The sequence below is a fragment of the Falco biarmicus genome, chromosome 9, assembly GCF_023638135.1.
Source record: "Falco biarmicus isolate bFalBia1 chromosome 9, bFalBia1.pri, whole genome shotgun sequence".
Taxonomy (NCBI): Eukaryota; Metazoa; Chordata; class Aves; order Falconiformes; family Falconidae; genus Falco; species Falco biarmicus.
In genome coordinates, this window is record NC_079296.1 from 17,971,185 (window position 1) to 18,077,359 (window position 106,175).

The 106,175-nt window shown below is 39.5% G+C and overlaps 2 protein-coding genes across 4 annotated transcripts; one reads left to right on the forward strand and one right to left on the reverse strand.

The window, feature by feature from the left end:
• The first annotated feature begins 537 nt into the window (after positions 1–537).
• On the forward strand, positions 538–60,866 carry VCL (vinculin). Of its 3 annotated transcripts, none has more exons than XM_056351632.1 (22): positions 538–1,027; positions 20,926–20,996; positions 27,766–27,916; positions 29,873–29,981; positions 32,408–32,530; positions 32,792–32,952; positions 38,854–38,944; positions 40,151–40,298; positions 42,870–43,023; positions 44,016–44,191; positions 45,393–45,583; positions 46,048–46,247; positions 46,755–46,883; positions 47,915–48,064; positions 48,659–48,767; positions 49,764–50,066; positions 50,625–50,749; positions 51,076–51,261; positions 54,254–54,463; positions 56,625–56,828; positions 57,450–57,554; positions 58,277–60,866. In XM_056351632.1, the coding sequence occupies exons 1-22, from the start codon at positions 860–862 to the stop codon at positions 58,421–58,423; spliced, it is 3,411 nt and encodes a 1,136-aa protein (XP_056207607.1). In that variant the 5' UTR covers positions 538–859; the 3' UTR covers positions 58,424–60,866. The 3 variants fall into 3 exon arrangements, with proteins under 3 accessions (XP_056207607.1, XP_056207604.1, XP_056207606.1); XM_056351631.1 differs by lacking the exon at positions 54,254–54,463 and adding an exon at positions 7,789–7,988 and having other exon boundaries at positions 891–1,027; XM_056351629.1 differs by lacking the exon at positions 54,254–54,463 and having other exon boundaries at positions 541–1,027.
• A 3,294-nt stretch (positions 60,867–64,160) lies between these two features.
• SEC23IP (SEC23 interacting protein) lies at positions 64,161–91,250 on the reverse strand. Its single transcript, XM_056351628.1, is given in 21 exon segments — positions 64,161–65,227; positions 68,521–68,621; positions 72,163–72,325; positions 73,717–73,902; positions 75,253–75,355; positions 76,150–76,305; positions 76,972–77,178; positions 77,360–77,455; positions 77,895–78,065; positions 78,853–78,971; positions 79,652–79,860; positions 81,159–81,300; positions 81,934–82,023; positions 82,334–82,454; positions 83,724–83,813; positions 84,148–84,341; positions 84,834–85,029; positions 86,470–86,999; positions 90,759–90,930; positions 90,932–91,016; positions 91,018–91,250. Coding segments are annotated over 20 exon segments (3,345 nt in total). The 3' UTR covers positions 64,161–65,227; positions 68,521–68,539.
• Between the last annotated feature and the right edge of the window lie 14,925 nt (positions 91,251–106,175).

Sequence of the window (106,175 nt, forward strand, 5' to 3'; positions counted from 1 at the left end):
TGCCCTCTCCCCTCAGGAGGGGCGGGAAGCGGCTTCTCCTCAGCGGGGGCGGAAGCGGCTGGGACCGCGCCCGGGGCGTGCCGGCCCGGTTGTGGGCGCCCTGTGGACAGGGCGGCGGGGAAGAGGAGGCGGGTGACGGGCGGCGGGCAAGGGGCAGCCTCTTTCCTCAGCCACCCCCTCCCCGGACACAGCTGCCACACGCACCCGCCGGGGCAGCTCGCCTCAGCCCAGCGGACGGCGGGGGCGGCGCGCAGGGATCCCGCCACCCTCGTACCCAGCTTTCATCGTCTCCTTATATGGACACCAGAATGTCTGATGTCACCTCAACGCTGGGAAACCAGCCGCCCGCGCAACCAAGCTTAGTTGGGAAGGCGGGAGGATGGTGCGGGAAAGACTGGGGGGGTGGGGGGCGGAGGGAGGTGCTGGAATGCTGACGGACGCGGCGTTGCGCCACTGGGAGCGGCGGTGGCGGCTCGGCCATTGGGTGAGAGCGGCCGAGGGGGCGGGGAGCTGTGGGAGGGGTAGGTTGTGGTGGTTGAAAAGCCGCCGCCGGGCGGAGGAGCGGTGCCAGTGTGGGGTGGGCACTACCAGGGGGAGGCAGGAGGGCAGCGAGTTCGAGTCCCGCCTCCGCCAGCCTGAAGCGGGAGTCGCTGCTCCGGGCTGCTGCGATCTGCTGAGGGACGAGGGGAAGGCCCGCGGGGGTGGCTGTGTTCTTCTTTTTTTTTAATTTATTTTATTATTTTTTTTAATCTCTTTCGCGGAGGCCGCGGCTTTCTCTGCGGGGCGTCAGCCCGCAGGGACAGAGTTTGCCAGGAGTTTGTGCTGACTTCGGGCCCCGGCCCCCCGCCCCGCCGCCGCCATGCCCGTCTTCCACACACGCACCATCGAGAGCATCCTGGAGCCGGTGGCCCAGCAGATCTCCCACCTGGTCATTATGCATGAGGAGGGAGAGGTGGACGGCAAGGCCATTCCGGACCTCACCGCCCCCGTGTCGGCCGTGCAGGCCGCTGTCAGCAACCTGGTGCGGGTGAGTAGCGGCGGCCGGCCCGCCTCCTCCCGCTTTGCCTCACGGCAGCAACTTCGGCCGCCGCGGCCAACTTCGTGGTCCGGCGGCGCCGGCCTGGCGCCTACAGGTGTGGCTCCGCCACCTCACGGCCGGCCGCGAAGGGGTTAACCCGGGGAGGCTTTCTGGACCTCTGCGGCTCCTGTCTGGAAGCCGCCGCCGGTTGTTCCCGCCCCGGCCGGCGAGGGAGCTCGGCGGGGCAGCGGGCTCCCGCCGCCCTCCCGTCGGGGGAAGTCCGCCTGGCGCCCACCTGAGGAGCGGCGGCAGGGCGGGGGGCGCCGCTGCGGTTCGTACTGTCCTGAGGCGCCGCGCAGATGTCTCTGACAACGCTCGGGGCTCTTCTGCTGTCTTGGAAACTCCTATTTTAAGTGTATGCGCTATAAAAGGCAAAATACTTGCTGTGATACTCTTCTTAAAAAAAAAAAAGAACAACTCCAAACCTCCCAGGCATTTGACTGGGATTTTTATCTTGTGAAGGCAGGCAGCTGGCGGCCGGCGCGGGAGGCGAGGCGGGACAGCCCTGCCGTTTGCAGGCAGGCGCTGGAGTTATAATTTTCTCCGTTTGTTCCATAGCTCCGGGTGTCGGTTAACGGTTAGCTTGTGGGGAGCTAAAGGTGACCGAAAATCGAATCGGCTTGAGTCTCTCCACTTCTTGAAAGCAGCTGTCCGTAGAGTGTGTCTTGTAAGGCTGGAGTATTGGCAGTACGGGCTTTCTAGTTTCAGGTGCAAATGGCTAATAAATTGGAAATGTTTTAGTTGTGTTATACTTTTGTACTGCCTCAAAAGAATAGCAAACTGTTGCAAGGCAGAAATGTCTTCTTTCACTGCAGCATTGCATACTCTTCGAATTCATGAAGAATTACCTGGTAATACTGAACTTGCACTTCTGTTAAGTTCATTTAGTGCTACTTGGAACTAATTTCTGAACATCAGATGTTACTTTCTCACTCTGAATCACGTAAAATTCTTAGTCATTCGTGGCAAGCAATAACCCTTGCCAGCGAAATTTACCTTAATGAATTGGCTACATATAGTTAAAATACTGCGTCAATGGTAACTGATGTATTAGTGCACATTTGAAATAATGAGGCTTGTGGGTATAAGAAGCTGTCAGGATGACTAATGCACGTGATGTATTTATCAGCTTTTGGCCTGTGGAACTTGCTATTGCTAGAATAACATGACACTTCAAGGTTTCACAGTTTATTAGAGTGTAACAACTCTTGGTCCCCATGAATTTTACAGGATGTACCATCTGGAATGTGCGCTTTCTACTGACTTTCACTGAAACTCTGGTTTGGGTGAAAAACCAGTCAGTCTGCAGCAATGAACTGAGGTAATAGGTGTGTTGGCTGTAAGGGTGTGAAGCCTGAGTATATGGAATACTTTTCCTTGAAAGGAAAACTTTAAAATAACCTTTTGCCTCTCTGGCCTCTCTGATGTTAGCCTGTATCACTGGATTGTGTGGCTATTCCACCCTGAAACCTGATCTGATAAAGTAGCATTTATTAGAGAAATGTAGAAACAGAATTAATTTCTTTGTACAGCTTGCTAATGCCAGCTCTTATTTCACTTTGGACTGTTTCGGAAGCCTCTGCTAGCTAGGTAGAAGGAAAGGCTGTTGAATCATTTTTCTGTGTTAATTCACAAAGAACAAATAGAAGTGGTGTAATCTGAGATGGTACTTAGAGGGAAGATTCCCTGATCTGGTAGAATGCAGCTTTGACTGCATTAGGAAAAATAAACTAAAGTTCTGTTTACTGTCTGGAGCAGTGTTTTCAGGGTGTCATTCTGAAGCGTAAAGGTGATTTGTGAAACTGCAGTGTCACAGGAGCAGGAGTATTTGTGCAGATGGGTTATCTAATTGCAAGCCTTCTGGTGGCTTCACAGGTGACAGCAAGGATGGATTTGCCAGTACCACCAAGACGGTGATGTAGCTGCTAGCTCTTTCTGTTGCTTGCTGTCTGCTCAGGGCTCTTGGCATAGCATGACTGTCACAAAGTAAGTGACAGTAAGTACTGACCAGCAGAGAAGTTTTTAAGATATAACTTGACACACACAGCAGCACCATTCTCTGGCTCCCCAGCCTATAGTAAGGACTCCACAGTTTGGGAGGTGGAATATTTGATTCATAAAACTATTCCATCTGTAAGTAACTGATGGTAGCAACTGTTCGAAGTGCTGAGACCCATTCCTGTGCAAGGCCTAGGAGATGGGTTGTGTGGAGAAATGGGGTAGGAAATGAGAAACCATACTGACATCTTTCTATATCTCAGTTGCTAACCACAACTAGCAGGTCAGGGAAATCATCGGTAAGGGTCTCTTAGCTTATAGATAGCCTGTCTGGTAGTCATGGTTTATCAGATGTTTCCTTGAAGTAGAGCACTTTCACTCAAAGTAAAAAAAATGTGGTCTAGAGTAAGATTAAGATTAACTGGGATCACACTTGATGAGAGCAACACCCTGTAGCACTAGGTCAGTCATTCGTGTCAGAGGCTTCTGTTGCTTTCTAAAGTTAAGTCTCTTAAAACTACCATCACCTGAAGCCTACTCCACCTAGGGACAACTAAAACAACACAGGTTACTCTCAAAACAGGTGAAACTCCATGCTAGTATGTAGGCAGTGACATAAAATGTAAAACAAACCAATGAAAAACCCCACAAAAACACCCCCAAAACTTTTGAAGGGTTGCATTTGGTGTAGCTGTAGTCAGCTGCCCTATCTCATCCTAGTGGATGAAGTAGTAATCACCTGAAGCAATCTGCATGTTCTGGGTGCATATCCATGAGCTTCTGTCAAGTGAGAGGTTGCCTGGGGTTGCAGGGCCATGCAGAAAGAGCTGTGTGTCTTCCCTGATCAGGCTGTGAATTGCTGACCAACACCTGCAAACAATCAGCTTGGAAATCATCTATAACAATGAATTTGTGAAAAATACAGCCTTCCTTGAAATCCCTGTGATGATTGCAGCAGCAGAAGTCAAATACATGGCTAAACACTTAGAATGAGGAGAAATGGTCAGACTTGTGGGGAGTGGGCAGTAAAACAGCATCTTCATCCCTCAGTTTTCTTCTGGCATAGCTGACTTGCCTGTATCTCACGGTACACAAGAGGAGTGAGCTGTTGAGGGCAGCTGAGTCTTTTTCTTGTATTGAGAGAAAAACTAGCTTGCAGTATTTATGTATCTTGGAATGGGATGGAGAAAGAATTTTCTGCATAGCACAAAAGATGGCTCTCAAGGGATCATAGCAATGTTCTGAATTTTTTCTTGATGTTTGAATCTTGTCATGGGATGTGTATAGGTCAGTGCCTCCCCATCTCCAGGTCATTGTACTGGAGTATCTTTAAGCTGAAAGAAATGGGTTGTTACAGCAGTTCATCTGAACTCTACAGAAATCAAACTTAGTGACAAGTGAATGGGAGTACTAGACAAGCCCTGATGATCTCATGAGAGAGTAGGTCTTTTTGTTATAGGTGTCTAGGTCTTTTCTGTATGTACTAGAAACTTGTGGTTAGAGTTAGGAGAAACTGTTTTTAAATAATAAACTTCCTTCTTTCTTGAAATAGAACATTCTGCTTCAGTGGACCTACAATTTATTTAGGGATAATTTAGGATATTGTGTGAACTGTGACCATATGCTCTGAGAAAGGGGATATAAACCCATTAGGGTGTCTGTGTGGGAGGGACAGGAAAAAGATAGATTAATTATTAATTGGACAGAAAGCAACTTTGTAACAACAAAAGACCATCACAAACTTCTTTCTTGCGTTTATCTGTTAAGAATCATCTTTACACAAGTGATACATTAGCTTCTGAATTGAATGGAGTAATCCTTGTTTTGTTGTTAGGCTCGGATGTGTAATTTATACTAGTCTCCTCCATGAGCTTTAAAAGGAATATTTCATTCTTTGTTTCTTTAAATGTGCATCAAGATGGTGAATGCCTCCACAGGCAGCTTGCTTTTTGGGCATAAAAACTGAGGATACCCTTGTGGAATGGATAACCTTAAAGTGGCATTTGGACTAAGAAGTCCCATATGCCAGCAATATGGTGTATACCATTCCTGCTCTGGAAAACTTGACCTATGCTTTCTGCTGCATGAGTGAATTACACTAGCGAGGGAGGAGTTGTTAAACCCATATTAAGGTTCAATGTTTAGCGATTTAGTCTTGTTCCTGACTTTAACTTAAGAGTGTCTTGTAGTTTTGCTTTGTGGTTTGGAACAAGATGACACCCCCCACCCCCCCCCGCCCCAGTGGTATTGGATTGTGGACATGAAATTCCTTTTATAGAGTTTAATAAAACAATGAACCAAATACATGTTTCAGTATGTTCTAGGTTTAGAAATGTGTAGCTTCAGAACATAAGTGGGGTAATTTTCAGGTGTCTTCCCCTTCCTAATAGAGTTGAAATTTGGATTGATGAAGCAAATCTTTGAGAGGATGTATCTGTAGTTAAGCAGTGATTTTAAAGATGCAATTGCAAGCATGTGGTGTTAATGTTACTGGAAGTGGTGGCTGAAATCATTAACTAGTTGTTGCAAATGGTAGGGTCTGTCTCTTGTTCCAAATCTGCTAGAAATCTTAAATAAAAACCAAATGACGCGCTTTTGCCATTTTCCAAAGGCAAGAATAGGCCAGTCCTAGTCAGTCCTTGCCTTGAGTGTTGCTTAATTTTGGTAGTGGCTTCACATTTAACTAAGACAAACTTGTTATCCCCACTTCTCTGTTGTACAGCTTGTATGTGTTGTTCCTAAGCTCTTGTTTCTGACTGCATTTTTTTCTATTAAATCTTATTAGCTTTGTATTTCTTCACCTCAAATATGAAGACTAAGTATCAGTCTTCTGCTGACATTTCTCACTTTGAAAAGCAAGTCAGATTGGCACACTAGACCTTTAAGAAACATTGCAATGTAATGTTTTCTTTTCAACAAAAATTCTGTTCTACCACTTGCTCAGTCAAATGCTGAGAAGCAATTAGTCTTATATAGAACTTGCTGCTGTGGCCACAGTTCTCAATTTCTGCAAAATGGTAACCTTCCTGGAATTAATCTTTAAACACAGTGATAGGAGTTCTTGCTAAGGAGCATTGTTGTTACCTAATTTGAAGAGTGAAGTATCTTTTTTAACTACTTAAATGTTATAAGTGCATCAACTATATTGTCATGTTAAATTATATAATTTTGTGGTTTTTATGACAACAGGCAAGAGAGAATTAACCCTAAATCAAGCCCTGTAGTTGGAGTTTAAAACAAGAACTTGTGTTGATGCGTGGCAATACCCCACAGATTAGCAGCTATTGCAAGTACCTGCACTTCAGAAGATAGTTTCTGGATACAGGCTGACTTGCTGCATGGAGAGATGGAATGATGAATTAAAGGCTGGATCTTTTCATTCACAAATATTTCATCAATAGATATCTATTTAAAACATGAGCCTAGCATGCTAGCAGCTCAAAACTGATGTGGTGGGGAAACTCCATGTACATAATATTTGGAAGTAGGTCTAGTTTGTCCCTGTATTAATTTCAGGCTCTAGTGCATCTGTAAGAATATGAAAAACTGGATAGAGAATCAGTGGAGAGAGCAAACCTCGCCTTTGTTTATTTTACCTAGTAATTCAAGTCTACTGAGGTATGACTTGTACTTGCCCATATCCTGAGACTAGAACCAAAGTTTTCTGGGAGAATATAAGGAGCAACTCACTTTGGAACAAATCTCTTACTCTGAAGTAAATAATATTCTGATACTTCAGAATAATTATTTACATTGTTATCCATTGAATATTATGAATAATACTGACTGATGAAAGGGGAAAGAAGGAGGAAAAAAAAACCACCCTCAGCTGCTGAAGGCTTTTCATGATGACTGAAACTGTCAATTCATATTGACTCTTAGTTGATGATGATCTCTTTCTCACTGAGAGAGCACATGTTGGAACAGTTTCTCAGTACCCTGACTTCGTGGGTAGGGTAGGAAACTGGTGATTCATGTCAGGGTTATCCAGTAAAGAGCAGGAAAAAAGAAACAAGTCGTTCCTGTAGCAAACTTCTGTGTCTTGTTGCTGTTGGCTTAGAATTCCTATGAAGAGACCTATTGTAAGAAAACTGCATTGCATTTTCCATGAATGGTTACACCCACAGAACAGAGAATGTAAGCTGATCTTTCTCAGAGGATCAGTTTTTTCTTTGTGCCAAACTTTCAGTGTGTCTTGGGGACCTGGATTTGCCGAAGGCAGTTTTTCTCAGTTAAGACTGAGGTAAAGAAGGTACCGAGTGTCAGCCTTTTCTGTGTTGTGACCACCCCCACACCTATTCAGCAGCGTGAATGAAAAGTGAAAAAAGGACATTTTACCTAGTCATGATTTTGCTACTGCTGTACTTCCATAAGCATTTTTCATTGTCCTTCATGTCCCTCACCAGATTTAATTCTGTCTAGACTTTGAAATGGACTCCATTGCTGCATGCTCAGACAGTGTCTCTGTATTCCTCCTGAGTCACCTGCATCATCCATGCAGGCCTCCTGCCACCTTTGCTTAGCTAACCACTTATCAGGGTGAACCATCCCTGAGCTTGGAGGAGGTGATCCTTCAAAATCACCCAGCTGTCCAGAACCTGTCTTATTTCTAAGACTGTATCCCTTGGAATCTCTCTCTCCAAGTAGATCCCTGAAGAGGCTGAAGTCTGTCTACAGCTCAGGGTCTGATTAGTCTTGTTTCTTCCTTTCAGGATTCTGAATTCCACTGTCTCACGGTCACTGAAGCTAAGGTTGCACCTGACCTTTGCATTCCTGACAAGTTCATCCTTGTTTCTAACAGCAGAGTGCCTTCTGTCTTTGGCTCCTCAATTTTTATCTATTTGCTGATGAAAGATGATATTTAGGGCTTACAGTATGTGATAGAAGTACAGTATTTCTCATGGCAGTGAAGGTAAGCAGTTTTCATATTAAACTGATTTTCTGTCATGGCCTAAGAAAGTTTGACTTGGGCAACTATCATGCTTAATCCTTGTCCTCAGGTACATGTCGTGCATAAATGAAATGATGAAAAACAGAACTGAGGAAAAAGTACTGATTTGGCTAGTTGAGAAGCTTTATGCTCAGATATGTTTGGGTATGCTGCAACTGTTCTGGTCTCGTTGCTCTACAAATTAAAGTTGTAACACTTTTCAGTCACTTGAGTAGATACAGTAAATATTGTATGGTAATTCCAAAATTGTCTGAATTCCTTAACTGTTGTAAAAGGTAAAGACTACTTCAAGGTGGTCTGAGTTCAGGCTAGCAGTAGGCAAAGACCAAAAGCCTTGTTCTGTAACGAATGTAAATATAACCTGATTTGCAGTTCATAAGGATATTCAGAAGTACTTGGTATTCTTGTGGTGGTGTTTATCCAGCAATGCATCTTTTTTAAAAGGTGATAGAAAAGATGGCATTTTGTCTTTTCTTTTTAATGGGCACACACTGATGGCAGTACTAGACTGTTCTTTTCAATGTTTATTTTGTTTGTGGGAATAGTGATGTACAATGGTATTAAACCTGAACTGCATTTTAGTAGCCAAGTCTTTACATGAATTAGACAACCCTGTCCCTCCTTAAATGCTGAAGAGTGCACAAGGAAATAACTATAAAAATTAATTTCTTAAATGGGTGTAGTCACAGAAGTGCCAGAGTAGCAGTATGAGAAGTGGTGGTTGTTTTTGTAACCCCTGAATTGATGAGGAGCACTCTGGACTGTACTGGATAAGTCGCAAATGTCACCTTACTAAGCCAGCTGCCAGTAAGCCAGGCAAACAGAAATGACTGCTCTTCCATCTTTAGTTCTTTTAAATTCTCAACAAATATGTGCTATGTAATGTGGGGAGCAGGTGCATCAAAATGGGAAGCTTATTAAAGGCTGAGCCAGGAAAGTCCATATCAATTTCCTTGCCCATTCTAATCTCCCAGCTGTTTTCTGGCTATCAGCTCTTCAGTTGCAGAAAAGTCTGAAGACTGCCCTTGTCAAGCAGGGAAGCTATTAAAAGCTGTCATCTGGAACTTGAATTATTCCAGCTGAGTTGCTTCCTCTGCTGTCTTGAAACATTTTCCTGAGTTTAGAAGAGACTGTATATTGCAACTGTTTTTGAGGGGGGAGGCATTAATAAAACTTTCTTTTATGCAGGCCTTGTTTTGTTTGGCTGCACAGATCCTTCCATGGAAGGAGCAGAAACAGACTTCAGCCAGAATAATAGTCAGTACTTGTGAGAGCCAGTAACTTGTAAGTTGCAAAAGTTTTTGGATTAATTTGGCTCCTGATGACCACAAACTTGGTTATTTCTTGAACAAATGGACTTACTCATGAGTAAAGTGTCTGTCTGTGCATAGGCAATGAATGGTTAAACCGTTAATCTCAAAATGGGATATAGTAGTACATAATTGAATAAAGTGATTAGTGCTAAGGTTTAGTAGTGTACAAGCTGGCATGCTCAATCTTCCTATTTAAACTCTACAAAAACCTTGTCAGTTGCTAATGTACATCAACGTAGTCATCTCAGCTTGCTTAGAGGTTTTTGTTACCAAAGTGTGTGATGTACTGAATATTTATATTGAGAGTTATCACTTTAAAAAAATACATGCTGCTTCAAGCATACAGTTAGAAGTTATTGGGAAGGTTACTTGCTTTATGTCTTTTGGCTTTTTAAAAAAAATCTTAGTTTTTTGTAACTTTGCTCAAGATATCTGATGTTTCCCATTTCAGCCTCTGAATGTATATACAGATGTCTAGATATCCTAAATATCCTTCAACTGATTGAAAGAAGACCTACTCTCAAATATAAAAACACTTACCTAAAAACCTGTAAGAGTTATGCAATAATTTAGGTAAGTAAACAGGTTGGTTAACTGACTGGTGTAGAGGACTACACTAAAAGTCACTTTGACAAGACTAGCTGTCTTTGCAGCTTTTACATCATAATAGTTGTGCTGAGTAACAGAGTTGGACAAATGGAGTTTCTCTCGAACTCTGGAGTAGTAATGAAAAGGTCACTTATTTAGCTTGCCCTGACACAATGACAAAAAAACCCCTGGATTGTGAAGGGCTTAGTAGTTGCCAAACCACGGACTTAACTGTAGCAACTAAAGAAGTGATGCCTGATTCTTTGCAACACTTAGAAAAAGTTCCTATTTTCTCAAAAAAATCAAGGGGTGGGGAGTGGGAACCTCAGTAAGTTTTAGGTAGGTTTCAGCCTGACTTTCTCTGAGGAGGGGGAAAAATGTAATAGCTTGGCATTTCTTTTATTTCTCTTGTTATTGCTGGAGAAAACCTGCATTCCTTCGCCCTCTGAGACTCCACTGACACTTGGGCTGTCAGCCCAGCCAAGCCCACCCCACCTCCCCATGCAGCAAGAAAGAGTGTATTTTTCTGTTGATCTTCCCCCCACACCCCCCTTTCCCAGCTTGGTATCAGTGATTATCATACTTCAAAGCTATAGAATATAAAGTGTTTTATCCCTCAACTGCAGGCTAATTTCTGGCATAAGTTGTGCTGGCAATTTGGGGGGTGTGTGTGCAGGTGGAATGTCTAACCGTTCTCCAGTTATTCAGGACAGTGAAATGCTGAAGAGACTTTGCAACCCTGAAGCAGTGACTGTTACAAAGAGTTGTTTCTTAGCCTTTGTTGTGTCAGACTTCGACTTACTTGTCTGGCACTTTTTTTTTCTTGCAAAAAGCAAACTTGCCTGCCTGTGGCTTACTAGTTTGAAAAATGTTGGTGATTCAGATAACTAACCTTGGTACTGTGTGACAACGAAGGAAGTAAGCTGTGGAGGGGTTTGTAAGCTTAATGAATCTAGCTTCTGCTTTCACAGTTCAGTGTAATTCCTTTCTTCAGACAGGTTTTCCAGTTTGCTTGTTAGCTGGCCCAAAAACATGTATTTTCTGTTAAACATACTATAATGGTTGCTCTGAGGACTGGTTCTCTTCTATTCCATTGCTTTTAAATGTGGAGCAACTTGCTGAAGTAGGACAAAATGTTGGGAACAATTGTTGCTGACTGTTACATAGGAGATAATTTTAGTCAGATTTGCAGCTGCTGTTTCTCTTTTCAATCACGTTCTCATAGCAGGTAAAGGACCTGCATCTCTAAATGTGTTTACCTTACAAAGATTTAAAGGATTTTTCAGTAATTCCTGTTAAACTTCTAAAACTATTTTAACAGTTAGACATGGTACCTATAACTTCTCAAAGTGGTAGTAATGATACTATCAAGTGTTGGTGGCACTTAAATATCCTTTTTCTAATGTGGAGTTGATTTGTCAACCTTTCAATGTGACACAGCAATGGTTTGTTCTTACATCAACTGGATTATATGTATTTGTACAGTGGCTGGCATAATGGAACTCTAAAATGCTAACAAAATACAGTGGAAATAACTGCTTCTGTTCTGAAGAAGTTGAACTTTCTGATATCTTTTCATGATTTAGTGTAAAACTTATAAAGATTAATTTTGAAGACAAGTTTATAGAGGCTTTATTTCCCTATAACTTCAAATTAACAGTGATTAGGATTATACCTTTCGTGTGCACAAGGTGAAGCCAGGCTTTGGCCAGCTTTGCCAATCATGGGAACTTCATGAAATAAGCAGTTGTAACCTAGATATTTGTATGCACTGGATTGTAACCTTTGTTTGCTTAATTACCTAATTTCCCCCCTTTGCTTTTAATTGAACATAGTAGTAGCTTCATGTTACAGAGGTACACTGACAAAAGTCTGTGCAACCCCTCAAGCATGTTCAGATGCTACTGTCTACAGCAATAGGGTTAACCAACTCCATGGTACAAAGACATGTCCTGCAGATTTTGGTATTATATAAACTAAGCTTTCCAGTAGGAACAAGAGTAAGAGTAATGTTTTTATAATGCTCTGATTGGGTGAACATGGAATTATAGTTTAATGTATATTAATGTTAGTCAAAAGCACTGTTTTAGAAGTAGGCTGGCACCAGCACTGTTTTGAGTGGAAGTAGGTTTTAATGACTGAATGTAGACTGTAAAAGAGTAAAAAAGACTGGCTAAGAGTAGGTTCTATTCTAGATGGCATGGGAGATAATTTTTTCTGAGTGAGAAATTAGGTCTGTAGAATTAATCAAATGATTAAAAATTCCTAAAGGAATCACTGACAAGTAGGAATTGGATTACTCTTTATTGGTTATGTCATCCTTTAGTAGGAGATGCTGACTACATTGGTAACATCTGCTGCTATGCTATGGTTTATTAACTTTTACCAGAAAAACATTTAATCTCTTCAAAGAATACTTCTCTTTTTCAGGAAAATTATATATATAATTAAAGCTTTTTTGATGTGTCAAGTAGTTTGTTACCTTACCAAATAGTAAGCTTGAGTTTTATGCAGCTGTTAAAATTAGTTTTTAATAAGTCTTCATTTAACTTGCTGAGTGGCTGCTTTATAATATTTGCAAATTCTTTGTGATGATTCCCCACATAAGTGGGCCATCTTTACATGCTGAATTCCTTGCAGAGCTGGTATAAGTGGTAGTGAGCACTGAAGGCCAAATCAATCTGAAAATAATCACATAATCTCAAGTTTCTGACACACTTAAGCTTTTAATGGTGCTATAAATGAGCATGTCCCTTGGAAAGCAGCCCACTATTTCTGGTTCTTACTCTAATATAAGTAGATATTGTAGCTAATTAAAATGTTGCATTTAACATGTGAGCAGTGATTTACACCACTAACTCATTGTACATTTGAATTAACTGTTAGTCAAGTAAAATGCACAGTTCCTCTTTCAGAAGACTCTCAAAATGCTACAGAAGGTAGGTGATAACCATACAATACCGTGTTAGTATGTATTTTGCTGGTGAAGAAACACTTACCGTGGCAGGCCTTATGCCAAAAGAGGAATGCTGTGAGTTTCTGTTGCTTCATCTATTAGTGAGCACACAAAGATATTTTTTAATACAATATTAAACTCAGTGAAAAATTTTACTTTATTGGTAAAGGTAATTATAGATGAGTGTGTTTTGTCTAAGGGAAACAGCAGGATTGAACAAAATCAATAAGGGACAGAACTTTGTCTAGTTCCTGCATTTGCAGATGGACTTAGTAAATAGATAAAGGTAGCCTATCTTACATATTCCTTCTCTGCCTCAATAAATTGTGTAGTGCTAAACCCATTTAGCTTTTGTAACTCACCAAGGTAATGGAGGTAGATACCTGCAGTCTTGTCAAGCAAGTAAATGAGCCAGCACTGATAGCAGGCAGATGAGAACAAGTTCAGTAATTTGCAACAGTGTCATGGGAAAGGTGGAGGGGGTGGTGGTGGTGAAAGTTTCAGAATTGCTGAGAATGAAGGGTGGTATGAGAGTGGCTTTGGCAAAATGGTTACATTTAGAATGCCCTAAAAAGCAGGGTCATGTAGTGAACAGACTTCTGATTACCTACTGATAAATGCTTTGCCTCTGTCAGGTGCTAAAAGTGAGTATTCTGATTTGTTGTTTCTTGAAATCAATGATGATTGGTATTCCTCCTCCCCCTGCTATCAGAGGTGTTCAAAACTGCTTTCCTTTCTCATATTTATAAATTTTGTCATCCTGCAGGAAACTGTTGCTGTCTTGAACTTAAAAAAATAAAATAATTCTGTTACTCTGGAACCACTGGTGCTAAAGGCAGGAGCTCATAAGGGACAGTGCTCCCTTTTCTCTCTATGGAAGAGGGAAAATCAGTGTTGTGCAGTCTGGTATTCAGAATTCAAGTTTGCATATAACAAATAGAATATCTTAAAATTCAGTGCCTGGTAGCCTACCTACACCTTGGTTTGTGTTATTACAATGCCTCATGTAGTTAGTACTTGTCAAATTAGCAGTGCTTTCAAAAAGTTAAATGGGTTATCAAAAGTAGCAACAGATCTTGTAGTTGTTACTAAACTAGTAGTTTAGTTACTAAATATCAAAGTAAAATTATGGCATCTCTAGTGGACATCTGCCTTGCATCTGATTTGGTCAGACATCTTAGAAACTTGGGAGGAAGAGACTTCTCTACTGTTTGCACCTGAAACTTACTAAAGTAACAGAGAATAAATTTCAAATGAATTTTTTTTTCCTCCCAGTTCTTTGAATATTTTCTGGGCCAACACATGGATAACCAAATACTGATTTAATATTGTTGTTACACAGACCACCGCCAACTCAACTTAATCTTCTGGTAAAGGAAACAAAGCCTAGGAAGAAAGTCTGTTACTACCTATGTGAAACTACAGCTTGGGTTGGTTTAGAGACTGGCTGTACAGTGCAATATTGATCTATATTAGAAGCACAGATTTTCACAGGACAGTACTGTACCTAGAAAGAAATCTTTGTTCCACTTGATAAAATTTCTGAACTTCCTGTGGTGAGGCTTTTTGTTATTACTCTGTTACCAATAAAACCAAAAAGGCTTAATCTTAAGTAAACTTTCTAGATAGTTAACATTTGGAAGGCTGGGGTGGAACAGGATGCATCTCAGTTACTGAAGTGGGGGGAGATCCTAATCAAATAAAAATCTCTCCAACATACAGATGTAAGCAGATTGTCAAAGATAATGCAAACCTACCACCAGCATCATGGTGTTTGGCTGCTAGCTTTTCAAACAGGCATCTGAATAATGAGAGAATTTAGTTCTATCACATGTATTATCTTTCAGTATGGTACTAATCTGTGTATACATCATCATCAGAATTTGTGTTAAGAGGTGCTTTGAAACTTGGTGGTGATTCACAGGTGTAGAAACGAAGCTTTTGCAGTCTGCAAGCTTTTTTGGTATGAGGCACTAAACTTCCTTGTAAGATAAAAGTAGCTAGTTTCAGCTGTGAATCTGTTGTAGAGGACAATTGCTGTATCTTATTCTTCCAGGTGAGTTTTATATATGCTCTAAGGTCAGAGCTGACTTACTTGACTGAAGTGGTGCTATAATGTCTTTAAAGTAGCTCTAACTCAGAAGTACTGGTTTAGAAGAAGTAATTCTTTCCTTGATAAAAGAACTAATTTTGCAATTATAATGGTCCTGTAAAAAGTCTCACAAGGAAACAAAAGCACATACTGTTTAAGTTGTGCATCCTGTAATTAGTGAAACCACCCAAGCCTCAGCTCTGTACTGTTAGCAGCATGAATAAAAGTATTTTCGTACTGGAATGATGTCACTTTGTTTTCCATATGGTTCTTGTTACATAGCTACGTATTTTACTTGGACAGCAGGATTTCCTTAGCCTCAAGCCAATTGAATTTGTCTTAATCGCTAGTGTAGACAGGTAGGTCAGTTTGCTGCTATTAGGGACCAGATGGCTGGAGTGTTCTAATTTAGTTTTGCTATGCCTGGAATGTAGTCTCCAGGGTAATCATGAGAAAACCAGAGCCTGTGTACAGTTTCCATATTAACTAAAAGGCACAGTGGATAGGCTCTGATTCAGCAGTCTCTTCAGGTTCGTGCCAGGCTTGAAGGAAAAGTGGTCTTGTTGACTGATGTCACTGATAGTATAAGTGTGTTGCTCATTTGGCATAAACTAGAAGCAGGAAGAGAGTTCAGCTGCATATTTCTTTGAACTTATTTTTCAGTCTCTAATTGCATTGGCCTGTACCCTTCCAGAGAAGTAGAAAAACTTAAAGCTTCTTAAACCAGTGTTAAACTCACTAATTGCAAGTGATGTATCAATCATGTTTTTAAATCAAAACAAGATGAGAGTGGAATGATGAAGAAATGGGAAATTTGCTCTGTTAAATGCTTCCAAGAGAACCTTTTGAAGGAAAAAAACCAACCAGGTTTGTGTTAGTTAGTTATATCTTGTGACAACGGACTTGTTTCAGTAGTACTTAATAAGGATTAGATTGTGAGGAGTGGTGACCTGTAAACCTGTTCTCTTAGACTTTTCTTAAAACACTTCAACACTGCTTGTCTCTTATTCAGTTTGCAGAAAGTTTTATCTTTACTGGAAGCTGTTTGTCATCTGATGATAAATTTTCTGAGTCACTTGTGAAATCTAGGTGCAATCAAGAAATGTTATGTTGTACCCCAAAGCTGTTTGACTTGCATCTGGCAAAATTTTATTCTTTGCTGCTGTGCCAGGATGTATGCAATTTATGTTTTGCTAACATCTGCCGCATGGATTATGGTAGCTGAGGGTCGGGGCATGGTAAAATGACATTCACTCCAACAGTTGTATTTCTAAAGGAGCTGAGCAAAATAGCTTGAAACACCAACTGGATCTACTTGATACTGTAAATAAAGACAGAACCAGGGTTGCAATCAAAATGCTGTGACGGACAAGAATAAAGGTAAATAGCCAAGTCCTGCTTTTGCTTTTGTGCTACCAGAGTTCCTTCCCAAAAGCTTTCTGTGTAACTTGGCTCCAATCACTGATTTTGTAAAGAGGAAAACAAACAACTGTGAAGTAGTTACTGAGCCCTTGCCCCTTATGAACCCACTGAGACGAGCTGTCTCTGAACTCAATTTGAGATAAAGCATTTGCTTTCTAGGCCTTCAGTGGACAAATCTTTCAGAGTTCATCCCACCCTACAAGGCATAGGATGCACAACTGTACCACTAACTCTAGTTGTCATTTTCCTTACATTGTCATGTGTACTTGAGTAAGACCCCTCAGTGTGTAACCTGAATTCAGAATGCTTTTGCAAAGGCTTAATTCTCTGCCCATTTTGTATTTTTTAGCCTGGGCTGAAATGTACATAATCTAGGCCAGCAAGGAGTAGCCATAAACTTGGTGTAGCTTTGGCTTGCTTTGACCTCTTCTTCATGGATTGTTCATGGTCTTGACATCTAGGTCAGTTTAGCTTTCTTAAAATGCAGGATGGGGGAAGGATGGGCAGCTTTGTTTTAAAAAGGATTTTGGATATGGCTATGCAATGTAGAAAGTGCTAGCAAATACTTAAGGGTTTTTTTTCAGGACAGACATCAAAAATTGAGAAAAGTTGCAGAGCACTTCATGGAAATGCACTGATGTATAACAAATTTTTAATGCTCCTGTTGCCTTGTCAATATTCTTCCTGGAAGCTTGCAGAACATGTATGTGTAAACCATCAACTGGATTTTACTGTGAGATGGCTTATGGTAAAGTTGCTTTTACAGTATATAGACTAGATCACTTTGAGTGGTATTCTGATTTGTCAAGCTAAATTCATACTGTAGCTTTTTTCTTGGGAGAAACTGGGGTCTTGGCTAGTGTTAAAGCTAGGGCTGTATGTGTTCACTTGATGATGTGGGAGTATTTTTAGGCTCCTTGCTAAACTGACAGATGTTTTAAATCAGCTTCTGGAGCATTGCAAGAACTAATTCTTCTAAGGTTATCTTGCTTTTTTAACTGGGGAAACCATATAAGGTGCAAGGAAAAGTCTACTTCAGACATCTGGCAAATTGTCAAATTGGTGTTGTCAATATAAGCATAGAGAAGAAACTTTGTGGGTTTATTTTTTTTTAAAACAAATACAACAAACCACCCCTAAACAATAAGCTTTGGACTCTCAGCTGAAATATTTGTGTGTTTTATTCTATATGATACATGCAGTTGGTACTCTCAAACTTCTAGAAGTTAAGATAACTAGCTATTACTGGGTGTTTGTGGTGTCTTTGTTTAAACTTGGAGAATTGCAGATGCTGAAACTATATCCTCTTCTCACTGAACAGCTATATCCAGCAGGCTAAGAAGATGGGCAAAGGGACTTGGTAGGGTGCTCATGTCTCCTCTTCCCTGCAGCAGAAGCAGACATGACAAAAAGCTGTGAAACTGGTTATAAGGGAAAAAATCAGCCCGGTCAGAAAGTTTTCCTTATGCTTTTCCATAGAGGAAAATACTCCCCTGCAGAAAGCTTAAAACATGCTGATCTGTCAGTCAGTGGCAGATAAGAGTGCCGAAGACCTACAAGCAAAGTTAAAAGCCAAAAGCAGTAGGAAATCTCAGTCTCTTGGCTCTTCTAGCTGTATTCCTAGAAGGCTTCTCAGTGGCCATGTATGTCCTCTGACTTGTGTGTCCCATTTCTTTAAATTTCTAGAGTTGCTTGCCTCTTGCTCCCTGTTGTTGAGTGGCAGGGAAGCAGCTCATTCTTTATTCAACTAATTTGCCTCCAGTCTCCCAAAGAGCATGGAAATGAATATGGATGGGTAGAAGTTGTGACTATGTAACTGTCTTGGTAAACCATTTTACTTCAGAGCTTGCCTTACTCTGTGCTGCTCTAAGCAGGTACGGTGTTGAAGTTCTGATCTCTTTACTGTGTTAACCAGTGCAGTCTCTTTGGAACCATGAGTAATGGCCACTACAGTATTACTTAAAAGCAGGAGCTTTATTTCATGGAGACAAAGATTAACTTAGCAGGTAAGAATATCAGAAACCCAAGTAGGAATCCTGGGTTTTTTTTCCTTGTGTGTGCTGCTGGATAGAAATAAAATACAAGTCTCTCAGATAATTGTTCTGTATTGGCATGAAGCTTGACAAGCCTTCTGTCTTAAATAGGTAATGTGTAGATATTGCATATTAATAAAAAAATCTTTGTTCCCTTGATATTGGAGTATGGAGAAGGTAGTTGAATGACTCTCCATCTTGTCTTACATTGCAGCATGTCTGAAAACTGCTTAGGCTATAAATTTCCGTCTTGTTTTGAGACTTCGCCTGTTAAATGGTCTGTGGAGCATGTTTTTTTTTTTAAATGCCATCTCTATACCTTGGCTACAAAGGCAATTTCTGGAAAGGTTAATAAGTAGCTATGTAAATATTAAATGCTTTGAGTCACAAGGTTATATATTTAAACAGATTCTGTGAAGAGTGTGCCGTAATGGTGCTTAAAATATGGTAAAGAGCTAGTGCTGAGGCTACTGGAGGAATCAGTATTTCTGCTTTGTGATGGACTTAGAACTGTCTGTGGAGTTTAGGACAGTTTTGATGTTAAAACTCCCCACATAACACAGCATAAGAGTTTATTCCCATTTTCACTTTTTCATTTGAAGGCTAAAGATCCTGGCTAGTCATAGAAGGAATGTACATATGTATGTGTAAATATATATAGTGTGTGTATATATATATACACACTGATAATTAGTTGATAATGCTTCCTTGAGTTGTGAACCTAGGTATATCCCCTTATAGAAGAGTCCTGTGATTTCTAGGCCGAATAAAGAAATGTTTCTGGTATGGTCTAATAAAACTTGAAGTAACTCTTGATGCTTGATGCATTGTAACTTGAGCAGAAGCTGTTTCTTGCTTCCTTCTGACTGATGAATATAAAATAACAATGATGAATGTTAATGACCTTTAAATTGAAGCCCCACCAGTTGTAAACTTATTTTCATGTGTTCTTTAAAAACTGTATGTACTCAGATACACCTTTAAAAAATATACTGGTGCATATGCAGATTGGTACAGCTGCAAGAGACAAAGTCTTGAGGACATGGTTCTTTGGAAATGAAGTATTACTCTCCATTTTCACCTGGTAACAGCCTTCTGTCTGAATGATGTGTAGTCCAAAGTTTATGCAAATTTACTCCTTTTCTGTGTCATCTTTATCATGCATGTGTGCATACCAACATGTGAGAAATACAAAGAATGTTTCATGAGTGCAATGGGAATAAAACAAAGCAGGCATATGGTCATGTAATCCTGTCTCAAGTAATGGGGTATGAGATACCTCAAGGAGTGCAATTATAAATGTATTTCCTTGAAGTTTAGGAGTCAAAGCAACACTGCAGTGCTGTGTTCTAGGAGGGGGCATGACTGTTGATGAGCCTACAACGAACATAAGAGACAGAAACCTGTCTTAAAATTTAAGACCTTTAACCTCCTCTCTTCCCTTTTTTACTTAAAAATAATCTGTGTGGGTACCCATGAGCCTAGTACTAATAGATTTTTAAAAAAAGTAGGCTAGGTTGACTTTGTGTTTGATTCAAGTAAAATACTTGGGCCAGTGTACTTCTGTAAAGCCCCTCCAAAAAGGACCAGACTAGGGAGATCGGTTTTGGCAAGCAGCTTAAATTTGCAAGGAAATGGTGCTTCTGGAATGCTGTACAGCATGAGAATTGGCAAGTGCTGTGCCTACTGGCACACTACAACTTACGTCCAGAACCAGAAAAGCTTTAAATACCAGCTGATAGGGATTTTCAGGGCTATCTTGTCTAGCTTGAGCAGGCCTGGCAGCTCTTAACACAAGCTAGTGTCTGGGTTAAAGACCTTCTGCTTTGTGATGCCTTCCTGAATAGCTTATTCAGCTAGAAAGTACAGTGAACAAAGGAGCTGGAAATATTTTGTCAAGTTAGTGATCTCACAGTTCAGAGAGCCACTGCCAATTATAAAGACTTCTATTGTGTAACAGAAGAGCTAGTGCATAGAAAACTCCAGATCTTACTCTATCTCTTCCTTTATTAGCTTCTGTATAATTATTTTTGCCTAGAGGATGCTGTGGATGTGGGGTGTATTCTCAGTATTTAACTACATATTTCTGATAGACTGTTGAATAGAAAAATGGGGGTAACTTTTTTAACTTGGAACACTATTTTTGACTGGTGGGGATTAGGGAGGAAGGAAGCCTACAGAGTTCACAGTAATTAAGTTTTTACAACTAAGTGCAGCAGACAAATATATTGCTTCTGGGGAGAGTGGGAAGAGGGAAAAGTGTGTGTATCCCCCAGTTAATTTAGTAGACATGTTGGCAGGAAATGGTGTATGATTTCTGAAGCTAGATAAAGGTAGACTAACCACAATATACAGTGGTCTGAAAAATAGATGCAGCAAAAGCAAACCCAGTGAAAGGAATTAGTACAATCATTAGTACAAATCAATTTTTAATTGCTATTTGTTTTCATCTAGGCTTTACAGTGAAATTAAGTATGATTTCTTTCTCCTGCAGGTTGGAAAAGAGACTGTGCAGACAACAGAAGACCAGATCTTGAAAAGGGATATGCCACCAGCATTTATCAAGTAAACTCATTTTATTGTAAACCTTCTATTGTAGGTACATTAAACCTATTCCAATGATAGATCATTGTTACTAATTTCTGCTGTACAGATTAAAAAATACTGTTGTTACAATAGCTCTTTTGGGTCTTGAGGCTGACCTTTGTCAGGAATGACCTTTCTGGCAGCAGTGAGTTTTCCTGTTAGATTTTGTATATACAGCTACATATCTAGAGTATGTGTTCCTCTAAAAAAAAATAAAAAATCAGATTAACAGTGGTACTTACCTGTGTGCTCTTGTAGTTTTGTCCAATGGTGTCAGAAATAACATGATCAATCTTTTTTTCTATTTACTTGGTTGGTGGAACAGTGTGAATTTGTTAGTATAGGCAGCTGCTGCATGATATAACTGCCTGGAAATCTAAGACATTTGAGGAGTGGTGACTGACACTTAATTCCATGGCTCTGTGTCAAGGACAACTGACTTTCTCCTGCTGCTGTCTGAAGTCTTAAGTCATAACTTCACTACTTGTTGTGGAATTGCCAAGCTTCTTACTGCCACCTGACAAACTTTCATTGAAGTGACTTTGTCCTACAACCTACTAAATGTAGTGACTTCATTAGTGTTGTCCAATGTGTACAGAATGACTGGATATTTTACTGTATTCCCAAACACATTTGATGGGTTGACTTTGGCTGGATGCTAGGTGTTCACCAAGCTGCTCTATTGTTCCCCTCCTCTGCAGAGTGGTGGTGGTGGTGGGAGAAAATAAGATGAAAAAAAACCTTGTGGGTCAAGATAAAGGCAGTTTAATGAAGCAATGGCAAAAGTCACATGCACGGAAGCAAAGGAGAACAAAAGATGTTACTCTCTACTTCCCATCAGCAGGTGTTGTTTGGCTACTTCCCAGGAAGCAGAGCTTCAGTGTGTATGTAGCGGTTGCTCTGTAAATGAAGAATGCCCCCTTTCCTCTTCTTTCTCCTAGTTTTTACATCTGGCCATATGTCATATGGTATGGAATATCCCATCCAGCTTACTGGTTTGGGGGTGGAGAGATAGCCTTGATGCTGTGAGAACACTGTTTAGCAGTAGTCAAAACACAGGTGTGTTATCTCCACCTTTCCAGCTAACAGTACAAGCACAGCACTCAGGGCTGAGCTAGATCCAGTACCACAGAACAGGCACATACTCAGAACAAGAAAGCATCGAGGCAACTAACAAAATGCTAAAATGGAAAACAGATTATGTCTAAAATTACTTTTTTTACTGCCTAACAAATTTATTTCCTTTGTTGCATTGTACATTAACAACATGAATTAACAAAAATAATGCCTAGGACCAGGCACTACTGGTGTAAGAGTCACAGAATGAAATAGCTAAATTTAGTGAGGTACAGTTTCCAACTTGAGACCACCCAGTATGTCAGTCAAGATGGTGCTACTGATTGGGAAACTTTCTAGGGGACTCTGAGGAACAAGAGCTTTATAGGTCTGACATACCTTTTGAGCAAATCACTAGACATTCTATACTAGAGAAGAGAATTAACAGAACCCAAATGCCAATGCTTTGTTTTGGGTGAATTGACAGCGTTTCCATGGAGGGAAATTCTGCCTTATAAATCTGTTGGTGTTAGGAATACCATAACAGGGATAGGGGTGATACAGTATACACAGGTTTCTAAACTTTTTGCCAAAGTCTGAAGGCTTTTGGGAAAATTAAGTAGCCACAGGGTAATAAGAAGGGTTCGTTCTTATTAGTGGAAGGAAAAATTCCTTGGGTTAACCCTGACAATAGTAGGAGGTAGGCAGTAGGACTGTACAGGTCTCTGCTAGGATTGTGCTTTTCACCATGTTTACAAACTCCCTGGAAACAAGCATGAGCTATGAGGCAAAAGTACTTGCTGAGAACTTGAAGTCTTACACAGGGCAGTGAGATTAATGGGTGACTGAGAAATTACAGCAGGACCTTATTAAACTGAGTGACTGGATATCAAATGTGAATTAAATTATTTTGAAAGTTTGAAATAATGAACCTATGGGAGAGCAGCAAGTCTAGTATTAAATAGGATGATTGACTCTGAACTGACTGTTACCAATAGTGAGCAAGGTCTTGGAGCTGTGATATATTGGTGAGAGCATCCATTATATGCTCAGTAGTGGTCAAAAAGTAAATGAAAATTAGGTTTATTAGCAAAGGACGAGACCAACATGTCACTATTTTTTGCTCCTGTAGCTTGAATACTGCATGCACTTGAGGTCCCTAAATTTTAGAAAGGCTTTAGTAGAACTGGAAAAAGCTCATGGAAGGACTTTGAGAACAAAGGTATGGGATTACTTCTGTATAAGGCAAAGCTTAAGTAGGCTGGAACACTTCAGCCTGGGAAAGGTGACAGGAGGACCTGAGACCCTGACAAAGGTCTAAGGAAGTATGAGTAGCATGGAGGAGATGGGGATTGGTACTTCTTTTGCTGTGCAAGAACTTGATGGGGGCATTGCTTTAAGCTGATAGTTTGTAAACCAATAGGGAGAGCTGCTTTGGACAGCAAGTCACGTACTGTTGAAATTCTTTATATAGGTTTGGAGGTTAATAGATAAGCACTTAGAGGAATCCGTTGTGGGTTATCAAATAGACAAGCTGCAGGAAATCCCAAGAACTGAAAACAGTTGAAGGATGGGAGAGCGCCCAGAGGAAGTATGATAAATGCTTATTCTGTGCTTAACTTTGTTCAGGCATCTACTTGCAGCTACTTTTGGAGGCAGGATACTGAGCTAAATGGGGCCTTTGAAACAATCCTTGCAGTATTTATTATGCTGTCTTCCTGGTGTGTGATCTTGTTTGGCTGTAGAGGGGGTTGATTTTTTTCTTTTAATTTTTTTTTTTTTTGAGGGGAGTGTTTATGTATTGAAATGAGACCAAAGCTTTTTTCTTGCCTCTTAATGAGTTGTATATAAACATATAACTTTGATTGTGCTAATTTTCTAGGACATGTGGAGGTTTTAGTTAAATTCCAGCTTCTTTTTCTTCACCTAGACAAGTAAGGGATGAAGGAAAAGAGATGTTTTTTAATTGCTGTCTGCATCCAGCCTTTGATCAACACTTAGCAGTTTGTGGAGACTGAAACAGTTAAATTACTGTAGAAATGTAATACAAGCACTGCTGAATAGTACCACTTCAGGCGGGGTGCAATAAATTTTTCCTGCAGTAATTCATGACTGCTTTTATTGTGACATAATGAAAAATGGGAAACAAAGCTACCTGTTACAGTAATGTAACCTACTTCACATAGCGCTTACTATTCTAGATGCAATAACGTGAATTAGGAGTATTCGGTGGCCTTTTATGAATTGTATTTGTTGGGTTTTAAGTATCTGGAGTTTATATCGAAATAAACTACTATATGTTGACGGTTCCTTGTTAGTACTATGGAGTGTGTTCTCACCAATACCTTTGTTGTAGGGACAAGTGACAGTCACAGGTGAGCTAAGGGATTCTCACCTTTTCCAGTGTTGAAGGACAGGATTTGGATGCAGGAAGTGAAACAGATGAGGGTGGTGTGGTTTTTTCCTCTTCTCTTTCCTGAGAGGAGGGATTTTTGTTTCTAAACTGTTAGTTTGGGAACTGGCATTGCTCTTTAAGGGGGTGCTCCAGCAGAATTTGTACTGGCACGTGAATGATGGGGTAAGGAGCAGTGCGCATGCACTAGCGCTGCATTTCCCGATGGTATTTACTGCATTCAAGAGGACCACCAGTCTTGACAGAACCACTGGTGGAGGATGAGGGAGAAGATCTGTTTATTCTTTTTAAAGACTTGGGGCTTGGCTTGTCCTAAGCCTAGTGCTGAGGTTTCATAATGAGCATGTATGATGGTAATCTGTATAAGTTTTTTGGTAGGAGTGTGATTGTGCAGCAAAATAGTTTTTTGGCTTCTGAGAAGCTATCATGCATCCCTTTGCTTGCTACTGACATAAACCACGTTGGAACTATTGACCTAGAGTTAAAAAATGCTGTTCTTTATCTTAATTGTCTTAATCACCAGGGAGTATGAGTAATGCATATAATTTACATCAGATGTTTTGCAGTGTGTTCATATTACTTGTTCTACTTCTTTTGTAAGGAAGGAAAAATCTCTAGGCAAAGAACAGAGTAAAACCCTATTTGTTTACACTGAGAATTTGTCTGTGCTTAACTTGCACACACAAACCCATTTAACAAATCAAGCAGTAATGCTCGTCTATATTAACATCATTTTGGTAGCCAAGCTGGGGCTGTGTTGCTGGTAATTGTATTAACAAATTGACGTTAATGTACAATATTTGCTTTTTAATTTGTATTTCTAGAACTGCAAGTGATCTAAACTGTAGTGAGTAAAGTCACTACAACTTAAGCGATTAGAAACTGAAATGAGCACTGTTCAAGCATCAAAGGCATGGTCTGGTGTTTTTGGGCAGGCAGCTCCAGGAAAAGTAGAAGTCAGTCTGAAAACCTAAAACGGTAGCTAAGCATAAGCTTCAGTGTTTTCCTCGCATTTCATAAGGAACACACTAACAGGAATGAAGCTGACTGACGACCAAAAGTAGTATGGTTGGAAATATCATGACCTTTGTCTTCTCCACAAAGAATTTGGCTGGTGTTAACATAGCTTTGTTGTAATCATGGCTCAAAAAAATATTTTTTTTATAAACGTGGGATTTTTTTAGGTTGTGATATAATACAAGGAAGAAATGATAGCAATGAACTTCTATTCAAAACTTTTGATTCTTGTGGTAGACCAAGCAGTTCATTGCAGTCAATATTTTTAGTGTTTTTTGATACGGTTTGGTGATTGTTGGTTTTTTTTTTAATTTATGTAATTGAATTACTTTTTTCCCAAAAATCTGATCTTTTGTTTCCTAGCATGTACGTTTTGCAGAGGATGGAGTGTGCCTGGTTTTTAAACACTACTCTGCTTTTTTGTACATAGTGCACACTCCTGATGTCTTTCAAATGCCTTGGGAAATTTATACAAAATGGGCAGTGTACAAGTAAAATGCAAGTTCGCCTCTCAGAGCAAACTCTAAAAACTGTTAAAGAAAATGCTGAATCTTTAGAAACTTTATTTTTGTTAATTACAGAGATTTCTGGGGTAATACACATTTATGTTAATTCCCTTCTTTACAAATGAAAAAGCCAGCCTTGAGATAATTATTAGTGTTAAACAGATGACCATGAAATTGAACTGGAGGAAATTAAGTATTTCTGAGCCTATAGCTCTGAGCTGGCTGAACAGGTGATTTGTTTAATCCCTTTCTTGGCAGAGTTGAAAAGAATAAAATTGAGAAGCAAGCACGGAAATCTAATTTGGTGAAGTCAGTTGACTTTGATAATACAACTAAGTACACTGCATAGTAATGAGCAGACTGTTCCCACTTTCTGCTTGAAGTTCTCCTGTATTTTCTTACTCAGTTATGAGTTACCACCATCTGATGTGCTGAGCAGATGTCTCACTAATGAGCAGGTTATGATAGGGTCAGATGGCCCAATTCGATCTACTCTAGGGAGCCATTAGCTGAAAACTTTACTTTCTGAATAACAATAATGTTTTCCTGTAATACGTGTCTTATTTCTAGCATAGTTAAATTTAGATGTAACCATTAAGTTCTGCCATTTGTGTTAATAAGGAACATAAGGGAGAAAATGTGGTAACTAACTTACCAATAGTACTTAACTGAAAGTATGGTAAAAGAGTGTGTCCAAGTGGTCAGTAGAAAATGGGCTAGACAGTATTGCTTTAATAAAAGGTTTTAATGTTTGTCAGAACCTAGTGTAACTTGAATGAGCACATGGCACTCACGCATAGAGCCTATGTATTAGACTGCACTTAAATTTCTGTCAGAGAAACCGGAGAGAATGGAGGCAAGTCACAGTGAGGTCAGTAAGTACAGTCATGAGTAGCATAGCTAACGTGGAAGTGAAGTCTAAATGTTGTATTTCTCTAAGCTATCATGAAGCAATTACAACAAGAGAACAAAACCAGAAGCTTTTCAGTGTTCCAGTTCTTGGTATTTTAAAATTGTTGTGTTAAATGGCTTGATGGACTAATTTCAAAGCTCATTTGTTTATCATAGTACCTTGTGTGTTACTGTAATTGCATAGTGTAATGTCTTGCAAAACTCCCTTTTTTAAGCCTGAAAGTGCAAGCTGCATTTAAAGTTTATACCTTATCACTGAATCGTGTGGCTATTTAAAATGCTGTTTCTGTCATGAGTTTTAATACTCTGAAGAACTGGACTACAGCTTCAATGAACAGGGCACAGTGTCTTGGTTTTCTATGGTTACTATGTTCCTTTGTCTTAATGCATAGCTATCATTTAATATTTATTAATAGCAAATGCTTATTGAATGACAATGGAAATATAAGGCTGATAAAGGTTAGCAAGTACTTTGATTGTGAAGTCCTAAAAGAATAATTGTTTTTTCCCCTGTCCTTGTCATTAAGAATGAAAGGTATTTTGCTATCTTGGGACCTCTCCCTAATGACACTGTATTGACTGCTGCACGTGGGATGCTTTAAACATTCCCTGCACTGGAAGATGGCATGACTTCTGAAAAACTGTGTCATACAATTGCTGGTTACTTTCTTGTTAAAACACGTGCAATGAATATTCTTGCTCTTTAAACTGTAAAGGTGTGGAATGATCCGCTTGCTTGCAGTGCTTTAAGTAGGAAAGTTGAAAACAAATCCAGCATTTTCTCAAGTGTGTTGTCGTACAGACCGAAAATAATCAGCAAGTTTTGTCTGATGACTTTCCACAGAGTGGAGAACGCCTGCACCAAACTTGTTCGGGCAGCCCAGATGCTGCAAGCAGATCCTTATTCAGTACCAGCTCGTGACTATCTAATTGATGGATCAAGAGGCATTCTTTCTGGAACGTCAGACTTACTTTTGACATTTGATGAAGCAGAGGTAGGAATCCCAACATGACTGACATAGATATCTGCGCAATAGTATTATAAATTCAAATATCCATATAACAGAATTAGCTAATCTCAACTATTGAGTAGATGAATGTGGGTTTGGTGGTTTCGGCTTGATTGGAAGCATATTTTGCATTGCTTTCTGTCAGAAGGAGCTCAGGCTTTTTGCTGTTTTGTTAAGAGCATCTTTGTTTGACATAATGTTTAGGCATTGTTTGTGATTGTTCTTTAAAAAGGCCAGATCCCATCAACCCTGTCTTAGATCTTCCTGACACTTTCCTGTATTCCCTTCACCATACCCATTACTAATCTTTATATTCTCTGTATCCCTTCACTGAAAAGCCCTAGGCTACTGCCGAACATGTCTGTCTGACTCATTAGCTTTGGCAGTTTAATTGGCTTTGGGGCATGGGAGGTAATACAAACTTGGACTGTCTGGCTGGTCAGCCAGAAGATGTGTTCTGTTAGATGTTAACAGTTGCTACATTTTGGCTGCTGCACAAGCCAAAAAGTGGCTCTGAGGTGCTGTTTGTCCATCCTCATATGGACAAAAGTGCCAGAGTTGCAAGGAAACTTAAAAGAGAGGTTTTGTGTGTCTTTTGAAAACATTTTGAAAACGTTTCTTTGGTACAAGTCTTGCTCTTGTCATCGTCTTTCTGGGAATGTGGAGTCTTGCTTGTTTCTAAATATCATGCTACTATAAGGAAATTAAACTCACACTGTTAGAAATGCTGATGTTAATTCTAAACTGTACCCATGCAACAATCTGTTAATCTATGAAATTGTGTTGCTTTTCCTCTAGTTCTGAGTAGTCTAACATGGATCCTTGTCTCTCATTTAATCGGCTTATGGTGCTGTTAGCATGTCCCTCTGAAATGAGGAGAGTGCTAGGGTTTCTCTGTTGCGCTTGTGATTCTCATTGCTTTAAGTGTTTTTTAATAGATACTACAAAGTGTTATGGGACAGAATTGCAAGGAAGTTAATAGCTTTTAATCTCTCTGCTTCCAGTGTTGAGGAAATGCGTTGACTTCCGTGGAGTTAATGGTTTATTGAACTAGTCTGACAACTGCATGTTAACTGAAAGAAAAACACTGGTCTGGAATGATTGACTTCTCACAAACACAGAAGTTGGCATGTCTCTGTCCTACCATGTTTCAAGATAACTAACATTGGGACAAAACTGAAATGAGTTTTAGAGGAAACTATGATCTGTTCTAGGGACTGAACACTGCATGTGGTTGATACAAATTAAATGGTAATTAACTCATTCTTCAACGAGAATTGTATGTGGTGTTGTCAGAAATAATGCTGTTCAGGAGATTAAAAGATTAACTGACAGAGAACTCTGTTTTGGAATCAAGTATGAACTGAAAAAGTTAAGCTGAAGCAGATGTCTAGAGGTAAATAAAGCACAGTCTTCACAGATTTTTCTGGAAAGCTTAAGATGTTGGAACTACCTTTCCCACTGGAATGCTGTATAATGCTTTATCCATATGTACAGCTGTATGGTGAATAATACTTCCTCTGAAAGCTTGGAGTCTGTTTTCTATGTCGTGTTGGTTTGTGATTTAAGTTAAATATTCTTTACTGATAAAATTGCAATGAAAAACTTTGAAATGAAAAAGCATACCAGCACACTGAAACGCACTTCCTTATAACCTATTTTCCCAATGCTATCCTTCATTTAACATACAAAGTGAAAACACTGGAAGCAGGATTTTGCATTTCTGAGTAATAGAATGCTGATTAAATACTACCTTTGTCAGTACAGCACTGTTGAGTAATGACATTTTGGGTAACTTAATCAGTATCCCAGACCTTTGTGATTGGCTTGTACGTCACGTTAGCAAATGCTGTATGTATTCCATTCTAATAACAGGCTTGCATTTCTAATTCAAGTGTAACTTGGCTTCATCTAACAAATGATGGAATGTTCCTCTTTTAGGTCCGTAAAATCATCCGTGTCTGCAAAGGAATATTGGAATATCTGACTGTGGCGGAAGTAGTAGAGACTATGGAGGATTTGGTGACATACACAAAGAATCTAGGGCCAGGTTTGATTTGCTACAGCCTATCATAAACATACTAAGTATAGTCTTTTCCACTACCTTTCCCCCCCACCCACCCCCAGCACCTTCCTCACCCAAGTTTCAAGTGTTGGGACAGTGATAAAGCAGTTGCTTTGAATGCATCTGTTGGAAAGAGTTTTAAACTAGAGTGTGAATGATGACTATTTTCTGATTCACATTCTCTCTTTAAGAATGTAGATGAATCAAGATGTGGGTAAATACTACACAGATATGATGTGCACTGTGCTTTTGCTACACTATATTATATGAGGGAAGTAAGCATGCATTAGTAAGAGTAAAACAAACTGAAAAAGCTGTGTAATTAAGTGCTCACAGCTATAAAGTCCATTAAGCTGATAAAACATCTGTACTAAGTGAGATGGTTAGGCCTAGCAGGAATTTCTTGGAGTAGGCAAAGCTATGTGTCATAATAGCATCTTAATGAGGTTGTAGAAATAGCTGTCGTGCAGTATAATACAAAAGCCCAGGTACTACAGTTCTTTTTGTTCCTTTTTTGATGCTCCTTCACTACTTGTTACTACACTGTGTTAACTCACACTTTCACTGGTGGAAATTAAGTGAAGTACTGGGTTGCTACAGAGGAAACCTACCATTAATCTCTGTCATCTGCTACTCCAAATGCTTTAGTTTCAGCAAGCATAAAGTAGTTCAGGTACTTAACAAAAGCAATGTATAAAATCTAGATGTTGTGGTGGTATTGTAGGAAGATGTTGGAATTAATGTGACACTGAACTAAAGAATGCTTCTATAAACAGAGAAGGAACCTCATTAGTACTTTGTACATATAAATAAGAATAAATATCTAGTGTAAGAGTAGCTCATAAATTGACTAGCAGCTCATCCTGTTTTTGACATATGTACACTTTACCTTGTTTCTAGATGTGAAAAACTTTTAAGTTCTGTATGAAGGTATAGTGTTCTCTAAACAAACTTTTTTTTTGTCCCATGGGGAGTTACCTTCAACTAAATAGAATTTGCCTCATTTTGAATAGGAAAAGATGAAGCCAAAAGGGCAATCTTCTCTTTCCATGAAACTTATTCTTTGATTTGGTATATACAAATCCAGTTTCTCTGTGGTTATTGTCTTCCGTGTCTTTACAATGGAAGTTTCCCCAAACTTCAGACTGCTTTATTTGGCTTTCATTGAACCTTACAGACATAATTTGCTATTACATGCATACGATAGAGGTAACAGGTGATGGGCAAGTGTCTTAATTTCTGAGTGAAATGTAGGCTTGTACCTTTATTGCAAATAATCTTTTCTAGATTCTGCTGTTGTGAATAAGTAGCTAGTCTTGTGCTTCTGGCATGCTCTGGAAGCACTGTCTTTGCCTGAGCTAACCTGTAGCTCGTTTGCTCAACACTTACAGCCCAGGCCCACAAAACTTTTTATGCCTGTAGTCCCTGTTCCCTTCAACTGTATCAATGGACATCTGAACATAACTGTTAATGTGAGCTCTATATAAATAACAGGATTATGAGTATGTACACTTAAAATCAACAAGCTGCTTATAGGTTTTATGCTGGAAGTAGAGAGGAGAACTTGATTACTTATTTAGGCTTTTGTCATTTGAAAGGAAAGGTGGTTCAGAGGACATACATACTGGGATTCTACTACTTTTCAGTGTTGCCATTAAAGCTCATTTACCCTTTTTCTTATATTGAGACGCCTAAGATGCTAACCAGCAGAAAAGTTATTCAGCCAAAGAGTATAGATCTTTCTTCCAATTTTGTCCCCTGTAGCAGAGAGAGTAGGACCACAGCAGCAGCAATTTAAATCAGCTGAAATTTTTATGAAGCTGTGTCTGAAGTTTCCACATGTGCTGTGTGGTAAACCTCACAAGTCTTAGCTATTGAAAACAGATTTGCTCTAGAATAAATTGTATTCTTTCCACACTTCTAGAGCACTGAAGTATTTCTAGCAGAACTGAAGTATAAGTAGATACAATTCTTGAATTATGGTAGAACCTCAAGGCAAACAAGACCCTGATGTTTCCTTTTTCTGCCATTCACACTTAAGTCTTGGATCAAGTCTTAATAGATAAGGAAAAAAACCCAAACATTAGCTTTCAGAGTTCATGAAGTGACTTCATGTCCTAAAGCAGTCATTTCAGGTATTTTCCTATTCTATTGCTGAGATTTTAAATCAAGAATTTTGAGGAGACCATTCTGCTTTGCATAGTGGCTAGGTTTTGAATCAGTGGTTTCTCTGAAGCATCTGGAATGTGTTTTAAGTAACAGCTACTAATATAAAAATTGTTTTAAACTTCAGTATAGTTGTCATAACTCACTACACTTTGTTCTTGTTTAGAGAAAGCTCAACTGTTGCAAATTAGACTTAATATTACATTTCTTTATTTATGACTATGTTAAATTACTTTAATCTGTAGGAATGACAAAGATGGCCAAAATGATTGATGAGAGACAACAGGAATTAACTCATCAGGAACACAGGGTTATGCTGGTAAACTCTATGAATACCGTGAAGGAGCTATTGCCAGTACTTATTTCAGGTATTTTTGGCTTTAATTTTTCATATCACTCTGAATTGCTGTCCATTTTGAGCTGGAGTTCCAATGTCTTATGATTATTAAAAGTAACAGCCTTGACGTTGCAAATAACTGTGCTTCTTGAAATAAAACTACAATCTCTTTGAGATAAAACAGTCCATGCAAAAAAAAATGTACTGCCTCCACATAAATGCAGTATGAGATCAGATTCAGCATGGATCGTAACTTGCATGTACCTTTTTTGAATCTGTGGTATTTTCACAGCTATGAAGATTTTTGTAACCACGAAAAATTCTAAAAGCCAGGGAATAGAAGAGGCCTTGAAAAACCGCAATTTTACAGTAGAGAAAATGAGTGCTGAGATAAATGAAATAATCCGTGTATTACAACTCACTTCCTGGGATGAAGATGCCTGGGCAAGCAAGGTACGTTTCCCACCTGCATTTGTTTATAGAAGTCTAATTTTTACCTACTGTGTCATATGCTTGTAAACTTGTGTGTTTGGAGACTGTTGAAGTACCTATTTGTGCATCGATTTTGTAACATTTGTATGATTATAATCTCTTCAAGGTCAAAGAACATTTTCAGAGATGATTGTATTAATGTATCTTTCAAAATTAGCTTTCTCTCAATAAGCTAAGTTAAAGGATCATGGCATTTGAAGGTGGCTCAGTGATTTGCTGCAACTGAATGGTCAAACAGAAGACAGATTTGTTCATTGTTTAGTTTTGACACTACTAGAAAATCCTGGAATACAGTGTATACCTCTCAGAGAAGGATTTTTTTTCCCTGTGTGTAGCTACCCTATATAACCATATTTGACAAAGTTAGGTATAAAAGTTATTGTTCTACATATTAAACTAGTTTTGTAGCTAGGCATTCATAAGTGAGATTACTTGAGATTTTTCTCCTGGCCGCTACTAAAAAGATAGGCTGCTGTCATATTCCTTGTGCAAAAGGCCTGAAGTTGAGAAATTTTAGTGAATTTTTGGGGGTCCCTCCTTGAACACCACTTCCTTTTCCACCTGCCTGACTTCTAGTCTGGACATGGGAGTAAATTTCAAGTGTTTGCCTTGTCTCAAATAAATATATGTTAGACTGAACATCCTTTCTGGGTTAAGTATGATGTCTGTGTAGCTGACACATGGACAGTATTTGTTCCTTACAACTCGGTGTTAAGTGACTGCAGCCACTTACCTGGAGTTAAATGGTGCTCTTAAGTGATACCACTGAAGATATGTCTAGGAGACCATAAAGCAGATCTGACAGACAAAATCGTAAAAGTGTTGTTGTGAGCTTACAAATAAATGTAGCTGCATAACTGAAATTCCTACCTATTTTTTGGGTACCTTGAAGTAAATTGCTGAAGGGATATTCTGAATGGTTAGTGCTGTGAGCAGCAAGGAACTGTAAATATATATAAAGAAAAACATTGAGACCTCAAGCTGGATGTATTAACCAGTGAAATCTTGCAGAAAATCTAACGTTGATGTCATCTAGGCATTAAAATCACTTTGGCCTATATTGTTTGGCACTTGACCCTTAGTTTGCCTTTTGAGTTATTTTGTCACTATCACTTCCTTATTATGACTACTTTATGCATCTTTGTTTTTATTCTCCTGTTTCTTACCCTTTTCTCACCTTTAGAAGGTAAGCTTTCTTCCACACCCTACACATCTACCTTGTACTAAACCCCAGAAAGCATGTATGTGGGATTTTGTTCTGTGTGCAGACTGTGTGCTGTGCAACTTCTTATCTGTGTGCCAGCTGTGACACCATACTTACATATATACACGCAGGAGTTTTAAAAGGACCTTAGTAGCTCTGTCTAGCTCTGTGTAGAATCGGCTGTCGCTGAGAGAATGGTAACCGCAAGCTGAACTGGATTGACTGTCTTTATGAGCCTGATTAGAGTTACCCCAAGATTTCAGGGCACATTCTTGCTGAATGCTTTTGTGTTAATTTATGTTACTAGTCTCTGTAGCTACAAATAAAGGGTCCAGTCATGCAGGAACAAGCTTTCTGCATGCCCAGAAAGCTTTATAAATCAGGAATTTTGTCCATTCCATAGTATTTCGCCAGCAGGCTTCCTTCAGTTCAAATGGTTTGTGTTCTTCGGGTCTAGGCCTAAAACATCAGTTTTGTATGTGCATTTTTTCCATTTAGTTTTATTTTTTTATTTAAGCATTCCTGTATTTTATGAAATACAAATATGGTTTTATTTTACACAAGAAATTTGGAAATCTATGTGGTAAAAAAATGACTGTTGCAAAAAGCTGGCAATTTAGTCTTAGGAAATGCTTACTCCTCTTGCTAGTGAGGCAGATCAACAAAGGAATTTATTAAGAAAATAGTTGCTGTATTGGCAGTATTTCTAAGTGGAAAGTACTGGTCATTAGGCATCATGTATAAATATGTTGTGTGGACTAGTATAATCAAAGCATCATTCTGTTCCGAGTTGAGAACTTCTTAATTGTGTTTTGGTTTTCAATTAATTTTAATTGACAATTTGAAACTGTAGCAATGGGCATTAATCAAACAGTTATGACAAAGAATTTGAGATTAAAATTGCAGTGGAATGAAGAAGCAGGAACTCATTTGCTAATGGCACCTATCACAGACCTTTTCCTGTATTTGCATATGTATCTAATGGTTGATTTACTCATTTTTTCTGGAACGGAGATGGAGGAGCTCTTTAATTCTGCTTGAGATTACTGCTGCATGCATTTTGTGCCTGGCGGTCAGGGGAAAGATAATTTTCCCCATGCTTTTCCCCAAGCAAAGTAAGGTGTGCTTGGGGATGTACAGCCTTGAATTTTTACTTGTGTGGTACATGCTATTGTTGATGTTGGAGTTTATTTTATGTTTATTATTTATCTTTATTTGTTTATACATTGAAGTATCGCAAAATCTACCTAGGATAGTGGAGAATGAACAAGTGTCTGGAGCCAGAGTTGCAGGCTTTTTTGCAAACTATTTTGTTGGTCTTTCAGGACTCTGAAATGCACATTACTGTTAATGGATTGCAATAACCTCTGTTTGCACCAACACTGATTTTTTTAAAAATAGTGTGCTGATTTAGAATTGAAATACCGGGCAAATACTGATCTCTGACAAAATCTTGGAGAGGAAAAAAGAAAGTAAAAAAATCTGCAATTATTTCTTCTGTTCATAGTTTTGTTCCTTTTTTCCTTGAAAGTCTCATTTTACAAAGGAGTTTAGCTTACTTTGTATATTCCTAGTGTTTGTTTTTAAATAAACTTGAAGTAACACTCAATTCAAACATCTTCCATTTCTCTAGAAATGGAGGGAGTTTAAAGTTGGGGGAAGCTGGGAAGTATCTTGCATCTTGCAGCATTGAACCCAGGATGGTGACTAAGCTATCTGTTCTGCCAGAAGGCTGGCTTTGCCCGTTTCCTTCAACATTGCCTTGTTCGGTAATGAAATGCAGATATCAGTAGGCTAGACCACTTAATTGAGTCAGAGGTTGTGTTTTATATTCAACAAGGCATTGTGCAGGATTTATTTTGCTCCTTCTCAAAGCAGTGCCAGTCCCACCTACTCCCTGAATAATTTCAAAATTCTTGGTAGTGGCAGAAGTGATGCATAAAGGTATCTTGAATAAGTGCTTATTTGCTTTTGGGAGCTGATTTACAAAACACGAGCTTGCTCTTTTCCCTTCAGAAAACATTGCCCTATTGGTTTAACTCGATTAACTTAAGTTTTTGTCTCATCTGAAAAGGTAATACTGCTGCTTTTGTTAATGAAATTCCTTTTGCCAAAAGGGGAACTGTGGGGAGAGGACGGAAAGAATGCTTTTTTACTGATAAAATTACTCTATATGAAACTTTTTTGCAGGATAGCTGTAGGTTTTGGTTTTTTTTTTTCTTACTAGCAATTGATATTCTGCTGGCAAATCCCAGGGAGTAAAATTTTAAACATTTAGCTGTTCAGGAAGGAACAAGATGTTTAAACAGCTCCAGAAATCAGGAGTATCAAGACACTTTCAAGCCAGTAAGACCTTGAGCAAGTTGCTTTGTTTTGTTTAAATCGAGTATTTCTACTTTTATCTTCCTGCTTAACAGCCTGAATTGGTGGGTAAGTCCAGACATTTCAGGATTGCTACACCCTTGTCACTTGCAAGGTATCTGACACCAGACACAGAACAAACCGTCCCACTGTGGCAGAAACAAAAGTGCAATGCCAACAAACCTAGCGAAGGATGTGTTCTAATTACCTATGTAAAAGCTGTCTCATTGCAATGAAAACTCCTTATCAAGCTAAAGCTGAGAAGGATTCCTTGCTGTCGTAGTTTGAGCTGTGAAGATGAGCAATCTATGCTCTAAGAGCAGATGTCCTCTAACACTGGGGTTTCACCAGATTTTTTTAAATAGGAAAAAGGGATGGTACCGTGCAAATGCAGAGGCACACAGGAGGGCAAGCTGTACGCTGCAGAGCAATCCAGTTATATAGCTTTCATGTGATAGGGCAGATGGCTCCTGTTATTGCTTGAGAAGTCCTAGCAATTACAAAATCATGAGAGTAAAAGCTAAAATGCCCTTGATCTTATCCCCTGATAGACGAATTTAGGTTCAGAGGCTTCTGTCTAATTTTGCTGAAACTGCAGCTCTGTGGGCAGCTGAGACAACACAAAAGCCTGTTAGTAGAAAGGGAGGGGCAAAGACAGTTTTCCCAACACACTGGTTTGCTCAACCATCCCACCTATCATCTCATCAGCACACGAGGCAATAAAAATTCAGTTAGTTCTTTGTTTCGAATGATTTCTGGGTAGACAGGCCTGCAGTAGACCATTCATTGCAAACTAAAGTAGCGTCAGCCCATATATAAAACAACAGAAAGCTGTAACACCTACCTTCATAGCTAGTAAGGTTTTTACATACATTTGAATACTTAAGTGATTATTTACTTGTCTCATCATCATCTATTAAATGCATAATTCTCAAGCTATGGAGATGATGACTTTTAAAACAATGTGCCCACCTCCCGCCCCTAGCTGTGTATCCTACCCTTTGGAAGTTTTTTCAAAGAAGGTCCTGGCCCAAGCTCTGAGACCCAGTTTCTAGATTTGAGAACCAGCCATCCAGGTGAAAATGATGCTGCTTTTGGTGATCTCTCTCAGGCTGTGATTCAAGAGCCCTTAAAAATATCCAGCAGAGTGTTTCATGACCTTTTAGAAAGTTGGTTGCTGAATTACAGCACCATATGGATAGTTGACAGACCAACGTGTCTGAATGAAAATGCCAAAACGTTTACAGTGATGTATCTTTGAGGCTAAGCATGCAGAATGAACAACTCCACAAAAATGTGGCAGTTCTTTAATGTTGTCAGGATATCATGTGCTGTACCAGTTACTGACCATTGATGCTAGTAGGCTCTTTGTAAGAGTTGGACATGGACAGTTCAATTCAGTTAATGCAAGAGCCAGGCTTCTTTTCATCATCTGTACGCTAATCAAGGGACGTTAGATGTATTTCAAATTATTTTAATACCATGTGTGGTAAAAAGCTATTTTGGCTTTTTCCCAGCTTTCTACTTAAGGTACTTGTTATTCTTTGCATCGATGGAAAACTTCTGGCCTCTAGTGGTCAGATGACACATGAACAATTAACAGTGTGCAGAGAAAAGAGAACTGGATGGTTTTATCTCCTTCAGTGAAAGAGGTGTTCGATAATAGCAGCATAATAGTCAAAAGCAACAGCCTCTCTGATGCTCCAGCAGAGAAGTTCTAACTTTAAACAACCACATGTGAATAGATGTGTTTGTCTCCTAAGACATGAAACTCCGTATTTGAGAATTCCAGGAATTAGCTGGCAGTTTGTTCCTCTGCAAACAGCAGTTGTTTGACTTTAAGCAGCAGAGCAGGTGAAAAATGCAGATGTGCAGCCTTTTACACTGAAGTAAGTAGTAAAATTCACTGGCCAATTTTCATTTTTTTAAAAAGTTTACTCACCTCATTGTTGCAACTTTTTTATGTGCCCTGCTGTACGTTAAGGAAAAAAAAATGAACTAACTCCAAGATGTGTGCTTATTAGAGCTCTGACTTTAGCAATTAAAACACTAGTAAAGGAATAGAAAAATCACTAAAATTGCATGCATATTTTCTGCATTTTGAGTGAAATTAAAATGCCTGTCTTAATTGGAAAGAAGTGATTTTGACCTGCTAGTTTGAAAATGGGTTTTGAGCTGCTTATACAGGTGTGTTTCTGTAAGCAGACTCTGCTTTATAGAATTTCTGTTTGCTTTGGCTGTGTTGACTGTGCTTTGATTTTTTTGAGAATCATTTTGGTGGTTTCTCTTTTGTGAAGGACACTGAAGCCATGAAAAGAGCTTTAGCCTTAATAGATTCAAAGATGAATCAGGCAAAAGGTTGGCTGAGAGATCCGAATGCACCTCCAGGTAATATTTTAAAAAAAGACCCCAACAGCACAAAGTATTTTGATTTTTAAAGGTCTGAATAATTGTGTTGCTTAAGCCAAAATTGCCTTTAAGCATTAATAACCCATACATAGTGGATCATGCTGTAGGAGCCTGTATTTATTCCTTTCTGTGGGTACTGGAGATGGACAAGTTGTGTCTAATGACCTGGAAAGTGTGGCTTCTTTTCAGTTGCCTATATAATATACTGTGTATAACATACATGGTTTTTCTTTGCATCCCACTAGTAAAATCAAAACCCTGTAACTTGCATTGAACAGTATTTAACTGCAGTCATTGCTAATACTTAACATTCCTCCTTTTGTATTTTCAAATTTGTGTAACCTCAGATTTGCCTAACAGAATCTCTTTAAGCATTTTTCTTTCAGTCTCGACATAAGATTTTTAACATGAAAATCTGCCACAAATACTGTAACTACAATCACCTTTACTTAGATAAAGGTTTTTCGCCTTTGTGTGCCTCTTTAAAACATATAGAACCGGATATAAGTCTGTTCTATTTGGACTTTGAAAGTCTGAAAGACTCTCTCTGGAACTGAAGCCAAAATAATATAGTTGTAGAAGTTGGACGTGAATTATTGTTATCTGTCGAGCTGCCGCTTATACTACTTCTGACCTCATTCCCCTTGCCACACTCAATTCCAGAAGCCTCAAAGTTACTTTCAAAGCCTTCTGTCATCACCACTGACAATTCATGAAATCAACTATTAAAAATTCAGTAGCTAAGGACAAATGCAAATATATTTGTAGAACTTGCTGCAAATCAGATTTTACTGGCTGTGTTACTATGGAATCAGGGTGGGTTGCAAGTAAATGGAATGGTCTTGCATCTTCTTTAGCCAAAATCAAGTCAGATGCACAGCTGAAGTAAACTCTACGTGATCTTGCCATGTTGCTCTTCCTAAGTTACAGATTCTATGAGCTATGATAACGGAATGATTAAATTACTTCAAATACATGATGCACATTAAGGTTATGCTGTATTGTTTCAGAAATATTGTCACATTGTAATTATCACATTAGGTGTATATCTCATAGTTTTTGATATATGTATTTTCATGGCTGAACCTAGTGCAATTAATGTGATGGGACATGATGAGACTAGCAGTTTACTGATACATGTCAAGGAATGTCTTGCTTGTTTTACTAACTAACTCTGCGTCTTAGGTGATGTTGGTGAGCAGGCAATCAGGCAGATCCTTGATGAAGCGGGAAAAGCAGGAGAACTGTGTGCAGGCAAAGAACGCAGAGAGATTCTGGGAACATGCAAAACTCTGGGCCAGATGACTGATCAACTGGCAGACCTCCGAGCAAGGTAAATCTATTACTTTTAACACACAATCTTCCAGTACTGTTAAAACAGTTTTTCTGAACTTGCAGTTGTGTCACTCCCTCACCTGTAGGAGTGCAGGCCAGTAGCTATATTTTGCCTTTTTTTACTTCAATCTTTTCTGAAAATTTTAATATGTTCTAATATGTGAAATCTTAATTATGTAATACGATGAGCAAAATTGCTCAGGTAGATAATTTGGAGTTTTTTTAATGTCAAACACATAACCTTCCTCCAAATTAGGCAGAAATGAAATTTTAAACTCTGTTAAATCTGTTCTCCAATGAGGATATACCCCAATAACTATAAGATAGATGAATATTCTAGTTTTTAGGTGTTTGTGGGGATGTTAGACTACAAGCAGTAGTTGTTGAAGTTGTCAGGCACTGATAAATTCTACTGAACTCCATGTGCGTTTCTTGCAGAGTTTTATTTAACCAGAGCCTGTTATCAGTCTTCTGCCTCCTCATTAGAAATTGGTTATTCTTTCACAATGGTGTTTTGAATTTAAGGGGTTTTGGTTTTGGTTTTAGGCAGCAGATGAGTCTCTTTAAATGTACTGTATATTTTTGATGTTGGGTACTATGGCCTTTTGTTCTTTGGCCAGAAAGTAGGAAGCATGATAATCCCTTGTGAAGGCATGAAGGCAATGAGCTAAGAAATAACTATTCCATGTAATTTGAACACTATAACCCTTCCTTTGAGTATAAGGAATTTTTCAGCTGCTTATCAATGTAGTAAATCGTTAAGCTAGAGTTCTCTAACACTGGTTTCTTTATTTTATTTTAACACTTCTCCCCACCCCTCTAAAAATATAACACTCATACCCCAGAAAACTACTAATTGCGATCCATTAGGGATATAGGTAATGGTCTTGTGGTATTATATTTTATCCTAAATGTTAATGTGTCTTTCAATTAAAGAAAGCAATGCAAGTTAGGATGTTTTTATTTATTACAATAAAAATAAAGCTTTTAGGTCCTGCATGGCATCCTTGTCTCTAAACTGGGGAGACAGTAGCTGTGGGTGCCCCATCCCTGGCAGTGCACAAGGCCAAGCTGGACAGGGCTTTGGGCAGCCTGGGCTGGTGGAAGGTGCCCACGGCAGGGGGTTGGAACTAGAAGATCTTCAAGGTCCCTTCCAATGCAACCCATTCTATGATTCTATGAAAATAAGCAGCTTTTCTGACGTAAGGCTCTTGTGAAGCGCAGGATGTGAGCAAATGCAAAGTATCTGGAGAACTGTGTTTTGAATTACCTTAAGAACAGATTCCCTGCCATCACTTTAAATCCATAGACTGCCAGGCTCGCAAGTGTTGCAATGATACGTACACAAGCTTGGAACAGTTCTATAACTTAATTCCACGAAGAGTGGTTAGTTTGCTATATAAATGCAAAACAGGCCAAAATTTAGGAACACTGGTTATAGTCATTAAACTGATGTATATTAGTTATAACAGTGGTAATGGATGGGAAGCTGGTTATAGTTTATCTTGGATTTCCAGCTGATTGATCTGAGAGAACGTAAGAGCTGCTGTGTACCTGTATTTGCACGGAGTGTTGGAAGTTAGGCTAAACTCTTGCTTTTCTTGTAAGGTAGCAGCTGGTGTCAGCTTCGTATTGTGTGAAATATTTGGAGGTGGAGCAAGAGACAGAACTAAGAATTACTAACAAAGAAGTTTATTTGCTGGTTTAATGTGTAAATAAATTCAATGCAGCCTGTGAGAAAAAAGATTATAAAGAAACATATCTTGAGATTCTGGCCTGACTGTGTAAATACACCTTAGCATCTCAGAGGCATGCTTTTCATCCTTCCAATTACTATGGTCTTTTTAAAGTTAGTAGTTTGATAAGGTTAACATGCTCAAAAAGCTTTCCAGTAGTTGGGTTATTTTGGAATGAAGTATGAGATTTCTTACGCAAAACTAATGTTCTCAGGCATATGTATCTGAAGTTATCTTTCTATCCAGCGTTTAACTCCTAAGCATTTGAACAAACAGTGGTAGTGCTCAAATTGTTTTTTGCAGTCCTGTAAATTTGTATTGCTAGCTCCCTTTTCACCATTTTAAGAAGTTTTACTGACAGCCCATAACCTTTAATCTACTTTGTCAATGTGATTGAGGCAACTGAGGCATCTTGTTTTCACTTACGGACTTGCTGTCCTCCCTCAGGTATGGTGACATCACTCCTGCATGTTCTGACTGACTTGCAGCGATCTATAAATGAGGAGATAACAGGCCTTGCCGTGGGTACTTTAATGGACCTGTACCCTCAAATAACCTTCGTTTGGGACACTTGAAATATTCATTCTTCTGAGGATGCTATAAGTCCAGTTCTGGAAATGAGAAAATATGCTATTAGTTTTAAACTCTTCTTATTGTGGTGTTTCTCCTCAGTTATTTTTGTTTTCCCACAGAAAAAAAATACCTGATTGAATACTGTATCTCTTGCAATAATTGATGGGAAAGCTCGTAAACAGGTTTTGTTGCCTCATCATTAGAAAAGAGCTTTGTTCAATCCTGAGCTGAATCTGTGGTGCTCTTTTTGTCTCGGGCAGAGGGCAGGGTGCGACACCCATGGCTATGCAGAAAGCACAGCAGGTCTCTCAAGGTCTGGATTTGCTCACTGCAAAAGTGGAGAATGCAGCCCGCAAACTGGAGGCCATGACGAACTCGAAGCAGGCAATTGCTAAGAAGATTGATGCTGCTCAGGTACCACTAATGATTTAATAAATACATCAGAACATGATTGCATTACTGTTGTTAGAGCTGCTATACTGAACTATGGTAGTTGTTTCCAAGCACAACAATTACTTGTTAGGAAAAACGTATAGGAGATACTTGCTTTTACAAAGAAAAATCTTAAATTCAGTAGTTTACAGGGTGCTATGAGTTTTTCTACAGTTTATGATCATTTTTTTGTAATTTTTCTAGCATTGCTAAAAAATTCAAGGTTATGACATTAAAAAGAGGAAACACCTTAAATTTGGACATAAACTGATCTTTATTAAGAAAAGAGGAGTTTCAGACTGCACAGATTTACCTGTGAGCCCTTTCCTTGGGCAATGTTTTGGGAGCAGAGTTCAGGATTTAGAACTTTGTACTCATGACAAAACCAAAACAATGGTAATGAAACTACTTTTTCTTTTAGTTGATCCTTTCTTTTTGTAACTCTTAAATTTCTCTTAGTGGTCAGCCTATTACCCAGGGATGATGTTGGTCATAAAATAATGAAATTCTATATATACCTTATCTGAATGTGTATATGTCTATATAATTATAAATATATATATAAAATACATTAATATTATTTATAATATTGAATAAAATGATGAGACTTTTTAGGAAAAGCTTTGTAAAGAGCATCTGCGTTTTGTTTTTTCTTTTACTGAAAGCCAGATCATGAGTCTCTAGAGCCACTCATTAAATTTTACTTCTGAAAAAACCGTTGGCGAATGTTGGAGAGAGAGAGAGAGAGAATGTAAAATCTTTCAATAGATACCATCTAGTTTGACATCTTTTTCAAAACATAGGATCTGTCAGACAACAGAACAACTTCATGGTATCTAATAAATTGTTTTTGAAATGTATTTTCTGTTAAATAAAGTTTTGAAAGCTGTATTGGTATTTATTTTTGTTTAAAAGTCTCTATAGAAATAATGTTACTATTTATCTTCACTCGTACGCAACTTCTTTCTTTTAAGAATTGGCTTGCAGACCCTAATGGGGGCAGCGAAGGAGAAGAATGTATTCGGGGAATTATGGCTGAAGCGAGGAAAGTCGCAGAATTATGTGAGGAGCCTAAAGAAAGAGATGATATTCTTCGTTCCTTGGGTGAAATCTCTGCTTTGACAGCTAAGCTGTCAGATCTGCGACGACAGTACGTATTATTTTATCACCATTGATTTATTTGAATTACTTTCATTTGCAGCTCAGAGTGCTGAGCAAAATCAGATGATTGAAGATTAATTGGAGAATATATTTTCCTCTGAAAGAGGAACTGGGAATGGACATCTTATACTTCTGAGTTTCTGTCCTGCATTTAGTAAAAACTGAATGTGAAGAATTTTACACTTCCTGGAGGGGGAAGCTAACTTTTTAATGTTCTTTAAGAAATTCAATTTATAAAATATGGTATCCTTTTTAATGCTTCAACCTAATGAATTCTATTCCAAATCCCAGCTTGCACTACCCTCCTCAAAAACAAAACAAAACCCCCAAACCCCCCAAAAACACCAAAGAAAGTAACCAGAGTGGTATTACATAGAAAATATTTTCTTGCTCCTACCTGTGGAATATTTGACAGGCAAACTGAAGCCGAAAGTGAGCTCCTTTGTACTGTCAAGGCAATTCAAAGGAGTGAAGTAATGGGAAATTTAAGTTGGTTTATACAGACAAATGTCATCACTTTTTTTTGCTAAGCAGTTCACTAAATGGCACATTGGAGTATCTACCACTTCAGTCAGTGTCAGTGTTCTAAGCTGCAACTGCAAACTATATATAAGACATGATATTTCTTTATCAGTTCTGCAAAGAGGATGCTTGAGAATGGAAGTGGAGAAACAGTTATTGTATAAACTGTGATCTTCATCTATGACCAGCTGCAACATGGAGAAAATTTTTTCTTTCTTCACCAGCTGAAAACTTTAATCAAGATTTTCATGAGATTTAGCTGCTTGAGGCCTTGATGTGCTTACCTCTTTTCAAGTTTATATATAGCCTTGGGTCTGTTGCTGTATACTTTTCTGCTTGTAATATGTGTGGCATTATTGCAGTTGCTAATAAGACAGCCACGAGTATGAGAAATCAAAGTCATAAATCAGCATTATCAATGACAGTACCATGCCTTCCCCCATCTCAGGGCTCTGTTGAACATACGTAATATCCAGGTACCGCAGCAGAGAAACATGAGGTAGGGGTTTATGGATGACAGATCTGCGTTATTTGCTTGGAGACTGAAGTGTCAAATTTTACCTTATTTAAGCAGATGAAGTACCTTTCGTTGTGCCTTCCTGCTGAATTTGGGATAAGCTGTAAATGATCTTTATGCGACTATCCTTTTTTTTCTTTTTAATCCTTAGTGGGAAAGGTGACTCTCCTGAGGCCCGTGCATTGGCTAAGCAAATAGCTACATCACTTCAGAATTTACAGTCCAAAACAAACAGGGCTGTAGCAAATACTAGGCCAGTTAAAGCAGCTGTCCATTTGGAGGGAAAGATTGAGCAAGCTCAAAGGTGGATAGACAATCCTACAGTTGCTGATCGGGGAGTAGGTAAGTGCTTCTGCATGCTCTTCCCACCTTGGTTTTAACGTATGTTTTCTACTTGGCTTTTCTCCCCCTCTTCCTGCTCTTCTGATGACTTGTAATGATGTGGAGATGAATTGCAGTGCTTGGAATTTCCAAGTGCTCTCTATTGGAGTCAATAGGCTAGTTATGTAGGAGTACCTGACAGCCGTCATGGTTTAACTCCTGTCAGACCACCCTAGTTCAAAAAGATGCATCTCTAGCCAGAGTTGCTGTAATAAGCAAAAGGAACATAATGAGAATTGAATTTTTCTATGGGTTTGAACTGCAGTTACTCAGTGATAAACTGCAGAAGATCCTTTCCACTACCTAGAAAAGTGTTCTTAAACCCAAGAATTCTGAAGCATCGCTTTCTTCATGGTGCATCCAATTTATGCTTTTAATTTTTTGTTTCACCGTCTGTTAATGCAACACCACTTCTTGCATTGTAGGCCAGGCAGCAATTCGGGGTCTGGTTGCAGAAGGCCGTCGTTTAGCCAATGTCATGATGGGACCCTATCGTCAAGATCTGCTTGCCAAATGTGACCGTGTAGACCAACTGGCTGCCCAGCTGGCTGACCTCGCGGCCAGAGGGGAGGGAGAATCCCCTCAGGCCAGGGCGATTGCTGCTCAGCTTCAGGACTCGCTGAAGGTAAAAATCTGCTCCTGTGCAGTGAAACACATGACATGCTGAAGTATTTGCACTCCTCTGATAAAGTGCTTGTGTGTGTGAGGCATCAATAAAAAACAAAGTGCAGCAAACCCCCAGTTGGTTCACCTGAGATGCTTAAAGCTAACTTTCTGCGGAGGCCGTGATATCAAGCTGTAATTCCAAATGAACAATTACAGAAGTAAAATTTAAGTTAATTTTAAAAGAAGATAGCATGCTAACATTGCAGATTTGAGGGGCAAGGTCTCAAATCGTGCTGTTCATAGCTTCTGATGCCACTTCAAGGAGCGGTACGTAAGCTTCTTGTATTTCAAATTACATAAAGAATGAATCATTGATCATGCTTTTAAGATCATTGTATCTTAATGGCTGCCATTGTTTTGGGCTCTTTTTTTTTTTTTTTTTTTGTAGAAGAGGTTTTATGGGATTTGAATACCTACAAACTTAATATTCTTGTACTCCTTTTTTTTTTTTTTTTTTTTTTGAAAGGACCTTAAAACACGGATGCAAGAGGCAATGACCCAGGAGGTTTCTGACATTTTTAGTGACACCACAACTCCTATTAAATTGTTAGCAGTAGCAGCCACTGCTCCCTCTGATGCTCCCAATAGAGATGAGGCAAGTATACCCAGGTGGTCTTTCCCCCGTGTGAAACTTCAGTTATTGTTTAATTTTGCCTGAATTGGTCTTTTGAAAAATGAAGAAGTATTTCGAAAAATGGATTGATACTTTTTTTTCTCAAGCTTGTGATACATGCTTATTAATTCTGACAGCATAATGATTGCCATGCAAATCTCTCAGGACTCTTGGAGATTGCAAAGTATGCTGTACACCCCTGGAAACTGTATTGTCTCTGACTTTGGTAAATGTCAAAGATTTCTCCCTGTGATGTTTGTACCACGTTGCCTTCAGCAAGCTAAAAATTCTTGTGCAAAAATCACTGACATACCAGTTAGGGGACTGTATCTCTCAGCATTATATAAGCTGATTATAATAGTCAAATTTATGCCAGGATTGATCAACAGATTTAATCTGTTCTATTGCTGGATAATGTTGCCTGTACTTCAAAGCTGCTGGGTGCATAGGAAGTGTCTAAAACTCTGACTGGCAGCTCCGTTTGGCTAGTTGATTTAAACATGGTCACAACGATTCCTAAGGCCTTGGGGAATTTAGCTTTATGACAGGATAGCTTTTTGTCGAAGTATTCTGTGCCTTGAATAGCTAAGGACTGTGGAGGGAGGGAGGGTTTTTCCAATGCGAACCTTCAATTTTTTAGGGTAAAACCCCATATCTGTCTTTCAGATGTAGTTACTTTTGAATTATGGATTTGTAATGTCGGTGAGCTAAAATGGTTTTAACGCGGTATGTGTTAAAGCAGTAGTCATCAGGAATTAGTGACCTTAATATCTCGAAGCTGTAAAGTGTGGTAATATGCTTTGTTGCCCAAATGAGTTAGTAAAGAAAGTCCAGTAATGTAAAGATTAAAAAATTAGAACAGCTTCAAAGCTTTTGTGTCCTCTTTCATCCTCTCAGGAGATGAATTAAGTTTGGATGTTACGAAGGTGTCTCTGGTATTTGATAATTTGAAGAAATAGTATTCTGTTAGGGAAGTTAGGCGTTTTTAATGGCTTTTCTCTTCTGACAACTAGGTGTTTGATGAAAGAGCAGCAAACTTTGAAAATCATGCTGCTAGACTGGGAGCTACAGCAGAAAAAGCAGCTGCAGTTGGAACTGCGAATAAAACTACTGTGGAGGGCATTCAGGCGACAGTGAAATCGGCAAGGGAACTTACCCCGCAGGTTTGCTTCCTTTGTCTCGAAGGGCTTATGTTAAAAGGGCTGGGAACAGCTTCTGTGGACTTTTCTTTATGCCTCTGTTCTAGAGAAATGTTAACACCAGCAAGGAACATAGTGCTGACGCCCCTAAAAGGGAATGGCAAATATTTGTGTATATGATACCAAGCAGAACAAACTGATTAAATGACATGCCTAACTCTTCACCTTTTGGACAGAAGTGTTACTGACTTATCCTTGAACTACTTTGAAGCTTAGTAAAATAAGTGGAAAAAATGCTCTTCAATTAATTTTTTCCAGATTAAACTTGCATCTCAAATTTTGGCAGTGTAGGAAGTATTATACTTTAGTGCTTTCAAGAAGTGGTTTTAAGATATATTACGTGTAATTGGAGTTCCAGAAAAAAAGTATTTGTATCAACAAATTCCTGAAGCAGCATAAATCTTTGAGCAGCTAGATGTTGAACTAGAATCAACGAACTAGTTTTCCAAATGAGGACCTACATGTGCAGTCCTGAAAAAAACCCAAGCATTTCCAAGACTGTGTGCGAAGTCATTACATACTGATACTTCTATAATTAAAAATGGTTTCCATTGGCAGGTAGTATCAGCTGCTCGTATCCTCCTGAGAAATCCTGGAAATCAAGCTGCCTATGAACATTTTGAGACCATGAAAAACCAATGGATTGATAATGTAGAAAAAATGACAGGTAAACTAAGAATTTTTGTTGAAGATTATGCTTGTGGCTAACTAGCTGGTATAGATTTTCTCCCCGTTCTGTTTGGATTGATGAAACATGCCTAAGAGTAATGACTGATTAAAAATAAAGAGAAGTGGGAATGAGCTCTCTAAATCCAGAAATATGTATATGTTACAACATAAACAAAATAGCTTGCTTCATACATGTTAATTTTGAGCTGCAGGGGAGCAAATTTGGCTTTAGTTCTTTTGTGGGAAAAACAGAATGGCGTTACTCCCTCCTGCGATTGCTGTGCTAGCAGTGTATCACTGTAGAAACTGGGGGGGGTTTCCTGCAGAATCTTGGTACGTTGAATGAGGACAGATAATTAAGTGGGGGTAAGAAAACATGCTCCGAATGATGCCAGCTTGATGAAAGCAGTGAATAAAAGAAAGCTGCTGATGTGCTGAATCTTGCTGAGGCACTTCAATGTTTCAGTCCTTCCAAAGTGCGGATCCTTCGCACTGGTCTGCTAATCTGACTGTATACTACCTCGTTCTCCAACCCCCTAATTAAATCGTGGGTATTTTAAATCTTACTGCCTTATCGCTATATATCACCCTTAAGTAAAACTGCAGCCGGAGGGATCTTTCCTTATGAATGAATGGGAGAGGTACGGAAAGTACTGAATATGCTTAAAGACATTTGGTGGGAGGAAGGAATCTCTGCTGCATATATGGTGTAAGCCAGTTCTTGACTCAAGCAGCATTCTGTGGTAGATGGGTAAGAGCTTGGGAGGTCATTGGTGGGAGCAAGCTTGAGCATGGTTACTGTGACAGAAGTGCCACATAATCACAAGTAAAACTGCAGTAATACATTTGGTCTGAATCCCATGACCCCTTCCGCCACTCCCCACGCCCTGAGTTGGAAATACTTACTTTTATGGCTGTGAACAGTCTCTGGAATACCAAATATCCCTTTCCACAGATGAAACCAGAATATTAACGTGTCTAACTTTTATTCTAGGGTTAGTGGATGAAGCCATTGATACTAAATCTCTGTTGGATGCATCAGAAGAGGCTATTAAGAAAGATCTTGATAAATGTAAAGTTGCAATGGCCAACATGCAACCTCAGATGCTGGTAGCTGGTGCCACCAGCATTGCCAGACGAGCGAACCGCATCCTACTGGTAGCAAAACGGGAGGTTGAAAATTCAGAAGATCCTAAATTCCGGGAGGCTGTTAAAGCAGCCTCTGATGAGCTAAGCAAAACTATATCACCGATGGTAATGGATGCTAAAGCTGTGGCAGGAAACATTTCTGATCCTGGTAAGGGTTCAGTCAGCTGATTTCAGGTGTGTTGTTTACTGGCTAAAGATGATGTGAAGTAGTGCTCCTTTTGTCTTCTACAGCTGTGTGTCACCTTTTACGCAAATATTGTGTACGCTCAAATCCCAGAATGGTGAAATCGGGGTTGTACCACTAACTGCTGAATCCTACTCTTTTAAAATGCAGTCAAAGACCTTTGGCATATTCAAGGGAAAAGGAATCAGCATTCTAGTTAATTATGTGATTTCATAATCTTCAGTAGAAGTTTTGTTATGAGTTATCAGCAGTACTACTTCATATAAGAAAATATTACATAATTTCTTTTATTCTAAAAGTTGTTTGGGGAATTACTTTGGCTTTATCTTATGCATGTTGCATATGACAATAACATTTCAAACATGTAAATTCATATGAACAATTTGGTAGCTTTTAAATGTATTTTTTTCCCAGATATAAGTGTACTTGGCACGGTATGATATAGAAATAATTTTCTGGGGTAGTGTTGTAGTTCTAAATATTACAAGATGGTATTAAACTGGTAATGGGATTTTTGTTAAGGTTTGCAGAAGAGTTTCTTGGATTCTGGATACAGAATTCTGGGAGCTGTGGCCAAAGTCAGAGAAGCCTTCCAGCCTCAGGAGCCAGATTTTCCCCCTCCTCCTCCTGACCTTGAGCAGCTTCATGTAAGTGCAGCATAGTTTGTAATACAATACACAGTTGTCACTGACATGTGGATTGCATGCTGACACTACTTGAGTATATTTTTATTGCTTAGAAATAAAATGCATTGTCTGGCCAGCCATGCATACAAGCAACCTTAATAAGTCTAAAAAAATACCAATCCAGCTTTCAAAAGAAGAGATTTAAAGACTGTATTTCCTTTAACAGGGCGCACTTGAAAAAAATGGATGAGGCATGGGGCCACGCAATCACATCTTGCCGTGACACTATCCTTTACTCAATCTATATACTATTCCATTGCACTAAGTAACATTTTTGCCTTTCTTAGCTGACTGATGAACTGGCTCCTCCAAAACCACCACTTCCAGAAGGTGAGGTTCCCCCACCCAGACCACCACCACCTGAAGAAAAGGATGAAGAGTTCCCAGAGCAGAAAGCAGGAGAAGCTATTAATCAGCCCATGATGATGGCTGCTAGGCAGCTGCATGATGAAGCCCGGAAATGGTCTAGCAAGGTAAGATGTTGTTACAGCTGTCTTGTGGCAAAAGGAATTTTCTTTTCTTTTCTTTTTCTTTTTTTTTATTTTTTTATTAGTGTGTTTGGTCCAAAGTCAGCTGTCTCAATGACAGAGAAAGCCTTTTATAGACCAAATAGTAAAAACACTGCTGAAGGAGGAATTGGAAACCCTTTCAATGTTGGAGTGAACTAGGGTCAAATGTTCTAATACTCAGAATTGCTCGAATGCTTCATTATCATATCTCTGTGAACGCAAATATGCCTTGTACGCTAAGCTGTTTGTGATCCTTGGTGCTGGTATTGCCTAGAGAGCCACTAATACTTACGCCTTTCTCGGCTGACAAGCTCATTGCTATATCTAAGTGACTTTGAAAAGTCTGTATGGATGTTGCAGATGCCAGCTGCAGGAATCGTAAGCTGGTTTGTCTTAATTCCAGAAGGAGCTGCAAGTTACTTTGTAGTTAATCTGGTACATTTATGATTGGAAAAATGACCATATATAGATAGACTGGTCTCATTCTTTTTTGTAGTGAGTCACACTTGCTGTCAAGGTCAAAATCGAAGGATTTAATTTACCATTTCAGTGCTATGACAAAGCAGCGCGAGCTCATCAGTATTATAAATGCTAATATAACTTTTTTGCTTACACTCTTTTTGTTCCCCCAAGAGCTACATTCTACCTCTGGCAACAACTGAGTAAGAACTCCCGAGATTTAGGCTTCTGCAGGTATAAATTAAAGGTCAAAATTTGGCTTTTACAAATCTCCACTTTTTTTCTCTGCCAAAGTAGGCGGTGAATGAGAAGATGAACTTGAATGGCTTACAGCATCAACCTCAGTGCTTTGTGCTTTGAGAACATCTCTTTTGGAAGGACAGATAAAACACTATGAAGTCATCCTGCAAATCTGTTTGAGTGTCCCTTCTATAAAACAAAAAGCTCTATTTTCCCCATACTTCTGGATATACCAAATACCTATTTATCTTACTGAAGGGGTAGTACTGGAACGTATTAGTCATCTCAGAAGGTAGTTTTGAGGCCAAAAGCCTTAATTTCAGCTTCCTAAAAGTGTTTTGATGTTTGAATCATAAAATGGTAACAACAATACACAATAGGTTATAAAATGCTTTTACTAGATACACGCTAAATTACTTACACATACTATACACAAGCTAAATTAAATAGCACAACTGTTAAAATATTTATCAGAGTCAAGCAGCAGACCTTAAAACTCCTTGATTATGAAAGCTCTAAGCTTAGTGCCTTTAGTTTTATGAACCACTGTTTTCATTGCTGTTTCTTTGATTTGAGACCTACGTTTGTCCTTTTAATTCTTTTTTAGAAGTCCCATTTTAGTAATGAGTACAGTTACTCTGACAGTAGTTTTGGGGGAAGAAGTTCTTTTTAAAAACATTTTTGTAGTCTCTGAAGTCACTTACTGGGTGGAAGAGGGACTGATGGACAGTGGTGCTGAGGAATATGGGTTAGACCTGGAAAGACGGAAATGTAAGGTCTTGCTCATACTAAATCGCACCAGACTGTGTGTCAACTGTCTTCTACTTTTTTGCCCAATTACATTAGTCTGCTGGGACTTCATCATGTGTTACGCTTATAGCGGGGACGAACAAGTGCTTAGTCTTAAAAAAAAATTTGATAACATTCTTCATTCTTGTAAGATTTAAAATGGATTTAGTTTTTCTCTATCTTTACAAAAGCTCTGCTGTGTGGATTCTGGGCTTTTGTGTACGCCATGTTTCTCCTGGAGCACAAACTGAACACTGCCTATTGCTTTAGCTTCCCCTGCCTTTCCACTCATCCGGATAAATCACAGAATGAGGGATATTTGGAAACTTTTCATTAGATTAAGACATAAACAGAAGTTGTCTTTGAAGATGGGTGAATTTGGCAGTATGTAAAAGTTACAGCTTCCTTCTAAAGCTTCAATGTGTTTTTATTCGTGTAGATGTTTTTTCTATAAAAGGCCATATCTTAAGCAAAACACAGCTGAAAACACGTAGTTTTTGGTAGGGGTAGTTTGACTTCTATCGCTCTTGGCTTTAGTCAAAAGAAATACAGTTAGAAAACTTGTAGAATGTTTTTGTATTGAAATGTTGCTGTATTATAAATGTCTGTATTGTTATAACACTTACCTCTTCCTTGGGATCTATCCTAACACAATATATTTAATGTATTAATATATTTTATATTTATAATATACTTGCATCCTCTCTTTTCTTTTTTTTAAGGTAATGGATACAACATATTGTGGCAAAACAGTATCACATGCTTCATAATCCTCTTATTCTACTGATTCTGTACCAGTCTGGTTTTAAGAACTGTAATATCTACAGCATTAATAGCATTCCACATCACCTCCTCTTCCCATAATACTTTTTTTCTTTTCCATATTATCTGCGGTAGTTCAATACTCGCTTCTACAGTGTCCCTTGTCCCACCTTTTTTTTTCTTTTTTTTAAACCCTACAGCAAGCAGCGTCCGTGTTTTTTCTGTTATCATGCTGCGCTCTCTCCTTGCAACATACACATGAACGGGTTTCCATACAAAGCTTTCTATCGGCACAGATACCACAGTCATTGGCTGCTGTGCCTGCTTCTATGCAGTCGAAACGGCTTTCATGGAAACGGAAACTCCATTCATTTCACCATTGTCTTGCCAGTAAAATGTTGTTCTCCAAGCCAGCCTCTGTCTGTAGAAGCTGTACGCTCCGATGAAAACTGTTGCTGCATCTTTGAACTGTAACTTCTTAAAATTTTTGGTAACTTCGCTTCACAGGTGAAATGTTTGTTTCCTTCCGCTCATCTTGTATTCCTTCCCCTCCTCCCTCTGACCTGAACAGAGAGCTGCCGTATCAGATCCTGGGAGACCAAGAGGATGTTTTGGTCACTAAAACAGCTCAGTTCATGCTCTTCTACCAAATTCTGCTTCTTGTACTAACTGTCCCGTTTCTCCACCCTTGCTGCCACCTGCAAAGCCTGATGTGACTGTGATTAATGAAGCGGCTGAGGCTGGTGTAGATATAGCTGAGGAGGATGATGCAGATGTTGAATTCCCTCTCCCCTCTGACATTGAAGATGATTACGAGCCTGAGCTGCTGTTAATGCCAACCAATCAGCCTGTTAACCAGCCCATTCTGGCTGCTGCTCAGTCTCTACATCGGGAAGCAACCAAGTGGTCTAGTAAGGTACTCCTGAGTCTCCCCGGGGACTGATCCGTGTGCATCCAGCCATTTGGAACGCTGACACATTTGCATCACTCTTGATCCCTGCTGGGCCCGGCCATTCTGAATGAATAAGTGTGTCTGCACTTCATTCTAAGGACTGAGAGTGGCTTCACAAGTTGCTAGATCTGTTTGTCAGTGCCGGATTGAAGCTTGATTTGGGTCACTTATTAATATTCAGCGGCTTCCTCTCCCTTTGCACCTGCCTGTTCTTCTCTGTTATGGCAGTTTTCAGACTGTTGTAGGGGTCGTCTTCCCTCCCCCTGCCCCGTTCTTTTTTTCATTCGTTTGGGCTACCTGGGAAGCCATGGTTAATGGTTTCTTAATGACTTCCAGATACAGCAGAGTATACAGCAGTCAAGAAGTCATTTAACGTGTCTGTTGTGCTTTGCTTCCATTGATGCCAGCAATTAAAATACCTTCCAAGGAGGAATGGCTTTGTGTGGCAGTGTTTATGGAGGACGACTGACTGTCTGCTGGCTTGCACTTGGCTGTATTGCAGTTGCTGGTCTTGAGAGAATTCTTTTATGAAGAAGCTGCACTGAATGCTGGTAGCTGCTGAATTGAGGGTGTGTTTATATGGAACCCGTGGAAATCTAACTGAGGTTCAGACATTCACAAGTAGCCTGTCTCTTCTGTCTGAACACAAATGTTTGCAAGACTGGTCACTTTTCATATAGCATGCTGCAAAAGATAAGGTTGGTGTCCCATAACAAAAAAGGGTTAGGGATGTGTGTGTATGTATGTGTATATGTGCGTGCATATGTTGACGTAGATAGACATACTAAACTATTCTAATAAAAAGGGCTTTAAAATTGTTCTTGTCCTTTTCAGATTCTGATGCTTGGATAACTTGTTAGAGGGCTTCGTAAATGACACTGGTCCTCATTTCTTGGTCCTCCTACGTGAAAACATGGAAAAGCTTTGTGTTATGTCATTTGTATCCTGTCTGGTTACACTAGCAAACTGTTTAGCTTTTAGGTCACGGTAACAAATAGTTCAGCTTTTTGTCGCCTGTATTTGTAAAATATCTGGGATGACTTGAATTTGCTGGTAGTGAGTCAGGGAGGTATGTCCACAGGGATAGAGAATACATGTGCTAAGCTGGGTTCTCACTGTGTACTCGCTGCTGCGAACTGCATCGGTCATTAGTTGTGCAATTATGCTGAGGAAAGAGCGTGCTAATACTTAAACTCACTCTGCTGATATTTCACCCACACAATAGGGATGCTTCATGGCACCAAAGAGTTCGCTTTTGTCCCTCCATACACTAACAGACTACTAACAACTGATCCTCTGGGTCTGCTTGTCCTTGCACTAGGTTTCTCTCTGGAACAGTGTAGAAGGAATGGTTTAGCCTCAGTCCTACTTAATCTCTCAGGAGTATTTCTGTGACTGTAATTTTGATGTACAGGAAACCTGGATTTTAATGAAGAAATGTCTCTAGATTATCTTTTGAGCGCCTATGTTCTTCTCTCCTGGAAGCTTTATCTTAAAGGGGGAGATTTTGTCAAAAAGGAAGACTTACTTTCAAGAAATAACCTTAAAAAAAAAGTAATCGTTGCATCTCCCTGTGACAAAAGTTTTTGTATGTTACAGATTCTCTTCCATTTGTCCTTTAGCATTATAGCAGCATAGCTCTGATGCTTTCACTGCTTCAATTTCAGATGTCACTGGAAATTTTATGCTTGACTGTTATGACTAATTATTTAACTTAATTAGTGCTATTTAGTTTAACAAGCTATTTAGCACCTTTTTTTTTTAATTGAAAAAAAAGCCTTTTATGGGAAATCTGGAATTTCAAATGCTAATAACATGCTTTATCTTAAAACCTAGCCAGCAGAGCAGTAACTCTCATTCCATGGACAAACTAACACTTTTTTTTTACCACTTCTTTTCCAGTTTTGAAGCGAACCTTTTTTCCTGAGTGTTAGAAAGAAAAATGTCAGAAACCTATAATTAGTACAGATCTTTCCTGTTCCTTGAAGAAACCTCTTCTGTCACAAATGGTTCTTCCATCCTTAAGTTCTTGAAAGGGTTGCTACCAAAATGTACGCTGCTGTTGTCGTGACGTCTGTGAAGCTTCTGCCCCGGCATGAACACTAACTCGTGTTGTTCTCTTCAGGGTAATGACATCATTGCTGCCGCTAAACGAATGGCGCTGCTAATGGCAGAGATGTCGCGCCTGGTGAGAGGAGGCAGTGGAAACAAGCGCGCCCTTATTCAGTGCGCGAAGGATATTGCTAAGGCGTCGGATGAAGTCACTCGATTAGCCAAAGAGGTGGCAAAGCAGTGCACTGACAAGCGCATAAGAACAAACCTCTTGCAGGTAATGGGTTGTAAATGCCTCAAATACTTTTTTCTGTGCCTTTCCTAGCGTGAGCGAGCACAGGAGTTGTGGCAGTACATTGTGTACATCCTGGGCTTGTAAAGCTTTGTCAGGTTCTGTGTCTGTTTTTAGATCCCATGGCCGTATATATTCTGTGAAGTCAGGATTTGTTTACAGGTGAGTGGAAGATGCTTGTGTCCAAAGAGGTTTTGAAAAATACTGTGCTAGGAACACTGCTCTGACCTAAGCCTGTGTTGCTTTGTATTTCATCTACTCACTCCTTCGTGTCAAAGGGTAGTAGCAGAAATATAACACTCCTTAGTTTTGCAGTCTTAGCTAAATATACGTCATCCCATTCCTAACCAAGCAGACCTTGGAAAGAATATCTTGAAGAAAAGAAAAAAGTTGGCTCCATCCCAAAAAAATCCTAAAGCATGTAAAATCAGATTCAAGTATCCTACCAGTATTTGTCAGACAGTCTTAAAGGTTATAAGGTTGCCTCCGTGCTTATTCCTTATCTGGTAGTAAAACAAAACAAGAAACTATATCTGAAAACACAACAGATAATGTATGGCTTCACTTTACAATGCCAAGTGGTTTTTATCCCCATTCCTTCCTTAGGTCTGTGAGCGAATCCCAACCATCAGCACACAACTGAAAATTCTCTCCACTGTCAAAGCTACCATGCTGGGCAGAACCAACATCAGCGATGAAGAGTCGGAGCAGGTAAGAAGTGTAAAAATTGATGGTAGCGTGGAATTGCTGATCAGTTTTATGGGGAAGAATATACAACACGTACTATCAGCTGTTCTGGGAACTCGGTGTTTGGAAGCTTACCTCACCTGTTCAGTGAAGATAATTTTAGCAAAGCACCTTGCTTTCTGGCTCAAAAGCTACAGTTTAATAGAGGAACACAAAATCCTTCCCAAGCCAAAAAGCTTCTCTGGTTCAAACTTTTATACGAACAGTTGGTTCGTCTCCTTGATTTAAGTAAGAGTGAAAAGCAAGCCAAGGGGAGAACTTGCCTTCCAGAGCGGGTTTGACGAGGGAGGCGTAGCAGCACGCTCTGGTGGGTTGTACTTCAGCTGATTCTCCAGCAACATGGCGAGCGTTTGCCGTGCACTTGTGTTACCTTCCAAATGCGTGGTTTCCGTTGAAATCCTGCAGTTTGGGCTTCTGAGGGAGATGATTCCGCTTTGAGACACTAAGCTCTTATTCAGATTTTGAACAAATACACAGTGAGAAATGGGGAAGTCTTGTTCTGAGTCAGGGATAACACTTGCTGGTTTCCAGAGGCTAGTGGTTTCATTTCCTTCTTCACGGTTTAAATCGGCAATAAACTAATTTAGATGTTTGTACTGGGAGCCCTCGTGCACAGTGGGTGTCCATGCTGCTGTCCTGCACATGGCATTCACTGATCTACTGGTGAGTTTTCTTTTTCTTGACAGGCAACGGAGATGTTGGTTCATAATGCCCAGAACCTCATGCAGTCTGTGAAGGAAACTGTGAGAGAAGCTGAAGCAGCGTCCATTAAGATAAGAACAGATGCTGGATTCACTCTTCGCTGGGTCAGAAAGACCCCTTGGTATCAGTAAACACCACAGGAGTATCGTTTTCTGTAACATAAAATGCCTTTTTTTTTTGGAAACAGAAGAGATACAGTCACGGCAGCAGGTGCTGTATACGTGAGCTTAAGATTAGCTTATGCTGATGCCCCATTCTAAGGGTGTGAATTATAAGAGAATGCATTTCAAATGTCTTCGGAACGCGTTTGATATCAAACACCTCAAAACTGCTTCCGACAGTAGACAGTTCTTATCCTTTATCTTTTTTTTTTTTCCTTTTGAAGAGTCTCTTCATGAGTTCCGTACTCCCAGAAGCACATTTCATTTATGCACTGTGTATTCCAGTAGTTCCCACATGATGATATAAAACGTGGACCTCACTTTAAGCTTAGTGATGAGAGTCTAGGACACGACTGGTTACTTGGCAGGTTTTTTTAGGGACGATCGATACAGAAACATTCAACTTTTCCACAGGATTTTAGCTGGCTGTTCTTAAACCATGCAGAAATGATGGAAGGTGTGTGTGGGTTCATTTAAAGGAGGGGCAGCAGAACAGTTGTAAACTGAGGATTAAAATTCCATGTCTGAAATGGTATTTTTTTGCTTTTGATTTTTGCATGGCAACAGTACTTTTGACAAAAACTGGAGCTGTCTTTGTCAGCCCCCCATCACCCTGTGGGTAGGCGCTCCAGGGCTCTTGGTCCGTACTGAAATGCGTCGCCAGGGATGTTGGTGGCACACTGTTGGCAGCTTGAGCCTTACAGCTGGAGACCTTAAATCATGGAACTCTTCCCTTCTTGCTCAGTTCAGCAATGCATTGAGCTGAAAACTCCTGGTTCCCTTAAGGTAGCTGCATGTCCAGGACCAGAATATGCCCAGTGCTCCAATGCTGGCTCTTTCCTTTTGAAAACCAAATGAGCACAAGCAATTAATTCTTTTTTAACTCTTCCCTCCATCTAATGTTACTCCAGCCAGTCAAGGCGGGAATCGAAAGATCGTCAATTGAAAAAGAGCTTTTGCTTCACTGCCCTTGTTTACAACAATGCATGAGCTTTCTGAAAGCCAAGCGCTGCAGGGCCATGAAACCCTTTTCAGGTAGTCTGATGGCTACCAGCAAACAGTGGTTCCTAGGGCTGAACGTACTGGGGGATTTTTACTGGTCTTGACAGCGGGAGTTTGGAGGCTCAGAATCTTTATCAAGTTCTATTAATAGTGAATCGAACAAAGTGTTTACTGTATCTTTAAAAAACCCCAGACAAAATGACAATAAAAAAACCCCAGACAACCCTCCAGTTACTAAAATAGTCTTGGGGGGTGTTTTTATCCTTCCGTAACTGAACATGCCTTCACACATATGAATATATATTCACACACACATTCTTTTAATTGCTCTGCAGCCTCTTTTGGCATTTGACAGAACGGAGAATTATTTTAGCACGAGTCTCCGTACACGTGCGAGGAACGCTTTGCCCAGACCCGCTGCCCTCTGCATTCCCTGGCAATCGTGGCACGATCAGACCCACTCTTAACAGAAGTGCCCTCGTGGAAAAACTGCTCAGTGGCAGCAGCTGGAAGGAAGAGCCACCGGGCAGGTGCCTGTCCTTTGCCCCTGGCAGTGTCACTCTGCCCTGGGCTCGCTCCCTGCCCCCGCCTCGATGCACTGATGGCTAAAAAGGGAAGTTAAAGCGATTGCGATAAATCTGCCTCAAACGGAGCCGGGCAGGGGCAGTGAGTGCCTGTAACCGGCTCCGTGTGCTGGCTGTTAGGGAATACGCGGTACCTGGGGTCTTCCCGTAGCGTTCCCTTCCTGCGGTTACCTGCAAGGGGAAGAGGGAGGCCGGGGTGCCAGAGCCTTAACCTGAATGTCTTGCATTTGGTTGGTTTATACCAGCTCTCTAACAGAATGGTGATCTAGTAATTCCTATTTAATAGTAAATAACACTGAATAGGTAGAGGTTATTTTGAAGGGATTTTCTAAATAGTCTTCCCGTATTACTTTTCAATGCTCCTCATGTTTCCCTTCCCCGCCCCCAATTCAAGCTTCTCTGTGAGATATTTTTTTTTTTAGCATCACTGTTTAGTTGCTTGACTGATATTAATGCAATATTACTAATGCCTTTAATACATAATTTTTTATGCCAAAGATCAGTTTTTGTTTCTTGAGGAATGTTTGCAGGAAAGTTATGAATCATGGTTGCCTTTGATATTCTTCCAGAATGTTTGCTCTAAGTTCTTGAACTGTTTTGTAGCAGCTAAGATACTTGTCCACCTTATGCAATTACTGCTTTTTTGAACACTATTGGTCTTCAGACCTGAAATGCAGCAAAAAATCGAAAGAGACCATGAATGTCACTTAGAAATGTTTTACCACTATAAAACTTTGTTTATAAACCAAAATGTATTGTATAGTCTAATGTTTTCAACTTTTCTTTGGTTCTGTTGAAACAATAAAAATGCATTTGTACAAATGTCAGCTTGTGACCCTTAATGGTAATGGAGCAGTGGGTAACGGTGTAGAGCAGCAGCAAGTCAAAGCAGCAGAAATACTAAAGCAAAACAACAGTTATTTCTGCATTTTTCTGAACAGGAAAAAGTGCAACATTTCTCAACCAGAAGATTAAAACAAGTTGCTTCTGTCTTTTGTGCCTGTAAAACTGGTCATTAAAAAACTTAGTGGAAGTGGTGGTCCAGGAGGAGAAAATGGGAGTTTGGGCTTTGCCTGACCGGGTCGGTAAGGGAAGGACGGCTGCTCTGGCCAGTGCCTGGCTGCTCTGAGTTTTACTTCACAAAGAGAATGCAAGGGCCGTTAGTGGGGAACCAGTGTGCTCCTTCCCTCACCCCCTCTGTACGGAGCTCTTACAACCACTTCTCACTGAAAATTCTACCAGCCCGTGTAACGTTCTGACTTGGTGGAACCAACGTTTGTTGGCACTGTAGGGCCAAGCGTAGTCCCCCGGTGCCGGAAGGCATCTGGGATTTAGCACGAGCAGCTAAAATTCAGGTTTCATACTGTTCAATTTCATCCGTGTTCTAAAAATGACACGATGCAGTGAGACTGGGAGCGATGAGAAACCATCCTGGAAGCGTTTAACACACAAACATTTAGGGCAGCTGTACTGACAGAGGTAGAATAGGTCTTTGAATTTCACTGGAGCCTTCAGGTCGCTTTTTTCCATGAGTGGTTTTCCTGTGTTTCCGTGCTTACCATCGAAGTACCACGAAGCTGCACTGCATCTGGGGACTGGGTCCCTTGTGCGTATAACCTCCCGATCCACCAAAGCTCAAGGAACACACATCTGAGTAATTTCAAAGTAATTAAACCTTTTTCCACATCTTGGTTTATGAAGAAGATGGCAATACAGAAGATCCATACTATGATTGCCTGATGGCTGCAGAACTGCAGCACTACAGTATATCTCGTTCTCGCTACCCAACACGTGGGCCAAGGCTCATGAGTTTTTAGGGTTCAATTTGGAAGCGTTTCTATTTTCTAAATTAATATATACAGAATATATAGATCGTTCACATATGCACACACATATATGTATGTGTGCATATACATACATGTAATATGTACATGTACATCAATGTATATATGCATTTGTACCTAACCATTAGTCCTCTGTTGCTACTATCTCAGTTCAGTTCCTGGTTTCTGCTAACAGCTCCTTTTTACTATTGTCAGATACCACTGTTGTCTAAGCGGGTTATCTCCCGAGAGGATTTTACACATCATTCCCTACGAGATGTAATTTATCTTTTCCTCTATTTACCACAGCTTAAGGACTGTCTTGGCTTTCCCACTGAAGAGCTTAAAATTAGCAGCAGAGATGAACTATGTTTTCCAGGGGGAATCCTGGAGCCCTTAGCCTAGGAGCACGGATGGGAATGCTCTAGCATAGCAAGCACCAACGACAGAGCAGAATGAAGGACTTCCCCGCACCACCCCCGCTGGCCCGTCCCCACTTCCACCTGCTCCCCAGCCTCCATCTCTTTTTCAGTAGTTATTTAGACAGTTCCACCTTAAGCTTTTGATCCTGTTTTCTCCTGCAGGGCTCCAGGGCCAGGCCACAAGTCTGAAGCAGCACACTTGGGGTTTTTTGAGGACACTTTCGTATTGACAGGCACAGAGAGTAAGAAAAGCCAGGGCAGAATGACAGTGGCAAGGAGATGGTTCTAATTCTCAACACTACGGGGTAGGTGAACTAATTTCGCCTCCTCTTCCTGTGCTATTATGCCCTGCCACTCACAGATATTCTGATTTAAAAACCTTCTTCTGGACAATCTTTTTTCTAAAAACATTCACAATCACTTCAGCACAGGTGAAAATATGGCAGGGAAAACCTCAAATTATTGTATACGGATTACCAAATTGAAGTTTAATTAACATTATCTATTTAATTATGGACTATAATACCTACTGTAACTATTTAGAAAAGTCAAAATAAGTAAAACCAACAAACGTACAGTGACATGTATCAGAGGCTGCACTGTATACAGTTGCTGCAGCATGCCAGGAAGCTTTCTGCTGATGATGTAACACATACATCTGTAGCAGATACAAATTCACTCTGTAAATCCCTTTTGGTTTACAGTTTCTCTTTGTTTTATACAATCATTGGTTAAGCTGTCATTTTTCCTTCATTAACATCTGAACTTCCATTTGCTTTTAAGATGCAAGAAGTGCTAGTTACTGTAGTTGCAGTCAAATTTTCATTTATACAACAAGAACTGATTTTCATACTATATTCCCAAAACCATTTCTCAGCCCCAGATGGTCCCTACACACCTGCACTAGGCTCCTGTGCATCCTTACATTGCAAAGTAAGCTCCTAGCCAGCCAGGGCCCCCCCGTGCAACAACACTTCTCACACACCCATAAAATTTTACTCTTCCTTGGTGCTGCTGTTCCCCCCCGCGGGGCTGTATCGGAGCCCCTCGGGCTTTACAGCAAAAACCAGAAGTGAACAAGACACCATCAGAACTACTTAAGCATTTTCATCTTGTATTTATCAGCTTTGTGCAACACTGAATAATAAATGTATAACCTCCCACTTTATCATATTTACGATGTTGTGGTTTATGGGGTTTGTTTTGTTTTGTTTAGTTTATTTGTATTCTGGCTAACAAAGCAGCCCATAGAGCTTAGAAAACTTTTGTCTTGAGAGATTAATTTACAAAGATACAAATACATTTGCTTTGGATAAAAAGTTTCCTTTGGCAAACTTGCTTCCCAGGACAAGACAGACTTTGATAAACAAAAGCAAGTCCAGTGAAAAGTCCCAAGATTAAGTACACTATCACAGCACATGGCCTGCAAGAAGATATCAATGAAAGCGTTCAGTCTTGAGAGCCGAACAGGAAAATCTTACTGTATCGTCACTTTTAGATAACTGAGGACAAGAGAAGATGGAGACATTATTTTTAAGATGCAGAAAGGGCAAGAGGCAACAGCCACAAGCTCCATCCAGCTGGGAAATTCCAATTGTGTATTAGAACAATTGCAGTCACAGCAGTCAAACGTTAGAATGGGCCCCAGAGGTGCAGGGTCTCCAGCCCTGAACATGGCCCTAAAAGTCCCCTGCCTGAGGCAGGAGTGGCTAAGTAACCTCTCCAGAGGTCCTTTCCAACCTATTTTCTGTGATGAAAAACAAAACTTTGCTGTGAAGACCTGCTTGAAGTAAGGAATTTTTAATTATAATAACCAAAATATATACACAATAATGTGTATTTTACATACACCAAGGGGAAAAAAAACCCACCATACTGCATTTCAAAATTCATTTACTGCAATAATAGAGGCGAACAGTCAGTAGTAAGGTTAAGTCACTAATATTAAGAAAAGTCACAATTTGTATGTAAGCCAGAGGAAAGCCACAGAAGCTCAGTATTCAGAGACATGAATTCAAAGGATTTCATACTACCCAACTCATCTCAACTTCATTACACGAAAATGGAGTCTGGATCGCAGATCTGGAACTAGGTTATCATCCAGCACCCATAAGCTTCAGATTCCCCTATTTACATCAACTGCTTTGAGATATTAAACTGCAAGGTCAAGGTAAATATTTTAGTTCTCACAACTGCAGCCTAGTTTCGCTAAAATTACCTTAATTTCCAGACCAAAATGTTATTTTGAATTGTTCTTCATTTCAGGAAATGTGAACACTGAATTAGCTATAACAAACTTCTAACAGTTTCAAAGTCAAAGGTTCATTTTTACTTCAAAAAACTCCATAATAAAACTCTTAACAGAGGCTTAAAAAGGTCTTTACAAAATAATCTCCATCACACTTACAATAGTAAGAAAATTATTCTGGTTGCTAGTTTTTAGTACATAGGAACTGTTTTGTGTGATCTGCATTAAAGATGGTTATAAAAACAGTTCACATTTTATGTTTAAAAGATGGACCAACAAACATGTCAAGAAAAGCAGATTATTGCTGTTTCTCAACAAGTCCTTTTTAATAAGAATATGCTGCCTTGACAGGCAAAGCGTGTTTGACAGCCAGCTGGGACAGGATAGTTGAAGGAAAGAAGTAACGATTTGCATACCAAAAAACCCCACTTCTTCGGCGACCACTTTATACGTGGCAACTGTACAATTAAAACTGTTTTAAGATCATGACTGTGTCATTCCATCCATCTCTTCAATGACCGTGCTGATCATCTGAAAATTTAAGTTTGCTTGAAGTGACACAAGAAGGCAGAATCTGAGCAAGTTCTGGACTGACATAAAACAAGTCTAATGCTTATCCTGTCATCTGTAACTATGAAAATACTAGATGTTCTTCAAAGCATTTTTCACCAGGTCTGTCGGAGCAACAGGTATGGCTGTACAGAGAAAACAGAATATGTACACATGGGAAATACAAAATATATCAAGTTTTCTATTCTTAAGAGTAGAAAACAAAATTAAATATGCCAACATTCAGTTTCAAGAGGACTCAAATAGATCTAAACATCCATACACATTTTTTTATAATTTTTTTAATACATTAAGCTCCTGAAATATATTCTTTGTGGACACAAATTGACAAGTACAAGCAAAAGGAGCTCACAACTGCTCATAGGATGTCATTCACTATACATTTTAATTAGCTACTGATTCTTTAACTTATGGTAATACATTATCCTACACTAAACAGAGATAAATAAAATAAAGCAGCAATAGTCTATATATCCGAGGTTTAATATGCTGGTTTAATATGCTGGTACATTCTCCTCCCGCCACCAGGCCCCTCTAAACAGAGCTGTAAAGTAAGAATAACAGAGTGCATAGTGACTTAAAATCTTCTAACCAACACAGTGAAAGATACTCCTGCCAATCTAATAAAAAGAATAAGATGCTAGAGGTGGCTACGCTTTACTAAAAAAGGAAAAAATTCTTATTTGCAAGAGTCATTTAAAAAAAAAAAAAAAAATCGATACAGGAAATGAATTTTTCCATTTCTGTGTTAAAATTGTCCCAAGCACTGTTGTACATTGTTTACATGAAACCCTGTATTACTGTTTCACAAAGAACAGCTTCAAGGTTATCTAGAAGAGCTAAATCAAGTCACTCATACAAAACAGAAGTCGAACTCAGGAGGTTTTAATACCATTTGTACTATTTTATCAGCGAGTAGAAATAAACAGGTTCTGGTAGCTACTCACCAATTTTAAGTGCAACGAATTCTTCTCGTATGTAGTTTTAACCAAGACAGTTAACACTACTGACTTGATTTAGTTAAGAGTAAGTTACCAGTAGATGTCAAGAAAAACCTCCCAAGACAGAACACTACACAAACACGCTATGCAGCAGATGCCACGTGTCAATGGACCCTCTTTGCTTTCAAAAATTCATCCCCCGTATGATGAAGCACAGGGGCCACCTGTGCTCTTCTGCTTGTTTTAAGAACACTGTTTTCTGTCTGAGGGAGTTGGCCAAACAATCAGCTGGTTCAGAGCAGAGATAAAACCAAGCATCTAGTTCCTCCCTTAGTTTGCCTCTGCTGAATTTTTTATCCACTCCAAAATTACCACGAAGTTAAAGGGATCTGCACTGGCCAACAGCCCCACAAAATCAACACTCCTGAGCAGAGGCAAGCAGGCCGCTAGAGCCGGTCTCTTTCCCTGTGCTGACAGCAGGTACCATGAAACTGAACTGGACAGCAAGAGATAGCTTCGCACATCAAAGCAGGAAGTGGTGAGGTCTCAGCATTCAAATCAACTAACATGGAAAGTATAAAGAGGACACGAGAGCTACACCTTTGGCATTTACTCTTTCCTTTGAGCAACCCACAAACAGAGGTTGTTTCTTCAGATAATCTACTCTGGACAGGTAAGTGGATGTTTCTGTCATAGGCGCTGCTGGATAATCCGTTACCATCACACTGCCACCCTTCACATTTGAAGGTCTTGAAAAAAAGAAGAAAAAGAAAAAATCCACATGGCAACCCTACCTGACTGCTGTCTAACACTGGGAAAGACTTTTCCTTTTCCCTGCTGTGAGACTTACGTGGCAATATTTTACACAGCATATGTAGGGACATTTCTTCTCATGTAAAAAGGATCCTGGTCTTGTAGTGCGCAGCCTTCCCAAAATACCACTTGTCATTAAGTGCATCTCAGTGGGCCTTAACTGCCCTCCCACTTAAGCCTCTGGGATCTGGATCCTAGGCTCAAATGCTGTCGGTCACTCAGGTGCCGAGAGGAGTTCTGAGCAAATCCGAACGGTATTACAATCACATAGACTCCCTTGACTATGCTTTGTTGCATGACATCCTGCTAAAACGTCCTACGACTGTGTAGTTCTCAATAAAAAATATAGTTATCCCAGCATCTGCTGAAGCTAAGCAACAAACCCACTTTGTGGTTATAAATTATCACATCCTGTTCCCCCCACAATGAGATTGTGAGTTACTTCTGTAGCCATAAGCTTCATACAATTTCACTCTAAGCAGTCATAAAGAAATAAAAGCAGAGGAAAAAAAATCTGCACCTATGACTCGAGACTCTGCATAAGCCATCGTGGTAACTGATACACCACTGTCAGAGACATGCAGCCAAACAGTGCCTTTTTCCTATTATTTGGCCATGCTAAAAAAAACCACCAAAAAAACCCACAGAAAAAAAGGCGTTTGATCAAATACGACATTTCATTTTTAAAAAAGATGCTATCCACTGCATTCAGAAGCATTCTGTTACAAAAGACTACTAAAACTTTACAGTAGCAGCTAAAGATATCGAGAATATTCCTCTGAAATGTCAAGTATTTCTCTTCATACTGGGTATTTATGTACCTTGACACTACGAGTTCTTCTGAAAAATGGAGAAATATATGAGAAACTACCCTGATGAACGATTCCAAAAAGGCAAGATGCATATTTCTTCCTCCTTGCCTCTCAAAAGAGAATACAGTCTCTTCTACAACATCCAGTGGTACAATACAGATCCTCAGTTAGGAAATACTTATCTTAAAATAAAAATAACTGCAAGTATATTTCATATTTAAGATACTCAATTATATTATGTATTTAATTTCTTTTCAAAGTGAACCAACCTCCATGATATACCGTTTCATTTGTTCTACTGAAATTCTTAAGCTATACAAAGATGATAAAATACTGGCATATAGAGAGGTTTTATTTAGTAATTAATCAATACCAATGTTTAACACCTTCTTAGAAGACAATAAACTTCTTCCCTGGCATACACGTGCACAATTGGTCAAACAATACAACAACATGGACATTACAACAGGGGAACACTGTTCATGTTCTTTATCTACTGTACTGTAAATGAAGTTTCATCATATCCAGTATCACTAAGTTTTCCTACACTTGAACATTCACTGAACAACTGAACCAGGGGAGAAACATGATAGAGTCATTTTTACATATTTGCACTGACAATTATTACCCCATACCAAAAACTCTAACATCAGATATCTTTTGGGAACAAAGTGGAGAAGAACTTGATGACTTCCACTGCTTTTAAGTCTAGAAATTGGTTTTGCAATCAAACTGCCACTTTGCGGCTGCCTGCTCCACAATTTAAACTTCAGAGGAAGAGAGGAAAGTAAAGGCATCTAAGTTGCAGCTGAACTTGATATAAGTACGTAAGTTATGTTAGAATCAACTTACAAATTCATGTTTCTATACATCAATGCTGTGGCTGCTCAGGATTGATATTCATAGTCCTGTAAATTTCTTTGAGAAACAGCAAGGCAGTGTCTTCAGATCCCCTATGAAAAATGTTAAAAACATAATTTCAAAATCATAATTAAAAAGCATTATTTTAGTATGGTCCATGTTCTAATTGTTTTAAGTCACACTTCGTCCCATTCCAGCTCTCTTAAAAAGTTCACAGAACCAATTGTCCCAGTACTTAATCTTTCAGGCGCACAGCCTTACCTCTACTAACTTCAAGTTACAATTCATCAGTTTTGCATTATCTCTGCTCACAGCCCTAGCTTATGCATTTACCTTTTTCTACTGCCTTTTCCTCCCCACCTTACTACATGGCAACTCAAACTCCCCTTTTCTATACACTTTGACATTATTCATTTAGCTTAAATCTCCTCAAATAATCTGTCACTTTTTGTCTGCAGAGAGCTCCTGATTATATTCAGCACGGAAAACATTCTGCTTGTCAAGGCTTTCTTCCCTTACTTGCTCCGCTACATCTATTAGCTCAATGTTAATTAGCCTTGCAAGGTTTATCAGCAATATTCTAATTCTTCTCTCCTAAGCAGCTGGCGCTTTCTTGTAAACAAACTGTATTAAACACCCATAGCATTCCTCTCTTCCTTACCACTAGGAAGTAAGGAAGTTCTCAGATAATTCTGGTATTAATATAATCGAAGTGCCATGATTCCACCAAATTGCTGTTTTCCCTCCTCTTTCTGAAATCAAAGATTTAGGCTATCTGAATGTAAATTTAACATGGACATACTTAATTTTCTTATTCATCTATAAAACGTTATTTAAATACAAACAAACAATACCAAAATGTATCAAACAAACAACCACTGTAAAAATAACAAAGTTAAACAGGTGAATTGTAACAAAGTTCCAAATCTGGAATTGTTGGATAAGGGTAGCTCCTGTGCTTTTTAAAAGAAATGCCATAGGAGACAGTAAAGGAGATTTAGATGGTCAGAACTGTGATCCTTTAAACGTGAGGAACAGCATCCACAGAACACGAGTACAGACTGAAATGTGCAAGCTAAGATACCACAGATACATTCCACAATTGAGCTTAGAGATAGCGACCACATTTTTCGATGGCCTCCACTACTAAACGCCCAAGCAAACAAGCAAGCAGAAGGATCAACACGGAAGCTCCTATATTCTCTCTAACACACAACGCGTTTCATTTAAGGCTTTCCCCACCACCCCCCTCCAAAAAAAACCCAACAAACCCACATTCTCACATTTAGATCATTAAGCATAAGCATCGTGCTTATCTTCCTTGAATGACAAAAAAAGAAAGCTATGGGTAAAAAGTTTTTAAAAACCTGGGCACGATCAGCTGCCCCTTCTGGAGAAGAACTCCCTGTGGCTCCCCTTCCACCTGCACAGCAGCACTGGCACCCTGGGCCACCGAGCGCTCGGGGAGCCCTGCCAGGGCTCAGGCTCGGCCGCGCGGGCACAGCCAGCACTGCAGCCTGGATAATCCCTTGCCTGGCAGCTACTGATCTTAAACAACGTAAGCAATATCGACGTTATACGATCCTTCAGGTAATGCTTTCAATTCCGTATTTTAATACTCTGGAAAAATGCCTTCTTCTGAAAATTATTAGGTATTGAAAATCAAAACCTTCAAAAGCAGCGTAGAGCACCACTTGCCCGGCACCTGCTAAACTCAAAACAAGACTAGTCGTGCCTCCCTCGCCCAGACTGTTCTGCACAGCTCAGCAACTGACACCCAGCTTGTCTATCATAGAACGACAGAACGGTTTGGGTTGGAAGGGACCTTAAAGATCACCCAGTTCCAGCCCCCCACCACAGGCAGGGACACCTGCCACCGGACCAGTTGCCCCCAGCCCCATCCAGCCCGGCCTTGAGCACCCCCAGGGATGGGGCACGTACCACCTCTCTGGGCAGCCTGTGCCAGCGCCTCACCACCCTCAGGGGGAAGAATTTCTCCCTAGTATCTAATCTCAATGTCCCCTCTTTCAGCTTAAAGCCATTCCCCCTTGTCTTGTTGCCACACATCCTTGTAACAAGCCCCTCCCCGGCTTTCCTGTCGGCCCCTTTAGGTGCTGGGAGCTGCCCTAAGGTCTCCCCGGAGCCTTCTCTTCTCCGCGCTGAGCAACCCCAGCTCTCCCAGCCTGTCCTGGTAGGAGAGGGGCTCCAGCCCTCCGGTCATCTTCGTGGCCTCCCCTGGACTTGTTCCAACAGGTCCATGTCCTTATGTTGGAGGTGTGTACATTATTTATATATAAATATAAGGTGTGTTGTCATTTTGCCAAATACAGTTTACACATTCTTTGCTCTACCATTCCATATCTTGTGTATTTTAATATGCACTTAATTTCATGACAGTAATAAAACTTATACAATGACATACCGAAAAAAAGAAAAAGAGAGCAACTAATAAGGGCAAATACAACCGATCAATAGTTACTGCTATTCCTATAAATGGAATTATATCTCCATCTAAAACATGTAAGTACTTTTTTAAAAAACGTAGTAAATCCAGATAAGGCAATGGTGTACTATAGCTCTCACTATATGATGACACTGAACTCTGCTTCTTGTTCTAAAAATTGTTCTGCATATGAGCACGGTGAACCATAACCATCCAGATCTACAGGAAGTTCCACTGTGCCTTTTTTCTTCCTTTTTTTTTTTTGTTAATGCTTGAGAGCAGAGCATCAATATCCAGCAATGTCATTCCAAAATGAAGAGGTAATAAAGTTTTACTACACACTGTAGTCTAATACAACTGCTTCATGAATAGTTTTATTTGAAAAACTACAGGTGTCAAAATGTTCACAGAGCTCTCCTATTCTGCAAATAATTGTAGCTAAAGCTGTGTGTGTGTCAAAGTTTAAGAGACTAGTATGCAATGTCTTTACAGTAAACAGGACAATAGATTTGTTTACTTCATGCTACCACAGAATTTTGTTTTGAAATTAGCTTAGCTAGTAGTGACATCTAGATACAACAGCCAGAGACTGACGTTCCTGGGCAGTCATTATGTCCTGTTTACCTTAATATTCAAACCATCTCAATTATGTAACACTTGAGCTTCTAGAGTGTAACAAATTTGTCTTTACAGTATGCTTGTGTGGGAAGGCAACATCTTTTCAAATGAGAAGCCATTAAGTGGTGAGGATCTTGCATCCAACTCAACAGTCATCTTTTCCAAATGCTTCAAAAGATTACAAAGAACCAGAAAACTCAGGTCTCTTAAGTGATATGCATATCCATCAACCACTGCAGCAACTACTGTTCTGGTAGCTTTGTAATTGGTTGGTCCTTTGGCAATGTTTAACTTCTCAAATCAGTAGCCTGAAAAAAATAGATCTGTGTATATAAACTCAGTTATTTTTGTCAAAACGTACTTGAAGGGAAACACTAGGGTGTGATTTTTGACAGAGATCACCTGACTTTTCCTTATAAAACACGTGAGGCAGGAAACATTCTAGCTATTATATTGGTCACAGATAAACAACAGGCAATAGGACTAATATAAATGTTAGTAATGATTCGTTTACCACTTCAGGACATATAGTTACATCAGGAAAGCAGTATTTATAGAGTATTTCCTCTTACCAGTAGCACAAATGACTCTGTAAAGCGAAAAGATATTCATTGAAGCTTTCTATTGGTTTTTCTTGTAGAACATAATCAATACGACGTCCTCCATTTAGCATTCCAACCTTCACTAAAAAATCCTCATCTTTTGGAGGGTCTGGACTTTCAGTGATCTTTTCAGCTAAAATTGAAGAGTTTAAATCTTAAATCATTTTCAAGCACGGCCTGCTTGACTATAATCAAGAAATATCATCGGTTTTCCCTGCTATAGTCTCCAGGTGCTTGCAGCAAGGCCTCAACTGACACTACTGCATAATTCAGAAAGATGACTGGAACTATAGGCTTATTTCTTTCCTAACAGTTTAAACAGAGTTTGCTTGAAGAATAGCTCACAAAGTAGTAGCTGAGCAATTTTAAAAACAAGCCCCACTGTTTATGCATAGACAGATCCAGTCTTCCACAAAGCAAATAACCCGAAAAAATGTATTTTTACAGCCCCCTTGCATACAGTCAGTCACTACCCCCTATTTAAACTGGGAGGAATGTTTTGTCTCTGTAAGTATAGCTAAAGCCAGCACTACTAAACACCAACAGATAATTCACTGCCAAGAAGCTTGCCCTTGGTATCATTAGAGGTAATATTTATATCCAACTTTTATTTTTCTCAACAGCATTTTTTCTATTAGGGCACATACTTAAACGTGTCTTAGCTCACCCAAAAAACTCAAACTACTACTGAATAAATCTCACAAATATTTATTTGTATGAGTTTGCCCTGAGAGGAAAGGAAATAACTGAGCTGGCAATATACCCTTCCAACACAAAGCTGAAAGGTTATACAAACTCAAGCCTAAAATATCCTTTAATAAAAGCTGTTAACTTTTCCTTTCCTAAAACACAAAACCCCACAGAAGCAGATCTTGCATTTAATGTTAATACTCCTGTATTGGGTTTGCACAGCAAGATTTTGGTAGCAGGGCGACTACAGGGGCAGCTTCTGGGAGAAGCTGCTAGAAGCTTCCCCCATGTCCAGCAGAGCCCATGGCAGCTGGCTCCGAGATGGACCTGCCACTAGCCAAGGCCAAGCCCATGGGCCACAGCGGCAGCACCTCTGGGATAACATATTTAAGAAAGGGGGTGGGGATGTGTGGAAGTCTGCTGTGGAACAATAGCAGTGGAGAGAGGAGTGAGAGCAGTGAGGGACGGTGCTGCAGGCACCCAGGGCCGCGCGGGGGGGAGGCACGGTAAGGTTTAGTTTGATTTCTCATTATCTACTCTGATTTGATTGGTAATAAATTAAACTAATTTCCCCTAGTTGAGTCTGTGTTGCCTGGGAGGGTAGTTGGTAAGTGACCTCCCTGTCCTTATATCGACCACAAGCTTTTTGTTGTATTTCCCCTCCCTTGCCCCACTGCGGAAGGCACTGACAGAACCGCTTCTGTAAGCACCTGGCATCCAGCACAGAGGCCTCCTTAACAGTGTCAGGAAAAGCAAATGCAAGCAACCATTAGTATACTCAAGTTTCTACTAATCTGAGATCAGTAAGTTACAAAAAAAAAAAAGTCCACAAACCTTCTACCACTTGCTTTTCTTCTTCCTCTTTAATTTGGTTAGCTACTTTCTCCAGTTCTGCTTGTAGCTGAGTTGAAGATGTATGAGCACGTGCAAATTCGTTAAGGGTCTGCCATGCACTCTTCAAAGAGCTAATAAAACCCTGTTTCAGATCAGATCCCATTCGAGAGAGAGAGTCTTTCAACTCTAAGGAAAAAAAAAGGAACACGTCATAGTAGAGGAATTTAAAATGATAAACTAAAACCAGAATGATGAAACAGTGCTCAACAAATATCCCAACTGTTAGGAGAAACAGGTCTGCTATGTCACGAATGTGTGTTTTTTTGGTTTTCTATTCTATTCAAAAAGATCAGGTGAAATGTAATTAATACAGAGTTGATTTCTCTCTGAAAGAGTCAATGAGTTAAAACCTACTAGCATATGACACAGTCCAACCACCTCCAAATCCAGAAGCATCCACAAAAATAGCTACACCAGCCAATTCCTCAACACCACCACCACCCACAATCACTCTTAACACCCTACACTAAAGGAGAAGTACAGCAAGACTAGTTTCAAACTCCAGCACAGCAGAAGAGACCAGAAGAGCTGCTCATGTCTCCTGCAGTAGCAGTGAATTTCAAGAAGCTCTCTCAGACAACTCCAGCCTGTAATTCTGCTACAGCTCAGTAACTGTGTCACTGGTAACCAAGCTGCCATTCAATACTGGTGGAGAAACTTGGAATGAAGGAGAGCTCTTAACAACTGGTTAGAACCACATGGGTCTGTTAGATCCAGGCTTATGGCTATTCCATGGAACATTCACCTGCAAAGGAAAACTAATCAAGAGCAACAGACCATATTTTTCTCCTTTACTATATACACTTTTTGAGAGTTGTAACCTAAAATATTCCTTAACAAGTACTTTGTCTAGTCTAGGAAAGCAGACTCGTTATAACATAACATTCCAAACTACAGATGCTGCAGAATTACTCCATCCAAGTGCCTGAAAACAGGCTTTCAGGAGGGCTCTGTGAACTTTTGTACAAGAGTAATACTGTCAACTGAACAGCAAAACTGACTCTCCTTATCAAATATGCAGATTTAAGTATAGCACATTAATCTCATGTGTACTTGTGAGCAACAATGCCCAACAGTGGCTGTGGAACCACCTTTTTCCTCAACATTTCCAATACTGAACAGATAATGGTTAAACACTTCATGGTGGTCACTGGGGACAAGATAAAAGAAATCAGTACATTTACTTTGTTTCACTTCATCCTAGAAATTAAGGTGAACAGGTGATGTACAGCAATTGTTAAATGGAACTTTGATAATTAGAAGCTCAAATCTAGAGAAATTAGGATTAGTACATGTGAATGCAATTGCAAATGCCCAGCTTATGGGGCTGGGAGGAATGCCCTCTGATGTTTAGGAAAAACATGGAGTCAGATATCCAGGAATATTCTCTAGTTTCTTGAAACTTTACAGCATCCTAATGCATCAATTGAGTAAATTAGGAATGAGATCCATATATGAAATAAGTTTTCTTTTTACCCAGATGAAGTCTTTTTCTGCCTTTATGATGCGGAATGAGAACTGGTTTTAAATCCATGTCTTCAATGATCATTGGCTCTAACCTGTAAGCTACTGGATCAAGCTGTTAAGAAACAATACGTTGACATTTAGTTATCTTAGAAATTATTCTGATTATCACATTTCAGTTAAAAAAATCCCCACTTATGATTAATAGGGAACATTTTTTTAATTCTGTTCTATTTAAGTTTACAGAAACTCAGACCATGACCATTTAGTTTAATGCAAAATTAGGTAAGTTCATTAACTACCTAGGTCTTGTTCTCCTACACACAGATTCTAAATAAGAAACACAACCGTGAGAGCAGCAAGATTTTCTTGCACTCCAATGACCTCTACCAACATGTCACTGTAATTGTTAAACAAAATGGGGAGAGTACAAGTGTAGTGGATGCACTGCAAAGCCTGTAAGGATTCCTATGCATCCCAAAATCTAAACTGGAAACTCAGGAAAGTCCTGTAAACAGCTTATATACACTCTATAAAAATCTACAAGAGTGGCTTGAAATTAATGGGGGAGGGGGGGGGGAATATCAAAAAAACCCAACACAAACTCACCCAAAAGTTCTTTAAGCTCTGAAAACGAACAGGGCAAATACCGTCAAGCCAGCCCATACCTAGAATGCTCGGTATGGAACCTACAGCCAGCTCTACCTCACTTTTGCAGTAAAGATCACAAGTACTTGAAACATGTATTTCAGTTAGGGTTTGTTTTTTGTTTTTTTTTTTTAAACAAAGGTGTTTTGGGAGACGTACGTAGGGGAACAGGAGGTGGAACACTCAGTTTAGAACATAATATTCTGCATTGTCGTCATCTGCATCAACTAAAATCAAGTCTCAAAAGTAGTGCTTACTCACTGGATGATAGATATTGAAGAACCCCTTACAGGTAGGAAGCCTGTAGTTTTCATCAATCTTCTCCACACCTCTCACAGTAAGGAACACACCAATAGGAGAACCAAGAGCAAAGAAAATATCTGGTTCAAAGTCCAATGCACTGTAAACCACAGAAACCTGCCAGACAGAAGTCAGATACATCATCTCTCAGGTTAGTTAATATAATGCTAAGCTAGGAAGGAAAAACAAGTTGTGTATTAAATCAACCACATGCTTACAGTACTTCCAGGAAGCTTCAGCTGCATTCCCCTCTTCCATAACACCATAGTACTAGCACATATTAATACTAAAAATACTAAAAAAATTTTAAAGAAAAATTTAGAAGTATGAAAAACTAAAAAAACAAACAAACATACATTTAAACCAGGAACTCTTTGAGGTTTGGGTTTTAAGTTAAGCTTGAAGCAAAACTTAAACATAACAGAAATGGATCAATTTAGGCTACCATGTTAACTGTAGTGCCACAGAACCATTCAATATTATGGCATTCACATACTTCTGCTTCTGGAACAGAACAGTGTTTACAGCTCACTCACTGATGAAAGGTAAAAAATGATTTGTAGTAGCATCCTTGTTATAATAAGTTTTGCTTTTCAGTAATCTAACCCACTCTGCCAGCCCTCCCTCCTGCCAAAAGGGTGAAGTTCTACATAGACGTAACTTCTGTGCTACTTCCCTTGATTGTTGTACAAAGTCAATTTGTAATCAACATTTAAAAAAAAATAAAACCAAGCAAAACGACAGCATTGTTCCAAATGAACCATTTAAGTTATGTATTCTCACCTGGCCAGTTCCAATTTCAAAATACTCATAGTCAATGTTCACAGAAGAAACAGATGCACCAACTGGAAGCTTCCTCTTTGACTGCTGCTGACCAGACTCTGAAGGGGAGACAGAACTAACTGTCTCTTTTGCTTTCTGAGCATCTTCTTGAGTTTGGAGTGTGGCAGTTAGCACTGCTTTCTTCTCTGCTACTGTTTTCTTTTGTTCCTTTTGAGAAAAATTTCAAAATCGGGGGGAAAAAAAAAAGTTTATTTCACAGTTGTTAACATCATGGATACATTAAAAGAACTTTGACAAGTGCATTCAAGAATAAAGGTTACTCCACAGTAAGGAAATCAGATACATTTACTTAACAACTTTTTATTTCATTCCTGAAAGATGTATTTACCTGCTTGGCTGCTCTATCTTTTACAAAATTAGCTATTTTCTTTCTTGGTCCAAGAGGTATCCCCATTTCCTTCAGGTCATCAACTGTACACATGAGCTAAAAAACAAAAACAAAATAACACACACACCAAAGTATACTTCGTAGCTTCTCTAGTAACATATACAATCTTTTATTGGCAATGATTAAGAATTAGGTAAGACATTTTACAAAGCTAAAGTTACAAAAAATTTAAGAAGATATGATACAAAGTGCCTTACCATAACTGAGGGTGCATGCACTGTGGGAACAAAAAAAAAAAAAAAAACCAAACCACAACAAAACAAAACACACCCACACCCCAAAAAAAGTCATGTAACATTTAGTCTTCATGTCAGGCATTTTCTTGCCTTTGCAACTGCTTTCATGCTTCATGGTACACTCACTAAACTCAAAGGAAAAAAAAAGAAAAAAACCCAACCCCCCAAAAAAACTAAACCCAAACCATAAGCCTCCATACCCTGGGGAATCCCCATAAGTCAAGTGAATATTATTGTACCAGAGACTCCATGTCAATTCGCTCCTTCTCAAACGTGCTTGCATACTCGGACAAACTAAGCATTTCCAGAGTCTTCTGCAAAGTAGGAACATCATCATCTACTTCAGGCTCACAAAGGTCATCACCAGAAGTAGTAATTGAGGAGCCCAAGGAACTCGTATCTTCAGTCATCTTAACAGAACAGCATAGAAACAGAATCACATAATCTAACGGTGAAAAACCAACATGCAGCATATAAAAGCAAGTTTAATTGCTTTCTCTTAAAAACATTATTATGTAAGCTTTGTAAATTTATGCCTATTTTTAGTACAGCAGGACACAGACCAGGGGTCCTCAAACTTTTTAAACAGGGGGCCGGCGCGCGGATGAAGTGGCAGGCAATCATCTGCGGCTGCTTGGTTTCCCCTGCCAACCCCCGGCGGGGCAGGGGCGTTCTGTAAATACCAGGGGCTGGACTGAGGACCCTGGGGGCCGTATCCAGCCTGCGGGCCATAGTTTGAGGACCACTGACAGACTTTCCACTAGTAATAGGCCAACAACATATATATTTAAAAATTAAGAGATGCAAAAGGTTTCTTGAGCTTTTCAACACTCAGGAATACTTCCTTTTACTCATCAAACTGGTCACCGTTTCTAGCCTGAAGACAGACAGATTCTTTCCCTCTTACACATACCCCCTACCATTCAGATACTGTTAAGACCAAGTTACATGTCCGTAAGGGTCAAAGCTAATGTTCACAATCAAATCCCATTACTGACCTACCTGGAATTTGAGAGAGAAGCAAACAGTTTGTCCTGAGAACTGACAATATTTACAAAACTGCACATTTCCATTAACACGTTAAAATGTACTATCAGGACCCACAGCTGTGTTTCAGCTAATAAATCCTGAAAACTTAAGGAAAAGCTGCTGAAAATATCCGATCTATTTGCCTGGAAAGACCAGCATGCAAATTACCTGTTTATCATGAACAGCCATATCCTTTACAGTCCCATTAACAGCAGAGAATGGTCCCGTATTTACTGATGAAGCCAAGTCCTTCTGGTTAGACAATATGTCAAATAGAATTAAGGAACCTGAAAACAGGAATTAAAGGTTGCCTTGGGAAAAATATCAGATTTTCCTGTCCCTAAATCCCAAGCAAGATTTATATGCAATACTAATATCAACATACAGATTGATCAAAAAAAGATGGTTGAATTGAAACTAAAATGCCCATATATTACCTTGAACACAATCATTCTCAGCAAAAGCCAAACTTTTTTTTTTTTAACCCCACTCATGATTTCTGTAGTTGCCACAATTAAACTGTCTTTCCTTAAGTGTCTTAGGCTGCTTGCCAAACCGGAGGAAAAGTTCCAGCCTAAACCAGTATGTTGTATGTTATAACACTTATCTTGTGTTCCAAAAAATTATCTTCCTTTTGCTAAGTGATGGTTCTGAGACACAGAGGTTACCAACCTAACAGGATACAAGATAACCTGTCAACTTGTAAACACAAATTAGACAGTAAGTTTTCATGAAGGAAACTAAAGGGGGGGGTGGGGGGGGTAGAGGGAAATCCACACATTCACGAAGTACTACTCTTCTCTTGGAGCTTGATAAACTTAGCTATTGAGAGCTATTTGACTTTTAGTCAACTATATTTTGAAAGACAGCCATACCCTACCAGCTAATTATGCTTCTTAAAGAAGGTCCCATTTCCCTAAGCGTACAAACACTGGTTTTATCCCAGATCAGTTTGTAAGATGATTACCTAAACTGTGCCCAGCCACAGAGACTCCTCCTTTGAAGTCTGGGTTGCGACTCATGAACAGTGCATACAAACGATTCATTTCCATCCCCACTTTATCCACAATCGTCTGACAGTAGGTGGGGCTATTGTAAAACAGTATGTCAAGGAGCGTTTCGTTGGTGAAGTGGCGCAGACGTCCAATGCTCGGCAAAGTGATCTTTTTTATGTTCCTAGTAACACAAAATCATTAGAAGCATGAATGCCTTTAAAGAAATGCAGGTAAGAAGTTTCTTAACTTTTGAAATAACAGGTAGTAGTAGAACTGCAATGTAAATACTACAGATATGGTCTCTACACCCATTAAAAAAATGAACATACAGCCTTTTGGCCTTGTTGCATATTCATACATGAGCACGATCTGCTGGTTGTATGTACCAGAGAGATACAACTCCTCTTTTTCTCTCCAGGCTGAAGGGATGCCTGAAATGATCTCTCCTCTGTTCCAACACTGCTCTCATATAGTAACAGGGAAGTTCCATGAGCAGATTGGTCGAAGTGGAAGAGAAAAAGAACTTGCATATAAAAATTGAAGGTGAATTTGAGGTAACGGGCAACGTAATACTCTCTTTTTGAAGAAAAAGCTTGGCATCACCATCCGCCTGCCTGAAATTAAGACAGCTGCAACTGAATTGCCAGAGAACTGAGACTGCCTTAGTTAGCATTGCCTGGTTTGATTAACAGAATAAGGATCCTTCCTCATGATAATGCAGCATTCAAATGCAAATAAAAGACAAGGAGTCTAGGAAAGCAATATGACTTGACTGAGCTAGATAAGCGGTACAGGTTGCTACCCTCACAATTTCTACTTCCCCATCTTTGAGCAAGAGAAAACAGCTTGAAATGTCAAGTGACAGCAAAGGGATAGGCACCAAGAAGTGATCTTAAAATAGATCTTAAAATGCCTTAACACTCCTACCCAAATGCAGATACTTCGTTTCAAATAAAAAAAAATTAAAAAAAATCTTAGCTCAACCGCCTAATGGTAATTCAAGTACTACTCTAGGACTGGAGAGAGGGCTCAGTGCCTTTCTTAGAAAGAAGACACTGATGTCTCCCAGTGGGACACTCAATCGGACTGCAGGAAGGTACAGGAGAAACTCCATTCTAAACTACACACCTGTTGCTGGACAATACATCTCCATGCTCACCACCTCATACTTAAAATTGCTATCTCTACATACTCACTCATCATCCTGTATCAATGCAGTACTGAAAAATCATGTGTGGATATGTATCCCGTCACTCAGTGTCATGAAAACAACAACAACAACAAAAAAATACTCCACATGCTTTTCCAGCTTCCCCTATATTCCTCAAAACGTTAACAAAAAAACCCCAATTATCTTTTGTAACCCAGTCATACATTTATCTAGCCTAAAGAGCACATTAACTGCTCCTTTTATCCACTCTACAAAAACTGTTAAGATGTAGCTTGTATAAAGTTCTCAACATTAAACAATATACTCACCTGTCTACACCTGTTGCATCTCCGTGCAGAGAACTGTGCCAGTGAACTGGGAGGAATTCCACCCTGCTCACTTTACGTTCCTCTAAAGATTTCTTAAAGTGAGTTTGCAACAGCTTCAGAGAAACAGTCCTAAAATCATCAACTGCAGAGAAAAGTAATGGAAATTCAATACTAGCAGTACTCACGTAATACACAATTACAATTTTTTTTTTCCTCCCACTCCAATTTCAGACATAGTCAAAATACAAACGAAGGAAACTGCAAAGTGGAAAAATCTTTTCATTTATTACTCCTCTAACCATAAGAAAACATATTTTTAAAAAAGTTTATTTCCTAGCAAGCTTCTGTTTCTCTCACAGTGAATGCATTTTTACTCCATGACCAGACATGGCCTTATTAATTTACTCTGTTGGACTGGAGTGTATTTAAAAAAAAAACCAAAAAGATAAAAGCAAATAAAACCACACCCCACACAAACACCACCACACACACACACCACACAACACATACAGCCGCACCACAAAAGACAACCACACCACAAAACCCACAGCATTCTGCAAGTCTGATATTGAGGACTAACTAATAACATTTAAAGCTGTAAGTCTGACAAAACACAGATTCAGCTTTTAGGAAAAATTCTACCAGAAATTGAACTTCTTAACATTAGAGACTTTTTTTAAAAAAAGAAAAAAAAGAAATGCTTATCTGAATATGATAGAGACTGACATTTAAACAGTTAAGAATACAACTGTTAATTAAACAAATGAAAATTTACCACATTCAACAATGCTTCTAAATCTCAAGTCACATACGGGACCTATGCCATGAACCATAAAGACCAGATGGTCAATTTGGGACATTTCTCCTGTAGAAAAAGAAGAGGGGGAGGGTGGATAAAAATATCACAGTATCAATATGTACTGCGGTGGTGAGGTTTAGAGTCAAGCAACTTTAAGATATACTTGTTTTATAAAGCCTATTACATAACATGGTTCAGGAGAGAATATAGCCCACAGGACCCCTTTGATATAAAAAAAGCCCCAAAACAGCTAACCTCTTTCAGACACCTTAGATGAAATCAACAGTGCATTGCCACTCCATCCACTATCATCCAACTTTTGCACAGAACCGAAGCAAATGCTCAAGGTGCAGACCCATGTACAGTAACCACATACCATCAGGAATTTCATCATGGTCATCATCAATTCCACGTTTTACAACCCTTGGTCTTGTCTGACCATCTTGACTGGTGCCCCATTCATCTGGTGTGGCAGAAGGTTGGAACTGAACTATGACCTGAAAAAAATACATTGGACAATTATAAACACAAAAACCCTTATGATCCATATCGTTAATCTAAAAGCATCGCATGTATAACATACTCCTTGTTTGACCGCTTTACCTTGCATCTGAGACTCAACTGTTTCCTTCAGTTAGCACATACGCAAAAAAACAGCCTTAGAAAACCCTAGGGCTCTCCCCTAGTGACAGCTTCACTAAAACTAGACTCCAAAATAATGCAGATGATTCTCATTAGCGTGAAAAGCAACCAGACATCTTGAACAAAAGCAACTACTAGTTGAAGAATCTGGCCTACTCAGTAATTCTTATCACTTTTAACTCCTCAGACAAGTATTATTCAAGTTCCTCTTTCCTAGACCCCAGTATCCACTCTTCCCCAGCAGATTACTGTTTATATGAGGAAACTGAATGCTACCCCTGTCTACAATTATTCTATCGGGGGGGGGGAGCAGTGCTTTTCAGGGAAGGACAATGACATTCAAAGTAGCCCAGAAACCCTAGAAAGCAAGTTCAGCGGTACAGCTGTTTACAAGACTGACACTGACTCTATAGTCTCAACTCATATTTATGACGCCAAGTGATTTAAGCATGCCTTCTCCAGCTTTTTACTGGACAGAACTCCTTCACCAGCATTAAGAAGTGCTTAGAGTAGGAGCAACCATGATCCTTTCTGGCTCTTGGATTATTTTATTTATTAATTACTGCATCTGTGATAAGTGAATAATTAACAGCATTAGTCAATAAGGCTGAAGTCCATGTTTTAATCACAACAGACTGTTAACAGAGTATTTAGAGTAACTAAAGCTTTTTTAGCTATACTTAACTATGGCCTAAAAATAGTTGCAGTGGAAGACTTCTTATAGCTTAAATACACAAACTAATTACCTTATAGTTAGATTAATGCTCTTCTCCACATGAAAGGTCTTAGTTTAAATTACCTTCCATTTGGCACAGACTGTCTGAGGTTAAACTAAATCAAATTGCCTCCCACTCACTACCAGTTACACTTAGTTGAAATATTTACTATGCAAACCCTTCTTCTTTGGTTTCAGAAAGCATTGCTTTTTAATCACGTGACAGCACATTGAAGCAAGCAGGAGTTCAGTGGTCTATAAACTTTATCATCTTTAATGCAGACACATCCAAAACAATCAACAAGTACATTTAAAGCAAGACTCCTAGACTGCATTCAATTTATGCTTCCATCCATCTGCTCATTCACCCTTAATGAATTCTGTGAGAACCAATTGCCAAAATTATTACCTTGGGATTATGCATAACAATTGTCTCCCCATTTGGGAATTCAAGTCGCCGATGCCACTGATTTGTAGTTACAGCCCTTTTATATTCTGCCTGAAACAGTGAAGAAGTTACAGAAAATCAGCATGCCTTCTCAGGCAAACTATTTTTTGGCCTTGTGCATCACCTGTAATATTAAGGTTATAATTTACATAACTTATACAGAAGTGTCATGTGAAGCACTACACAAGTTGATTTTAGGTCACAGTGGTGCAGGACCTATGCATGAGTGGCCTTCAAGCCACTCCCCTTTCAGGATTTGCTGACTTGAATTCCAGAAAGCACACTCTGGAAATCATTTTAATGAAACACAAAGAAGTATTTCCAAGGTCACACACACACGAAGAACTTGAGAGTTCTTTGAAGTTTATGTAAACGTAATACTAACCTCTAGCTTATCACTAAAGTCCTCAGTGTAAGGCACAAACCGGCTATCCTTGTCTCCCTTATAAAACCACATGCACCGTCTCACTTCAGAAGGCTCTTCTTCCCAGTAAACAGCTTTCCTTATTCTGTCATACAGGTATACATCATAGCGTCCCCCATCAGTGCTTAGAACCACACTCTCAGGATCAGGCTGGACTACGACACAAAAGTCACACTCGGTTACAATACCAACACATACAATTCTCTCTTGCCCCAGCCCCTGTCACTTCCGTGATGACTATTAGGCCAAGACAGACAGTTCTACCGTGGAAGAGAAGCTTCATAATATCACGCAAGCATTCTGTTGCTTCTAAAATGCTTCCGCATACTCTGTACACAACAAAAAAAAGCTTTGAACAACTTTCAAATATGAATACTTGTTCCAGAGCTGACAGAGTTTAACAAAAAGGCAACTAAGACACAGATAACTAGAAGTTCTATGTGAAAATGCGATGGTACATTTTAACACTGACAGCATCAAACAGCAGACAATGTAAGTGAAATAAATGAAGTGGCACAAAGTAAATCTTCAAGATATATTTTAACATTACTTATTACTGCCATACCACACGCTCATAAGTGAGAGGCATTACTCTAGTATCTTCTTTCTAGTCCTTCTGTTTACCTCTTGAGTAAGATACAACTTACCAGAATTATAGACTTCCTCTAGTTTTGCAGAATCCAGAATGCTGAACGGCATCCATACTGGCTTGTCCTCCACCTCCTTACAGTAGAACCAGTGCGGCTGAACTGGTTCATATTGGTTCTGCAGCAAAACTGGAGGTGCCTGGACCAGTGGGCCTGCAGGCCTGGGAGCTCGGACCTGTGACTGAGGCTGTGGAAACTGAAAACACATGCAGGCTCATTACCTCAGTCTCACGTAGTTTTTACAGAACTGATCTATGTTTTGCTCCAAGAGAACACTCTGAGCCTTAATTCTTAACATTTTTACCTCCTCAAGAACATTGCCTATAACATTTCTAGAATGAAAGGTAAGTTGTCCACTTCATCATGTTTTAGAAAACTTATACCTTTTCAATTTGAGACAGGATGCGAATTTCATTCCTACAAGTACTGGTAAAAAACGTTATGGTCTAAGACATTGACTATCTAAAACCAGTAAGATTTAAAATATTCTCTGAAATTTTCAAAACACAGGCTGAGTTTATTTCTTACAGCCACCAAATCTGGCATGAAAATAAAAACTCATTCTTCTCATTATTCATTTAGACATAATTACATTTTTGCACAAAGATTGTCAATTTCAACAAGTGGCCACTTCAGTAATAGCTGTCTTCCTGCAAAGTTATCAGGACAGGCAGATTTCAAATGCAAATGTAGCCTCAGTGATGTAAGAAAAGTAATAGATTTTGAAAGGGACTATAGCCTACCTAAAGCTGATTTCATGCAGATTATACAAAGACCCCAGCACAACTAAAAGCAAGTTATGTCAGCAGCAGCAACTGCTTTGGTCAATACATTTAAAAAAAGAAAAAAACTAATATATTGTACAATATATAAAATCAAGCAAACAGAAATGCTGAAATTCTTTAATATATAAGCCAGATTGTTTAGGTTCTACTGCCTTTCCTATGGTTTTTTGTCATTATATAATCTTTCTATTCTTTATTCACAACAGCAGCAACATAGCAATAGCTCAGAGAAAATAAAAACCATTTTTGTTGTTTTCAAGGAAAATTTATCAGGTTATTTACTAACCCGTTCACACTGTAATAATGCTGCTGTGAAGGTAAAAAGAACAGAGATTAATGGTTTATATCACACAAAATCCTCAGCTGACATGTTTCAAAGGGTTTGCTGACAATTTAATGTGACTTAGATGATAATTTCAAAAAGTGCTGGCTTCACCAGCAAAATCAGCTTGAAAAGAGATCTTTAGCCCATATCTTGCAATCAGCTGAATGACCCAATTTATAGCAGAGGCAGAAACAATGCAGCAGCACAGCTGAAATGGCAGCAAACTCGGCAAGAGACAGAAGAGAGCAACAGAAGTTTACAACCTGGTTTTGTTTCTGACACCAGAGGCTCAGGTAGCTACAGCCTCAGGGTACACTCACTTCAAAGATCAGAAAGTTTTCCCAATGCAACAGCTCTAGGCTAGTTCTAGTGAAAAGATTTTGCTATCAGAAATGGTTCAAGTCTTTTCCTGGGGTTTTGTGGTGGGAGAAGAAAAATCTTCAGAAGATACAACATGCAATTCAAAGAGGAAAGCGACTTAAATCATTTTATTCTGGTATCGGGACATTGGGAATGATTTACATACCTGTGTCAACGACCCTGGAGGTGTCTGATACATCTGGACAGGTGGTACAGAGGATGGGGGATGAGCAGGCACATGGCTCTGTTGCAGCTGTGGTGGAGTAAGGTACGGGTTAGCTCTGCTGCTCAGTGTGGTGTGCCGATAAGGGTTATACCCCTGCTGAGATGTTCCCTGGGGAAGAGTAGACACATTTGCAGGTGGTGGAGAACTCTGCTGAGGAGTCTGATAAGCCGTGATTCCCACCTGTGAAGTAGGTGGTGCACTGTAAGAGGACTGCGACTTAGGAATATGTGGTGAAAAGGCATTTTGCCCATCCTGTGACCCAGATACAAGTGGAAGGGAAGTTGGAGGCCTGGAGAACGGTGATGCTCCAACTGGTGGTGCAACAGTTGTTAAGGGTGGCTGCCCAATACTTCCAAATGGATCACTGCTACTAGGTACTTGAGAGAAATAGTTGAAAGTCTGTGGTGGATTGGGGCTGGCAGAAGTCTGACCCAAGAAGCTGTCCTCTTCACCAACATCTGCAGAATCATCTGCAAAAACAAAGAGATCACTACTGATACTGTGAGAGGTTCAAACCAGTGAAGTCTGTGTAGTCAAAACGTTCTGTAACACTATCAGCCATTATCAAAACCCTGCTGGCTCCCATAAAGCCGAAAGGATTACAAAGCTTACGTATCCTTGATGATTAAACACATCACAAAATGAAACAAAAAGATAGAGAGTCTTCAAGACCATTTTAAACAGACCATAAAAGTTACTCAGTTTACACAAATAAAGCAACAAAAATTAAAAATCTGACGTTAGACTGAAGTATGACTGACATCAGGACGCTCCCAAGCCAGCCTGGCAAAGATCCCTGCTTCCAAGGCACTAAAATCCCTTCCAGTTTCCCTTATGCCCACTGAATGCAAGAACAGCCTTGGTTTATTTCCTTTCACCATGAAACAGGGTTCCTAAGCATATGGGTTTACGCTCTAATTTTTATACTTCCAAGATCAAATTCAAAAGCAGAGCTTAAGGACATTCCCAAATAGGCCAAACCTACTACTTAACCAAACCATTCTCGCCCGCTCCTTCAGCGGAGCCCTCACAAGGTTTCTCAATTGATTTGCAAGGCAGCCATAATTCATCACTCCAAGTCATCTGGCGAGCAGGACTTACTCCAGTTCTCTCTAAAAATCCGATTCTAGACTGGCACAAGAGCTAAATGTCTGGTGAGGAAAAATAATTCCCCATTCTGCATAACTCTAGGAGAGGGCTTAGAAAGGTACAAGGCCATGACTGCCTCTTCACATTGAGAAAATATATAAACCAGGTCCTGGGCAATCAGAGCTTTCTGCTTTGCAGTGACCTAGTAACAAGTGGAAAAAAAGTTGTTTGTCATCATCATAAGTCTAACAGTAAACTCAGCTAAACCTGTGATGCTCTGAGCATCACTGTCTGCCTGCTAAGGGAACAGCACCTTGCAAGCAGCCAGTGCAATTTGCAGAAGTCCTAAGTGTATTGTTATCTATTCTGGCAATCAAATAATCCCCAAACCACGGGGAAGAATCCAGAGAGCTATCATTGCTTTTCTCCTACTTAGTCCCCAGCCAAAGAGAGAGATCAAGCACCTCTGCAGCTACAAGCAGCCGTTAACAAATGTCTCTATCCACAGCCAACATAACTAATATAGAGCATCAAGGGAGCACAGGGGAATCTACAGAGCAATCTCCCTAGGAAGCTACTGTTCTAATTAATTAATCATAAAAGCAGCAGCTGCCATGACTATTTTAACCATCTCTCATTTAGCAATTATTTTCAGACAGTGTCAATTTGAGGCATCACCTGTATTTATCAATTTCTCTTACTTTCACCTATAGCATTTCATCCCACTTTGAGGAAAAAAAATCCAAAATTTATGCATGTTAACCAACGCGTGGAGAATACTAAAGTCATTTGTAAGCAACCACTGTGAAGTCAGGCCTACAGGTTATCTCCCAACTACAAGCACAATAGCCATTTATACTAAATAAAAGGTCTGAACTTCTAAACAGTAAAATTGTTCTTCCTTTCACATTTCATAACCATTATAGAATAGAGAGAAGCATACTGCATACCACACTGTCAATTCTCAGCTTTCCTGGTAGCAGAGCAAGCAATTCACCCCACCACCATCTGATCACAATAAACACATCACAACATGCTGAAGAGCTTTCAAGGTCTTTACCAACTGCATGTTCACAAAACACCTACTATTCTCCAATTTCAACTGCGTTTCAAAGATTTAGTCTAACTGTATCTTTCCTTGCAAAACAAGGTTGACAAGGGTTCTGCCAAAACAAAAATTATACAGCCATACACACACACACACACTTCTCCAGCACATACATTACTTTCTAATTTGCCTTTTCCTAATTCTGCAAAAACTATGTTCAAACATAAGCACAGACCGGCAGAAAAACAAGTACTTCATACAGATTCAAAAATATCGTGAGTCTGCAGCTTTGACATACAAAGGTAGTACTCTTCCCACATACAAAACAGTATTTTTCAAAAGTGACTGTGTGACAGCCTCCTGTATATCTCTCCTTATGTAAGGCGGAATCTTGTCACTCACAGATTGTCACCTGACAACCACAAGTGACATTAGTCCACTTCCTCATTGGGAACACCCCGCTCTATCTATAGTAAGCATATCTGTTACCTCACCCACACCTGAGCCACAGAACGTACCTTCTATCATCAAACTGCAAAGCACAAAACACTTGCTACTTTCTCTTGGAGATACAAGAAATTTATGGCTGCACGCAGCTTCCTAGTGTTGGCTGTCAGATGTCAAACAATTCCCGAGATGAATTCCTATTACATTTTAGACAATTTAAAATTCAAACTCAAGAGCTTCTTCCTTCTTGTTTCCGACTTTGATTCCTGAACAAAAATGGTCCTACCCAGCCAGATCCCTATGACAGCTGGCTGGACAAATGGTGAGTTCAATGGGCCACAGAAATGGAACACTGAACAGGACATGGGCCTTACTTGGACAGACATGGAATGTGGCACAACCTTCGGCACTGAAATTCACTCCAATTGCAAAAGTATGAATCTTCATCCAATCAAATCTTGAGTGAGATGAAGAGTATACTGTTCACCATATCAATGAAATCCCAGCAGATTTTCTCCCTGGCTAGCTTTGAAGCCTTCAGGAAATTGCCGCATGGCAGCCATCTGTGCTAAGCTACTAGCCAGGCTAGCACTTAAAAGTTACTTTTTTAAAAAAATGAAAACCAACATAGATTCTCAAGAAAGAAAAACAGTAAGGATTGCACAATGGAAATAGTAAATGTATCAGCTACCTAGATACCTCAAGTAAATATAAATATTATTCTAATGCTTTTAACCCTCCCCCCAAAGACAGGCAATCGATCTAAAGAAACATTTCAGAGCCATACTTGGCAAACACTTTATTAAACTTACAGAGAGGTACTCCACCAATTTCCAGCTATATTAACACTTCTCTTAGCTGACAATTGTCAGCTCAGAAATACAACAGTGTTGGATTTGGGACTCAACATGCACAAATGCAGTAAAGCTTAAAATATCTGATTTCTAGATGTACTTCTAATATTCAGGGCTTTAATCTCATACTGAAACGAATGGATTTTGCTGGAAATGCTCTATCTGAAATTGTTTGAGCATCAGATTTTAAGCTGCACATGCATGTACCTGCAACCATTATGGCTTTAGAATGAAAGTATGTTAAAACCACAGTTTACTTAGACAAGAAAATTTAAGATACCTGCTTAACATGCTATTTTCACACAAGCGAAACAGAAGATAACATGGAAGAGGAGTTTAAAAAAAAAAGTGAAAACACTAAGTACCTGAAAGGAAAGTTTAACTGCTGAATCAAATACGCTAAGCAATGAACCGAAAGCACGATAATCACTCCCCCCTCCTCAGACACAGAGCTAGACCCCGAAGCCGTAAGCATTGCGCACACGCCGGGAAGCGGCCCACAGGCCTCCCGAGCGGCCGGGCCTCCCGCAGCACCAGTGCCCGGCGGCGGGCAGCGCGGCCCGGCCCAGAGCCTGCGGGGGATGGAGGGTCGCACCGGCACGTAGCGGCCCAGGCCCCGGCCGCACCCGCAGCACCTTCGCCACGCCCCGGCTCAGCACCCCAGAGGTCCCACCGGCCCCGCGGCCCGCTGCCCCGGCCCGGAGAAGCTCCCCAGCTCGGCTCGGCCAGACTGGGCTCCGCGCCCTCCTGCCTCCCCAAGGGCGCCCCTCGGCGCCCCCCGCCGTGCCTACCGGCTGCCAGGAGAGCGGGGCTTGGCGGGATAGCTGGGGCTTGGCTGACCGGGATGAAGGGCACGGTGAAGTTGAACTCGGTAGCGGAGGAAGAGAAGAGCAAGTTGGTGCTGCCACCGGTAGCCCCCGGCTTCGCCGCCGCCATGGCTGCACCCCGGCCACGTCCCTTCCCCCGTGGCAGCCCGGCCCTTTCCGCCCTCACCGCTTTGCCCTCCCCTAAGATGGCGGCGCCGGCGACACGCCCTGTCGGCCTCCCCGCGTACGAGCGGGGAGAGGGCGGGCCCAGCCCTGGCAGCGCCGCCATTGCCGCAGGAAGAGGAGGAGGAGGAGGAGGAGGGCGGAAGTGGGGAGCCCCCGTGCTAGGCTGCTGAGCGGGAGTTGGCGGCTGCAGGGCGCCGGCCGCCTGTCCTCGTCCCCTGCGGCGAGGCTCGCCCCCGCCATGCCGTGCGTGGCCGACTGGCTCAACAACCCCTTCAGCATCGTGCAGGGCATCTTCGGTAAGCGCGGGCCGGGCGCGGCCGGGCTCCTCTCAGCAGCCACCCGCCCGCCCTGAGGGCGCCCGTAACCGCGCGGTGGCCGGACGGGGCTTTCCCTCACGGGAGGGCGGCGGGCCGGGCCGGGGAAAGTGGGGACGGGGAAGTGCCCGGGCGAGCTGGGCATGGTGGTGAGGGCGAGTGGCCGCTTCCTCCTTCCCCGCCGGGAGCGGGCGGGAGCCGCGTTCCCCAGGCCTCTGAGGGGGCGCGCGGCCGCGCCGGCGGCGGGGGGTCCTGCCCGAGGGCGGTGCGGGCGGCTCAGCCCGGGCGGCGGGGTCTGTCTCGCCTCGGCAGGCCGGTTATGGGGGCGGGGGGGGGAACGAACACGGCATGTTTGGGGTTTCAGGAACAATGCACGCTGGCTACGTGCGTTACCAGTGGTAATATTGCTAGTGACATCAGCTGGAGTTGTTGCAGTACTAGCCTTGATTTTAATTAAAAGCATGTTGAAATAAAAATTTCCTCAGTGAACATAAAGCTGAAAGTGGTACCTCACCTCCTCCACTTTCTAGCTAGGTGTGCTGCAGCGTTCCACAGCTTTTCCGCCCTTCCCAGAGTGGCTGTGTTCATTTTGGGCTGCCTGAAAGGGTATAAAATGCAGTCGGTGCAATTATAAGAAGCATAAAGTAGTCTAAACTGCAGTCATTTGCCCACAATATAAGCAAATGTTTAACTCGTTTATTGCGTTAGGACAATGCTGAATAAAAGTTTCGTTACTTGATGCCAATATGCCCATAAATGTGTTTTGTTTGTAGCCCAAAATGTTCCAAACTCTGACTGGGAGAAGAAGGTAACCGAATACTTCAAGGAAAAATTAAAAGAAAATAATGCTACTAACTGGGTAAGATTGTTTTATTCTTTTAGAGTTTCAATAGAGTTTACATGAAATGTTAAGTTTCATTCCTTTTACCTCTTCGTTATTGCAGTGACATGTTTTTGCAAAGCTGTTCTTTTTCCTGATGAGTACGCTTCCACATGTTAGGCCTAGGCTTTGTGATACGTAATTTACATCTCGGTTGCTTTCATCTGTGTGTAAGGTAAAGGAGTAAAATCCCGACTGAAACCGGAGAAACCGATCCACTTGGCTTCAGTGCACTGTTGTGGCCCGGGCCGTAACTGCTGATGGCTGCCGGTTTGTAGTACAAGCCAGTAGATGGCAGGAGCCGACAAATACTGTCATTTTTGAAAGCGTTAATGCCTGCCCTGGCTGCTGTGGAGCTGCAGTGTTCGTACACGCCAAGTTTCTGAACTGCTGTTTATAAACCCCTTCTCTCATCATCTTTTATCGTGGTGCTGCGAACTTTGTGTGGGGTGAATAAATAGCTGCTTGGGCTGCTTCAGGTTTTAGGAAAAACTACTGTCTGCTAAAACTGCCTTATTGGTCTGGATCAGGCCTGCTTTTTGCAGTTCAGCAAGGAAGCTGTGCTTTAGGTTTAAAAATAAAGCAGCGTACTTGAGTTTAAAAGCTGATATGGTGAAAACGGCATTGTGGAACACTGCTAAATGGCTTAGAAACTTACATCAAATCTGTTCCGATCTAAAAAAAAAAGAAGGGAAATTCTTGGGTTTATTATTTCTCTGTTAGTGAGAGTATTCTGTAATTAATATTTCTGTGCAGTTTAAATTGACATGTAGGTGGCAAAATAGTGTTAAATTTACAACACTAGGAGGAATTCAAAGTGCATTTTCTTAGAGATGAGAAGCATGAGGGAATGTTTGTTTGTTTGTTAAAATGATGTTTCCTGTAGGGCTGCTTCTGGGTTTTGTTGTGTTTTAATGTTGGATGTGGGGGATTTTCAACAGAGTTTATCTTCAAATTCAGAAAACTGTTGTTATTGCAAGTAACATTATTTAAAGTTACACCACATGCCTCTGCATTGATTATTTTTTTTTCCCCTTCTGTTTTTCCATTGTCATGTAAACATAGGTCCAATGTGGACTTGGACATTTACACACAGGTTTCCCACAGGCTTTTGTTACAAGAAATTGTGCATGCAATTGCTATGGTACCACTGGTACATAACAGTAGGAATAAGATAAGTAATACATTCTATTTAATACTGCAGCAGCATTAATTCCCAGTTTAAGAGTTAGTTTCAAATGTTTTCATATGTTTTCAATGACTGAAATGCATTTATTTTATAGTCCAGTATCAGGACTGACACATGAACAGAACTGGTGGCTTTGGAACTGGAAGAATTTGGGAACTATTAAGTCTCTGATAATTGCAACTGTTACCTGTAACAGCTATTGCAGAAACTTCTGGCACTGAGATGTGCACATTTTGTTACTGCTTGGATTAGGGCAGGCGATATACTCAGAAAATACTACATACATTACCTGATGAGGCACTGAATTGTCAGAGGCAGTTAATCCTATCAACAGCAATATGGGGGTTGAGGCAAGTAACTGAACAGTAGGATATGTCAAATGATCAGGGGGTAAGTTGGTGACAGCTTTTCTGTTGGTTTTGGCTTACTTCGGAGCATTTTGTAATATGTACCAGTTGTTTAGAATAAGATCTTTTTTTATAGGTTCCATCACTGAATGATGTTCCTGTACATTACCTAAAACCCAACAGTTTAGTGAAATTTCGCTGCATGGTTCAAGATATGTTTGATCCTGAGTTTTACATGGGAGTATATGAAACAGTTGACCCAAACACAAATGCACGTGTAAGTGAAATAATGATTTATTGTTTCAGTAAATGTTCATCATCTTATCCGTTCTAGTCCTCACATTTCTCTAGTTTCTGAGTTAAACCTACAGAGTCTGTACACTATTTAAAAGCAACCCTGTATGGCTCAAATGGCATAAGTAAGACATCACTTCTTACACTTCTGTTGAGGAATGGAAACTACTGAAATAGTGAAAGCTTTGGCAGTATGTCTTTGAGCACTTTTGACTGCATTGATTTTGTTGCAAGGAATTAATATTCAGGATGCTGTCAGAAACTGAATGATTGCATTGCCTTTCCCTTCTTGACAGGTTTTGCATTTTGGTAAATACAGAGATGTGGCGGAATGTGGGGTAAGTTATACAAGTTATGTGAATTTTGAGATTAAATACTAGACAGAAAGATGCAGTTTATACATGCAGTATAACTTATTTCATACTCACCAGTGAATTCCTGGAGATACTGCTCTTAGAATGCCCATGAGCCTGAGTTAAGGATACTGCTTTACAAACCCGAAATTAATTTTGTGTTTTAAGAGCAGTAGGCTTCAAGCTGTTTCTGTTGTATTTAAAATTTGTTTTGCTTGGGGGGGGTGGGGAGGAATGGGGGAAGTGCTCTTAATCTTGAAACTTTCTGCTGTGGAAAACAATTTGCTTCTGGTGGAGCAGCGCAATTAGAATTAAAGTATTTGAGATACAGCCTGATTGGATTCATTGTTTCATGAATATGTAGTCTTGCATGTTTGTTATAACTTCTGGCTGAGTAACTGAATCTGTGGGATTAGTTTAAAAAAAGAAAACAACCTCTAATCAGATTTTTAACCAAACTTCTATTGGTATTCTAGCCTCAGCAGGAAATTGATTTGAACTCCTCACAAACAGTCACCTCAGAGAGACAGACTTTATACTGCGTTCCGGTGCCTGGTGAATCAGCGTGGGTGAAAGAAATATCTTTTTTTGGTTGAGCTAGTGCTCTGTTACACAAACAGTGATGTCCAACTAAATCATTAGCTTTAAGGAGATAAGTTTATTGGAAGTTTCTTTTATTTTGAGTGAATCAGGAGAGGTGGTAGGTGTAGAAAAAGTAAAAAGGAAAAATTAGTCACGTGCTATATGCAGAAAAGGGATGCAAATTAATTTAGGAGCATTGCTTTTTCATCTGTTGGGGATTTAGACTAGATTTTCATGTTTGCTTGGGAGGGTCTTGAAAATTTCTGTTAATTTCTATTTGCAAACGTTTAGAAAAAGAGAAAATTCAATTGAGCCATGGTATTCCATTGGCATTTTCTGATTAAATTAAGACACACAGAGAGATTCTCCTACAAGAACCTGTAAAGGTGCCTGGAACTGACCATGTTAAGACAGTAAGTCCTGGAAAATTGTAGTTATGTGGTTTGACCACAGTATGTCACTTTCTCAATGAGTACTTAAGACATTACAAAATGGTAAAAAGATAAGAGTTTGATGGTAAATCTATGATGATTTGATATTTCATATTTTGAGTTCAGAAAACCGCTACTTGTCAGTGGCACAGAATGCCAATGCAATTTTAAAACTAAGTTAACACAATTTTTGTAATAAAATGGTTGATAAGAGTTAATCTTTGAGTGAAGCTTAAGCAAAGTACTGCAGCAATGGAAATTTAAAGTGAGCCAGACTATTATGAAAACACAATTTCAGTGTTTTGCCCATCATGCTAAGAAAAGAAAAGGTATATTAGCTCTTTCAAAATTCATTTACAAGTGTAGTATTGCTAGTATCTTACAAGTATGTGAACGCTTTCTGTGTGTTTCTTTTCAGAGTAATAACAATAATTGTATCAGATATCCTTTGAATATTATTATAATGTCTGCTCTTCAGGGCTGAGATGTGGGAAAGAAAAAATTCTTGAGATTTTGAGTTGTACCTGACCACAAGCATGTTCTGTGGCTGTAAAGAAACCTCCTTTTTTTAGGGATTGATAATGGGATAGTACTCAGTGGTTTTTAGTTTCTGTTTTCAACAAAGCCAATGACTGCTGTACGCTTAAGCAGGTTATTCATGTATCTAAAGAGGTGACATCTAGATGACTCTTTGAATCACTGTTTTAATGTCTTGCTCAAAATAGGATCATAGCAGTTTGTTTAAGTTCGTTTGGTTTTACTTTGCTTGAGTCTGTCGTTCTCCTTAATCTGCAATTTTACGCATACATTAGTGCAAGCCAAGCACGGGTTAGTCCTTCAACTTCCTACACACCAAGTCGCCACAAGAGGAGCTATGAGGAAGATGAGGATATGGATCTACATCCATCTAAACAGAAAGAGCAACATATGGGTAATAGTAGTTACTGATAAATAGTTATTATGATATCTTTCCAGAATTTGCAAAAATTTCATTTTCAAAACCTGAAATAGTTTGAATCAGTAGTGTTGTTGCAGCCTTTGTAACTAATTTGGTAGCTTTGTTGAAGTCAGCAGTGGTTTAGATTAGAGTAGCATAGAAGAGCCTACAGTGTTGCATGTGTATTACATGACTTGATATTGTCTTCTAGAGTTAATTCCTAACGTCGGTATTTTGTGCAGCAGCACTTGTACATTGCCTTCTGTATGTAACAGCACACAAAGAATTTATAGCAGCAGGCTGAAATGTAGGGGTTCCTGTTTAATTTCCCATTCTATAGCAGATTTCATGGTAATCTGGGGAAAGCCATGTAATCTTGGCTCTCACACTGTGTGTATGGGTCTTAATTGTTTAAACTACAAGTCAGTTAGGTGCTGCTTTGCTACAAACTGTAGTATCTATCTAAAAAATGTGTTCCAGCCTTACCTTTTTTCTGACATGGTTTACTAATCCAACTTCATGAAGGAGCCAGGTTAATAGCAGACAGTTGTGGTATCCTGAAGAAAGCTATTAAACTGTTTAAGAGGATGGTATTTTGAACACTAGCAGCGTACAGGTGGTGTGCAATTCTTATGTTGTAATTGGTCTGTGAACTATTTGTTTTGATCCTCATCTGTGGAGGTGCCACTTAAACTGGCACTGGGGGTTTCTTGGAGATTTTGGCAAGTTTTCTTTTGAACAAGAGAAAGTGTTTAGTTTAAAATCGTTAGTCCTTTTAGAAAAAATAATTGTAGAAACTGTTGCTTGTTTTTATTCTATGTCTATCAGGTTCATTAGTGGAATTCACGTTTTTCCTTTTGTATTCTTACCAGGTTGCAAGGCAGTTTAGACTGTTTTGTCTTCATACTCAGACGAATCAATTGTAGAATAGATCTTTATAGCTTTGTTATTGCTTAAAATTGCAGAGATTTTTACTATAAACTCTTTTGTGGGTGCACACTTTCACCTTTAAGAAATGTCTATAGTTTTCTAGACGTGAGGTGCAGAAAAATGTTACCTTTGCAGCCCTATGGATTTTAGGGGAAAAAAATATCATTCACGCGGTTTAAACATCACATTTTGAAAATGAGATTTGTGGCCATGTTTGGGTTTCTAAAACACATAGATCTTTACCAATACTCACTCACACTTGATAATATAAAATATGCATCTGTGAGACTTTTCTATTCTAAGATTCTCTTCTGTCAAATATATTGCTTTATTAAATATTTTTGGCTGAGATGTCATGTTAAATTAGCTTAATTCTGTGTTGCTCTCTGAAGAAAGTTGTTCACTTTTGCATTTCTGTTTAAAGAGCCTACGAATCCTGTATTTTTCAGGCAGTGGAGGTGATATCCATGGGTGTGTGGAGCCAAAGAGATTAGAAACAGAAGCTTCTGCAGGTCATCATCTCATTTCTCCCAACTGCTCTCCTCCACTTGACTTAAATTTTCCATTGCCAGGAGAGAAGGGGCCAGCATGTCTTGTAAAGGTAACAGAAGTGGAGAGATGATGAGTAGTATGGCTGTAGCCTCAGTGAGGCAGACAGAATCTGAAGTTAGAATGTAAGTAGTTAGTCTTGCATTGGTTTATAGCACAGAAATTGTTTCTCGAGTCCAGTATTTTGTTTCTACAGATAATGATACTGTTTCTCTTCACTATTACGTTAACTTTTCATGAGCACGGAATTTAAATTGCTGAAATCCTTCAACAGCATTTATTAGGGTTTGCACCTTCTCACTGCACTTACTCTAAAAAAATTGTCCATTACTAGATGCTTGAGGGTATAGCTGGTATTGAGTCCTGATGTTTTGCTTTTAGAATTTGTCCTCTATAAACAAAAAAAGTTGTGATGGAACAAGCGAAAAAACCCAATACACTACAATTCTTGTATTTGAAATAGTCATTGATTCGCTAGTATGCTATATTGACTATGAAACCCCCAACACAAAATTGCAGTGCTGTTACTGTGTTGAGTGCTCTCTTATTCAGCAAATCTTGATAAATCAGATGAGAATACAGTTGTTTACATTTGTGTAGCAAAAGAATGCTAATTGGAGAAAACATCCAGTCATAGATGCTTGGTTTTCCAATGTAAGCTTACTGACACTGAGAATGAGGAGAGACCTTTTCACACAGACGGTTCTCAGTCTACATTTGAGTCTCCTGAGATTTTTTCTTTTGTCTGTGTTTGTGTGCAGTCCTGTATCTGACCCATCTGTCTCTGTATTTTAATGTTTTCTCTTTGTGGCAGGTCTATGAGAGCTGGGATACCTTCAAAGTCAATGATGTTCTGGAGGTGTACGGTATTTTGTCTGTGGACCCAGTGCTGAGCATAGTGAACAATGAAGAGAGGTAAGGCTCCCCTGCTGCATGATCCTGAAATGAAGGAAATTTTTATTTCAAGGAGCAAAATATTTTGGCTGTGCTCTTAATACAGACAGGGAAGTGTTTAAATTCATAAAAATTATGCCGAAGAGGTGAATTTCGATGTCTAAAAAAAGCTTGATGTGGAAAGTGTTAGAACCACCGTCCTGTAAACTTGGAAGGCCATGGTACTCTGGTATGTCCATACCCTTGGATACACGATGCACCTTTATTTTTGGTGGTTGTACAGTCTATAAAGCAGAAAGTGCTCCTATAGCTAAACGTTTTGTACCCTTTTATTCCTATTAAACTTTCAGTGAAGGAGTGAATAGTGAACAAAGTTTTCGAATAAGCTTTAAAATTGTAAAATATCCTTTTGAAATAATTTGTAAGTCCATCAAAATTACCACTATACGTGGTTCTGAAAAATATTTTTTTAAAAAAAGTTGCATGTCTCCATGTGAAAGTGACCAAAGTTAGTAAAAATTGGGTTGATTTTGTATCATCACGTTATACTGCTGATAGAAATTTCCCATTTCTTCTGTCGTTCTGCAAGTACTTGCTTGACAAAATCCAAACTACAGAAGGATGCAAGAAATCAATTTTTAAAATAAAACCGTGGACAGATCTAACATAGGTACAGCTGATGTCGTGAACCATTGCACTTTATTCCTGTTGGCAATTTTGTTTGTTTTTCTGATAAGTACACTATCGAGAGTGCAGTGTGAATCATCTAGAGTGCCAGCTTCTTAAAAATTGCCTCAGCATGGTCAGCTGCTTTTGGTTATCATCTGTCTTGACAGCTAATCCCAGACTGACAGCTCAGTTGGTCTGTCATAGGTGGTTGGGGTTTTTTCCTGCATGTCATTCTATCAGAAATAGACAAAATGGTGGCATTTAGCAATGTTTTGCATGGAAATACAAGAAACTTCTTTTAATGGAAAGAGTGGATAGTCTGTTGGTGGACTGCTGAAGAGGGTTTGAAGTTACAAAGCCTTTCAACTTGTAAAACTGGTACAGGTTGAATAAATTAGTACAAAACTTTACTATCATCTGGTATAGTCACTTTAGGGATTTTTAGTTTCTACATAACAAAGGAAAACCACATGGAAGACATTTTTTAAGGCATCATCAGGGAGAGCAAAACTTGTGTATCCAAATCCTTAAGAGGCAATACCTTCAGGTTTGAGCAGAGGTACATTAGGATTTCTTTGCTCCTTTTTTTTCAGTCAGCCAGTGATACAGCTGTTCTGTGACAGTCTAGAAAATCTTGTTGTCAGGCTCCAGAACCCAGTGGAGTATGAAAATCCCACGTGTATACACAGAAAAATGTAATAAATCATTATCTTATTTTCTTAAAAGTTTAGACTGTTCAATACATGCTGGACAGGACAGTGTCTAACGTTTTATTTGAAGCTACATCTTACGAAACAGTGCAGCAAATAATACATGTGGTTTTGTTGGGGGGTTTGGTTTTGGGGTTTGGTTTTTGGGGCTTGGCTTTTTTTTTTTTTTTTTTCTTCAGAAAAGTAAGATCTGATTACTTTCTGGAAATAATAGAATCCGAAATTTTTTGGTCAAGCATGCTTTGGCATTTCTGTATCATTATATAATTGTGATTCAGTATTTGTGGTGTTTATGAAAATCATAAAGAAGGTAACTTGAACAAGGGAGGCGTTACCGGGAGCTGGGAGCGGATGTTGTTTGTTCTGATGTGCTGTGTTCTTGGCCTGGTTCCAGCTGCTCTTAGTCAGATGGAGGGAAATTTGTGTGCAGTGTTTCTAAGTCCAGTTGTGCTGTGCCCTGTCCTAGGGATAGCTCAGCCCTCGACCCTATGGAGTGTATGGACACAGCAGAAGAACAGAGAGTACACAGTCCTCCAGCCTCATTAGTCCCCAGAATCCACGTGATTTTGGCACAGAAATTACAACACATTAACCCATTACTGCCTGCCTGCCTTAATGAAGAAGAGAGTAAAACCTGTGAGTATCCGAACTTGACCTCTCTCTGTGTACATGTAAATGTGCAGTTTCCTAGTACGTGTGAACAACTGTTTTGCTCGCCGACAAATGCATCAGTGGGAGGGTTTGAATTTAAATCTTGTTAAATGGAGGAAGCGTTCAACACTACAAAACTGGACAAGATGCAAGTGTTTGTGATGCTTATGCGTTTATTTTTCAAAAATAAATGTGGTTTATATGAAACTTGGTTTTGCATGCTACGTGCCCAAGGATTTTACCAAATTGTTCAGCCGTAAGATTTTATTTCTTTTCAAATGGAGTAGTGAATTGCTGGAAAATTAGATTTCCAATTTAGTGTAACAGTGAGAATAAGAAACATACCGACAACATAAAGAATTGTAATGCTGTGAAGAAAATTAGGCAATTCTATGCTATTGTTTGTGGCCTATTTGACTGTTATTTTTTCGTCACTGAATTATTGCATGCAAACCTCTATTTGATATTTATCATTTTCTTGCTTGTGTGCCTTGTATTGGTTGTCCTGAGCTGCCTACGTGTAAGGGGGAGGGAGTGTCTGTCTGCCTTTAATATAGTATGGATAAGTTATCAGTTTTAGAAATTTGGCTCCAAACTTTACAGCCTTCTGCAAATGCATTACATAATATCTAATAAAAAAATAAAAAGAAAGCATTTCCAAGGTAATGTTGAGTGACTCAGGTTATCCAAAGCCAGTAATTGTCAGCTGGAAAACCAGTGAATGTTTATTTTTCCTAGACTGCTTTGGAGTGACTTTTTCTTCATCAAACTGTAAGGGAAGGTAAGATTTATATAGAGGGAAGAGTGTGAGGAACAGCACATTTTCTGACATTTGTTGTCTTCTGCTCTTTTGTCAGTTGTTTCTAATTTCATGTCTGAGCTGTCACCAGTGAGGGCAGAGTTGCTTGGGTTCCTCACCCACGCCCTTTTGGGAGACAGTTTGGCTGCTGAATACCTTATATTGCATCTCATCTCTACAGTGTAAGTATTCAGATGCTTGCTGAGAATTTATATATTCATCTCTTAAAATAAATCTTCTTTTATGGAGTTCTTCACCACTTTGCAAATAAACGGCAGAAATAGCTTAAATAGTACTTATTCCAGTAGCATAGATGTGGCTCTTAGGGGGCATGGTTTTAGTGATGGTCTTGGCAGTGGTAGGCTAATGGTTGGACTTGGTGATCTTAAAGGTCTTTTCCAACCTAAATGATTCTGTGGTTCCATGATTATACTTTGGCCAGCTAGAGTTGTCCTGTCATAATAGACACAAATATTTAATTGTCTGAAATAACAGTAAGTTTTGTTAAAAGGCCAGTTTTGTGGCAGTATGTCCTTTCAGCGTTCCTTTGGGAGCTGGACAAAATATTCAAAACACACTTTTAAACAGAGGTGTGAAAACTTCTTTTTATCTCTGGCTTCTTTTATTGAGTAGGACATGCAACTGACTTCTCAAAGATGGCATTTACTAACTGCAGTAATTATTGTTTAGGTATTAAAAGATACTGAAAGGTACGTTCTGAGAATTTGTTTAATTAAGTGTAGACATAATGTTTCGTGGTAAGTTCAAGTGACCCCAGTTAGCATGGGATAGAAATATGCTGCCTGAGCTGATGCTGTAGCTGAATGTGCATCTGTCTTTGCGGCTGATTAAAGTGGATTTGCTTGACATTGTCACTGGATGAAAGAGCCATCCTTTGACTCATTAAAATTTCAGGTGTGAAACTTCAGGCAATATGTTCTGATTAGATTAAGTACAGTTGTCAGGCTCTGATTTAATTGTAGTCTTTCTTGAAAATGAAAATGGATTCCATCTTCTAAAAGAAAAAGTAATTTCTTGGTAAGTAAACCGCTTGTTTTTATGGTTTTTAAGAATTTCATTTTGCTACGAAGTGAATAGTACAGCATGTATTTGTTTCACAGAAGTATTTACAGAGCTGTAATTGGACTCGGCATCTTACTTTTCTTGTACCTCCAACTGATGTATAAAAAGCCGTAACACATTTCTCAGCCTCAGCAAGACAGGTGGTATCAAGACAGATCGAACATAATGCCATAGCACCATAATTATGAGCTGACGAGATTTTTGGTGGGGTTGTTTTTACAGTCTGCCCTGAATCCTTGTCCCATGTAAATATAAGTACTTCGGTATCAGTATGCATTTTTTTTTCTTTTCATTCTATGCACACTTCATTCTACCTAGTGGGACTGTGAATGCTTTAGCACTTAGACTAGAATGTGTTTTCTCTCTTGGCTGATAACACAAAAAAGCTGAAATTTGACAGGAATGGGGAAAAGATATACAGTAAAAAGAGGGAGAGGAAAGCTGAGGGCAGGTAAAAGAAATGAACGAGTATGATAAGCAGGGAAACCGAGATTAGAGGACAAGAAAGGAAAGGATGAAGTATATTTATTTACTGAGTCACAATAGAGAACAAGGAGAATAGAACATTTAGAAGGCACATTGCAGGATCTCAAGCACTATAAATGTACTGCTTTTGTGCAATGCTGCAAAGCCTTCCAAAGCAGCCTTCAGCCTAACTTAGCTCCTTGGATGCTGGAGAAGGAAGAAAAGGTGGCTATTATTTATGTATGTATTGGTATTGAAACGCTGCTAGCTATCAGAGATACTGTGCAACACTCAAACTGATTGACACTTGTATTCACCACATTAATGAGATGCTTGCCTAACCCGGGTTATTTTTGGTTTAGTTATGCAAGACGAGATGTGCTTCCTCTGGGAAAATTCACAGTCAACTTGAGCGGATGTCCAAGAAATAGTATCTTCACAGAGCACATATACCGCATTATCCAGCAGCTTGTTCCAGCAGTAAGAATTATGGCATTATAGTCCTTTAATATTTGTGGTGGTAGATGTTGGACTAATTGTTCCTACTAAATAAACAATACTTTAAAGGCAGGCTTCTTAAACAAAGGCTTCTGCTGGGCACGTGGAGGGCAGATAAAAATGGAGATACGGTTTGCTTATCAGTTGAAGTCTCTATTTACCTAGTCATCTAGGATGCATGTGGAATGATATCATCCCCTCGTAGGTATTAAACTGACAGAGAGATGCTGCATGCTTTATTTTGTCTTTCTGGATTGATATGTTTATAGACATTTAGGTCATTTAATTATGGTGTCATTACTGTTTATTCCCAAGTTTGTGGATACTGTTTTGCAGAAAATTCATAGTAATTCAATTTGGGGTCATAGTAATTGCTGCAATAAATCATCTGTTGTTTTGCTCCTCCTAGGTGTGGAATACAGGTGATATGAACTTTTAACAGCATTATTTTTCTTTGGAAAATGTATATTTTAAGTATTTAGCATTTGGACATTTGCATTAATGTATTCTATATTGCGGTAACAGGTTTTGGTTTACTGACTGTGGAGGTTCAGGGTTGTAGCTCTTGTTAATGGAAGCAGTATTTACTAGGGAAGCTGGAGGAGAGGAAGTGTGCTGATTGGTTTCTTTTCTTGTTGCAGTCCTATCGGCTACAAATGACCATTGAAAACATGAACCATTCACGATTTATCCCGCACAAAGACTACACAGCCAATCGCTTAGTCAGTGGAGTATTGCAGCTTGCCAGCAACACTTCCCTTGTAGTAGACGAGACTCAGCTTGAGCAAGGACAGCTTGACACAACAGGTAGATGTTGGTTGGTTGGTTGTTTTAAAAAAAGTGAATCTCATCTGGAAGGTTGAAAGTTGATACATTTAAAGACAGTGATGCTAAGTGTGTCCTGGAGGTAATTTTCTATTACAAAACTGTTTGTGGCTTCCATATCCTATTTCGTTGCTTGAACTAGCTTCCTGCTAGTGTGCAGCCCTCTCAGGCAACTTAAGGCTTGATGTCTTGGGTTTTTTTTTTCCCTGTTCTATTTTCTGGAAGTTCGTGATGTTTTGCTCAAATGCTTGCATTGAGTCAGGATCTCTATCCCAGACCACAGATGACCAATAAAATGAAACAAGATGGCCGTTGTTTGGTATAGCTTTGCTTGCATTGTAGAGAACTCCCGACAGTGTCTTTGTCACTTGGTAGAAAAGGCGAATAATTTGAATAATTCTTTAGACCAGTATACCTCTGATTCATTAGAATGAATCAGGCCTTTCACTTCCCTGTGATAATGAATGAAGAAGTGGGGGAAGTGTATGCTGCTTCCTAATTCTTTATATTTCACTGTATATATGGAAACCATCACTGAAAACCGAACTAAAAACTGTAGATAAAAAATAGCTAATCACTGTGTGGAACAGCATGATGATTCTGTCTTGTATGCTGATGTAGCACTGCGTAGTATGCTTTCTACAGAGCTTTAGACAATTAATTTAACTATAAACTACATAGAAGAGGTGAGTTGCAGTACCTATTAGAAATTCAGTAACTGGAGAATGCATAGAACAGATATCTGTGGTGATTTCAAGGAAAGAAGAATAAAGAGTCATGGGAAGTGACTTATTTCAAAATAAAAATGCGATCTTGAGAAACCTGCTAGAATGTGTGATGCTGTAAACTGTCGGGTCTCCCTAGGAAGTACCAGTACTCTGTCCCATTCAAGCACTTAGTCTGGCAGAACTAGTGAGGTTCAGATTTCAGGTTGATTCTACTTAGAAAAATTATTATTTTTTTTTAATTACTGCTATTAGAAGTTGTTTGTTCAAATTATGCACTTGCTTTCAAATCTTCAGTAATTTTTTCTTCCTGTGCTTTAGTAAAGTTAAAAATTTTCCCTAAAGAAAACAGTAAAATAGTAGAAATCTTTGCATTGTTTAAAAAAAAAAGGGGGGGGGGGGGGCACACTAAAATTTACAGAAAAATCTTGCTGTGCTGGATTATAGGTTTTCTAAAATGTTTGTCCTTAGTATCTAAAACCCCTCAACATTTAATGAAAAGTAATAAGTATTAAATGTTGCAGATAAAAAAAGGCTTGTTAATTTTATTTAATTTCTGTTGATGTGATGATGTTCTCTACTGAATGTAGAGTAAAAAAGTAAGAATTTTTAATTTCTTATAACAATGTTGGGAACAAAATTTAATCATAGGCAGGAATAAGTATCTTCAAATCTAGCAGTTGGTTTGGAATGCTTGGAAGCTACAGCTTAGACATTTCAAGTAGGAAAATGTCCCAGAAGTAATCCATAATATTAAATTTGCCTTTATTTACAGTATAGTAAATTAATACTCATCTATTGTTATGTTTTTCTTTTTAATAAATATGTTGTTTGATGCAGTAACACTGCTGAAGAGAAATTCAAACTGTCAGGTACACGTCAGCATTTCAAAGGGAAGATTCCAAGAGTTAACCAGTTAGTTTGTCTATTCTTAACTTTTATAAATTTCAAATAACTTAGTTCCAGGTAAAGCAGTGACTTCTATAAATATTTGGCAAAATGACAACGAGTATGTTTCTCAGCTGTTCTGGTCTTGCTAGCCTATCTAATGTGTTCTTCATCCAGCAAGAGTTGTTTGGTTTGGGGTTTTT

What these genes read in the sequence shown, in the direction of transcription:
- VCL (XM_056351632.1), top strand. Translation starts at nt 860, where the DNA reads ATGCCCGTCTTCCACACACGCACCATCGAGAGCATCCTGGAGCCGGTG. An exon ending in AGCTTCAGGACTCGCTGAAG is followed by an intron (nt 46,248 to 46,754) that starts GTAAAAATCTGC and finishes TTTTTTTGAAAG; the next exon opens with GACCTTAAAACACGGATGCA. An exon ending in CTGACCTTGAGCAGCTTCAT is followed by an intron (nt 50,750 to 51,075) that starts GTAAGTGCAGCA and finishes TGCCTTTCTTAG; the next exon opens with CTGACTGATGAACTGGCTCC.